Source organism: Megascapheus bottae, chromosome 6 (assembly GCF_031878675.1).
Source record: "Megascapheus bottae isolate mThoBot1 chromosome 6, mThoBot2.hap1, whole genome shotgun sequence".
In the NCBI taxonomy this organism is placed as follows: domain Eukaryota; kingdom Metazoa; phylum Chordata; class Mammalia; order Rodentia; family Geomyidae; genus Megascapheus; species Megascapheus bottae.
The window spans coordinates 12,425,343-12,539,517 of NC_143514.1; the positions used below are offsets into that span (position 1 = coordinate 12,425,343).

The window sequence follows — 114,175 nt, forward strand, 5'->3', positions numbered from 1 at the left end:
TCATCCTGATCCTGCTTTCTTCTTTAGCATATTCTGTAGCCTGAAAGCCTAGATTGTATATAATCCAGTTAAATTTTTTTCTACCTATATGATAAAAATATTCAGTTTTAAATAAAACAGTCTGTTTGCCAGCCTCAAGGTTTAAGAAAGTACAGTAATTCTGTATTTTCTTCACACTTTGAAGATAACTGCTTCTGTTGACTGTCAGGTCAATGTGGAACAAAAATGTAGTGAGGAATGTAGAGATTTTTATTTCCTCCTTTACTCTGAAATAATAGTGCATAAAATGTTTTGCTTTTATTAGATGTCAAAAGTAAGAATAGCAAGCATGGAATAAGATAAGCCTTTTATGAGTACTCTATAAATATACATATATTTATAAGCATTATATATATGCACATAAATATATATACACATACTTTGGTAAAGTCTCATGGAAAGAACTGGAAGTATTTAATATTTTTTTTTATTTTGTTTTGTTTTTGTACTGGAATACTTCTTGTTGAAAATATATCATAAGCCAGGTACAAATGGTATATGCCTATATGATCTCAAGGTATAAACTGGCTAGCAAGACCTTGGTCTCCCTTTCATTCCCATTCCCAGCCAAGAGAGAGACAGACAGAGACAGAGACAGAGACAGAGACAGAGAGAGAGAGAGAGAGAGAGATCAGAATCTTCAAGTCTATTTTATAATCAAAATCTTATGATACTACTCTCTTACTAGAATCAAGTATGAACTAACTTGGCATACTGGTCTTTGTTAGCTGTTCTTAAAAAGAGAATACCTTCAAGACAGGACTAATGACATATACTCCAGAAAAGAATATTAAGAAGCCTCCTTTGGAGGCTCACCCAAGGTTTAGTGTCCCCATTTTTAATGATTTTAATCATTCTATAACAGAACTGCTTTGAAAACCTCATGGATTATCTCTGGCTCCCAGCGATGATGTTATTAAAGAACCTTTTGTTTTGTTTTTGTTTTTTTTTTTAGAGGCAGGGTCTTGCTATGTAATCCAGGCTGGCTTCAACCTTGCAATCTCAGCTTCATGAGTACTGGGGTTACTGATATGAACCTAGCATATGTTTTGTTTTCCCCAATTTAAATTTTACCCAGCTATTCATATGAAATATGCATACATGTTAAGCTAATTGCATACCACTAAATTAAATTATTAGCATTTTGAGAGGTATAACTATCAGGTTAACTTACTCATAAACACTTCAGCATGCATGTTCTAAAAAATAAAGGCATTCTTCTAATAACCTCACAATAATGACTACACTTGAGAAAACAAATCAATTCAAAATATATCATCTAAATCTATATTCAAATATTTTTAGTTTTTCTTTACTTCTCCCCTGTCCCCCAAGTGCAGATTTTTTTTTTATTGTCAGAATAATGTATAGAGGGATTACAGTTACAATGGTCAGGTTATAGGTGCATTACTTCTCACACATTGATACCCCTTCTCATGTTTTTATGCCAATTTCTCTCCTCCCAATCATCTTGATGTCCTCCCTTCCCTTTCGTATTTCAAATAAACAAATAAACGCATATACAATATACCAGGTAACAAGTCAGATACAGTAACAACATGAGATTAACCATAGGGCAAAAAAAGAGAAGAGAAATAACTACATTAAGAACAGTCAAGCTCTTGTTTCCATATCCTAGAGATCCTTTCTTTTAGTTTCATCCTCTGTGACCTTATGTACCTAGGTTTTCAGTTATTGTAATCCTCTACTAGGAGAATCCTAGATGTGTACTTATTATTATTATTACTATTATTCGTATTTTTGTGGGTCATGGGGCTTGAATTCTGGGCCTGTGCACTGTCCCTGAGCTCTTCAGCTCAAAGCTACTGACCAACCTCTGGGCCTGAGTGTTGTCCCTGAGCTCTTCAGCTCAAAGCTACTGCCCTACCCTTGAGCCAAGCCCCACTTCCCGTTTTCTAGAGGTTAATTGGAGATAAGAGTCTCAGGTCCTTTTGTGCCTGGCTGGCTTTGAACCTTGATCCACAGATCTCAACCTCCTGAGTAGCTAGGATTACAGGCGTGAGCCACTGTGCCCAGCTATGTGTAGTAATTATTACAAATGAGGGAAACCATTGAGCCTATGTTCCTTTGGGTCTGGCTTTAGTAGTCTTAGCACATCCCAGCCTCACCTGCCTTTCCAGCCCAGAATGGGAAAGGAAGGCTCAAGCCCAGCACTGGGTCTACTGAGAGGGGGAGCAGACCTGAGCCCACTAGCAGAGCTGACTGGGGCAGACTCAGGGACACAAACTGCACAGAGACTGGGGTTTCTGTCCCATAAAGCTTCTGGGTCAGGGTGCAAGGCACAGCAATGTAAGGGCCTCTACCCAACCATTCTCTGAGTTGAATGCACTGTTCGGAGGACTATGTTGGGGAGGAGCTGTTCCTGGGTCAGAGGATCCAAAAGCTGCAGGTATTCTTGGATTTCTACTTGTTTGTAGTTTTTCTTTTGTTTTGTGGTACTTGGGCTTGCTAGGCCAAGTCCTCTACCACTTGAACCACATTCCCAGTCTTTCAGTTTTCTTAATAACAACTCCAAACTTTTACTTTTGACCAGTTGCAGTTGAAGATTGTGTTTTGTATTTGTCTCTTCATCTAGCAGATTTCTCTCTGCATGCTCTTTGTTTCCTAGGATAAAACTTTTGAAGAGTAAGTCATTTGACTACTACTTTGTATCTTTATTTGGCTGGCTCCTTTTATTTCTATTTCCTTTCATGTGGAAGTCAAGTCTGTAGGATTGATTAAGTTAAATATTTTGGGCAAGAATATCTTACTGGTGCTTACTGATTTTATATTATATACTATTAAAAGGCAGAAAATTCTAGCTGGTCTATTGTTACCAGTTGAAAGCTGCTATTTGGTTGATGTGATGGTGACAACTAGATCTTTTTATTGTTAAGGTCCCTCTCTTCCCCTTAATAGTCTGGAGTAGTTTTTTTTTGGAGCTATGAGAATATTCTATTTTCTAGCAGTTTTTCATTCAGTGGCATAAACATCAATTGATGATTCATAATTGCGTAATTGTCTTCTTCCTCTCCCTCTCTTTCACCTCCTTCCCTTCCTGAAACTGCAGAAGTCATCTCTTGCATCCATTAGTTACTGACCTCAGTCTTCACGTCATGCCTAGCTCCAGACAGCAGGGTGTCTCCCCCCAGCTTACATTGTACTTTTGTTGTGCCAAACAGAACTGTCAGCTTTTTCTTTCAGGAGTACTATTCTTTATAAGGGCAATGGAACTTAGGATCCATTATTACTAAGAAGTCCTTGCTCCAAATCATTTCACTGAACAGAACAAGGAGACTTTATTTTCAAAGACCACAGATTTAAATCTATTCTAAAAATTTTAATAGCACAGGATGTACTTCATATTCTCTTGTCTTATAGTAAAAATTTGTTTAACATATTTGTTTTATTCTATAGTATGTGCTTCAGCCCTCTACCACCAACATTTATTACCAGAGTAAATATATTAACATTTTAAGATTTATATTTCTATTTGTTCTCCAAAATAGTTTAATAAAGACTTAGTTGGTGTATGTGTCTGAAAGTGAATGGAAATTGCTTTTCTGGGTGGCTATCAATGTGATAAATTAGGTTAGCTTTTCTTTGTATTTGGTTTTGCCTATTAAAAACTTCATATTAAGGCCGGGAGTTTGGCCTAGTGTTAGAGTGCTTGCCTAGCATGCACGAAGACCCAGTTCCATTCCTTGGTACCACATATATAGAAAAAGCTGGAAGTGGTGCTGTGGCTCAAGTGGTAGAACTCTAGCACTGAGAAAGCCCAAGGACAGTGCTCAGGCCTAAGCCCCAGAACTGGGGAAAAAAAAAAAAAAGAAACCCTTCATATCCTTGAATATGTGAATCATTTACATTGATTTAAAAGCTAAAGCTGAATGAATGAAAATAGTTCATACCATAGAAATCGTTAGTTCACATGCTTACCTCTGTATTCCATTGCTAATCACTTTCTGTAGATAACTTAGTTTCTTAGTTTGACATTATTTCCTATGTTTACTTTTGAGAAGTAAACATGTGTATTTCTATATTTACTGTTTCGTTTACTATTCAGTGTATTCTTGGCTTTGTAAAATTTTTTGAAATTTAGCTTTGTATATTAATTAGTTCTAGTGGTTACTTTTATTCTGATATCATTTTAGTGTTTCCAGAATTCCTGGTTTGCTTGTGTAGGCTTTTACTTTTCACTTAGCTGGTTTGAAGTGATGTTCCTTGACTCTGATTTGAATGGTCCGTGTAACGTGAATTCATTTCTTTGTGCTGTACAGTCTTTCAGTTGTTTTATTCCTGTTTCATTAGGACACATAAAAATTATTTTCTAGCTCTAGTCTCTGCCTTAACTGTAAGATTAAATATTTAAATTTTTAAGATTCTTTTGTTTTTGTTTTTGCATGGTGCTGGGGAGTAAAGCCAGGGTCTTCACATGCTAGGGAGTCATTCAACCACTAAGCTACATCCCCGGCTTTTACATTTTTTGAGATAGGTCTTATTATGTAGCCTAGAGTGACCTTGAACTCTAGGTTCTACTGCCCCTACATCTTGACTGCTGGGATTTACCAGTGTGTATCACCACACCAGGCTTAAAAAACTAAGTTTGATACCCTCTACCAGTAATTTATCTTTGTCTCTCCAGGCAGCTCTTGGCTGGATAACAGTTCTAATAAATACTTCAGGGTATTCTCTAAGGACTATATTCCTTGAGTCTTGGTGTGTTTAATTTTTTTTCCCCTAGGTTTTTGAGGTACATCCTGGCTGCGGCTGGGGATGTGGCTTATTAGTAGAATGCTTGCCTAGTGCGCATGAAGCCCTGGGTTTGATTCCTCAGTACCAAATCAAACAGAAAATGCCGGAAGTGGTTCTGTGGCTCAAGTGGTAGAGCTCTAGCCTTGAAAAAGTCTAAGGACAGTGCTCACGCCCTGAGCTCAAGCCCAAGACTGGAAAAAAAATGTTGCTATGCTGTTTATTGCTTTTGGTAAGTCTGTGGGCCTGAGGTGAGGCACAGGTGGATCAATTTGCCTAGAAGACACTAACTAGTAAGCACAAGTTTTCTCTTTTTTTGAAAGTTAAACAAACTTTACTTATTATTTATTTATTATTATTATTTTTGCCAGTCCTGAGCTTGAGCTCAGGGCCTGAGCACTGTCCTTGGACTTTCTGAAGGCCAGAACTCTATCACTTGAGCCTCAGCACCACTTCTAGCTTTTTTCTATGTATGTGGTACCAAGGAATTGAACCTGGGTCTTCATTGCATGCTAGGCAAGCATTCTACCACTAGGCCAAACTCCCAGCCCCGTAAGCACAAGTTCTAAAATCAAATTCAAGCGCTGTCATTCAGTCTGTCAGGTTCTTGTACCCCCTTTCTAAATTATGTTTTTGTTTTGACCTTGAAGCCCATAATTTTGTATAATTTTTCACATATTCTCGTACCTTTCTTATGACGGTTCTATTCCTCTTCCTCTTCTCTGTTTTCATATGTATCTCTTTCGCACCAGATTTTTTTGTTAGTCTTTTTTTTTTTTCCATACTTGAGTTTGAACTCGGGGCTTAGTGCTTGCTAGGCAGGTGTTTTCCTCCCTGAGCCATGCCTTACCCTTCTACTTTTTCTTGTTTTGAAGAGGCAATGTGGTGGTTTGAACTTGGGGTTTGTGCTTGCTAGTCAAACAGGCACTCTACCAGTTGGGCCACACCTCCAGCCTTTAGTTTGCAGAGGATTTTATCTTCTCAGTAGATTGCTTGAGTTTGAGTAGCACATACATTTTCCTCTTCAGGTTTAAATTTTTGCATACTTCATTATATTTAATTGATGTTAGACTATTGTTTTCCCCCCTGTCCTGCTTTATATTTTCTAAGGGGTAGTAGAATTTTTTTTTAAAAAAATTATGATTCCCTCCGACTCCATGCTTTAGTCTTATTAGGCTGGGCATTGAACTATGAACTATACCCCCATAACATTTTTGTTTGTATCCCTGTATATTACCATGATATATAGTCAATCGCATGATTGACTGCAAAAGGGAAGAAATTTGGTGTTATTAACTAGCAGCTGGCTCAGGCAGGGATGAGGATGAGAAGCATTGGTGGGTGAGTCAAGGGCCTGAGCACATCTTGGATCCAAAGGTTTGCAGTTAAGTCATAGCCAGCTGGATGAGAGTGGCTTATGCCTATAATCGTGCCAACTCAGGAGGCCAAGATCTGAAGATTGAAGTTGAAAACTGCAGGCAGAAAAATCAAAGAGACTCTAATTTCTAACTCGTTTCTAACCAAAAAAAAGTCAAAAGTGGAAGTGTTTAAAAAGAAAATTGTGATACTGGTGTTTGGCTCTCCAAGCCTCCTTACATTTGCTAAGACTGGAATTCCACCACTTGAGTCACAGCCCTAGACCTTTTTGCTTGTTATTTGCCCACACTCCCTTATCTCTTGTCCCATAGTATGTGTTTTTATCCCTGGGGACACTGTAGACCACCATCTTCCAGCTGGGATGACAAGTCATAGCACCACCACTCTTAGCTTACTGAGTTGGGAGTCTAACCTTTAGCCTAGGCTGACCTTGATGTCTGACCCTCTGGATCTCCATCTCCTGGGTAATTAGGATTAGAAGTGTGAGCTACATGGGCCTGCAATTTGGCCTAGTGGTAGAGTGCTTGCCTAGCATGCATGAAGACCCGGTTCCATTCCTCGCTAGCACATATGTAGAAAAGCCAAAGTGGTGCTGTGGCTCAAGTGGCAGAGCACCAGCCTTGAGGAAAAAGCCCAAGGACAGAGCTTAGGACCTGAGTTCAAGCCACAGGACTGGCAAAAAAAAAAAAGTGAGGTACTGGTGCCCAGCCATTTCTTAAATATTGGTGCAGCCGGATAAATAAGTGATCTTACCGGCCCTCTGTCCACCTAAAATTCCTGATGATTTATTTGGGAAATCTTACATTACTGTGTCTGAAATGCTTCAAGCTGAATTTTATCCTAAGTTTCTCTGTGAGAGTATTCCTTAAAATGAATGTTTACTTATAATGGAAAATATGCCTAGAAACGTGTATCATAAATATATCTAGTCAATGTAGAAATAGAAGGAACAGGACATTTAATGAAAATTTTTGAAATCATTTCAAACTTATGGAAAAGTTGCAAGGAGAATTTACACATCGTTTCACCCTGGATTTTCCCTTTATCTTGTATATGTTGGTTTATTATAGCCCATTATAACAAAGCAGTCTAAAGCTTCGTGTGTAAACCTTACTGTTTATGTCAAGAATCCCTGGGGTCACTAAGTCATAGGATCCTAGCTGAGAGTGTCAAAATTGTAGTCAAAGATGGGGGCCTGACTCAAGGAGAAGGTCCTAAGAAAGGAGGGAGGATACAGGACAGGATCCGGACAGTGGTTGCAGTGAGCAACCACTTGACTAGGCAAGGAGGATGCACCTCCAACATGCCCCACCGGTGAGTTAAAGTTCCACTGGCTCCATACCTCCTTGAATTACTTTAAAACAGCAGCTGGCATCCCCCAAACTCTGGGACACAGAATGAAACAGCTAAGCTAGCAGGATGCAGTACCTTTTATGACCTAGCCTGTGAAGTCAATGCTATCACTTGTCTTTAAACTGAGATAGAAAGGCATCACTAAGCCCAGCCAAAGGGCAAGTGAAAATATTTTTGGCCATTGGACCCAGGTTCACTGTTTCTAAACATTGCGCCAAAAATTTTGCTCTGACACGTTCTTCTGATCTCCTAATCTCATCTTCTTCCTAATCATGGTAAGTAGCATGCATTGTAATCTCCCTACTAAAGTATATTTTTAAGTCCCCCCGCCCCTTGGTCATGGGGCTTGAACTCTGGTCCTGTGCTCTTTTAAGGCTCGCACTCTACCACTTGAGCCATGCACCTCTTCCAGTTTTGGGGTGGTAAGCGGGAGATAAAGAGGTTCGCAGACTCCTTCCCCGGCTGGCTTCGAACCGCGATCCTCAGATCTCAGCCTCCTGAGTAGCTAGGATTACAGGTTTGAACCACCCACACCCAGCTAAGAATATTATTTTTTTAAATAATCTCTTCTAGTACTATAATTACCAAAACCAAAACGTTAACACTAGAAATACTTTATCGCTAGGTAGCACTGGCGTTACCTGTTCTACTATTACACTGATTTAATTTTAGACAGTATTGAGGGCGTAGTGGCCTGCAAAGTGTGACCCAGGCCATGTATGGAGGAATAAAGAGAAGGCCCTGGGCCTGGGGCGGCCGTAAAGCAGCCTGACCCTGGGCCCGGGCACCGAGCGGCTCTTCTGGCCTCTTAGCGCGGGTTGGTGTGCGCGGCCCTCCAGCTCCCCCTGTGTTAGGACGCAGCGGCCCAGCGCGCCCACGGTTTGAACATGCTGTCGCAGTGCAGTGCTGCCGGGAGAAGAAAACTGTTGGACACACATGTCCTTATCCGTGAGGGGGGCAATAACGAACCTCACCGCCCAGAACTGCGGAGAGAAACGAGCGGTGAGCCCAGGCACCGAGCTCCACGGGGACCGGGCGGCACGCGCGAGCCCACGAAGGGGTCCCTCCCCTCCCGGCCAGCGCCCGCCGAACGCGCGGGTAGGCGGGGCCAGGAGGGGGCGGAGCCAGGAGGAGCGGGTGGGCGGAGTCCGATGGAGCGAGGGGCGGGGCCAGGAGGAGGGGCGGGCGCGCCGCGCTCGCCGGCGGATCGCACGATGTGACGCGCCGCCCGAGGCAGGCCGGGCCCTCAAGATGGCGGCGGGCGCCCCGAGCGGCTCGGCCCGGCAGTAGTGGCGGGACGGCACTCGCCGCTGGGGCCGGCCGCCCCGGGAGTGGCTGCAGCAGCGCCAGGAGTCGAGGATGGTAAAATGACCCAGGGGAAGAAGAAGAAACGGGCTGCGAACCGCAGTATCATGCTGGCCAAGAAGATCATCATTAAGGACGGAGGCACGGTGAGCTGCGACTCGGCGCCGGCGAGCGTCCCCGGGCCCTTCCCACCTCTTCCTGCTCTGCGCGGCCGTCCCCGGCCGCTCCGCCCGCGGGGCCGCCGTCCCGGGGTCCCCGCGCCGCGCCGCCGCCGCCGCGGGCCGTTCCCCCACCTCGGCCTGCGGCCTGCGAGGCCTGCGGCTCGGGCAGCCGCCCGCCGCACCTGCCGCCATCGCCGCCGCCGGTCGCCCGGGTCGCCGCCGAGCCCCGCGGTCTCCGCCCCACGTGCGTCTCGGCCGCGGGCGCTGCGGGCGGGCTTGGCGGCCGCGCCCCGGCCCCGCTGCCCTGCCGTCCCGTCGCCCCGCCGCCTCTAGGCCCTAGTCGACGCCAGCCCAGTCCCATATGTTGCGAGCCGGGCGGCATTCGGCGCCGCGGCCGCGCGGGGGTCCAGCCCGCCGCCTTCTGCATCCCCGGCACCGGGGCTGGGGTCTGCTCCTCGCTGCTGCCCGTCAGGCCGAGCCTGTTCGGCCGGCCCCGACCGGGGTGGGCTTTCCTGCATCCCCGAGTCGGAAGCGGACGGCGGGCGCCGGGTGCGGATTGGGGGGGGGGGGGCTTCGTTGAATCCGGCTAGCTTCTACAGAAGCGCTCCCTGGTTCTACGTTAAAATAAAACACGGCAGAATCGAGCGTAACCGGAGCTTTCGAAAGGACGAGGGATCGAGGTTAAGAACAGAAATGTGCTTTGTTAGAAACATTGGTTATTCTCGATAAACTTTGTGCACCGTGCCGTAGTTTACCACCAGGGGAAGTGGGATTTTTTTTTTTTAATTGCAGAACTCACCTATATACTTTAGTGCTGAGGTTTCCCAGTTCCTACACTGCGATCTTTGGTGGATCCCCTGATATCGCGTTCTGAAAGAGAATTAGACAGGTGAAGTGTGTTTTGTTTCCTGAAAAGGGTTGCGTCCTAGGATCCGGTGAATCCGTTTCTGGCTGGGCTTTATAATAGTCTTGATAATTTGCAAGTAGGCCACCCTTGCAGGCTTGCTGAGTTCGACTGAAATAAATGACAACTCTCTTTGACATTTCGTAGCGCGGCCTAATGTAAACTATGCCAGAATTTTAAAAGCTTGGGACGTATGGCAGGATTTCAGAATGCATTTTCAGTTAACTGTCAAATTTTTAGGTGCTTTAGCGCTGACATTTGTTGAAAAGGGTGAATTTCTCAGTCTTTTAAAGTATAATTTTGATCAAATCAGTCAATTAGCTCTTTTGAACAAGATAACATTGGGGAGAAAATACGTTGGCCTTAGCCAATTACAGAAAGATGAAATTATAAATGATTCGCAAAATCTACAAAATCGACAGTGATGGGTCGATTATATTTTAGCGACGTGAAATTTTAAGATTGGTATTCTGTGCAAAAGGTAGTGAAACTGATGAAGAAATACTTTTCCTTGTAAAGTTTGGTTTTATCACTTTTTTTGGAATCTTGTTTTGATTTGACATAGCAGATAACTTCCAAATCCAGGCTCTGGAAGGCATTCCTCCCCTCCCTGCCTTCAGCTTGGCTTTTCACTGGTTATTTTGGTGATGGAGTCTAGCAAACTTTTTTGCCCTGGGTGAGACTCACTGCTAATCTCATAAGTAGCTGAGATTATAAATGTCAACCACAGATCTTAGATTGGGAGAAGTTTTTTGTTTTTTTTTTTCTTCTGTTTGTGGGTACTGGGATTTGAACTCTGCCTCTCTGGTAAGATTTTTCTCCCAAAGCTGGCACTTACTTATCAAGTGATAACTCAAGGCTATCATTTGAACTACACCTCCTCTTGGGCTTTCTTTGCTTGTTAATTAGAGATAAGAATCTTCTTGGGTTTGTCTGCTCAAACTTAATCTTCATACTTCAGCCTTCTGTGTAGCCAAGATTATAGGTGAGAGCCACTGGGACAGGCTGCAGAATTCCTGATAAGCATTACTTCTCATCTCAGGATACTTAATGTCAAAAGATGGAAGCAGTTGAAACTTCATATTGGAGGCTTTCTTGGAATCCTACGAGACTTAGTGTGTAAATTTAAAGCAGTAAACAAGATTTTGTTTGTGAAGACACCTTTATTGTAATTGTGTTTTTCTTTTTTGATAAAGAGTCTCTCCTGGGGCCTGGTGTTTGGGCTAATGGCTGAGTTCTTGCCTAGCATCACGAAGACCCAGGTTTAATTCCTTGGTACCACATACACTGAAAAAGCCAGAGGTGACACTATGGCTCAAGTGGAAGAGTTCTAGCCTTGAGAAAGCCCAAGGACAGTGCTCAGGCCCTGAGTTCAAGCCCCAGGACTGGAAAAAAAAAAAAAAAAAAGACTGGCCACACGTGATGGTCTCCCAGGACTGGGGGGAAAAAGTCTTCCTTGGATTTAAACTTTCTCCTCAGCTCTCAGTATTCTGGGTAGCTAAGATTATAGATGTGAATCACCAGGGCTGACCTTGTGTGTTTTTTAAATTAATTGTATTATAGGTGGTTTTAAATTGTTTTTAACATTGAGGTTTGAGCTCAGGCCTGGTGCTTGCTCAACTGGTGGTCTGCTTTAGCTATGTCCCAAGCCCCTGAAGTTTCTGTTGACATCCTTTCAGAGTTTTAAAAAGTTCTGCCATGGACCTGCAATACTAGTTACTCAGAAGGCTAAGATCTGAGGATCTTGGTTCAAAGCCACCCCGGGCACTAAAGACCTTGAGACTATTATCTTCAGTTAACCACTAGAAAACCAGAACTGACACTGTGGCTCAAGGGGTAGGGTGGTAACCTTGAGCTGAAGAGCTCAGGGACAACACCCAGGCCCAGGGGTAGGGCAGTAGCTTTGAGCTGAAGAGCTCTGGGACAGTCCCCAATCCCAGAGTTCAAGCCCCAGTACTGACAAAAAAGAAATTATAAAGGAAGGTCTTCAGGATGAAAACAAGTGATACAGTAATTTAAATCCACAAAAGTAAAGACTATTAGCAAAAATAATTATGAATGAGAAAGTAGTGTGTATTTTAAACTTCACTAGTTTAAGATTATTTAAAATAGCATGTGGGTGTTGTTAGGCCTAAAGCTATGTATTATTGAGCCTGGATAGTATAAAACTGTAATATATTTGACAGTTACAGCAAAGAAAATATAGCTCACCTTAATATTAAAAAAAAAAAGTTCTGCCATGGGTTGGTTCCATTCAGAGAGAGCATCTGAGGCTTCAGCCAGCTGTGATGATATGATAATGGTGATGATTCACATACCCTACCAAAGGCACCAATCTGATCCTCTCACGTTTCCTTAACGTGAGCCTGTTCTGCCAATTCTCATATTGAGGAAACTGGTAGTGTGTTGTTAATTGATTTGGAGTTTTAACAGTTAAGGATTTTTCTAAATGAAGCAGGTTGATTATAAGTTACCACTTTCCCCCACCTGAGCTGGTGATTCAACCCATGGACTTCTAAATGAAATTGCATTTCAGTCTGCTCTGAGGTCAGGTAAAGATTGCTTATTTGAGCAGCCCACAATTAAGGTAAATTACGTTGACTTGTATAATTCTAGATCAGGAGTTTGTGCTTTGTTTTTGTGTTGCTTTTTGGTTGTTTGTGGCACCCAAGTGCAAGTGGTCTCCTACTGAGCCACACATGCAGTCTTCTGGTGGTTTTTAACTTGGTTTTGTCCAAGCCAGTTGTTTTTGCAAGGTTGACATCTAGTATGGTTTACTGTTTACTGTTTATGGTTTAGTAAACATTTGTTAGTTAGATTATGAAGGTAGGTGTCTCTGTCACCTTTAAACTCCAGGGATAAAAATCATCCTCCTGCCTTAGCCTCTGGCCTCTCATATTTACTTCACACTGAAATTTCCCCAGTTGTCCATGTAATTAGTAACCAAGACTACAGATGTAGACCTCTGCGACCCAGCAAGTTACTGCTAATCCTTTGAGAATATTTTTTTTGATTTCTGTGTTTTTGTTTGTTTTGCTGTCCTAGGGCTTGAATTCAGGCCTGGGCACTATCCCTGGGCTTTTTGCTTTCCTCTCAAGGCTAGTGATCTCTTATCTACCATTTAAGTCACACTCCACTTCTGGCTTTTGGGGAGGTAGTTTATTGGAGACAGTAGTCTAATTAGACTTTCCTGCCAAACTGGCTTCAAACTTGGCTCCTCAGAACTCACACTCCTGAGTTGCTTATGATTATAGGTAGGAGCCACTAGCAAAAGAACATTTTCATGTGTGTTGGAAAAATTGTGCTGGTTTTAGATACTGTAGCCTGTACCCCTCCTTTGGGAAAAAAATACTCCCTTACTAAAACATGAATATCACACTCAGAAACGTTACATTATTATTATTAGCTATGTTAAATTTTTCATTATGGTAATAAATAAGCTAAATTAAATGGAAAGCCTCCCTATTTTGGATGTTTCAGTTCAGCCCTAATTGGTCCCTTTTCTCTGGGCCTGTGGCAGCCTAATACCTGCTGATCTGGAAGGCCCTTTCCTGTGGCTTGGTGCAAAAAGGAAGGGGTTTGGCTCTTCAGTGTTGCTTCAAGATTATATTCCTAGTGACATAACTTCTTCTAACTAGGCCTACCTTGTTCCTTTAGATGTATCATCACCTAATATGGCCATGAGCTGAGGACCAAGCTTTAAACACAGGGCCTTTGGAGGGATTTAAAGATCCAAACCATGCCATCCCATAGCCACTCCACATTAAAATGTCCTCAGATGTTCTGAGTAATATCTTTTATAAAATCTGAGACACAAGAATCATGCTTTGCATGTGGTGGTTAAGCTTATTTTTCTTTTTGGGAGTTCATTGCTTGCTTTGTGTGTTGATGTGGCTCTTTATCATTTTAATGTGGTTTGTATAATTCACATGATAGAGGCCTGTAGTGGACAGTACAGTATAGAGCGAGGTTCAATGGAGAAATCACAAGTTTAATGAATGTATAGTTTAGCAGTGCCCAAATATACTCAAGATTTACCACAGTGATAGGTAGAAAAGTCCTACAGAATACGCAGGTGCTTCTCAAGGTAGAATGGCATTAATTAACTGTCTTAATTAAATATTTTGTAAATTTTTTTTTTTTTTGGCCAGTCCTGGGCTTGAGCTCAGGGTCTGAGCACTGTCCTTGGGCTTTCTCAAGGCTAGAGCTCTACCCCTTGAGCCTCAGCACCACTTCTGGCTTTTTTCTATGTATGTGGTACCAAGGAATCGAACCCGGGTCTTCATGCATGCTAGGCAAGCACTTTAACCACTAGGCCAAACTCCCGGCCATATTTTGTAAATCTTAACTGTCATAATCCAAGATTGCATTTAGTATACTTAGCCTGAAAAAGCACTGTAGAATATTGGTTATTTACCTCTGGGTGTGTGGTTGACTAGTAGCTGCTGTTTGCTGCCTTATGACAAGAGTATTGTGCTTTGGGTCAGGAGTTTGTCTTAGTGGTAGAGTGCTTGCCTAGCATGTATGAAGACCTGGGTTCTATTCCTCAGTACTATATATATATAGAAAAAGCTGGAAGTGGTGCTGTGGCTCAAGTGCTAGAGCTCTAGACTTGAGAAAGCCCAAGGACAGTGCTCAGGCCCTGACTGAGTTCAAGCCTTAAGACTGACCAAAAAAAAAAAAAGTATTGTGCTTTGGAAAAGACTACAGTTTAAACTTTGAGTAACTATTTGCACTAAATGTATATCACTTCCATGCCAAGGTGAAGTTGAAAAGTCTCAAAACATTGTAAGTTAGGGACTGTAGTTCATTTCAATGAACAACTGTGAAACAACTGTGAGGATTGTTGTTGTGTTGTATTGTTTGTTTGGCAGTACTACGGTTTTAACTCGGGCATGGGCACTGTCCTTTGGTTTTCTCAAGGCTAGAGCTCTACTACTTGAGTCACAGAGCTACTTTCTGTTTTTGAGTGGTTAATCAGAGATAATAGTCTCACAGGGAGTTTTCTGCCCAGGTTGATTTTGAAGAATTATCATTAGGTCTCAGCCTTCTGAGTAGCTAGGATTATAGGCATGAGCCACTGGCATCCAGCCTCCCCCTATACTACTACTTCCTGGTCAATACTTGCTCTGCTGGTTGTCTATCAGCTTTTCCTCTGGTGTTTCTACCCAGTGCACTATGCTGGTTTTCCTTCTCAAATCACCCTGCTTGCTGTTAGATTTTCTATCAAAACCTCCATTCCTTATTCTCTGGCATCCATACTTTCCCACTGTTTCACATCTTCATCATCTTTTATTTGCACTGATTCAGATAGCACTTTTGACATGAACTTAGTTCCTCAGTTTCATCCTTCAGGAAGTCACCAGAGTGATGTGCTGAGAAGAATGCAGTCAAAGCTGATGAGTGTATCTGGTAACGATCAGACACTCCTTTGTAGTTTGCAGCTGCAGATTTTGTCCCCTTCTTTATCCAGCATTAGAACCATAGTCTTCAGAAGTTCACAAGAGTTACTGTCCTTGTTTTCTTCATTATGATTTTTCTAGTGTTTATCATATACTTTTTTTTTTCCCCCAGTCAGGGCCTTGGCTCTCTCCTTGAGCTCTCTCAAGGTACTACTCTACCACTTGAGTCACAGCACTACTTCCGGCTTTTTCTGTGTATGTGTTACCAAGGAATTGAACCCAGAGTTTTGTGCATGCTAGGCAAGCGCTCTACCACTAGGCCACACTCCCCGGCCCTACACATCACTTCTTTATTACACTTTTTTCCTTGCTTACTAACCTGTGTATGTTAGATATCTTTTTGTTAGTGACAAGTTACCTGAGAAAACAACTTAAGGGAGGAGGGATTCTTTCTGGCTGTACACAGAATAAACAAATCAGTCCATGATTCTGTGGCTCTGGCATGGGGGAAAACTTGCTGCTAGAGCAAGTGGCTCACCATCTTACTCCAGCTAGCCCCGCCTTCTGACTCCCATTCAGTATGAACTCATCAATGGTGAACCCATTCATGAGGTTCTGCCCTCATGACTCACCCGTGTCACCAGCTGGGGACCATGCCTTCAGCACATGTAGCTTTCAGAAGGACACTTAATGGCCAAATCACAACTGCATATTTCTTTTTGCATTTACACATAAGCCCATGTTAAAGTGAAGCTTATTCCTTCAAAGAGTGTGAACTTTGTCAGAGAATATATCTTAAATTTGGAGAGGAGAGGACAGTCTTAAGGCCTCATATTTGCTAAACAAGCCCTCTACCAAGTACTTGAGCTGCACCCCTCATCCTTATTTTTGTAGGTGCAGAACCTTTACAGATTCATAGTAGGTACACAGTAGGTGTGGTAATACATAGCAGGTACTATAACAGTTTACTGGATAAATGAGGTACTATTCAAGTTCATTTCCAGCTATGATCCTTTAATCTCTTCCTTACATCAAGTTCAATGACAGATTCTACCAAGAGGATTTTTAAGTGCCTGTATTGTTTAGGTTAGGAGATGCTGTGTTAATTGGTAATGATGCTTTTTGACCTTATTAAAAGTGATATATAATCATTTTCAGCATTGTATTTCTCCATAGGTTATTGAGTAATCCTTAGGTATGGCTTTGTAATGTTTGTTTGCATCCACATCCTGACCTTAAATGTGATTTACATTGATAGAAGTAGCCCCAAAACAGTAGTTTGGACTCCATTGTTAAAGCAGCATTTGAGTGTTCTTAATTTTATTGAATATTAATTGCCATCATTGTTAGTAATCTTGGAATGCGTTATCTATTTTTAACACTTTTTAAAAATTGTTTTTCTAGCCTCAAGGAATAGGTTCTCCTAGTGTTTATCATGCGGTTATTGTCATCTTTTTGGAGTTTTTTGCTTGGGGACTGTTGACGGCACCCACCTTAGTGGTAAGTAATCGTTAACTTATTTACCACTGACTCTAAAATTTCTTTCTCTAGTTTTGCAGAAAAAGGTGGCCTTTTTCCTTTCCATAGTTATTCTCTACCAGTATTCTCAGTTGAATCTTACTGCTCATCACTTGGACCTTTGGGTGTAAATTTGGATCTGTCACTGGGCATGTTTAAGCAGGGAAAGGAAGTGATTTTTGTACTGAGAGCTTTAGGAGAAAGGATGTTGACAACCTGCGTTACTTGAGATTCATGTAAGCAATTACATTTGTTCTTTTTTTTTTTTTTTTGGTGCCAGTCCTGGGGCCTGAATTCAGGGCCTGGGCACTGTCCTTGGACACTTTTGGCTCAACACTAATGCTGTAGCACTTGAGCCACAGCACACTTCCAGCTTTTTCTGAGTATGTGGTACTGAGGAATCAAACCCAGGGCTTCCTGCATGCTAGGCCAGCACTCTGCTACTAGGCTACACTCCAGACCCTCCATGTTCTTTTTATTTGGGCTAAGAATCTAAAAAGACTAATTATGTTTTCCTAAGTCTAGAACCTTACAAAAGATTTCTTACTAGCCCAAGCAACTGGATTGATAACTAATTTATTATTATTATTATTATTATTATTATTATTATTATTATTATTCTGGTGATTGATGGGCTAAACCCAGACTGTCTTTGAACCATGAATTTTCAGATCTCAGCTTCCTGAGAAGCTAGGATTACAGGTGTGAGCTACTGGTGTCTGGCTATTCTGTATTGCTTTTACTGAGAAATAACATGTAAACCTTTTTTTTTTCCTTTTTTGTGAGTTATGGCCCTTGAACTTAGCCTGGGCACTGACCCTGAGCTCTTCAGCTCAATGCTACTGCCCTACCCTTGAGCCAAGCCCCACTTCCCATTTTCTAGTGATTATTAATTGGTGATAAGTCTCACATTCTTTAGTGCTCTTGATGGCTTTGAACCTTGATCCTCAGATCTCAGCCTCCTGAGTAGATAGGCATGAGCCGCCGCACACAGCTTTAAACCTTGTGTTTGTTTGTTTTGTTGTTGTTGTTGTTGGGTTTTTTGCCAGTTCTGGCTTGAGCACATGGCCTGAGCACTGTCCTTGGGCTTTCTCAAGGCTAGAACTCCACCACCTGAGCAGTAGCACCATTTCCAGCATTTTTCTATGTATGTGGTACCGAGGAATCGAACCCGGGTCTTCGTGCATTCTAGGCAAGCTCTCTACCACTAGGCCAAATTCCCATCCCTAAACCTTTCTTAATTAGCATCAATTAGTTGTGCAAAGGGCTTTTATTTGAACGTATTCATATTTGTATACGGTATACCTTGATGAAACTCAGCCTCTTCGTTTCCTAAACCAGTACCAACTAGTTTGTATTCAGTGTCACACATGTACATGAAGTTTTAGACCATATTCACCCTTTCACCAGTAGTCTGAAAAAATAAATAACATAAAACCAGACTTTTTTTGGATGGGATGAATGAAATGTACTTGAAGAAATTTTATAAGACTAAAAATGTAAAGTGATTTTCATTTTGGTTTTTATTCTTTAGGTATTACATGAAACCTTCCCCAAGCATACGTTTCTGATGAATGGCCTAATTCAGGGAGTAAAGGTAAGTTCAATCATACATATGTGTACATACATACATACTTATGTATATGTAATTCTGCCAGAATTCTAAGTAAACTGAGTTGTCAATTTTTTATAATTAGAATAAATTTTGGGAGAATTATATGATATTGGGGATTATCAGTTCAGTTATAAGTCACATCCTCTTTCCAATTTTTTTAAAGAATTTATTAACATTGATTTTTACATCATATTTCAAATGACATGTTTAACAAGTATTCAAGAAGGGAATCTATGTACAATCACAGGCACTTAGTTTTTAGAACATAATCAAAATTAGGCTAAGGGTTTGTATATCATAGATACGTATTAATCAATGTCTCTTTCCAATTTTAAATGAGGACTTTTATTCTAGAGGTTCCAATACTTTAATAAACAAAAATAAATACAGAGATTAAAGGAAGAAAATACTCTTCAAAAAAACTTCATAAATAGGGGCTAGGAGTTTGGCCTGTGGTAGAGTGATTGCCTAGAATGCACGAAGACCTAGGTCTTCAATACCTCATACATAGAAAAAGCCAGAAGTGGTGCTGTGGCTCAAGTGGTAGAGAGCTCTAGCCTTGAGAAAGCCAAGGACACTGCTGAGGCCCCAGATTCAAGCCCCAGGACTGGCAAAAAAAACAACAAAAACCCCACCAAAACTCTATGAATAGGGCTGTGCATGCATGGAGCTCTGGACTTGATTCCTCAGTATCACATAAACAGAAAAGGCCAGAAGAATGCTAGCCTTCAGCACAGAGAGGCTCAGAGGCAGAGCCCAGGCCCTGAGTTCAAGCCCCAGGACTGGCAACTACAAAACAAAACAAACTCCATAAGTGTAAAATTTTATCAGTGTGGTGAAGTGCTTATTGTACACTTCTTTTTTTTTAAGTATTGGGGTTTAAACTCAGAGCCATGGACTTACTAGACAAGCACTGAACACAGTATCATGGTAAACAGCTATGCCATTGGCCCTATACAAATTCTTCACTCCTTTTTTTTTTTTTTTTTTTTTTTGGCCAGTCCTGGGGCTTAAATTCAGGGCCTAGGCTCTGACCCTGAGTCCCTTTTACTCAAGGCTAGCACTCTACCACTTGAGCCACAGGCTTTTTCAGTTTATGTGCTATTAAGGAATTGATCAGGGCTTCATGCGTGCTAGGCAAGCATTCTACCACTTAAGCCACATTCCTAGCCAGATTCTTCTTTTGGCTCAATTTGGATAACAGATTTTTAAAAACAGATAATTCATCTATCAATATATAAAAACAAATAATTAGCACATTTTTAAGAATAGAGCTATTGTCATTGAAAATTAGAGCATTTTAATATGTAGCCTGAGCCCTTAGATAATTCTAGCCTGAGAAAATTTTAACATATATAGACAGGAAATAAGTTGTTTATATCAAGTTTATTGATTGGATGATTTTAGAAATAACTCGTTTAAAGTTCCTCTGAGGTTGTAAAGTTACTTGTTTGGCTTGTGGGACATAATATACATCTTGGTTTGCATCTTTTAGGGTTTGTTGTCATTCCTCAGTGCTCCACTTATTGGTGCTCTCTCTGATGTTTGGGGCCGAAAGTCCTTTCTGCTGCTAACAGTGTTTTTCACATGTGCCCCAATTCCTTTGATGAAGATCAGCCCGTGGTATGTGCATGTTGACATTAGAGCAACTGAATAGAATTTTCTCTTACTGCTTTTTAGTGTTTCTGAATTTTTGTATTTTTCTATACCAACTAATATATGTAGGTTTTCATTTTATTCATTTAATATGTTTATTCTTTGGCACAGATAAGAAGGTTCTTAAAATTGTATTCTGAAGTAATAGCTTTAGAGCTAATTGCTACTGTGGGAGGCATCTAGTCTTCTGGCAAACCTTCGGTTGGATTTCACATCCCCAATAGTTTAGCAGCTATTTCTAAGTAGAATGTTAGCAACCACAAAAGTTATTATATATATGTATATATATATATAAAATATATTATTTGTATTAGGAAAATCTTTTACTCCATATCAGTGAAGCCAAATAGTAGTTGCTTGCAATGAGGAAGTTTATTTCTCTCTGAGTCTGGAGTTGGTTGAGCAGCTCCAAGTGATGTGGCAGTTCTGAAGAGGGAGACTTTGCTGCGCTGTCCTCCTCAGCTGCCATTTCACCCTCTGAAATTTGGCTCCTCAGGCAGCACTGTGGAAAGTGTGGCTAAGAGAAGCATACTGTCTTCTTTTTGTTTTTTTTCCTTTTTTGCTGATTCTGAGCTTTGAACTCTGGGCCTGTGCACTGTCCTCAAGGCTGGCACTCCAGCACTTGAACTGTAATACCACTTCTAGCTTTTTCTGTCATTAATTGGAGAGAAATCTCATCATCTTTCCTGCCTGGGTTGACTTCCAACCTCAATCCTCAGATCTCAGCCTCCTGAGAAGCTAGGATTATGGCATGAACCCAGCCATTCTGCCTGTTTTTGTTGTTGTTGATTGTTTTTGCTTTTTTTTTCTTTCTTTTTTTGGGGGGGAAGGGAGGTCATGGGGCTTGAACTCTGCGTGGGTGCCCTGTTCCTGAGCTTTTCAGCTCAAGGCTACTGCCCTACCTCTAGAGCCACAGCCTCACTTTCCATTTTCTAGTGGTTAATTGGAGATCAGAATCTCACATTCTTTAGTGCCCAGGCTGGCTTTGAACCGTGATTCTCAGATCTCAGCCTCCTAACTAGCTAGGATTCCAGGTATGAGCCACCCTGCCCTGTTCATTCTGCCTTCTTCTAAGGAAACTATATCAGATTCCTACCCAATCTTTTGCGTATTTATTTTGGTCAGATTTCAAACATTTGCTTCTCCTAGTTACACAAGGCTGCTCTCATGGCTGCCCTGATTAATATTTGAATGTGTGTGTGTGCGCGCGTGTGTGCGCTCGCATGTGCACACACATGCACATATAGTAGTAGTGGTAGTGGTGATAGTGGTAGTAGTGTGATAGAAAATAGTAATGAATTACAACAGACTGTTGCTGTTTTTAATGGAAATAACAAAGCTACCTAGCAGTTGACTAGTAGGATGGCCTCTTGTAGCCCCATGTTTCATAGTGTCTTTGGACTGGGTGTTATAATACTATTAACCCAGATATTATCCTTTAAACCTGTTAGCTATTCTTACTCTAATAGCAATGAAGGAAGGTCCCAAGTAATGCAAAGTGTTCTAACCATTTCTTGTTGGTTGTCTTTCATTCTTAGGTGGTACTTTGCCGTTATCTCCGTTTCTGGGGTTTTTGCAGTGACTTTCTCTGTGGTATTTGCTTATGTAGCAGATATAACCCAAGAACATGAAAGAAGCATGGCTTATGGGCTGGTATGTATGTTTGTCCTGTATCTTATGTATCTAAGGAAAAATACCTTGTTTTAAGTATTCTTACTATGAGTGAAAACTTTTTTGTTGCAAGATGTATTTTTTTTATTCCTCAGTCCTGGGCTTGGGCTCAGGGCCTGAGCACTGTCCTTGGACTTTTATCACTTGAGCTTCAGCACCACTTCTGGCTTTTTTCTATGTATGTGGTACCGAGGAATCGAAACCCTGGGTCTTTGTGCATGCTAGGAAGCACACTACCACTAGACCAGACTCCCGGCCCAAGATGTATTTTTTGCATAAAATACACTGCAGAAAGTTTTCCCTTAGACTACAGTTTTTTTTTTAAATAAAATAAATACTTGATATATAAATTACATATATAATTGAAATGACAGTCTATTTTTCATTGTGAAGTAGTCTAAAAATAAGGAAATATTTAATATGTCACATTAAAAATTACTACTCACTTTAGTATGTAATACAAAATACAAGAGGCCAGCATACAGCTCGTGTTTCAGCAGGCCTTTATTGTGATTTGGCAGGCCCTTTGCTGTCTGTCTCATTGCATTGCTAGTGTGTGTGTGTGTATGTGTGTGTATGTATGCATGCATGCATGCATGCATTGCATGTATGCTCATAACTCTTTAAAAATTCAGGGACCATTCTTAGCTCCATTTGTCACTTGTAATACTTTTGCAACACCCAGATACTGTTTGAGTATACACACTGATGATGATTATTCTTTATTTGTCAAATTTAGGTGCAGAATTGCCCACGTAGGAACAGTAATACACAGATAATTATTTAGAAGTAGGACAGTGACAAGTTTCAGAAAATACTCTCTAAGCATCTTTGCAAATTCTGTCCAAATAGTGTGTCAGACCAAGATTTCATAAAAGTGTATGAGCTTGACCAGGCATTATGGATTTTTGTCTGTTAGCCCATGCTACTCATGTAGTCAGTCTGAAGGATTGAGTTTCAAAGCCAGCTTTTAGACAAATAGTAAGGCAGCTCAATAATTGAGGTAAGACAATATGCATCTATGATTTCAGCCAGAGACTATAGATAGGAAAATCACAGTCTAAGGCCAGCCTGGACAAAAACACCAGACTCTACCCCAAAAATAATTAAAACGGGTCATTTCAAAGAAGGCTTATAGGGTTCTGGAACCATAGATTGAGGTTCTCTGTAGCATGTCATAGTCACTTAATAGAAGTGTTATGTTTTCCAAAGGAGATATAATAATAATAGTAATAGTAATAATAATGGAAAAAATGCTGGGCATGTCTCAAGTGACAGAGGGCTCTAGCAAATGCAAGGTCTTCCTTTTAACTTCAGTCCTGAGAGGGGAATGGGGAAAGTATGCAATCTCTTGATTCAGAGGACATTATTTTTAAAAAGGAATTAGGAGGGTTTTTATATATATAATATCTATCCAGAGAAACTTATCAACCACTAGTTCTAGTGGTTTTTGTTGTAAATGTAGAACATTAGATGATACAAGGTGATTGAACACACAGATTTGTTGGGATGCCTAAGGGTCAACATGACTTAATGGAAGGGGTATTTGCACAGGACTCCAGGCCCCTGGTTTTTGCTAAACTGATATGGGTTCTTTTGTTTTTGTAAATCTCTTACCTATGATTTATCCATAGGATTTATTTGCACAAAGAACTCCAAGGTTTAAAAAAATTGAAGCCACTGTATTGAGTCTTATTACATATTTTTAGACAAGAATCTAATCTTTGTGTCTTCCTTCAAAAGGGACATAGTAAGAATGTCCAGGTAGCAGCAGGACAGGCTGTAGCAGCAGCTGTGATGTAATGTGGGATAAGGAAGGAATTTGAGCTCTCCTCACTGATTTCTTCTTTACTGTCCTTAATTGGTTGCAGGTTTCAGCAACATTTGCTGCAAGTTTAGTCACAAGCCCTGCAATTGGAGCTTACCTTGGACGAGTGTATGGGGACAGCCTAGTAGTGGTTCTAGCTACAGCAATAGCTTTGCTAGATATTTGTTTCATCCTTGTTGCTGTGCCAGAGTCACTGCCTGAGAAGATGCGGCCAGCGTCATGGGGCGCGCCCATTTCCTGGGAACAGGCTGACCCCTTTGCAGTAAGTTTCTCTTTCTTGCATCACTTTACCAAAAATGTGAAAACATGATTCCATGTAATGTTAGTATTTTGCTGTAGGTGTCTTTGAAGAAAACACCTTGAAGGTTTCTGAGACAGTCTCATTACATAGGCCATCCTGGCCTTGAACTGGTAGTAATCCTTCAACCTCTTGAATGCTAAGATTACAGGTGTAAGCTGCCAAGCAGTTCTATTTCCCTCTCCTTGTCCCTCTCTCCTCCACCTTATCCTCCTCTTTCTCTACCCTCTCCCCCTCCCTCCTTTCAGAATAGTTTGGGGAGGATAAAATAAAAACACCACTAGTTGTCTGTATTCAGTACTGAAGAAATGTCTATGTAAAACTTTTATCTTTCTTTTTCTTGTTTTTAGTCCTTAAAAAAAGTGGGCCAAGATTCCATAGTGCTGCTGATCTGTATCACCGTATTTCTCTCGTACCTGCCAGAGGCAGGCCAATATTCCAGCTTTTTTTTATACCTCAGACAGGTAAAATCCTATTGTATTACATGTGAACTTTTCTTTGATTGTAAAAAAAATTCTGTGAAAGCTTTAATATGGTGATCCTTTTGTAAATGATGGCCAATTGGACTTTCTCTTGTGTTTCTTTCCCAGCCAGACAAGCGCCCTGCCACACTCACAGCCCCTTTATTAAGCATTTCTCTCTTTTTGTTGCCTGCTCTGGGGCTTGAACTCTGTCAGCACTCTGTCAGGTGCTGTCCCCGATCCCTGAGCTGCTTTTAGCTTAAGGCTAACACTCTACCACTTGAGCCACAGCATTACTTCTGGAATTTTCTGAGTAGTTTATTGGAAGATAAGATTTTGCACAGATTTTGCTGCTTGGGCTGGCTTTGAGCTGCGATAGTCAGATCTCAGCCCCTTGAGTAGTTAGGATTACAGATGTGAGTCACCGTCTGTAGGCCCCTTTATGCTTTTCTTAGAGGGCATATTGTATATTTTTAACTTAGGCAAAAAGATGTATTTTGGGGCTAGGAGTGGAGCCTAGTGGTAGAGTGTTTGCCTAGCATGCACAAAGACCTTGGTTGATTCCTTGGTACCTCATACACAGAAAAATCCAGGAGTGATGTTGTGGCTCAAGAGGCAGAGTGCTAGCTTTCAGAAAGCTCAAGTACAGTGCTGAGGTCCTGAATTCAAGCCCCAGGACTGGGGGGGGGGGGGGGAAGATGAATGTTGAGTTATTCATTGCTTATAGAGGTAAACAATATAGAGGTAACTTACCTCCAGTAGTTTCTTTCTGATCCAGAACCTAGGAAAACTGGTAGTCAGAATGAGAAGACAAGTTTCTTTCCTCTCCGTTTTTGTAAACTGAAATAAAGCCTTTGTCAATGATATGCAAAGCACAGATGCTGCAGTTTTATTTGTAAAATGAGGCTGTCTCCAATTTAAAATATGCAAACCAAATACCACATATAACTAGGTATCTTTTTTTACCTTAACTTTTGTTACATACCTGCTGAAGAAAGCTTTTTTGAATTGATTGGAGTTAAAGATGAATTAAAAATTATTTGTAAATCTACTGGCCTATTTAATGCTAATACAGAAGTATTTAACACTTTTTATATTTTTTATGCTTTATCAGTCATTAATTTTGCTTGGTTTTAAAATCTTTCAGATAATGAAATTTTCGCCAGAAAGTGTCGCAGCATTTATAGCAGTCCTTGGCATTCTTTCCATAATTGCCCAGGTGAGTTTCCTGTCACAGCTGTCCTTACTCAAGCAATGGTAACCTGGTGAGTAGTTAAGGTCAGAAGTTTGAGGTCCGTGGCCTCAGAAACCCAGGTGTGTTAGTATAGGTAGTATTGGTCCTGTCACATATTAATATGTGACATATAAACCAGAAAGCAAGTTTACTGATATTTTTCTGTTGGTTTTGGGGCTTGGACTCAGCCTCTGCACTATCCCAGAGTTTTTTTTGCTCAGGACTACTCCTCTGCCACTCTGAACCATAGCTCCCTGTGGATTTTCCTGCATGGGCTGTATTTAAATCTCGAACCTCAGATCTCAGCCTCCTGAGTAGCTAGGATTATTGACGTGAGCTTTGTACCCAGCTTAGAGCAGTTTATTTTTTTTGTGGGTCATGGGGCTTGAACTTGGCCCTGGGTGCTGTCTCTGAGCTTTTCAGCTCAAGGCTATTTCTACCTTCAAGCCTAGCCCAGCTTCCCCTTTTCTAGAGGTTAACTGAAGATAAGAGTCTCAGGTAGGGCCGGGAGTTTGGCCTAGTGGTTAAAGTGCTTGCCTAGCATGCATGAAGACCCGGGTTCGATTCCTCGGTACCACATACATAGAAAAAAGCCGGAAGTGGTGCTGAGGCTCAAGTGGTAGACTCTAGCCTTGAGAAAACCCAAGGACAGTGCTCAGGCCCTGAGCTCAAGCCCAGGACTGGCAAAAAAAAAAAAAAAGAGTCTCGGGTTCTTTTGTCTTGGCATGGGATTTGAACCTTGATCCTCAGATCTCAGCCTCCTGAGTAGCTAGGTTTATAGGCATGAGCCACCGCACCCACCCAGCTTTAGATCAGTTTTTGAGATAAGAAGTCATAGTAAAAGGGAGAAAAGTAGTTGGTTTTCAAAATGAAGTGAATCAGCTGACAACAGTATTGATAATTACATATATTTGTCATAGTTTACCAGAACATTACATACAGCCCCAAGTTGAGAAGCCTAGACTTGTATTTTGTATGCACCAGTGCAGTCTTTGACACCAAGACCAGGGTCATTTCCTCCTCTCCAGTGGCACAAGCTGCTTGTAGTTCCCTCCACTCAGTTTCTGTGCCTGCCTATCCGCTCACTGACATGTCCCTGCAGACTCCAGCATGCCTCCACTATATGGTGTATATTGGAAGAGGGCTTTTCCCTTTTTGGTTTTGTGTTTTTGTGTTTTGCCTCCATTTATGAGTTCTAGATGAGCTCTAGGTTGTTTATTTTTCTCACCATGTATCCTGTACTACCTATCCAGCAAGTGCTTAATTGAGCTATTGGTTTTTCTTTAGTGTTTGAAAAAACTTTATGGGAGTGATGCATTGTACTTTAAAACAGATTTGTTGAATTATAATTCCTAACTATGCAAACATAATAAAATGTTTTTAAAAAGTACTAGTAGTAGTATGGCTTGAGTGTGGCTCAAGTGGTACTCGCACCTAGCTAGCAAGCACCTGAGTTCAGACTCCAGAGATGTAGATCTGACTCTGCATCTCGTTGGGCATGTTGCAGTCCAGTGACTTTGGTCTTGTAGCCTGGAAGGGCTCTCTCTCCCCAGATCTATCCTTCCACATCATTCTGGATCTCAAAAATCACTTGTGAAATTGGCATGCATGTTTACTTGCCTTCCAGGAAAAGGCAGTCTGCTTACTGGTACTTTGACTTACAAGCCTGTCTTCAAACCTAGAATGAGACTAGACTTAAGAACTTGTCAGCTATTGGTGACTGACTAATGCTATGTCATTGTTAATCACTGTTAAGCTGATGGCAGTATTTACATTCATATTGATTAAAGTCATTTAACCTTTTTGAGTTCAGTTCTCTCATCTTAGATAAAAGATACTAAATTAAGGGAAACTAGTTTTTTTTTTTCTGTTAGACACTAATTTGTTCTATTGTTCTTGAGATGAGAGTACTGTAACATTTTCAGATATGCATATCTTGCATAGATACTCATGAAGAAGTGGGTGCAGGGGACACAAAGGTAAATAAGAGTCTCGTGAAGAACTTTGCTTTAACGGCAGTAAGCACCAGACTGAGGTCTGGAGCACAGGGTAGAGGGTATGGAAGGAGTGACAGCAGGTTTGCACAACATAGACAACATGGTGTGCCCCAGGGCATGGACCCACGGGAGGGTGGGAGGTGTTTCTGAACTGTTTCTAGTTCTAATGACTCATCTTGTTGCCTTAAAAATGTCTATATTTTTGTTTCGGTTCCCTGTCTTGTGAATTAGGGGTAGGGGTGTTTAGTTGGTGCTTGAGCTTGAACCTTGTGCCATCGTAGTTTAAAACTGAATTCAGATATACACAAAATCAAAGAAGGAAGAATACTGAATTCTGTGTATACTTATCTAATCACCAGCTCAGCTGGATGGAGGGCTATGAGGCGGCTGCATTTTGTAAGCAGTTTGGTGACAAGATCTGGGCTGAAGAGTTGGCCTGGTGTTCTGGAGTGGTCTCGTCCTGGCCAGTTCAGCCTGCTCCGAGAGTGTTGGGCGCCATTGGTGGGGATCTTTGGGCCACCATTTCATCCTAGCTGAGCCTGTTTTCCAGAAGCATTTCTTCCTCTTACAAAGTATTTAGCAATGGGCAAAACACGTTTTGTCTTGAGTTCCTAAAGCTCTACAGGAATCCACTTTTTTGATAAAGCATTTGGGGATAAAGATGTTTATCTCTCTTATGGCAAGGATTGCCAAATCTTTAGTGACAAGCTTGTGCTTACTGTTTGCAGTTTCTGATTCAACTGGTCCTCAGTAGAACAAATAGGAAGTTTTCTGACTCTCCTAAGTCTGAATCTGTATCATCCTAGAGCTGTGACCTCAGATTTGGGGCAATTACTGCTGGGAACCCAAATTTTAGAACAGTAGGACTAAAGCCTCATTAATAATAGAACACACCATGTAATTTTTTTTGGAAAAAAAATTATTACTGACAATGACTGACAAATGTTTTTCTTTTTTTTTTCTAGACTATAGTCTTGAGTTTACTTATGAGGTCAATTGGAAATAAGAATACCATTTTATTGGGTCTGGGATTTCAGATATTACAACTGGCATGGTATGGCTTTGGTTCAGAACCTTGGTAGGTATTATGCATGTTTTTTATGTTTATTTTCTTAATTGTGTTCTTCTGATGGGGAAAGAAAAGGTAAAGCATAGTTGAGGCAAGATGTCACGGTAGCTTAGGCTAGCCTTGAACCAGATCCAGCTCTGCAGTGCTGGGCTTACAGGTGTCATCACCAGCCCTCCTCTTTTATATGCTTCTCAACTACAGTCCTTATCTTCAAACATGGATTAACATTCTCACAATCGGATGTTTATATTCTAAAGTGACTAGGAGGGAATGGCATTCTATAGTTCTGTGACTAGCTGAAATTCTGCTTGGTTGCTTAGCTATTGAATCTCTAAGAAGCCTTTAATTTTGAAAAAAAAAAAGCACAGAATACCATAGCAAGAGGCCCTGAAGTTTGCCTTACAGACAGTAAGTGGTCCTGAGGGTAAATGAGAGGTGAACTGCAGAGCTGGTGGCAGTGGTGAGGGCCGGCTGCTCACACACTGCCTCAGTCCCTTCATCTGACTGCAGTTATGAGTAAATATCAAGAATGATTGGGGTTGGAGACGTGGCTCAAGTGGTAGAGCATTTACCATGGCCTTAAGCCTAAACCCCAGTACCCTGTCTCTACAAAGTACTTTGATCTCCAGAAAACCAGAAGTGGCGCTGTAGCTCAAGGGGTAGGGCACTAGCCTTGAGCTGAAGAGTTCAAGGGACAGTGCTCAGGCCCAGAGTTTAAGTCCCATGACCAACCCTCCAACCGCCCCCCCCCTCCAAAAAAAATCTTTATATTCCTTTCAACTTTCTGTATAATTAGCTCAGCACAATTCATCCCAAACGTATACAAAAATCTGAAATAGTTGTGAATAAGTAGCTGTTCTTGGTTTTGAGAACAAGTGACTTGCTGAGTCACCCAGGAAGGAACTGAGCAAGTGTAGTTCCTTCCTGTACTTTAGCCCTTTCCTAGTAAAGTTGCTTTTGACTGATTGGTCGGCCTGTGGTAGGCACCTTCTCCTCACATGCTGCTTTGTCACAGGATGATGTGGGCGGCCGGAGCAGTGGCAGCCATGTCCAGCATCACCTTCCCAGCTGTCAGCGCCCTTGTTTCTCGGACTGCCGATGCTGACCAACAGGGTGAGCCCAGAACAGGTTGCTGGAAGCCAGAGTATTCTAGTCCTGTGTCCTCTGTCCCCCACACAAGTACTAAGACAAGTGTATCTTCACGGAAGTGAATTGTTATTGTTGGTAATCAGGAAAAGCAAGTTCTGTCCTCCAGTAGTTATTTGATCCCTTGCCTCTTAAATATGTCGCAATGTTGGTTCCTTCAGCATTGTTGTGACAGAATACCTAGCATTAAAAAACAAAGGATTCATTTTGGCTCATGGGAATGGGGACTTCCTGTTCCTTTGCTAGAACATTTTGTGAATTTTGTTGACTAAATATTTGCTGTTTCATGCTAGAGTACCTTGGGATGTATTTATAAAATAAAATGTAATATTTCAGTTAAATTGAACATGTCCAACATAAAAGCTATACTTGTCTGGTGGGAAATTCCATTTTTGGCATGCCAGCAGGTGAGGAATAATTTTGAAAAAAAGACTGGGAAGGCTGTTGCATAAGGCAGCTTCGGTCATTTGTAGAAATGAAAGAAAAGCCTGAGGCCCAAACAGATAGTGCTTTAGACTGGAGAAAAGATCCTTGTGAATGTCTGTTAAAAGCCTTTATTTTACATAAAGATTGCCTCTCATATGAAAGCAGTTTAAGTATCAGATGTTTTCTTTCAACAATGTAGGTGTTGTTCAGGGGATGATAACGGGGATTCGAGGACTGTGCAATGGTCTGGGGCCTGCTCTTTATGGATTCATTTTCTACATATTCCACGTGGAACTTAAAGAACTGCCAATAACAGGAACAGACTTGGGGACAAACACAAGCCCTCAGCACCATTTTGAACAGGTAATCTTTAGACTGTTTAGTTGGATTAAAAGATGCTGTTGGTGGTAGGCTCATGCCTGTAATCCTAGCTACTCAGGAAGTTGGTTTGAAGCCAGCCTAGGTAGGAATGATCATAAGACCACTTACCTCCAATTATAACTACCTGAAAACTGGAAAGAGTGCTAGGTGACTTACTGACCTCTAAACCATTTTTCTCTGATATGACTTGTTTCTTCTGAGGCTGTTGTTGCATTACAAAGCCAGTTAACCCGGATTGTGTGTGTAGTCAGCGATGTGTCTCTTTTACCTTTTGGTATGTGAAAATTTCAACCAATGTACATAACTCACCCAGTTCCTGGCTTACATTGGAAAATGATTTGTAACTAGGCACTGGTGGCTGATGCCTGTAGTCTTAAGCTACTCAGGAGGCTGAGATCTGAGAATTGCCTTGGAAGTCAGCCATGGCAGAAAGTCCATGAGACTACTCAGAAAAGTGGCACTAAGATTTGAGTGGTAGAACACTTGCCTTGAACAAAAGAAGCTTAGGGACAGTGCCCTAGGACCAGCCTGCCCCCTCCCCCTCCCCCCCTAAAAAACAGGTTTGTGGACTACTCATACTAAGTCTTTGTTAAGAATGAATGGGCCTTGGGCCGGTGGCTCCCTGTAATCCCAGCTACCTAGAAGTCTGAGATCTTGAGGATTAAGGTGCAAAAGCCAGCCCCAGCACTAAAGAACCCAAGTCCCATATCCAATTAACCACTAGAAAACCGGAAGTGGGGCTGTGTCTCTAGGGGTAGGGCGGGAACCTTGACTTAAAGAGCTCAGGGACAGCATCCAGGCCTAGAGGTCAAGCCCCATGACCGACCCCCCCCTCCCCAAAAAAATGAATGGACCTTGGGACTTGCACTTTTTGAAACACAATGCTACTACTGGTTGTAAATGCTGTATGCTACTTGCCCTTCCATTGGAGGGCTTCTTGTGCTTTTTTTTCTTGAAGAAACTCAGTGGAGGTTCCTAGAGTGTATTTTCAGATTTAATGCTGAGTGACGTGGTATTTCAGTGCAGCTCTTTTGCAGTTTTCGTGCCCAGAATTTTATGATTATGATAAAATGCTCTTCTGAAGAATCATTGTAACTATGGCTTTAATTAGTAATAACTGAGCAATGTATACAACCATGTTACTCATTTTGTCTTTCTCAGAATTCCATCATTCCTGGTCCCCCCTTCCTCTTTGGAGCCTGTTCGGTACTGCTGGCGCTACTTGTTGCCTTGTTTATCCCAGAACACACCAATTTAAGTTTGAGGTCCAGCAGTTGGAGAAAGCACTGTGGCAGTCACAGCCACCCTCACAGTACGCAAGCGCCAGGAGAGGCCAAAGAACCTTTACTCCAGGACACGAATGTGTGATGACGGAAATCAGGAAGATTTTTCTATCAGTGCCCAGGTCTTAGTTTTCACCTGTAGTTCTGGATGTACATTCCATTTCCATCTACAGTGTACTTTAAGATTGTCTTACGAAATGTATCTGCATGAACTCCGTGGGAACTAAAGAAAGAACCGGACAGTTTTCCAAAGATGTTACAATTTCTTTTGAAAAGAAAACTTTTGTTTATTAGCACCAGTTTCTTGCCACTAAGCTGTTTTTATTATACATCCTTTAATTAAAAACTATATGTAACTTCTTAGATATTAGCATATGTCTGCTACCATTTCCCTAAGGTGTTGAGCTTTAACTCTGTGCTGACTCCTGGAGAGCAGAGTAGGTAGTGTGGTTGTGGACCTGTTCATTTTAACATTGTAAAATCCTGAGACAGATTTTAATATTGTAAAATCTTGAGTCAAATAATTCAAAGCCTTAATGCAGGTGCGCTAAAATAAAGAAATGGTAAATGAGTTATTTGCAATTTTTTAAAAAGACACTTAAGAAAATTGTACTAAATCCGAATCATGTTTCAAGCTTATTTGCAGTAATTTATTTTAAACATCACTCACTACTGTTTATCAGCCATTTAGAATTTAAATTGGGGTAGTTAGAGGTTGTAAACCTAAATGCTGGCTCAAATTTGTTCCCCAATTACTTCTTATACCATATTCTTTTAATGTTTGCATAATCATAAAAACCTCAACACTTGAATACATAATCTAAAAATTATAGTACAGTTGGTAGCCTTGAAAATGTCAATGTGATATCTATATGTAGATAAATATATATAGTGGCCTTTCAGGACTGTCACAGTAACACTTTATTTACAGAGCTAATGTTTGTCCTAAATTTCAGGACCCTAGAAGAGAGCTTTATACAATTACTGATGTGAATTTCTCTAAAGTGTATATTTTTGTGTCCAGTTATATTATTTAAAAAAAGTGTTACTTTGTAAAAATTGTACATAAAGTATTGTATAGTTTACACTGTTTTCATCTTGTGTGTGGTTATTATTGCCTAATGCTTTTTAAACTTGGAACATTCACTATGGCTAAATAAGGTCTTTAAAATGTAAATATTCTGTTAATAAAATTAAATATTTTAATGATTTTTTTTCTTTTTAAAAAAGTCTTGATCTGTGAGTCCCTTGCTGTAAGTTACCAGTAGTCATCTCTACATCAGCAAATCAAGCTACCATTTCTCTTCTCAATGTAAAATATTCTTGTAAAAAATTAGACAAATGATGGCCGAGAATTTGGCCTAATGGTAAAAGTGCTTGCACAGCATGCATGAAGACCCAGGTTTGATTCCTCGGTACCATATACATAGCAAAAAGCTGGAAGTGATGCTGTGGCTCGAGTGGTAGAGTTCTAGGCTTGAGAAAGTCCAAGGACAGTGCTCAGGCCCTGAGTTCAGTGCCCATGACTGGCAAAAAAAAAAAAAAATTTAGACAAATGAGCTGTGTACAGTGGCTCATACCTGTAATTCTAGCTACTCAGGAGGCTGAGATCTGAAGACTGAAGTTCAAAGCCAGCCTGGGCACTAAAAAACATGAGACTCGCATCTCCAATTAACCTCCAGAAAACTGGAAGTGGTACTGTGGCTGTAGGGATAGAGCAGTAGCCTTGAGCTGAAGAGCTCAGGAACAATGCCCAGGCCTAGAGTTCAAGATCCATGACGCACCAAAACAAAAAAAAAACCATAATTTTTCTATCAGTTGGAAGCACTTGCTTTCTAAGGAGAAGCAGCCCTCTTTTTAACCTACTTTTTATACATCACACTCTCAAATTGTAATACTTTATCCTTAAAGTATTAGCAAACCTTATTTATAGAAATAACATTAAATGCAACATTTTTATTAACATACAATTATATACTGTAAAACAATTACAAATAAGTTTAAGAGGTAGAGCAAAGAGCACACTTAGAGGTCTATATATATATATACATTAAAAGGAAGATGTTAGAAAGTCCATATATTTTATTTCTGTCCTACCTTTTCAAGATAGAACTTCCATGTGGATATGTAAGGCCTTATCTATAGTTTAAAACTGAAAAAAGCACTATGTCCCATCCAAGCCCAATCACAATGTTTTATAGATTACTGCACCATATTTACAACACAGCAAAGCCTTTCAAGTTATCTAAACTATACTTACTAAAACATCTAAATAAGAGCAAAAATTACTGCCTGATGGTATTGATTTTGCCAATTGCTAGTTTGTTCAAAATATAAGGCTCAAGACAGTGGATTCCATTACAAATTAGAAAGCAAAGCTCCTTGTGTTACTAAACCCAGTGACAGTGGTAGACACTGAACTGCCTTTTTCCTCATCTCTATCTAAAAATAATTTTTCTCACATAAGCATTATATTAGTTTATGAGTGAGTTGAATTAGAGGAGTCTTTTAATGCTAGTTTCTACTGCGGGGGTGAAGAAACCTCTGTCCTATGAACTACATAAGGCCCTTGAAATCATTTGGTATGTACTAGGATGAACCTGATGCTTGTCCAAAGCACTACCCCTGTTGACATTTTGTATGGCTCTTGAATAATATAAAAATCCAGTGGTTTTTGCCATTTCTGCTGCTTTTGGTGAAAACTTGTAGTCTGTAGTCTAGGGTGGGGTTTGTTTGTTTGTTTTTGCCACCCTGGGGCTTAAACTCAAGGCCTGAGCATTGTCCTTGGGCTTTCTCAAGGCTACAGCTCTACCACTTGATCCACAGCACCACTTGCGGCTTTTTCTGTGTATCTGATAATGAGGAATTGAATTCAGGGCTTTGTGCATGTTAGGGAAGCACTCTACCACTAGGCCACAGTCCTGGCCCCAATTACTTGAAATTTTCAGTAATGAGGAAGAGCTAAGTCATAGCACTTACTTCCCTTTATTAAGAAAACAGTCTGATGCAGTGACTTACATCTGTAATCCGAGCTACTTAGGAGGCTGAGATCTGAGAATCGTGCGGTTCAAAGCCAGCCAGGGCACTAAAAGACCATGAGACTCATCTCCAATTAACCACCTGAAAACTGCAAGTTGTGCTGTGGATCAAGAGGTACGGTGCTATCCTTGAGCTGAAGAGCTCAGGGACAGTGCCCAGGCCCAGAATTAAAGCCCCACAATCAACTCCCCCCCCAAAAATGTAAAAAGTAAAAATGATCCCAAGTTTTGATAAAACAATATTCATGATCTTATAACCATTTTGTATGTCAATTTAAATATTTCAATAAGGCTGGGCACTGGTGGCTCTCATCTGTAATCCTACTTAATTTGGAGGCTGAGATCTGAGGATCTCAGCCAGCCCAGGGAGAAAAATCCATAAGACTCATCTCCAATTAACGCCCCCCCCACACACACACAAAGCCACAATGAAATGTGGCTCAATTGGTAGTTTCAGCCTTGAGCAAATAAGCTGAGAGATAGCACCCAAGCCCTGAATTCAACACACTCGCATGTATGTGTACACACACACACACAAATTCAATGATAGAAAATATACTTCACTGAGTATCAAAACTCCAAATTAGGAACACTTTGATGACTAAATTTCCAGTAAACACTAACTTCTTAACTTTTCTGACTCATGTGATTAAAAAGCTCTATCATTAACCTGATCATGTAAAAATACTACTGGAATTGTGTCTGTATTCAAATTATTTTACAGCCAGGAGCCATGCCTACAATCCTAGCTACTCAGGAAGCTGAGATTTAAGATTGTACTTTGAAGACAGCTCAGGCAGGAAAATCTGTGAGACTCTTACCTCCAATTAACCACCTAAAAAAAGCCAGAGAGGGCTGGGAGTTTGGCCTAGTGGTATAGTGCTTGCCTAGAATTCACAAAGACCTGGGTTAGATTCCTTGGTACCACATACATAGAAAAAAGCCAGAAGTGGTGCTGAGGCTCAAGTGGCAGAGCTCTAGCCTTGAGAAAGTCCAAGGACAGTGCTCAGGCCGAGTTCAAGCCAGGAGTGGCTGGAAAAAAAAAAAAAAAAAAAAGCCAGAAGAACTGTGGCTCAAATGGTAGAGCCAGCCTTGAGCAAAAACTAAAGGACAATGGTCCAGGCCCTGTGTTCAAGCCCAAGGACAACTGCTAATTTAATGGTTTTTGGAAAAAGTCATTTTTGCTTGTTATGGTGAAGACTTGTTTTACTCATATGAGGTGTTCTTAAGACTCTCCCCTTTACCTAAATATCAATTCTTCCCTCATGCTTTCTGGTCAGATTCAATCAACTTGATTTTTTTTATATGATTAGAGTATCCATTACAATGATTAATTCCTTTCTTGGAACTTAAATTTAATAAAATTCATACTACTTTATAGAACATGTTCATAAACCAAAAAAATATTTACTTAGAATCTTTACCAATACCCAAGTACAAATTTGTAGCCATAAAATAGCTGCCATAAATGGCAACGGTATTATAAAATGTCCAAACAATAGCTCATATAAAATTTGCAATGTGCTTATTTAAGATTTGACTTCTGTTAAACATAAAAACATAATTTTTAAACCACCTGAGTTTCTGAAGTGTCAGTACAAAGCAGCTGGTGAGGCCAGGATTAACTGTTGGGTAACTGCCCAGGGAAATAGGCAGATGTAGAAGGGAGCACCGAGGCTTTGGAAGACGTCTGTAATGCCCCTAGTGCACCATCTTTCTGATGCTCTGCAAGTGGGGACAAAAAGAATTCTGTTATTTTCCTACACCATTCAGCACTGGATACCACCCAGTCCAAAATGTCTCCTCACCTGAATTACTAAATAGATTCTGGCTGAGTCCACGTAAAGGAATGCTATCTTCTCTTTTCTTCAAGTATTTAGATTCCAGCCCTAAATTTTCACCACTTAAAAGAAAAATAGTAATTATCTCAAATATATAGGTTAAACCACTAATTCAAATTTTGAGCACCAAACATAACTACAAAAGTGAAAAACTTCACATCTTCCTCACATGACAGAGCAGAAGTCTGCTACCTAAATCACCTTCAGGTAATATTCAAATATTTCAAAACCCCAAACCCTTTTGGTTTCAGGCATTTCAGGCAAAGAATACTAACCCATAAGACCTATAAGTATACACTGGGCAGGGTGTCAGGAGTCAATCATAAACTAAAGAAGGGCTGAAATAAGGACAATGAAGTGAAATCTTAAAAATCTGAATTGTTAGCCGGGTGCAGTGGCTCACTACCATAATCCTAGCTACTCAGGATGCTGAGATCTGAGGACTGCAGATCAAAGCCAGCCTAGCATTAAAGCCTGTGAAACTCTTTATCTCCAATTATCCACTAGAAAATTCAAAGTAGTACTGTGGTAGCCTTGAGCTGAATAGGTCAGGAACAGCACCCAGGCCCAGAGGTCAAGCCCCACAACTGACAAAACAAAAACAAAAACAAAAAACAAAGCTTTATGGGTATATGGCTACTTTTTTCCAATTAAAAAATTTAACCACTAATACCCATGGCTCTTTGTGTTCACTGACAAATGAAAGAAAAACAAAACATCAAAATCACTGAACAAGAGACAGCAATATGATTCACTACCAGAGAGTGTGCCATATGTAAAGAGCTAGGTTCTATCTCTAACACTTAAATATTGCATTAAAAAGCCCTAATTTTATGATGAAGCCACTTGTTCAATTATGAAGTGTAAAACTGATTGTCCTGCTAGGTGCCACTGGCTTACATCTGTACTCTTAGCAATTCAGGAGGCTGAAATATGAGGATCAAAATTTGAAGCCAGACATAAAAATCCATGAGACACTTTATCTCCAATTAACCACCAAAAAGCCAGAAGTGAGTTTGTGGCTTAAATGGTAAAGCACTAGCCTTAGGCACAAAAGCTCAGAGATAGCATCTAAGCCCCAAGTTCAAACACACACACACACGCGCGCGCGCGCGTTCTTCCAAAACAAAACCTTAAGACTCAACAGAAGTCACAAACTGGCATTAAATTTTATATTGCAGAACAATTTTACAAGCCCTTTGTACTCCTAATTTCCTACATCAATCCATGAGATTAATCAATGCGAAGAACAGAGAGCTGACAGGGAGGGAGGTGGGAGGTCGGGGGATGACACTATACATGAAACAAACTCTTAAGACAAAGCTTCACTGTATTTCTAAGGCATCCCATACTTTAAAAATACATACACAAAACCACTTTCGTATAGCTAGAAGTAATAGAGACTAGGTTTGCATCCTATGTCTCAGATTAATAGGGACACAACTACTGGTAAGTGTTAGGTCCACCTGGAAGAAATGACTTCTTCGCTTGGCTCTCTCCTACCGCACCATGGAAATCCCCGCTCCACACCTGTAACCCTGGCAACTGGCATGCCTGGGGGCAGTGGGAGGTCCCTCATCTGAGGTACTTCCCATCCTCAGAGACCACATCCACTTCCACTGTGGCCACAACCCTCCCCCTATATAATCTCTCACTTCCCACCATAAGCTCTCTTGCTTGCCCAACTCCATCTTGGGCGGCAGGAGCCTGCTCTTTCCTCACACAATAAACCCTCTTCTCCTGAAATGTGTGGAGTTTCCTTTCAGTAGAGCTTACAGTAAGAATTCCTTATGATCTTCAAGCCACCAACATTTTCAAGCCACCAACATTAAGTTTTATGTCGATACTTACTTTTCCTTGTCTGTTGAGCAAGGCATGGTACCAGTTGTTCCTGACTGAGCATCTGGTTTTGTAAACTGCAAGTTAAACTGAACCTGTGAAGGAAAACACCTCACATAACTCAAATGCAACAGACAGGATGTTACATTTTCATTTTGCTAAATCTAGATCCTAATAATAGAGGTTTCTAACTACATTTTATGCCACAAGCACCTTCTAAGAGACTGCATAAGAAGAATGCCCCTTTTTACTAAAAAAAAAAAAAAAAAATTCCTGTTGTACAAGCAAGGTAATACTGAACACTAACACATTCAAACAAGTATCTAATACCACGATACATTCACCTCATGAATTCTGAGAATTCCCTTTCTTTTTTTTTTTTTTTTTTGCCAGTCCTGGGCTTGAGCTCAGGGCCTGAGCACTGTCCTTGGACTTTCTCAAGGCTACAGCTCTACCACTTGAGCCTCAGCACCACTTCTGGCTTTTTTCTATGTATGTGGTACTGAGGAATCGAACCCGGGTCTTCATGCATGCTAGGCAAGCACTTTAACCACTAGGCCAAACTCCCGGCCCGAGAATTCCCTTTCAAAGAACTTTCAAGACTAATTTTTTCTTATAGTTAAGAACTCCAGATGAGATCTGAGTTTGAATATTGAAATAAAATTATTCATCTATGCACAATTAAGTATTAAACCTAACATACTTTATTGAAAGCAATAATACACTTTTTTTTTTTTTCTTTTTTTTGGCCAGTCCTGGGCTTGAGCTCAGGGCCTGAGAACTGTCGTTGGGTTTTCTCAAGGCTAGGGCTCTACCACTTGAGCCACAACACCACTTCCAACTTTTTTCTATGTATGTGGTCTAAAAAATCGCACCTGGGTCTTCATGCATGCTAGGCAAGCACTCTACCACTAGGCCAAACTCCTGCCCCCACCCTTTTTTTTGTCAGTCATGGGACTTGAACTCTGGGCCTGGGCATTGTCCCTGAGCGAGGTCTTGGGCTCAAGGCTAGGGCTCTACCACTTGAGCTGAGCTGCAGTGTCACTTCTGGTTTTCTGAAAGTTTAACTGAAGATAAGAGTCTCACAGACTTTCAGGCCCAGGTTGGCTTTGAATCTCTATCCTCAGATCTCAGCCTCCTGAGTAGCTAAGATTACAGGCGTGAGCCACCAGTGACCAGCACTAACTTTTTTGACAAGGGAAGTATAAATGGATCCTATTTTAAAAAACTATAAACTCAAATCACTTTACCAACGCATCAAGCAAAATGACCAAAAGGTATGAGGAAAAAGACGATCCATTTTTAGTCAATCTCATAATAGACAAATACTAGTTTAACACTATAAAATTAAAAATTAGGAAGAAAAAATAAATATATGGCTCTGTACTTCGGTATTAAGATTCTAGTTCTGTATTAAAGTTTACAGCTTTATACACAAATAGATTTTTTTTGAAGACAACTATATAGAAAAATAAACTTAGAGGGAGAAAACTAAGAATTCAAATTATTAGTATACAGCTTCTGGCCACCAATTATAAACAATTAGGCAACTGGAGAGGACACATGAAAAGCATATTCACAGACAAACCATACAGAGTACAGGACTGTGGTCCCTGAGACACAGAAACCTTTTGAACCGGTGTTTTCCTAACAGCAGTGCAGAACAGTTGCTAGATGGAGATCAATGGTAAGAGTTTAGGTTTTCTTTTATCAAGATGGGAGTACTGGCAGAGAAGTCTTTCAGAGTTTCAGGGCTAGGCCTTCAGGCCCAGAGGAGGGACCAGCATACCCAAGGCTTGCAGCATCAGTCTCTGACACCTGGGACCTACTGTTCTGGGCTTTGTGCTCCTACTGCTCACAGACCTGTGGCTCTAGACACTCAGAATGGAGGGATACTGCTCTGGGATATGACCACTAGAAACAAAACAGTTGGTAGCTACTGTAAATCCTTGGCTTCCAGCAGCAGGCAGTATTTACAAGTGATACAGGTCCTGAGCAGTCCTGGAGTATGTGGGACCCTTGTTCCCTAAGGCTTGGGACATGGGACCCCTGTTACTTCTCTTTAGTCTGTGATAGTAATAGTCTCTGTTGTTTCCACTCCTGCTGTTCTGTGGAACTCTTGAGCCATCCTTTCTCTGCTACTGCCATCAACCTACCATCTGACCAACTCAGCTGGCTCTTCTAGTGATAAAGTCAAAAGTAAACAAGAAAAGACCACTCGAAAGAAGCCTTTTATTAGGGGTCTAATGTTGTAACACTAAGCTAGCAGCACAGAAAGGTGGGTCCAGTATAGAATAGCCTCTACATCTAGCTGGAAAGGGGTGTGGCAAGCACGCCTGCACAGTCATGGCATTTCTTCATGCAAATGAAGCACCATGTTTATGCCAGTCAAATTTCTTCTGCTAGCCTACTAGAGAAATTATTCCCTCCCTGGCCTGCATGAAAAACAGCTGCTAGAAGCTCTGGAAGGATAGAGCACCTGCTTACAAAGGCTCAAACCCATGAAGTTGGGAGAGCAAAAAGACTCTCTTCACTCAAGGCAGCCAAGGTATCACAGAACAGCCCAAAGCTGTCGATGGGACTCCCCAACAGCTTGGTTTATTTAAAGGGAAAGTAAGTCCATCCTTAACAGTGTTTTAGTGACATTTAACAGTGTTTTGCTCTTAGCCAAACATCCTTGGGGAAAGCTGAGCTGGTTCATTTGGTCTTTCCCAGTTGGAGGCTACAGGGCAGCGTAGTGCTGAGAAGGAAGCTACACAGAACAAGCTGTAGCAATCTGCTCGGCCCCCTGAGTCTTCACTGAAGTGCTCTGCCCAGATGGAGGGAAAAACTCCACGAGGCCAAGGGTGAGGACGGTTTGAGGGGAAAACTCCATGAGGCCAAGGGTGAGGACGCTTTGGATCTTCACTGTCTTCCAAAGCTCCCGTGTTGAAGGCTTGCTCTCTAGTTGCTGACTTTGCTGGCAATGCTGGAGCCCTCAGTAGGTGGGGTCTGCCAGAGGTTACTTCAGAGGGCTGCCCTTGAAGAGAAATATAAAGATCCTAACTCCTGCCTCCCTCTGCATCCCAGCCATGATGAGTAAGCACCTTCAGTTGTGCTCTGCTGTGAGGTTCTGCCTTGGCAAAGACCAAAAGTGATGGGGCCAAATAATTATGGACTGAAAAAAAAACTCTGGAACTAAGAGCCAAAAGAAACTGGTTTCCTTTCAAGTTGATTCTCAGGTACTTGTCACAGTACAGAAAGCTAACACACTGGGGAAAAAACAAGTAGACATTTTAAGCTTAAACAATCTCCAGGATTCAAAAGCAGAAAGACAGAAACTTCAGACAAGAGCACAGCTTTGTAACAGGGATGAACGATTCCTCGAGTTTCTGCTTTACATGTACTTTATATGTACTCTAGTAAAGCTACAAGAAAGAAAAAACCTAACAAGGTGATCCACAACTAATTTAAAAGCATGCTACAGAAAATAAAAAATAAGAAAACCTAGCCAGGCGTGGCGGCTCACGTCTGTAATCCTAACCACTCAGGAGGCTGAGATCTGAGGATTGTAGTTAAAAACCAGCCCTGGCACTAAAGACTGTGAGACTCTTATCACCAATTAATACTAGAAAACTGAAACTGGCACAGTGGCTCAAGGGGTAGGGTGGTAGCCTTGAGCTGAAGAACTCAGGGACAGCACCCAGGCTCACAGTTCGAGCTCCTCGACTGACCAAAAAAATCTAGAATATTGTAAAACATTCATTATATACATTCATAATCTACTAGAAATGGTAATAAGTAGAACAATGTAAGTCATACCTAGAAGAAAGGTATAAACAGAATGAACAGCGCAGGTATAAGGTAAGAGAGAGAAAATGCAACTATATAATTTTAAGGTTTTTGTTATATATAGGTAGTAGTATATTTCAATTTTTTATGGTAAGATAAAAATATGCTATAAGCCTAAGAAAACACAAAGTCAAATACAGATACAAAATAGAAAACAAAATAAAATGCACAATAAATGGGAAAGGAGGGAAAAACTGAAAAGTGATAAAGAATAGATGAAACATACAGAAAACAGATAGTAAAATGCTAAACCTTACTATATACAAAAAACTATGTGTTAGAATGCTTGCCTAGCATGTTCAAGGCCTTAGGTTCTGTTTACATTACCACTAGAAAGGAAATAGTAAGAAAAATGTATTTTAGAATTTGCTATAAATCTGGGAGACAGACCTTTAAATTCTGGCAATAAAATCCAACTATGATACAGTAGCATTATTGTATTATTGTAAAACGTAATACAATAGTATTAGGATGTCAGTAATCCTAGATTTGTAGATTGAAATAGATGAGTGAATAAAAATGGGAGAGGAGAAGAGGAAAGAAGTTTAATACCTAGATTTTTATAACTTGGAGTGACTACAGAAACAGTGCTTCTATTTCTTACAACATTATATAACTTATTCATCTAATATATTACAAAAGTCAAGCAATAAATGAACTTTGAAAGGGCAAAAATCATACTAGGAAGTTTCTATATTTTCCCACAATTTGTTAACTTGGCTACCTTTGGTCCTGAAACAGGGTGGACGGTGTTTTTGGTAGATATGGGATGAGGAAAGTTATTCTGGAATGAAAATGCAGAGGAGACAGGATAGCCAATGCCACAGCCAGGATAAGTCAATCTGCTCTCAACCTAAAATTCAAACATAATAATAAGAATGAGACATAATTCTAATTACCATTTGTTTTTCCACTAACAAAACCAGAATGCTAGTAATCAGAGTTAAAAGCAGTACCTCAGAGGCCAATTTTATTTACAAAGTACCACAAAATTGTCTTTTAACTCTTATTTCTTTTCTGTCATTTCTTTTTTGGGTATTGGGGATGTTGCACTTGCTGGACAAGTGCTTTGCTACTGAGCCACATTCCAGTTCCAAAAAATCATTTTATGTGACATAAGGATGGACTAACCGGTAAAATCAAGTATCACACCTAAAGGTAAAACAAAGACTGCAGAATCAGTTTGATTCACTCCAGCTTGCACTGTAGGAAAGGTACCAGGAAGAACAAATCATAAATCAAAACTTTTTATCACAGATAAAACTTGAGAGAATTTTCTACCAGACTGATTTAAAACAATTAGTATTCATAAATGAACTAACTGAAATGGTAATAAGTGTGCTCTAACTTTCAAAATAGCAACACCACAATAACCAGTGTTATAAAGAGTTGATTTGAAGCATAAATCTTTTCTTTTTTTGTCCATCAAAGAGCAGAACTTGAACTTGGTACCTGTGGGCACTTTCGTTCAGGGGCCAGCTCTCTACCAAATGAACCTCGCTTCCAACCCCTTGAAAAGTCAATCTTGAGATGTAATTGTATATACCAGCAGTTGTACAATACACCCTCCACACAGCTTTTGCTATCAGTCAGTAAAGTTGAGTCTAGCCATTTCTTTCAAGTTTGTAATTCAGCATCAGGTATTTATTTTCCTTCTATATTCAGTTTACTATGTATTACTGTTTACTGAAATAAATTAAAAATTCAATTAAGGCCAGGTGCTAGTGACTCACACCTGTAATCCTAGCTACATGGAAGGCTGAAATTTGAGGAATACAGTTCCAAATTAGCCTGGGCAGGAAAGTCTATGAGACTCTTATTGCCAATTAACCACAAGAAAGCTGAAAGTGAAGCTCCAGCTCAAAGTGGTAGAGCACTAACTAGCTTTAAGGGAACAAACTCAGGGACTGCACCCAGGCCCTGAGTTCAAGCTCTGAAACCAAAGGGGGGGGAGGAGGAAAATGAATTAGGAAGTTGAATTTTGGTAGCCACAGCATCAATTATTTGCAAAAGAAGAACCCAGACTTCCCTGTGTGTACCAGTCAAATCCCTAGCACCAGCTGATAATAACAAGCCTTGTCCTAGATAAAAGGAGCTGCCTTTGTTGCTCTTGTGTTTATGATGGTGAGGAATTGAACCCAGGGCCTCAGACAAGCACTCTACCACTTGAGTTACGCCTTCAAGTCCTCTGGGGCCCATTCTAATTTCAGAGTCTCCAATTTCCAACTAGCTGGAATGATAGACACGTCTTGCCTACCACAATCAGCAGGTGCTTCCTCTCTTGTTTTCCCTTCTTATTCCTTGTAAGGAAAAAGCAAATGATCTAGTCATGGAAACTAGAAAGCATCTGTCCTACAATTTCTTTCTGTCTCTACAGCCAACAAAACATGCTACCAGAGCTTAATTCCCTTCTTTGCAATTTTGCTTATGGAACTCAGGTAAGGACTTTTCCATTGTAAGTCCAAACCCCGAATTCCCGGTTCTTGAACATTATTCTTAAAAAAAATATTCTATGCTTTTATTTTTTTTCAGTCTATTGGACACACTAAGAGTACAATTTCAAAACAGTGAAAAATTTTCTAAAGCAGGGTGCCCTCAAAAAGGAGACTTTTTGCTAAGAGCAAATATTCCCAGCCCCCACTATCACGAGGCTTCAGTGCTGAGTAACTTTAGAACTCCAGTCTGTGTTAGTATTATTATTTAAGTCCTAAAGCCTTCAAAACAACCGAAGAATGCTTTCATTCCAGGAAACCGACTAGTATCATTCCCAGTTTTAGTTTAATTCTTACCACATTCACGTTAGGGGAAATTCCACTTCTGATCGTGCTGCTGCTGGCATGTGCAGATGGTGTGGTAGAAGGTCCTGAGACATCTTGCTTTCTCACGAGCTGATTTTCATTTAGTTCTTTATTTAACCAAGTAATTACTTAAATAAGAAGCAAAATAAAGAATTTTATTTGGCTGCTTTATTTTTCTAATTTTAAGATGATACTTTCTTTTTTTGCTCTTTGGGTTTCTGAGATAGTCTCACTATGCTATAGCCCAGACTGGCCTTGAACTCATAATCTTGTCTTAGCCTTCCGAGTGCTAGGATTACTCCCTACATCCCACACCTGGAACTGGAAATAAGTTGCCTGGAGCTCTTATTCATGGCTTTATCATTTGAGTCAAGCCTCTAGTCTTGGCATTTTGCTGGTTAAACAGAGGTGGTGTTTAACAGACTTTTTTGCCTCTACTGGCTTCAAACCAACCAACATGTTTTAGCTCTCAGCTTCTAGAATAGCTAAGACATAGGCATGAGCCACTGGAGTGCCAGATACTTTTCTGTTTGGAGTTTTATTTAACTTAAATTTTAAGTTTTCCAAAGTTTTAAGTTATAACATAGGTCTAGATTTGTGTAATTAAATATTTTTATTTTAGCAAGACTCATTACTCTTATCACCTCAGAATATATTTGTTTCTCTTCAAAATTTTTGCCTCTAGCACAATATGTTATAGTTTATCTCTTTGTCTACAGTTTATCTACTTTTAGGACTGTAAGGAAAGAGCCATTTATTTATTTTTTAAGGTAAATAATTTATCATCATTAGAAAATGCCATTTATTAAATGTTTAAAAGTGCTTTTACTGTATTCCTATACAGTGACTAAATTATGAAACATATTTTTGTGAACAAAATAAGATAATCTGACGACTTTTCTAAGATAATATATCCAGAAAGACTATGGAAGTCATGATTCAACCTTAGCTTGTACAGTTTAAAGTTCGTATCTGTGGCTGATATGCAGTTGTAGGAAGTAAGAAAATGTTAGCTGAAATTTAAATCTTACTTTCCAATCACATTACTATTATTAAACAGATTTTTCAAAAAAAGGAGTAGTCAAGATTTAAACAATAAATTGTAGTCAATATTTTCAATAGTATTCATTTTAGATTACTATTAACTGACAGCTTTCTTTTTTTTCATATATTTTTTATTGTAATTAAAGGAGGGTTTCCTTATATTGACCAGATAGAAGGTACATTACTTCACAAATATTGATACCCTTTCTCATGTCATGGTCCCAATTTCCCTCCTCCCCTCCCCCTGCTCATCTTGATTTCCCCCCTTCCCTATCCTATTTCAAATAACCACTTAAGCATATATAAAATATATCTAACTGACAGTTTTCTTTATAATGATAACTTTTAAAGGGCAAATGATATAATTTACTGAACATTAAGACAGCATACTTAAAAGAGAAATTATTTGTACATAAGAATCCCTTGATTTACTTTAACTTTTATGAATTCAAATAAGATTTTTAGTTTGAGAATAAAACTATAAATCTCTTTAAAAACACATCACACTTACATTTTTCATTATTTTTTAAAAGCTGCTTACTTTCTTCAAGTTTTTGAACTGTAGCTTCTAATTGTTCTTGTAATTTGCATACCTGAAATAGGACAATCCTTAGAATAAGTCAAAAAAAAAATAAAGGTTAAAAGAAAAACTGAAATGCATACTACTTAATAAGTGATTACTACTGTTATTAAATGAAAATTAAAGAGAATTATTTCCATAATGTAATTAAATATTTGTGTATCTATATATCATACATCCTATACATATGCCAATAATCACTATATTTGAATCATATTTAACTTTCCAAACTAAAATAGTATTACCTATGTCAAAGTAGTTATGTTTCATTTTAAAACACAACTTTGTTTTTTAAATGCCAAGCCTATTATCTAATGTAACAAAGATAAATAATTACAACTTGCTATACTCTATAAATAATCTACACAAAAAATTTGAAGTATTAACTACCTCTTGCTCTTTAACACGGAGGGACTGTCCAACATCTTGCAATTCCTTTTGTTCCTTTTGTAATTTTTCCTCCTTCTCAGCCAAGAGTTTTTCTTGCTGAATAGTAACAGTATTCTTCAGTTTTAATTTCCCCATCAGAGTTTTCAGATCGCCTTGTAACTTCTTAATAATCTCATTTGCCTATAAAAGAGCTTAATGTTTATCTCTATGTAATCCATGAAATATTAATATTCTATTAAATTATTAAACAAACCTTCAGGAGTTCTGCTGATAGTGATTTTATTGTAGCTTCAAGTTTTCCCAGTTGTACCTGATTTTTCTCACCATTTTCTTCTAACGCCACCTGATTTTTTAAAAGATATGAATAATTTGCATATTTGTGCTTGTTTAGGTAAACAACTTACAACTGCAGTCACTGATATATTTAGAAAAAAGACCTTTTGTTCCTGCATTGTATCAAATGCTTCTTTTGTTCTTAAAACAAGTTGGTCTTTATCCTTGATTTCCTGCTCTAAAACTGCCACTTTTGTTTGTAGTTGATTAATATGCTTTTCTTTTTCATGGCATTCAGCATCTAGGGTAGAATTCTCTCTTCGCAAAGAAAGAACTTCTTGCTTAGTTCGTTGCAGCTCCTATAGGGGAAAAAAAAGAAAATATACATTATGACAAAAAAAAAAAAAAAACTGGCAAAACTGGGCACGGTGTTTCACACCTGTAATCCTAGCTACTCTGGAGGCTGAGATCTGAGGATTAAGGTTCAAAGCCTGCCTGGGCACAAAAGGACCTGAGACTCTCATCTCCAATTAACCTCTAGAAAATGGGAAGTGGGGCTTGGCTCAAGGGTAGGTCGGTAGCCTTGAGCTGAAGAGCTCAGGGACAGGGCCCTAGCTGAGCTCAAGCCCCATGACCCACAAAAACAAAAACAAAACTGGCAAGACTGTATACTTATAATTAAGGTATTTAAAATACTAAAAAATCCTGGGTAGGAGCAATAGAAATGACTTGTAGTGGTGGAACATTTTAACTGATTGAAAACACTCTGTTCTGTCATTATGGTTCTGGACTTTGCCAAGAAGTCAGGAGATAATCTACTCATATCTGAAATTGCCTACAACAGTGACTGTCATAGAGTAATAGACTAGACCTACTTTTGCAGATAGGGTCTCACATATTAGTCTGGGTCCATCAGTTTACTTCATTCATCTCACTTACACCTCCCCATGGCTGGGATTACAAGACAGCACTATCATGGCAGGCTTTCAGACAGGGCAACTCAAGCCTTTTGGGGTTTTTTGGCCAAAATGGTCTTTAACCTCATCTTCCTAGCTCCACCTTCCAACTAGTTGGAATTGTGACCCAGTAGGACCAGCCAATCTTTCTTCTTATAAATGTATGATGATTTAAAAAAAAAAATCTTTGGGGCTGAGAGCGTGGCCTAGTGATAGAGTGCTTGCCTAGCATGCACAAAGACCTGAGTTCAATTTCTTGGTACCACATACAAAAAAAGAGCCAGGAAGTGGCACTGTGATTCAAGAGCGCTCGCACTGAGCAAAAAATGTCCAAGGACAGTACCCAGGCCCTGAGTTCAAGCCCAGGACAGGCAAGAAAAAAAAAAAATTCAGTCTGCCTCAGTTCTGCTCTGAATTAGGTCTTCTTATAAAATTTTGTCATCTTGATTTTCTTTGCAGTTTCTGAAATCATATTCTATAAGCACAAAACATCTTTGCAAAGCATTCAGAAGATCACTCACATGTGCAATCAACAAAGTGACCAAAAACATTCCTTCAAGTTAGGATAGCAGGAAAAGCTAACATTTAATACCTCTTCAACGGCAGACAGCTTTGCTTTAAGTTCTCTAACAGTTGCGTCTCCTTTATATTTCCTTTCAGTTAACTCTTTATTAGCTGCTTCTAACTCAGACAATCTGCTCTGTAGCTGGTGAACATTTTGTTGATGGAGGTTTTCTAAATCTTTTTTCTGCTGCTCATGCTGCTGTTGATATTGAACCTGTGCCTGTTATAGAACAAAAATATATCAAGAAGGAAAGTCCAAACAAATATGCAAAGATATTTTGAAAATCACAATCTCTTCTTTATCATTTATAGATGTTCCTGTTTTCAAAGGGTTAATTTTCAATTATGGATTCATGAAAGAGAAAGGAAGAAAAACCAAGTAAACTAAACACCATGATCTACTTCTTTTAAACTCACATGTAATGGTCTTCAAGTTAAGAGAATGATATAACAGAATAATATATGATTAAAAACAGAGAAAACCCTAAGCAAAACACAATATATATAGACAGTATGAAACTATTTGTGTCTTAAAAAAAAGAACAAGTTGGGTCTAGTGTTTGGCCTACTGATTGAGTGCTTGCCTAACATACACAAAGGCTGGGGTTCGAATCCTCAGTATCACATACATAGAAAAGCCAGAAGTGATGTTGTGGCTCAAGTGGTAGAGCACTAACCTTGAGGAAAGCCCAAGGAGAGTGCTCAGGCCCTGAGTTCAAGCCCTAGGACTGGCCATAAAAAAAAAAAAGAACAAGTACCCAGGTGCCAGTGGCTCATGCCTGTAATGCTAACTACTCAGGAGGCAGAGATTTAAAGATCATGGTTCAAAGCCAGCCTGGGCATGAAAGTCCCTGAGACTCTTACCTCCAATTAACCAGCAGAAAACTGTAAGTGGCTCAAATAGCAGAGCACTAGCCTTGAGCTGAAGAGCATAGGGACAGCACCCAGGCCCTGAGGTCAAGCCCCACAACCCACAAAAACAAAAGAAAACAAAACAAAAATAAGCACATAAAACCTTGTTTTATTTTTTATTATTTTTGCCTTTTTACTTTAGCTCAAGGCTACTGCCCTACCCTTTGAGCCACAGCGCCACTTCCGCCACTTCCGGGTTTCTAGTGATTAATTGGAGATAAGACTGTCAGGACATTAGTGCCCAGGCTGGTTTGAACCTCGAGCCTCAGATCTCAGCCTCCTGAGAAGGTAGGATTACAGGCGTGAGCCACTACACCTGGCTACTATTTCTGTTTTCAATAGTACACAAACACACACACAGGTATGCGTTTATAATATAAAAATACCTGTAATTGTAAAATGGCCAAGATTTATTTACTAGTCTGATTTTGTAGGAATTATATTTAAACAATTTAAACATGAATGTAACTATACAATCTCTGGTGCCTATTTGAACCATACTGCTCTATTAATGAACAATATAAAATCCTATATGCCTGAAAAAATAATCTACCAAATCTTAAATATCTTTTAAAAATGTTTTCCTCATTATGAAGTTATACATGGCCTTAAAGACAAAGAAAAATCAAAGGACATAGCTAGTAAACTAATTAGGAAGCCTACAGAGTGGGAGAAGATCTTCACCAACCATACAACGGACAAAGGCCTCATATCTACAATATATCAACACCTCAAAAAACTGAATCAATGCAAAACTAATCTCCAAAGTAACAACCATCCCATTAAAAGATGGGCCAAAGACTTAAAGAGAGTCTTCTCTGAAGAAGAAACAAAAATGGCCTATAGACACATAAAGAAATGCTCAACATCTCTGGTCATAAAAGAAATGCAAATCAAAACAACTCTAAGATTCCACCTCACTCCAGTTAGAATGGCCAGGATCAAGAAAACTAATAACAACAGATGCTGGAGGGGATGTGGCCAGGAGGGATCACTACTACACTGTTGGTGGGAGTGCAAACTCGTTCAACCACTATGGAAAGCAGTGTGGCAGTGCCTCAAAAGACTAAACATAGAGCTCCCCTATGACCCAGCAATGCCACTACTTGGCATTTACCCAATCATTCAGAAACAAGGACATAAATCCACCAGCACAACAATGTTCATTGCAGCACTATTTACCATAGCAAAGATATGGAACCAACCTAGATGTCCCTCAGTTGATGAGTGGATCAACAAGATGTGGTATTTGTACACAATGGAATTCTATGCTACTGTCAGAAAGAATGACATTGCCCCATTTGTTAGGAAATGGAAAGACTTAGAAAAGATCATATTAAGTGAAGTAAGCCAGACTCAAAGGAACTTAGGCTCAATGGTTTCCCTCATTTGTCATAATCAGTAGAAATCTTGGGCTCTCCTAGCAGAGATTTGCAATAGAGCAAAACCTTGATACAAAAGGCCATATAGTAGGACGCTGAATGAAAGGATCTCTAGGATATAGAAACATAAGCCATATAATGAATGATTGTTGTCCTTAATGTACTATGTTATCTCTCATCTCTTTTGCTGTCCCTTGTTTATCTCATATTGTTACAGTATCTCACTTTGTTACCTGATATATCAGATATATTTGTATTTGGTTATTTGAAATTGGATAGGGAAGGGGGTAAAACAAGATGAGGGGTGGGGGTGGGGGGGAGGGAAATAGGGACCAAGACATGTGAAAGGGTATCAATGTATGGGAATTAATGCACCTTCTATCTGGCAAATATCATGTAACCCTTCTATTAATTACAATAAAAAATATATGAAAAAAATAAATAAATAGGAAAAAAAGAAAGAAAGAAAAAAACCAAATAATCTTATTTAGGAATCACTCATATATTAAGGAATATTTTCCACTCATTTATGTATACATATATACACATACAAATATACATATCAACTTATACATACATGTAATACAAATGTCAATTCAGAAAGGCCTTAAAAAGTTCTTTGAAAACACTTTTAATAGCTCCATTATATTCCACACATGGTTATCCACAATTCACCCATCCTAACATGAACATCAAAGTTCTCAATTTTTCACAATTACAAATCAAACTGTTAATATTTTTGTATAGACATAGATATAAAATCCAGATTAGACTGCACAAGAGAATAAGTGTTCAATATGCAGATGAAAAAGTATTCAATGTTCACTGTTATAATACCCCCAAAGAACAGAAGAATAATCCATACTTGAAAACAGGCAATTTTTTAAAAATTTTTTATTGTAATTAGTAAAAGGGTTACATGATATTTGCCACATAGAAGGTGCATTAATTCACATACATTGATACCCTTTTACATGCCTTGGTACCCATTACCCTCCCCCCCAAACAGGCAATTTTTTAGCCTGGTGCCAGTGTCTCACACCTGTAACCCTAGCTGCTCAGGAGGCTAAGGTCTGAGTATCGCAGATCAAAACCACCCTAGGCAGGAGAGTCCATAAGACTTATCTCCAAGTGACCATCAGAAAAGCAGAAGTGGAGCTGTGGCTCCAAGTGGTACAACATTACTAGCCTCAAGCAAAAAAGCTGATGGATAGCACCCAGGCCCTGAGTTCAAGCCCCATGACCGACCAACACACACACACACACACACACACACACACACACACACACACACACAGGAAACAAAATAAGCAATTTCTACTAAAGCTAAACATAGGTACATATTAGAACTCAGACATTTCAATCTTAAATCATACCCAAGAAAAATGCCTGTACAGAAAGACTTGTACAAGGAGGACACTTATACCAGTTTAATTTGTAACAGGATAGTGCCACAAATAACTCAAATGCTTAATTTCAAAAGTTAAATAAACTAATAAATTAGTTATATATGAAGTACTCTAGAATAATTCTTCAAAAAACCAACTAAGGACACATCTAAATCTCTGAATAAAGATAGAATACATGACTTCATTTATACAAAATTAAAGAACAAGCAAAGCAAGAGAAATCAGAAGAGTGGTGACCTGTAGGAGTGTTATATAGACAGAGAGGCATCTATGGGAACCTAGAAGATAATACAATAGTCTAAATCATTGTTTTTCTTTTGTGCTGGGCCTGGGGCTTGACTTAAGAGCCTGGATGCTATCCTGGAGCTTTTTTTGCTTTAAGCTAGTGCTCTATTACTTGCTTTTTGGTGGTTAAATGGAGGTTAAGAATCTCACAGGTTTGCCTGCCTATGAGGTGGCAAATATTGACATATATTTTGGTGGCAAATATTTAAAATGCTAATAATAATAATGTTAGGAGCCTGGGAGAATACATTCTTTGAGATTCTATCTGGCGTAATACTTTGGGTAGTATTCTGCAGTGTTCATGGATAGGTTGCAATCTCAACAATGTTCCTGGTAAGTTCATTGTTTTTTCCTTCTTTTTTTTTAATTGTAATTAATAAAAGGGTTACATGATATTTGCCATATAGAAGGTGCATTAATTCACATACATTGGTATCCTTTCACATGTCTTGGTACCCTTTACCCTCCCCCCCACCGACCTCCCCCCCATCTTGGTTTTCCCCCTTTCCCTATCAAATTTCAAATAATCAAAATACTTCATCTTGAGGTGAAGAGCTGAGGGACAGCACCCAGGCCCAGAGTTCAAGCTCCACAATGGACCAAAAAATATAAATATATTATAATATATATATATTATATATATAATATAAATATATTATATGATAGATAATAATCTATCATATTATATTATATATATTATTACATAATTATATATATCTAGTAAGATTCCATTAGAATAGAACAAAATCAAATACTATATGTGCAAATATACACATATATATACATTATAATTTACATTGCTATAAGTTTATTAACAGGTACCTATAAATTATATGTTATTTATGTAAATAGAGAGCAAAGTTTAGAAAGTAAACATCAAAATGTTTACACTCTTATCTTTTTTCTTTGCTGGTCCTGGGTTTGAACTCAGGGCCTGGACACTGTCCCTAAGCCTCTTTGTGCTCAAGGCTAGCACTCTACCATTTGAGCCACAGCACCACTTTGGGCTTATTTTGAATAGTTTATTGGAGGTTAGTTTTGTTTTTGTTTTTGTTTTTTTTTGGTGGGTCGTGGGGCTTGAACTTGGCCTGGGCGCTATCCCTGAGCTCTTCAGCACAAGGCTACCACCCTACCCTTGAGACAAGTCTCAATTCCCTGTTTTCTAGAGGTTAACTGGAGATAAGAGTCTCAGGTCCTTTTGTGCCCAGGCTGGTTTTGAACCTTGATCCTCAGATCTCAGCCTCCGAAGCAGCTAGGATTACAGGAGTGAGCCACCTGCAGGCTGGAGATTAGTTTCATGGACTTTTTTTTGCCCAGATTGGCTTCAAACCATGATCCTCAGATCCCAGCATCCTGGGTAGTTACTAGGATTACAGGTATAAGCTACCAGAACCTAGTTCTACTATCTTTGACTATAGTAAGACTTTGGAAGATAAACTTTTAACTTACATAATTCCCTGTTTGCCAATGTTAAAAATTTGTGTTTACTCCTTTTCGGGTTAATAAAACGACCAAGAGCAATAAAAAAAAAAAAAATTTTTTTACAGTTACCTGTAACGGCTTACCTGCAAGGCTTTTTCCTTCTCATTTGTCAGTTCCTGAGAATGCTTATTTGTCAATGACGCTGTGTGGGAAGCCCATTCATTCCGTAACTTTTCTAATTCTTGTATTTTTTCTGATAATGTCTAAAGTTCAGCATAGGATATTAAGATCATCTCCTTAGTATAGTACACTTCTAATTAGAACATGGAAATACTTCCAAAGATATTAAAGAAAATGAAATTTCACAGTTTTTCAATTCATACCCAAATCCTTTGTCGGTACAATTTTGAGCTAATCAAAATCTGAACAGAAACAATATTTGTGCTAAAGCAGACCAGCTTAAACTACTGTGTGTGTGTGTGTGTGTGTGTGTGTGTGTGTGTGTGTACGTGCCGACCCTGAGGCTTGAACTCAGAGCTTGAGCACTCTTGCTCTACCACTTGAGCCACAGATATGCTAACTAGGAGGACAGACACTTTGACCCTCAATTTCAAGGACCAGAGACAAAAATACAGAACCCATGATTGAAATCATGCTAAGTACATTAAAGGAATTAGTTCTAAGCACAATCAAAGGAAAGGATGGGAAATTTTATAAGAAATGAAAGCCATTTTAAGCCAGAGGAATGAGATGAATAGAAGGAAAAAAGGAGAAAGAATGTTACTTAATGAAGATTTAGAGAAAATGTAGTATAAATTGGGAAAATGTTTGAATGGAATTAAGTGTCTAAAAGAGAGCATCAGACCAAGATAGCTTATTGGTAGAGGATGGATGGTCAAAAGAGGGGAAATTCAATGGTAGCACAGTTTGAAAGAAAGTACATAAAATCTTAGACTTAATTTAAGCAGCAATTCAGAACCAGTGTCTGGATGACTTGCAAAAACAAAATGAAGTATCAATTACCTTCTGTGTTGAGTTCAGTTGCCTAGTAACATCATCTAATGATTGTGTCAATGATAATTTTTCTTCCTATTTATAGAAACAATAAGATTATGCTGTTTACAACTTAATTCCAACATCTATAGCCAAACTACTCAAAAGAGTAGCAAAATAAAGCATCAGCATCATCCTAAAAGCTTACAGTCTGAGATTTCAAACCAGAAATTGCATTTCAGCATAATTGCCAGATGATCTCTGCACCACTACCATTTAGATGCACTGATACACAGCATTTAATGACAATATAGCCCCAAAGTTCCAGTGGCAATACCACCTTTCCTGTGTTACAATCTAATTAACATATTTAAAGATGGGCTAGGTAGGGTAAATATCACCAACAATGCAATTATGGTGTAAGAATTTACTACCCAAATTCTTTAGTGCCTGGACCCTAAGTTTCTTAATTCCTATTCCAGTTCTATATTTACACATTAAATGAAAAGTAATACAGTATTTTTATATAAAGAATTAACTCTTCAAAGATGTATCTAAGTATTCCTGCAACAAATTCAAAAGAATAGCTTAAATTTAAAATCTTACCTTGCTACATTTCAAACAGCAGGCTAGAAACTTCTTTATCTCCACATCATTTCCAGGTAAGAGTTTTAGTGACAAGTGTATAAGATGCTTAAAAGGATTTGTCTCTACCACATTTAAAAACACAGGTGAGTTATCCAAAATAGCTGCTGAAGAAACCAATTGAAGCAAAAACCTTTGAAAAGAAGCCACATGATAATACACTCATACAAGGGTTACAGGTGGGGAATTGAAACACAGTACACATTTAAAACTCAGGAGTTGAGAGAGAGATGAAGAAAATGGTAAAAAAAAAAAAAAAAACAAAAAAAAACAAACATGCACTGCTACAACAGTGACAACAGTAGCCCCTTATTCTGCAAATTAGCACATTTAAAAAATTAAGCATTTATCCTTTTCTGTACAATCTTTCAGAGTAAACAATTTTAATTGATGATAGAAGATTTTTTTCTTTTTCCAGTCTTGGGCTTGAGCTCAGGGCCTGAGCACTGTCCTTGGGCTTTCTAACAACTACAGCTCTACCATCTGAGCCACAGCACCACTTCCAGCGTTTTCTGTCTATGTGGTACAGAGGAACTCTACCTGGGTCTTCGTGCATGCTAGGCAAGCACTCTACCACTAGGCCAAATTCCTGGCCCTTGATGGAAGATTTTTTAAATAAAATAATTACATTTAATAAACCTAAAAAAACCAATAGATTTAGAAAAAACGTTTGTATTTTCTAATAAAATAACTGATTCCTATAACAATTACCAGTTGACTAAACTAATAAAAAAGTGACAGTAAACTTTCTTAGATTTGCTATTTGTTTATTTGTTCTGGTTGATTGTTTTCAGTGCTAGAGATAAAACCCAGGGTCTTACACATGCTAAGCAAACTCTCCATCTTGGTGGTAAACTTTACAAGAATCGGGCCTTAACACTTACATATAAAAATAATCTTATTGCCTTCTTCCAGGATCATTATAAAAACAAATGTTTGGTATGGTTAAGTATTTCAAATAACTATAGTGCCTATGTCAAAACAAAAATAAGAGAGCAGTAATTTTCCCCCAATGTTGAACACGAGTTTGTGCTTGCTAGCCAAGCGCTAAACACTTGAGCTACAGTTCATTCCTTAAATGGTCCTTTTTTTAATTAAGACTTCCTTAAAACATGAGATTTAAAAGAGCCTTGTAGTTTTCAAAGTAAACAGAACTTACATAGAAAATATCATTCCACCAACTTGTCTTTCAAAGAAGGTTTTTTGTTGTTGGTCGTGGGACTTGAACTCTAGGCCTGGGCATTGTCCCTGAGCTCTTGGACTCAAGGCTACCACCCTTGAGCCACAGTGCCACTTCTGGTTTTCTAGTGAGTAACTGGGAGATAAGAGTCTCATAGACTTTTTAGTGCCCGAGCTGGCTTTGAATCATGAGCTTCAGATCTCAGCCTGCTGAGTAGCTAGGATTACAAATGTGAGCCACCATGCCTGGCAAAGAAGGGCCTATCTTGGAAAAAAAAAAAAAGGTTAGTAATGTCTCACCCTCATGTAACGTACCTGGGAATTTCTTTGGTGTGTTCTTGAGTACACTGCTGAAGGAGATCTATAAACTTCTGTGGGAAAGCTAAGAAGTCTACCAGAAGACCTTGTTGGAATTTTAAACTAGCAAAAACAAAAACAAAACATTTGTTTTAGAAATTGAATTACTATATTTACTTACAATTAATACCTTCAAAGGTCTTTTAGTTCCTCAACACCCTTTGTTTACTAAAACTACATTAGGAAAGTTTAATTTTTATAAAATTTACTCTATAGGAGATCAATACAGTAAGAAATGTAGCTATAATTTCAAACTTCTGAGCTGTTTTAATAGAAATCTGATAATCTATGAAATACTCTTCAGCGATATCCTAAATAACTACAGAACAAATTGTCCACTACTCCCAGAATAATTTAATATTCTGAATAGGCATGATTTAAATAAATAATGCATGGCTGGAAAATGTACAAAGAAAAACAGAACCAATATATTCATAAACTTAAGAAACTTTTCCCTGATAGCAAGTATAAGACCAGCCCTGCCCCCCATGTTTAGTTACCTTTGAAAATCATCTTCAGATATAACAAGATTATATAGGAAAAATGGGTCTGTATCATCAGTCAGACGAATCACTAAATCCTAAAAGAAAGGTTTTTTTAAAAAAAAATTTCAGATTTCCTTCTCGAAAATGAATTCACTAACATTAAAATATCACAGCTGTGCTCCAGATCAGCTTTCTTCTGTGGTCTGTATATTTTTATTAGTCCTTAGAGACACAAAAGCCACTCTAGTCTGTCACAACCATAAGTAATCTACAGAAATTAATTAAATGCTAAGAGTTCTAAGTTTATGAGTATCCTATTAGAAGTCTAGAGATATTTAGACCACCTCAAATATTCCTTATTATGGAACAATTCTATTTTCAGTCTCCCTTAAATTAACTGGTCTGAGACTTCAAAGCAGGAAATTTGTCAGCACAGCAGACAACTATCCACCTTACAAAAGAAGGAGCTTTTGTCTTCGGCAATAGAGGATCAGGTGACAGGCTGCTCAGGGCTTCCCATGAGGACATATTCTTTCCTACTTGAGGTGGTTACAAATGCAGAGACCCATCTGCTTTCATGTTTCTGATGAAGCAGGTTCTTTTCATAAAGACCACTTTCCAAGATGCTTATTTTACAATGTAACAGGTCAGCACAATAGATAAAAAGCCAACTAAAATTATAAACTTCAGAGATCACTGCTTCAAGGAAAACTGGGCTTAACTACAAGCTAAGGGAGAAGTAATAAAACTAAGCATTCAGGTTAAGAACAAGTTTGAAATAAAAATCTAGTCAGGACTACTAAGGAATTAGAAAAGTCTAAGCCATTTACTAGTAGAGCTATAAAATTAAGAGGTACAGTAGGCATACCAAATAAGAATGTACTATACCTTCTCCACCCTGGAAAAATAGCCACTTGGGTATTAGCTCTGTCTCAGAATGGCATACCCTTAAGTAGCTTCTTTGCAGGCATTTCTTAAATTTACTCTAAGATGCTATATAAAAAAAAAAAAAAAAAAAAATCTGGGGCCGGGAGTTTGGGCTAGTGGTAGAGTGCTTTCCTAGCATGCTCAAAGATCTGGGTTTGATTCCTAAGTACCAGATACATAAAAAAGAAAAAAAACTAGAAGTGATGCTGTGGCTTAAGTGGTAGAGCTCTAGCCTTGAGAAAGCCCAAGGACAGTGCCTAGACCCTGAGTTCAAGATTCAGGACTGGCAAAAAAAAAAATCTAAGCCAGGTGCTGGTGGCTCACACCTGTAATCCTAGCTACTCAAGTGGCTAAGATCTGAGGATCAAGGTTTAAAGCCAGCCCAGGCACAAAAGGACCTGTGACTCTTATCTTCATTAATCTCTAGAAAATAGGAAGTGAGGCTTGACTGAAAGGTAGGGCACTATCCTTGAGCCGAAGAGCTCAGGGACAGAATCCAGGGACAATTCAAGTCCTGTGACGGGCAAAAAAAAAAAATCTAAAACTCCTTAGAGCAATGTATACACACTTTAAAAAAAAAAAAACAAATGTATATAGATATTCCCTTTTTAAATACTTGCTTGTTAAACATGACATTTGAAATATGATGTAAAAAATCAATGTTAATAAATTCTTTAATAAAAAACAAAACAATAAAATAAAAAACAATGATAAGAAAGTGAAACAGGCTCTGTTGGGGCAGGTATCAGCCAGATGGAGGGGGAGAATCGAGAGGGTGAATGAGGATGAATATGGTGGAAGTGGAGGATAATAAAGGAGAGGAATAAAAGAGGTGAGTTTGATTGTGATACTATGTATGTATGTAAATATTACCATGAAATGAAACTCGATCAGATACAACTAATATAAGCTAACAACAACAAAAAAAATTCTTAAATGAACAAACACATTTTGTCTTTTTTCTTTTATTGTCAGGATAATGTATAGTAAGATTACAGTTACACTGGTCAGGTAGCAGGTGCTACCTCACTCATTGATACCCCTTCTCATGTTTCTTAACTCTCTGGTCTCTAAATGCCATTCTTCAAGAAGTAAAAGAATCAAACTACAATTAAGGCTCTTTTAAATCTTAAGTCTTAATTAAAAAAAGGACCATTTAAGGAATGAACTGTAGCTCAAGTGTTTAGCGCTTGGCTAGCAAGCACAAGGTCCAGTGTTCAACATTGGGGGAAAAATACTGCTCTCTTATTTTTGTTTTGACATAGGCACTACAGTTATTTGAAATACTTAACCATACCAAACATTTGTTTTTATAATGATCCTGGAAGAAGGCAATAAGATTATTTTTATATGTAAATGTTAGGGCCCGATTCTTGTTAAGTTTACCACCAAGATGGAGAGTTTGCTTAGCATGTGTAAGACCCTGGGTTTTATCTCTAGCACTGAAAACAATCAACCAGAACAAAGAAACAAATAGCAAATCTAAGAAAGTTTACTGTCACTTTTTTATTGAACTCCTAAGTACCTAACTATGAATTTATTTATTTATTTATTTATTGCCCGTCCTGGGCTTGAGCTCAGGGCCTGAGCACTGTCCTTGGGCTTTCTAACAACTACAGCTCTACCATCTGAGCCACAGCACCACACCACTAGGCCAAATTCCCGGCCACTATGACTCTGGCCACTATGACTCTAACTTAGTTCTTCTTTTATGATTTAGAAATATGTGGTGTAATTATTTTTTAGTTGTCCCAGTATATTTTGCCATCCTACACCACATCCATTACAAAATAACTCAATAGTAGAAAACAAGGTGGGTATAAACAAAATTAAGAAAACATAATTATCAAATATATTCAGAAATTATCATATTAAAAAAAGTAAATACCAACCTTTCTATGAACTGGATTAGAAACTGATTGCAGTTCAATGCTCACTCTCACACTCACTCTCCTAGATGAAAAGACATGTCCAAGTCTTAGAAAAAATATTTTTGGCCTTGTTAAGTCACATTCTCTAAGAACACATTCTTAGAAAGCACATGGATTTGAAGTTTAAGCTATTCTACTAAGTAATCTTTTAGTTTTTAATGAAAAGCTAAATTATTGTTACCTATAAAATAGGGAGGTCATGAGAGTTAAATGAGATAAACAGTTAGAATGAGTGCTTATTATTGTGGTATATGTTACTGCCTTGATTCTAAAATAGTACCTGCAGAAAGACAAACCATCAATGTTAGTTATCAAGTTTTTTTTTTTGCCAGTCCTGGGCTTGATCTCAGGGCTAGTGCTCTACCACTTGAGCCACAGTACCTTTTCCAGTTTTTCTGTGTATGTGGTACTGAGGAATTGAACTCAGGTCTTCCTTCATGCTAGGCAAACACTCTACCACTAGGCCAAACTCCTGGCCCCTAGTTAACAACTTTTTAAATTAGGAAAATTTACATTTCAGGCTTAATAGTAGAGTGCTGGCCTAGTATGCATGAAGCCCTGGGTTGAATTCCTCAGTAGCACATAAATAGAAAGAGCCACAAGTGGCACTGTAATTCAAGTAGTAGAGTGCTAACCTTGAGCAAAACAAGCTCAGGAACAGTGTCTAAGCCCTGAGTTCAAGCCCCAGGACTGACAAAACAATAATAACAAGAAATAAACTTACATTTCAAATAATCAAATTGACTTAATGAAAGATTCCATTCTAAAAACTTAAAATGTGAATATTAGAACATTTAAACTATAAAGAATCAAGGAAACAAGAATCTCTAACTCTTCTGTATACACAATTGTTTTTCAGATCTACAAGTTAAATCTGCTTGGTATATTTTCTATGCAAGAAAATTGTTTATTACTACCTATCTTGTCCTAGATCTGAGATGACAAGACTAGAAATTTCACATTATATGCTGAATCTTATGGAGAATCCAGTACTGAACACATATACATAAAATTAGCCATAAACATTAATTAAGTTGTACAAAGATTTTATATAATTCTTTTTGTATAATTCTTTTGCATAATTCTTTTTTTCTCTTTCCTTTTTTCTTGGTATTTGGAAAATTGTATATGATACAGAATACTAATCCATTCTACTTAAGCTATTTTTATTTTTTGGAAAAAACACTACCTTAACTTCCTTATCTGTAGAAATAAGTAGATTCAATGCGATAGCTTATGGGGATCTTTTTTGCTCTACAACGTTCTGGTTTAATGTTTTGTTTTATCTTTAACATGAATCCACCATAGTGGCATGATACTACAATTGACAGCTTTTTATGCTTCACAAATTTGGAGTATTTCCATACTTCAAAATTTTATTAAAAAAAAATTCAAGGAGCATCTGCTTAATAAAATATCCTTTAAATAAATCTGGAAGTTATATTGCCATCAACCAAACATACTGTATATATTTGAATGTTTAATATATTAGATGTGAGGGAGAAAATTAAAAATAAGTTTAAAAATTAAATATACTCCCTATGTTTAATCCAAACTACATCCCTAGAAATATCTTACAGAAAAATCTGAGCTTTTAGGGGAAGCTTATCTTATGGATTTATCTTAGGAATTCTGAAGTTACAAATCATATTTGTTCCATTATAAAAGTTCATGATATAATAAAGCAATATAAAACAAATACATAAAATCTTAAATAGAAATACTACTCATTTCATTAAGTGTCCCACTTTGAACACTACATAAATCTGCCCAATATCCTCTGGGATATTAGACTTGGCTAGATACTGTTCTAAACTTTTTCTTTTCTTTCCTTTTTCTTGCTAGTCCTGGGGCTTACGCGTTGTCTTATTTTGCTCAATGCTAGCACTCTACTACTTGAGCCACAATACCACTTCTGGCTTTTTCTGTTTATGGGGTACTGAGGAATCAAACCCAGAGCCTCATGAATGCTAGGCAAGCACTCTACCACTAAGCCACATTCCCAGCCCAAAGTTTTAAATAAAGAACATCTTAATCATCCACCATTAGCAGAACTGGTTTCAAGCCTGCTGCTGACACCTAGTAGCTGAGACAAATAAAAGCCACTCTAAGCCAGGAGTACCTGCTGGGTGCTAGGGATACAAGTACAAACAAACATGGTCCAGATCCTCAAATTGAGGTTAGATTAAATGACTTTTCCCTAGATTTGCTTCTGATTTTATCTTAGGGATTCAAGAGAGGGAAGGGAAGGGTTACTAATGTTTACTGAGTACCTCTGTTACTGGGTACCTGCCAAGCAGTTTACAAATTTCACCCTAGTTAACAACTATCATCTTAGGCAAATATTATTGCTTTTACAGAGGAGGGACCCAAAGCACATATTAGAAATCACATCATTGGCCTATAGCATGCTACCTAACAAATGAAGAGAGGTAATTTCAAATTAGGCAACTGTGAAAGGTCCTTATAGTGTAGGTGTGAAAAATGTATAGAAGATCAGGGTTAGGTGGTTTAGTCAATGGTAGAGTATTTGTTTAATACATGCAAACCCCAACACCAAAAAAATCTCCTCCAACTTTCCCTGCAAAAGGAAGTAAATAATAAATTATAAAAGATGGACACCTAAGCAACAGTTTGAAATGGGACTTAAACCAAAGCAATCCAAAACCTGAACTCTTAATCTGTACTATGGTGTTTCTGAAGGGGAATTTTTTTTTGGGGGGGGTGCTGTGGGGCTTGAACTCAGGGTCTGGGTGCTGTCTATGAGCTTTTTCCTCTCAAAGCTAGAGTCCTACCACTCTGAGCCACAGTGTCACTTTCTGTATTCTGGTAATTAATTCTAGATGAGTCCCCTGGACTTTTCTGACTGGGATGATTTTGAACTGTGATCCTCAGATCTCAGCCTCCTGAGTGTCTAGGATTACAGGCCTGAGCCACCAGTGCCTGGCTCCAGTGGAAATGTTTCTTCTTTCCTCTATTAAATGATTCCCATGATAAGCACAATGGTACCAGTTTGTATGTGTGGGATAGAGGTAGGCAAGGAAAGGAAATTCATCTGCTGAGCACCTAGGACAGCTCCTGGTACATAGTAGGTATTTCCAAGTATTTGTTGAGCTTCATAGGCCTGAATACTTATTAAAGAATTTCAGTTATATTTTCTATATGTCAGGGGTCAGCAGACGGTTCTGTAAGGGTCCACAGAATAAGTGTTTTAGGCTTTCTCTTTCATACTTTCTCTGTCTCTACCATGGAGACATTGAGTTACCTTTACCGCCTCAAAAATTTTTATAGTGCAGCCCTGGAGTTTGGCATAGTGGTAGAGTGCTTGCTTAACACGAAGAACTGGATTCAATTCCTGCGTATCATATACATAGAAAAAGCTGGAAGTGGTGCTGTGGCTCAAGTGGTAGAGCTCTAGCCTTGAGAAACCCTAAGGACAATGCTCAGGCCCTGAGTTCAAGCTCCAGGACTGGAAAAAAAATAATATAATGCCATTATTCATTTCTGCTCTTCTGCAAAAAGCAGCCACCGACAGTTTGGTAGGAAATAAGGATGGATGGCTATACTCTAACAAAAGTTCATTTACATATAGTGGGCCAGGAAATATGAGAATCTGAAAGGTTTTAAAGAATAAAAAGAACATTAGCTCACACCTGTGATCCTAGCTACTTAGGAAGCTGAGACCTAAGGATCAAGGTTCCAAGTTCTCTTCGTAGGAAAAGTCTATGATACTCCAATTCACAAAAAGCCATAAGTGGAGCTGTGGCTCAAGTGGTAAAGTGCCAGCCTTGAGAGAAAAAAAAAAAAAAAACTACTAAAGGACAATCTGCAGGCCTAGAAGTGGAGCTTTACAACTTTTGGGGGAGGAAGTGAAGGAAAAAGTGGGAGTAGCTCTAGGCGACTGCCCTATCTTTTAAGCCACAGCCCCACTTCCCATTTTCTAGTGATTAATTGGAGATAAGATCTTTTAATGCACAGACTGGCTTTGAACTGCAATGCTCAGATATCAGTCTCCTGAGTAGCTAGGATTACAGGGTGAGCCACTGCACCCAGTTTCAGAGTATCTTTAAAAATGTTCATTTACAAAAGCTGGATCTGGATTCATCTCCCATCAAATGCTCAATAATATGTGGTTAGTGGCTACCACAATGAACAGCACAAAATAATTCTCAAATAGGAGAAGGTGATACAGCAGAAATCCAACTTAGCATATGCAAAGTTCAAGGCTGAGTCCCCAAAATGAAAACAAAAACAACAGCAACAACAAGCCAACTGATTAAAATAACCCACAGGTTTTTATCTCTAAGGAGTCAAGTTCTGGATCACATAGTATAGATTACTGACAACTCCGTAAATTCATTTTGTTATGCAACATTCCTACACCTTTTCGTTTTATTTCTTTGTCTGTCTTGCCATATTTGGGGTATGAATTCAGGACCATTGGTTTGCTAAACACTCTACCACTAAAGCCCTAAGGGACAGAGCACACTATTTGGTTTTTACATGTATTTTCATGCTTGATCCTAAATGCCAGCTGTACAAGTGAGGAAACACAGGCTCCTAAGCAATGGGAAATGCATGACAAAGCTGAGGGGTGGGGGGAAGTGTTACCGTTCAAACATATCACCTAATTTCAAATCAATCGTATATTTAAGCTCTAGTATCATCACTTCCTTATCCTTCCAAGTCTGCAGTCATTAACTCCGCGAAATGTGTGATGACATCCCCAAGTGTCCAGCACTGAGTGTGTACAAGTTCACGATATGTCACCAATGAAATTTCTGTCAGCTGTGGCAAGAATTAACCTGTCCGGGCCGGGCTCTAGGGGCTCACGCTTGTCATCCTTAGCTACTCTCAGGAGGCTGAGATCTGAGGCTCGGGGTTCAAAACCAGCCCGGGCAAGAAAGTCGATCACCTCCAACAAACTACTCAAAAGAGCTGGAGATGGAGCTGTGGATCAAGCGGTGGAGCGCTAGCCTGGAGTTAAAAACAAAACAAAACAAACCTCGGGGACAGCGCTCTGGCCCTGAGATCAAGCTCCGGGGCCTGTGTTTAAAATGAATGATGATAATACTAATGATAATAATTATATACGAACCTATCGGGTCCACGGAGCGAGGCCCGGTCTCCGAAGCCTCCAGTTCCAGTGCCCCAGGCTGCCCATTTTCTCTCCCCCAGCGTCCCCTCCGCCAAGGCCGGTCGGGGCCAGAAGCGACCAGCCGTCCTCCCCCACCGGTTCCCGGTCGGCGCCGCGGCCCCGGGCCCGGCCCCGATCCGGACCCCGGCCCCGGGTCCAGCCCCCGCCCCGCCCCACTGGCCCGAACGGCCGGCCATCTTCACCATTGGCGCGACCCCAACCGCCACCCGCGGGCACCGAGCGACGCTGACCTCACCTCTCTTCGCAGTCTTTGCATTTCACCTGCAAGGGGACGATCTGCTGGAACAGAACCTGGCTCATGGTAGCCCCCGGCCGGTGAGAGGCCACCCTCAACAGGCCTAGGCCTCTGAACTCTGCCTGGAAGACGCCCGAGACCGGACAGAGTTTTGAGTTTGGCGCTCAGCTGCCGCGGAGAAGGTGGAGCGAGAAACAGAGGGAACGACGCAGGAAGTTTGGGTCTCGCCAGCCACCATCCGTCGCTTCCGGTTTCTTGCGACGTAGAGCGGGATTGGGGTTCCAGTAGTGGATCCGCTTCCGGGTTCTGATGGGCGTGTCCGTGGCGATGCAGCCATCTTTATTGAGGGAAGAGAGCCGAAGGGACTCCGGCAACCGCCATCTTTGTTAAGGGACTAGAACCTCGGAGGACACCGATACTTTCCTTTGCCCCGGCCGCCGGATGCTGACCGTCCTGGGCTTGTCGGGTCAAGGATGATGGCGGCGTCTCCGCCGAATCGGGGCGGTGCTGGATTTCCAGCTGAGGGGAGATGCGGGTACTTTGTGGAAAAGAAGAAGCGGTTCTGCAGGATGGTGGCGGCCGCGGGGAAGAGGTTCTGCGGCGAGCACGCCGGCGCCGCGGAGGTCCGCTACCGCCCGCCGTGCGCGGGGCGGAGGGAGGGAAGGAGGGAGGGGATGGAGGGGGCCCGCGGGTGGGGAGTGAATGAGCGGGCTCAGGCCGTCCGGGGGAGCCGGGAGTGAACGAATGATTGAATGAATGAATGAGGCCCGGTGGTCAGTGGAGAACCGGGAATGCATGACGAGTCTTCTGATGGTCCGTGCGCGCGGAAAGAAACATACAAATATATATTTACATATATTTAATATATATATAGAATTGTAATCTCTTAGGAAACCACTTATAATGGCTACTAGGCAGGAGTAGGGAAGGAAAGATTTTCATCCGTAACAATTGACCTTTAAAACCCTCTGATCATATGAAATAACATTATGGAAATGAAAGAAATAAAATTGAAAAGCAAGTGCAATTTTGTTCGCGAATGCAGTTACACATAGGGTCAGCCAATATATTTGTGTCTGTGCATATTACTTGAGAATATATGAGATAGGAAAATTAAAAACAGGAACTAGAGGATGCTGAGAGGAACGAGCGTGTCCAAATAGAATTAGAAAAAAATAAACCAAAGAGATGAATATCTGCTTTCATCCTTTCTAAAAGTCTGGTGTGAATTGCACTATGGGATTTCTTACTCACTTAGTTTATCCTTCTAGGAAAACTCCAGTTCAGGTTAGCCTCTTCACTTACCCATCCATCATGAGGAAAGACTACTTCCTATTTGGGTTGGAATGGCTTTTACCAAAGATGAGTACTGAAGCAGACATATTCTTGTTTTGCATATGGAAGTTGTGACTTCATTGTGGAAATTCCTTTACAGTCTACCCACAATTTCTTGCTTAGTTTTAAGGGGCCAGCAAATATCCATTGGTTGAAGAATGAGATTTGCCACAGAATCATACTGTATCTTACCAAGTCACTTGAAAAGTGATTGTAGATGGTGATTTTGTAGAATCTGAACAAAGTCTTATTAGTAAATTAGCATTCCTAGAGAAAAATGACATCTAGTTAGTACCCCAGAGAAAAGCCAGAAGTAGATGTGGCTCAAGTACTTCTTTAGAGCATCAGCCTTGAGCAGAAAAACCTAAGTAAGCATGTGAAGCCCTGAGTTCAAGCCCCAGTAGAGACAGACAGACAGACAGACAGACAGACACACACACACACACACACACACACACACACACACACCTTTTGCTCCATTCTGTGGTTAGCCTTTGGAAGTTACAAGAGAGTCATTTCCTCCTTTTGGAAGTTTAAGTTCTGTTTGTTTTGAGGGATGGGACCTCACTGTTTTGCCTGGACTCTTCTCCAACTAGTCTCCAACTAGTAGTCTCAAATAATCTGCCCACCTCATCCTCCCAGGTAGCTATAAGCATGTATTCCAATACATGCACCTAGCTGGAAGGTAAGTTTTTTTTATTTGGGGATTATTTTTGTGGTGGTGGTGGTGGTGTGTATGTGTGTGTCCTGGGACTTAAATTCGGGGTCTGGGTGCCATTCCTGAATTCTTTTTTGGTACAAGCACAGCGTTACTTCAGCATTTTTTGGTGGTTAATTTCAGATAAGGGTCTCATGGTCTTTCTTCCCTGGATGTCTTTAACCTATCTTCTCAGATCTTAGCCTTCTATATAGCTAGGATTATAGACTTTAGCTATTGGTGCCCAGATGGAAGTTAAGTTTTGTTTTGTTTTGCCAATCCTGAGGCTTGAACTCAGGGCCTTACACTATCCTTGGGAATTCTCAAGGCTATTGCTCTCCCACTTGCGCCACAGCACCACTTCTGGCTTTTTCTGTCTTATGTGGTACAAGGAATGGAACTCAAGGCCCTCGTGCATGCTAGGCAGGCACTCTGACACTCGGCCATGCTCCAGGCCCAAGGAAATGAAGTTTTAAAATTAACAACTAAGAATATGATGTAAAAATCAATGTTAATAAATTCTTATTAAAAAATAATATAAATTTTGGGGCCAGGAGTTTGGTCTAGTGGTAGAGTGCTTGCCTAGCATGCACGAAGACCCGGGTTCAATTTCTCGGTACCACATACATAGAAAAAAGCCGGAAATGGTGGTGAGACTCAAGTGGTAGAGCTTCTAGCCTTAAGAAAGTCCAAAGATAGTGCTCAGGCCCTGAGCTCAACCCCAGGACTGGCAAAAAAAAAAAAAAAAAATATATATATATATATATATATATATATATATCTTAAAAATTAACGAATAAGGAAGATTGGCTATACTATACTTAGTTGTTGTTGTTGTTGTTGTTGTTGTTGTTGTAGTCATCATCATTGTTAATATCTGTGAACCTGGGTGCTGTCCCCGAGGTCTTGTTTTGCTAAAGGCTAGCAGTCTACCACTTTGAGCCCCTGTACTACTTTTGGTTTTCTGGAGGTTTATCAGAGATGAGTCTCATGGGCTTTCTTGTTCAGGCAGTCTTTGAATTTTGATTTTCAGATCTCATTTTGAGTTACTAGGATTACAGGCATGAGGCACCAGCACCCAACTCAATATATTTTTTTAACGTTGAAAATATTTTAGCTTTTCCATAAAATTCAGCAAATAAAATACATAAGCTGCTAAAAGATACACAATAAAGCACAAAGGAATGCACTTATTAATAATTTTGGAATATGCACTGGGGAAAAGTTGATGTTGCTAACAGTATAACAAACCCTATTTCTTGATAAAAATGACAAATGACTGTCTCTTGTGGACAATCCATACTGTAATATTAACGATATTCACCAACTGCTGAAAGCAGCAATAATTTCTGTATAGTCCATAGCACTGTATATTATGGATTGATATTAATGTATCCGATGAAATAATGGAACTGTTGTTTCAATAGTCTCATTTAAAAATTTGTTATTCATACACACAAAAAAAATTCAGCATGCCTAATCTCATGGAAGTGCTGAGAGGCACATTAGGACAGAAATAAAGCCAAAAGAAATTAGTAAGGGTAAACACTTGGTTAATGGTTACCCTATAGCTAGCGCTGTGCTTAAGCTATGTTGTTGTTTTGAGTTTCTATAGTGTTCACTTAATTGTCACAAATCTTAGGAGGTGAAACATTGGTGAGAGCCCCCAAAAGCCGAGCTGTGAGACCCAGAAGGACTGGGAGAATGGATGGCCTCCTCCCAGAACTCTGACTATGCTGAGAGTTTCCCAGAATGGCCAGTCAGTCTTGGCTTAAGGGGAATTCAGATTTCTATCTTGGGTGTAGGCTGTTTTCCACACTAAACTTTCTGGGAACTGGGATAGACAAAAATCTGTTAACCTGTAAGTCATCTACTGCTTCCACCTACTTCTTAAGATTAAAAAAAAAAAAAAAAAGTTGTTGATCACTTGAGTAGGATTATACCACAGGGTTGGTGCTTGTGACTTCACTTTCTCTGTATGTACCTGTACCCTTCTCAAGAAATACCTTATAAAATGGACCCAAGACACCTGAAAGCTGGAGGAATTCAGGCCCCTGGTGCCCCAATCCTCAATTCCACAGCCTGGTGTCTGTTGTCTTGCCCCCACTCGCCTCAGGCTGTGACTCATCTTTCATATAAGGCAGTAAACTAGTAAGGGTCATTAGACTAGCTGTTGATGGAGCTGACAATCATAGCTAAGCAGTCTGGCTGACCTATGGTCTTAGTAATTATAGTACTTTGTTTCATACAGATTCATAAGCAAAGTGCAATTGCCAACACTATTAATTTTCCTTTATTTTCTCCCAGGGCATAGAGTTAAGTTAGTGTAACCTGAAGACAAATAACTGCTGAACTGAAAAGTTACAAAGCCAGTGGAAAATAAACTGTGCCAAGTTTTTTTAATGTTATATCTTATTGTTTTTAAGATGCTTTTTTCTGCACTTTAGGAATCTTGAGATAAAGATGCATCTTAAAACCAGTGTCATTTAAATAACCAGTATTTTCCACAAAGAATCCCTAACATGTATATAAATTAGCTTAATTCAGTTATTCCACGGTGTATGTATATTTCAGAACATGTTGTACATGACATCTAAATACACGTTTATCAGCTTTTTAAATTATTAATTTGGTATAAATGGTTAGCATTCCTTTTTTCCTTGGTGGCATATAAAATAGCATTGTTATATTAGATTCAAAATTTTATTTCTCTAAAACCTGCTTGAAGCTACTTTTCTAAAGCAGTTTTTATTCACATACAAAAACCAGCTACATTGTTGATTGCATTGTTGTTAAATCCTGTGAACCGATTTTACCAATTTTTCATTGTCCTTTTTAATTTTCCTTACCTTTTTAAACTATAGATATTAGATAGATAAATAAGACTTGATGTTTATTTAAGCAGATGGATTTTCTTTGTTTTATTAGGAAGAAAATGCTCGGAAAAGAATTCTGTGTCCTTTAGATCCCAAACAGTAAGTATAAAGATAAGGGATTTTCTATATTCGAAATAGTAAGGGTTGAAAATCTCATTTTAAATGTTCTCTTTAAATTTAGCACAGTATATGAAGATCAACTAACAAAGCATTTGAAAAAATGTAATGCGAGAGAGAAGCCAAAACCTGTAAGTGTTTGATAAGTAAAACTGAATAGTGAGCTATGTGGTATGTAATGTTTATTTATATAATATTTAGTATATTACAAATGTACATATTTAACAAGGTTCTTACCTTTAGGCTTGAATTTAATAAGTTCATTTAAGTGAATATAATGTGTGGGATTTGAAAGACAGTTAACAGTCATAATTCAGAATAGAATGTTATAGAAAATGAGTTTTATTGAGAGAGCATCATGGCCTTTCCCCATTCCACTTCATCACCAGTATCCACTGTTAAACATGTAATTAAAGCTAAAGTCACAATGGAATTCTATGCCATCTGTGAGCCAAAAGCCACTATATTACATTATATCCCCCAGGGAAAAGTAATCTTGAAAACTGAGTTTCACATTCACATGAGCCATATTTTACAGCTAAGAGCTATAAAGCCACATTATTTAGGGCAGAATAGAACATCCCCATCATTGCAGTAAGTTCTATTCCATAATGTTGGTCTAAATCTTTGCCTAGAATTTATCTCTTTACAAAAAGGCTTAAAAGATCTCATATTGGTTTAAATAGTAATATGTATAATGGGGGAGGAGGGTAAGAAAATAAATTAATGAATGAATGAAATGTCACAACATTTCTGCTTTCAATATTTTTCTTTCATTTTTTTCCCCCTTGGGTTGTGGGACTTGAACTCTGGGCCTGGGTGCTGGTCCCTGAGCTCTTCAGCTCAAGGCCTTACCCCTTGAGCCATAGAGCTGCTTCCAGTTTTCTGGTGACAAATTGGACATAAGAGTCTCATGGACTTTAGTGCCCAGGCTGGTTTTGAACCGTGATCCTCAGATCTTAGCCTCCTGAGTAGCTAGGATTACAGGCGTGAGCCACCACGCCAGGCTTCAGTATTTATTTTTTTAATTTGACTATCTTGTATAACCTTCATAACTTTTCCTTAAAACACAAAGACACATCCTACCTCTTCATATCATTTCATCTTCCTTCTAGACAAGGCGAACTATGTAGCTCAGTCTGGCCTCAAACTTGTGACCTGCTGGCCTTCCCCTCTTAAGTGCTGGGATTATAGGCATGTGCCACTACACTTAGCTGCTTTTGATTTTTAATCAATATTTTCATGTCATTGTAATTTTAATATTACCCTTTAGTATTTTTTTCATCATACTAGAAGCCTAACAAATGGTATACACTCTTGTCTTTGATTTAACACTATAAAGCATGGTCCTTAATCTTATGTTATAAGCAGGTAAAAAATGTTAATAACATTTGCTACTGAGGGCCAGGAGTGTAGCCTAGTGATTAAGTGCTCACCTAGCATGCATGAAGCCCTGCATTAGGTTCCTTGGCACCACATACATAGAAAAAGCCAGAAGTGGCACTGTGGCTCAAGTGGCAGTGCACCAGCCCTAGGCAAAAAAAAAAAACAGTGTCCAAGGGTACTGCCCAGGCCCTGAGGTCAAGTCCCAGGACTGGTAAAGAAAGAAGGAAGAAAGGAAGGGAGGGAGGGAGGGAGAGAGGGAGGAGAGAAATTGCTATTGAATTTTTTAGAGGTGGTAAATGCTTATTTAGATAACATGCCCAATGAAATCAAATGTAATCAAAGATTAGTATCTTCTGATTTCTACCAGTCTCTGTAACAGGCACTCAATAATGATTTAATGACTGAATGAATGGGAGGAAGGAGGAAGGAAGGCAGGTACATAGTATGAGATAGAAAGGAAGAATCTGTTTTTCAGATTAATTTTGTGTGTTCCATATTAACAACATGGTTTGGTTTGGTTTTTCAAGGATTTCTTTATTCAAGATATCAATGCAGGCGTAAAAGATGAGACAGAAATACCTGAACAATTAGTAAGTATATTAACTTAGTATTTAATTTCCAGTAGTGTTTGTATATTATTTCCACATTGTGAATAAGCCATATTCTCATTTTTGTCTGGAATAAATATGTTATTTGAATGTGGAATACATTTTCCTGTGGAATCAGTATTGTTAATGATAGCTAGTTCCTAGATCAGCTATAGAATGGCTCTGATCCCCTGTGAGTCCTCTAAGTGTACACTTCTTGACTGTGAGTGGCCAGAAGAACTAAAGTAGTATGACAGCCAGTGAGGGAAGATATAGTAGTGGCAGTCCAGTGGCAGCTCAGGAGAGGTTTTTAATCAGGAAAAAAAAGAGCCTAAATAGGCTGGGAGTTTGGCCTAGTGGTTAAAGTGCTTGCCTAGCATGCACAAAGACCCGGGTTCGATTCCTCGGTACCACATACCTAGAAAAAAGCCAGAAGTGGTGCTGAGGCTCAAGTGGTAGAGCTCTAGCCTTGAGAAAGTCCAAGGACAGTGCTCAGGCCCTGAGCTCAAGCCCAGGACTGGCAAAAAAAAAAAAAAAAGAAAAGCCTAAATAAACTGCTGTGAGATTTACCTGTTAACTTTCCATCATGTCTTTGTCATGGTGTCTTAAAACATTTGGGGAGGGGCCGGGAGTTTGGCCTAGTGGTTAAAGTGCTTGCCTAGCATGCATGAAGACCCGGGTTCGATTCCTCGGTACCACATATAGAAAAAAAGCCGGAAGTGGTGCTGAGGCTCAAGTGGTAGAGCTCTAGCCTTGAGAAAGTCCAAGAACAGTGCTCAGGCCCTGAGCTCAAGCCCAGGACTGGCAAAAAAAAAAAAAAAAAAAAAAAAAAACATTTGGGGACTACATTGTTTACTTTTATTTTTGCATATAGGTTCCCATTTCTTCCCTATCTGAAGAGCAGTTGGGAAACTTAATTAACAAATTGAGAAAAGCAAGTGAAGGTAAGCCTGTCTAAAGTCGCAAGTTAAGTTAAATTATTTTGGAACAGCTAAGTGGTATATGAGTAGTTACTATTTTGGTTTATAAAATGTTACTGCTGTTGTTAGAGACATATAGTTTGAGGTTGGGTTGCTTCAGCTGACACTTTATATTGCCACAGGTTTGAATTCCACACTTAATGATCACATCATGTCCCACCCAGCATTACATGATGCCATTAATGACCCTAGAAACGGGGATTCTGCAACCAAGCACTTGAAACAGCAGGTATATTTTAGGCCACAGTAACTGCCTTTGTAGTTTTTATTATATTCTATTCTCTCCATATAGTTATTAATGATACGTTTTTAGTCTTTCAGTGTATAAAGTTATTTACATTTCAAAAATAAGTATTTTAAAAATGTTTGGCATGGATGTGATTATTACTATTCACAGTTTTCAATATTTTAGAGCAAGAAAAAAATTAAAGCTAAGCATAATTTACCAGTGTGAACATACTGCTTTAGCCAGGCACAGTGGCTCACGCCTGTAATCCTAGCTACTCAGGAGGCTGAGATCTGAGTATCAAGGTTCAAAGCCAGCCTGGGCACTAAAGAATGTGAGACGCTTATCTCCAGCTAATCACTAAAAAAATGGGAAGTGGGGCTATGGCCCAGGGGTAGGGTCATAACCTTGAGCTGAAGAGCTCAGGGACAGTGCCCAAGCCCAGAGTTCAATCCCCATGACCCACAAAAAAAAAAAAAAAAAAAAAAAAATACTGCCTTATATAGAGATTGACTTGCTGTTTTCCCATTTGAGCTGTATCTGTTTGCTCTAGTTTATAAAATAATCTTGTGAAGTTTGCAGGCTTCTATTTTAGGTAACATTGAAAAATTAAAGTTACTTGGTCCAAGAAGATGCTTTGTTGAGTTTGGAGCAGGCAAGGGAAAATTATCTCATTGGGTTGATATTGCCTTAAAAGATGCTGAAAAAGTTCACTTCATCCTCGTAGAAAAAGTGACTACAAGATTCAAAGTAAGTGAAACCACTGTAGCACATTAGTAACCAAACTTTGATAACCTTTTTCCTTTTTTTTTTTCTTGTCACTACTGGGGCTTGAACTCAATGCCATGAGATTACTTTTCTCCTAGTTAGGAAGGAAAAAAGATAGAAGTGTGTCTTCTGAAAACTAATTTCTCTTATTTTTTGGTTGATTATATCCTTCTATTCATGACTTAAAGGTATATTTTTTAAATCTAAGTTTTGATAGTCTGTGATTTGAATGAATAATATTACAGTGGATTTATATGACAATGTTAAAGACAAGACTCTGCTCTAATACTTATATTTATAAGGATAGCTAGGCAAATAAATGATTATAGTGGTAAAGTGTTAAGATATAAACAATACAGATTTTAGTATGAATTCAGTGGAAGGTGTGAGAAGTTTTCTTACAGTGAAGAAATGGTGAATAAGAGCTAGAAAAGGTGCTGCTTGAGTTAAATCTTGAAAAGTAAACCAGTGATTGCTAGATAAGGATTTGAGAAGTATTCCAGGAAGCAAAAGCAGTTTAAGTAAATGTCTGGAAGGAAAACTTGGAAACTTGTCTGTGTGGTAGAAATATATATTGTGATATGTGAGGAGACTGGAGAGGAGAACCAATTTAGGGAAGGCTCTTACTCTAAGTGTTGAAGAAGTAATTTGATGTTATCCTGCTATGTGCTGGACATAGAAATAGAAACATTTGGTTCTTGACTTCAAGAAGTTTCCATCTACTGGGTCAGTTTTACAAGTATTTTTCTTGTGTGTAGTAAGTTTCTTATGATAATGGCAAGAGCCAGATACTCTGGACTATGAAGATGATTTATTGGGCCAGGAGTTTGGCCTACTGGTTAAAGTGCTTGCCTAGCATGCATGAAGACCCGGGTTCGATTCCTCGGTACCACATACATAGAAAAAAGCCAGAAGTGGTGCTGAGGCTCAAGTGGTAGAGCTCTAGCCTTGAGAAAGTCCAAGGACAGTGCTCAGACCCTGAGCTCAAGCCCAGGACTGGCAAAAAAAAAAAGATGATTTATTTATCCATGAGATATGGAAGAGTAGTAATTTGGGGAAATGCTTTAGTGATTAAGTAGTTCTCTTCTTGAAGAGAAACAAGATAGGTTTGGAGAAACAAGGAGTTCAGTTCTGGGTATGTTCATTTTAATGTTGAAGTTTATAATTGAATATATGCCTAAAAGGTTGGAATTTATCTTTGCAGTAGAGCACTAGCCTAACACTAGCACATAAAATAATAAAACTTCAAACAAGGGGTTGGATGTAGCTCAGTAATACTTTTCTAGCATGTATAAGGTCCTGGAGTTAATCCCCAAATTCCAAAAGGAAAATAGATAGGTATCTGAAGATCCTTAGATCTGGACCACAAGTGAAAATCTCTGTATGTTATTTGAATATTTGGTATACTTTAAAATAATTTCAATCTTTCAGAGAGTATAAGAAGCCATAATAGAAATTATGGATAACAAAAATAAAGGAAATAACAAATTATCTTAGGCAAATCCCTTAACAACTTGGTCTCTTTGAGAATAAATTGGAAACTTTTAGGGTTAAACAAAATTATATATGCTCAATAATTAATATGATTTTCAAGCCTTATAAAAATGTGTTTATTTTGTTATTTTGGGGTTTTTAATCAACAAATATACAACTTTAAGTATTTTGTTCATTCTGTTTTAAGTGGTAAATGATGGGAACATAATCTGAATTTTGAAAACAAATAGAAATCATTTCATTTTCATACCGCTGGAGGGTTTTTTACATAAAAAGTCATTATTATAATAATGTTCTACTTATGCAGGTAGATGGTAAACACAAGAAGAAAAATTCAGTGTTTGAAAGACTTCAGATTGACATTCAACACTTATGTTTGAGTAAGTTGCAGAACTTTCCATGGTTTTACCATAAAATACAGAAATTTCAAACTCAGTGTTTCCTAAAAACTCATTTATGTGGAGCAGTGTTTCAGGAAAAACACAAGTAAAGTTAGTCCATTGAAAATGTGGAATATGTAACAAATGAAAATTGAATTAGAGTTACAACTTTGATAATGGTTTTTGGTATCAGCTGGGAGTGAAGTATTATATTTGAAAGAGTTTAATAAAAGTTTTGATAAATATGTCCTTATATTGCTTTTTTGTTTTGTTTAAATTAATCATAAGATAAACACAAGCCTTTTGTCCCAAACCATTAAGTGACATTTTGTGTGTGTGTGTGTGTGTGTGTGTGTCTGTGTGTGAGAGAGAGAGAGAGAGAGAGAGAGATTGTGTATAAAAGCTATTTCCTAGAATTTTAAATTGTGCTGAAATAAATAAATCATAATTTCAGAGTTCATATACACCCATCAACCATTCTCTCCCTTGCTCTTTTCTACTTCTTCAAAAAGAAAATAATGCAAACATCCCAATAGAACATTCATTTATAAGCCACCCTATTTAAAATTATTTAACAATTTATTACTTTGTTGATGTGATTAACTGTAAACAGATTCTTGTACTATATATTGGATTTTACACAGAAAAAAAAATGTTTGAGTCTCTCAGAACTATGACTCAGGGATTTTTGTTTTGGTTTTTGTTTTTGTTTTGGCCAGTCCTGGGCTTGGGCTCAGGGCTTGAGCACTGTCCTTGGACTTTCTCAAGGCTAGCACTCTTACCACTTGAGCCTCAGCACCACTTCTGGCTTTTTGCTATGTATGTGGGGTACCAAGGAATCGAACCCGGGTCATCATGCATGCTAGGCAAGCACTCTACCACTAGGCCAAACTCCCGGCCCCCGACTCAAGGATTTTGATTTTCTCTCTGAAGATCACATTAATACTTATGAGGACAAGAGAGCAAACAATTTTTTCTTTTATCTCAGACAAGATTCCTGTGCTAAGAGAAGGAAAACTACCTGTGGTAGGAATTGGAAAACATCTCTGTGGTGTAGCAACAGGTAATGTAAACACACTAATAATTTCTAAATCATGAAGTTGTAGACTAAATAATCCCCAATCAGTAAAAGGTCTAAGTAGTTTAGTTTTTGTTTTGGGGCTTGAACTCAGGGCCTTGCTCTCTTACATGGCTTTCTCACTCAAGGCTTGTGTCCTTCCACTTGATCCATGTCTCCTGTTGCTAGTTTAGATTTTTTTTCCCTTTTTATTTATTTTTTTTTAAATCCTTCATTAATTTTCTGTTGGTCCTAAGGCATGGGCCTCTTGGCCTACGCACTGTCCCTAAGCTTTTGTATTCAAAGCTAGTGAACTACCACTTCCAGCTATTGGAGATAAGAATTGTATGGATTTTTCTGTCTGGACTGGCTTCAAACTGCAATCATCCTATCTCAGCCTCCCGAGTAGCTAGGATTACAGGTGTGAGCAATAGGCACCTAGTTCCAGAGAAAGCAATTTATTATTATTGACCATAGTGCTTGGCCTATGTTAGTGCTCTCTAAATGTTATCCATTATTACATTTTCCACACAGGGAAACATGGAGCTTCTGTAAGGTAATATTCAAACAGACTGGAAATGACTTTAAGTAATATATATTTGTGTTGTTTGTCATATTTTTAGACTTATTTCATATACCTTGTCTTATTTAACCTTCATTAAAAATAAACCAGTTCCATTATGGGTAGGGAGAGCTCATAATTTTTTTTTTCATATGTAATTTCTGTTTCTCAAAGGAATAGCATTTGGTAGTCCTCTCCCATGTTGAACACTTCTTCCCTTGAATTACTCAAATTCCTACTTCCCTTGTCTCTGCTGCAGTTGCTTACTCGAAGTTCTGCCTTCCCGTAGTGACACTTCCTTCCCATTTCTCTCCCTTCATGGTCTTCCCCTTCCATGTGTCCATTAAATAATAATGCTCAGACTCATCTGCTACACATCTAATGTGTTTTTACTTGTGCATATTTAACATTTTTATTTTTAAATTAAGATTATTTTATGGCCCTAAGATGTAAAAGTAGATATTAATGAATCTACTATTTCAAGACCAACCTGAGCAATGTAGTGAGGACCCCCCCCAAAAAAAAATCTAAAAAGAGAAAGAACTTCCAAGATTATAGAGATGTTTCTTTCTCCAAATAAATGTTCTGAGTATTATTTTGACTGAAATTCATATATTGAACTGAATTTGCTAATGAACTAATATCGACTTAATATCCAGTTTTTACATTTTAGGATAACAAAATTTAAAAATAAGCATTTTGGACATTGTTTGACAATCTAATCAGATTTTAACAATTTATATTATTGAATTTTCTGATCGATTTAGTTTTATAAAGTGTTAAAATATTATCATTTTATTATTATTTTTTTACCAGTCCTGGGCTTAAGCTCAGGGCCTGAGCACTGTCCTTGGACTTTCTCAAGGCTAGAGCTCTACCACTTGAGCCTCAGCACCACTTCCGGCTTTTTTCTATGTATGTGGTGCCGAGGAATCGAACCCAGGTCTTCATGCATGCTAGGCAAGCACTTTAACCACTAGGCCAAACTCCCAGCCCAATATTATCATTTTAACATGAAGTATATGTCCCTTAAGTTTGCACATACTAATCATTATTGCATCTTTGATTCTTTGCATATGAAAGGACCTCATTAAATATTTGCTGAGTGAATGCAAATACAGTAAGGCTACCCAAGGGGGCCTACTTCCTACATTCTGAACCCATTTTCTCAGCTTCTCATGTATACTATCTGCTGTGAAAGTCTAACATTTCAAGATCAGCATTTTGAATATCTCATCGATGTGCTAAGCAGAATTGTCTTTCTTCATTTCTTTGTGTTTGTTAAGCTCAAAACTCCCCCTGGAATGTAAGCTAGGAAAGGGGAAAAAAAAATGTTTTCTATATAATTGATGTCTTCAGGGTAGAAAAAAGGAGAGACAAGAAATTGGATAAGAGATTGAGATTGTGGAGCATAAGTTTCAGATGGTTTTATTGGAAAGTAGGGTCTTTGCAGAATAATGACAGAAAAGAGAAAATCTGAATAGAGTTGGTAATTTATGATTGAATACAAGTATGAAGTTAACAAATTTGATCAAAGTTGGTAATTTATGATGGAATTAGTACAAAGACGAAGCTAAGTAGCTTTTTGTTGTTCTTGTGTTTTTAAAAAAAACATACAGTTTAAGAAATGTAAAAAAAAGTAATTTGAAAGCTGATGTAATTTGGTGGGGCACATGATTTGTGTTTGCAGATCTTGCATTACGATGTTTGGTTGAAACCTATGCTGCCTGTTATGAGGAAAGGAATGAAGAACCTTTAGCCAAACGTATAAAGAATGACAAAACAGAAAATGAAATTAACACTTTGGCCAAGGAAGAAAATGAAAATAATGTCCCAGAGAAGTGGACCCCTGTGGCTGGCATTGTTATTGCACTCTGTTGTCACCACAGGTGTGATTGGAGACATTATGTGGGCAAAGAATATTTCAGGACCCTAGGCCTTGGAGCAGTAGAATTCCACTATTTCCAGCGAATGAGTAGTTGGGCAACTTGTGGGATGCGGACAGCACCTTTGGTAGATGAAGATATTACTATAAAGAGCAAAGATCATCAAAATGATGAGAGCGAAGAACATGATGACGGAGAATACAGAATCACAGATGACAGCACTGATAATTTGCCTGGGTAAGTTACTATACTTATAATACACATCACTAAAGAAATACTTTATTATTGCAGTACAATAATCCCCCTTAATCCTCTACTGAAACAGTATCTCCAGTGGATACCTAAAACTTGTGCTAGTACCAAATCCAGTCCTACCACCACAGTCAGTCTAATCATGGAAATGACCATTAGGTGACTAATGAGTAGACAATGTACAGGGTGAATACACAGACCAAAGCCATGATCATACCTCACATGGGAAGGAGTGCAACCACACAGGATTCTACTGGGCTTCTAAAAGTGGCACTTATTTAGAATTTATGAATTGTTGGGTGGGGAGTTTGGCCTAGTGGTAAGAGTGCTTGTCTAGCATGTATGAAGACGTGGGTTCAATTCCTCAGTACCACATACATAGCAAAAAGCCAGAAGTGGTGCTATACCTCAAGTGGTAGAGTTCTAGCCTTGAAAAAGCCCAAGGACAGTGCTCAGGCCCTGAATTCTGTCCCCATGACTGGGAAAAAAAAAAAAATCATGAATTGTTAGCCAGGTCTGGTTACAGGCCCCGCGCCTGTAACCTAGCTTACTCAGGAGGCTGAGATCTGATAGTCAGCCCATGCAAGAAAGTCCATGAGACTATTCTTGCCGGTATCCTACTTAGAAAGAGCTGAAAATGGCTCTGTGGCTCAAGTGGGGTAGAGCTCTAGCCTTGATCAAAATGAAGCTCAGAGACAGCACTCAGGCCCTGAGCTCATGTCCCAGGATAAGCACAACAGAAAAAAAAAAAAAAAAAATATGGGCCAGGAGCGTAGCCTAGTGTCAGACTACTTGCCTAGCATGCATGAAGCCCTGGGTTCAATTCCTTAGTAACACATACTCAGAAAAACCAGAAGTGGTGTTAGACCACTAGCCTTGAGCAAAAAGTGTCTAACAATAGTTCCCAAACCCTAAGTTCAAGCCCCAGAACTGGCAAACAAAAAAATGAATTGTTTATTTTGGAAATTTTTCATTTCCACTTAATATTTTTACAGTAATTAAGCCTCGGATCAAAGAAAAATTAAATGAGGTACTACTTCCCTTATCAAAGACTATTAACATTTATTCAAGAATATTGTTTTTTGCAACATGTCAAATGAACATACATCTGTTGTGATTATTAACTAAATGCTTGAGGGCTGGGTGGGTATACCTTAAAAAATGCATGTATATCTCAGAAGCATGAGACATAGCACCTTATATAATGGGGGTTACTTAGCAGCTTCTCAATGAATAAAAGTAACAGTTTTCATAAGCTTTTGCACAATTTCATTGTTTTGTGTATTTTAATTCAATTTAGGATTCTCACAGTTGAAGAAAAGAAGAAAATAGGGCATCTTTGTAAGCTGCTGATTGACCAAGGCCGAGTCCAGTATTTACAGCAAAAGGGATTCAGTCCTGCGTTACAGAACTATATAGACCCTTTGGTGTCTCTGGAAAATGTATTGTTAACAGCCCTACCCATTCATTCTTCACCACAAACAACTGGTTAATGGAAAAGAGACTTGGACATCTCCAATCTTCCACAAAGGAAAAATTTAATATTTTTATACTTACAAAAATGTAAATAGCAGACAATAGGAACTTTAAAATACTGTGGCCTCGTTAAAATTTGGCAATAGTATTGTTTTTTGTTTTTGTTTTGTTTTGTTTTGTTTTTTACTTCAGAAGTCCAAACAGAATTTACCAAATTCACTAATCCTCTTCATCAAGGCATTTTGATCCATCAGTATTCGTAGAGGTTAGTAAAGGAGTTGAACAGTTGACTTGTTCATCTGAAATGCACACAATACATGAAACATACAATTAATAAGAGCTTTCTGTTAATTTATGAAATTTATTTTCCGTTTAATATTTTTTGTTTCTCAAGCTCAAAATGTAATTAGTTGTGATTTTATAACAAATGTCAGTCTGAATATTTGGCTTAGATATGGATGTTTTTCTATGCAGATCTTTGAAAGATAATCTGTTGTGTTGGGCACTGGTGGCTCATGCTTATAATCCTAAATTACTCAGGAGGCTGAGGAAAGAAATTCAAAATCAGCCTTGGCAGGAATGTCCATGAGACTCTTATCTTTAACTACCAGAAAACTAGAAATGGTGCTGTGGCTCAAAGTGGTAGAACATTATTAGCTTTGAGCAATAAAGATCAGGGACTGCTTTGAGGCCCTGAGTTCAAGCTCTATGACCAACAACAGAAAAAAAAATGGATAATCAACTATGATATTTTTCAAATGCAAACAAATTCTCCTTGTGATTGTTGTTGTTGTTATTATTGTTGATCCTCGGGCTTGAACTCTGAGCCTGGGCGATATTCCTGAGCTCTTCAGCCCAAGGCTAGCGCTCTATCACTTGAGCCACAGAACCACTTCCCAAACAAATTCTGATACATTTACAATCAGTAAATGAAATCACCTTCAATCATTTGTACAGTATTACGAGAATTTGTCCATATCAAGCTTTCATGAAAAGAAAAAAAATTTTTTTTGCTAGTCCTGGGGCTTGAACTCAAGGCCTGAATGCTGTCCTTGGGCTTTCTCAAGGCTAGAGCTCTACCACTTAAGTTATAGCATCATTTCCGGCTTTTTCTTTTTTTTCTTTTTTTTTTTTTTTTTTGCCAGGCCTGGGCTTAAGCTCAGGGCCTGAGCACTGTCCTTGGACTTTCTCAAGGCTAGAGCTCTACCACTTGAGCCTCAGCACCACTTCCGGCTTTTTTCTATGTATGTGGTACCGAGGAATCGAACCCGGGTCTTCATGCATGCTAGGAAAGCACTTTAACCACTAGGCCAAACTCCCGGCCCATTTCCGGCTTTTTCTATGTATGTGAACCTGGGTCTTCGTGCATGCTAGGCAAGCACTCTACCACTACACCAAACTCCCAGTCTAAGAAAACTCACTTTTTTATTGGATAATTATCTAGTCAGAACTTCCCAAATGATATTTAAAAGCATTAATCACAATTGATTTTGAAATTTGAAAATAACAAAAATAGGTATATTCTTTCCAATTTGAGAAAATGATTTGAAATAAAATAGAATTAGATTATGAAACCTAAAACCTCGCATTTAAGTGTTACTAACCTGCTAAATGGTTTCTATGCACAAAGACTAAACATAGGTGTGACTGTTAATCTTTTCCATATCTGTCCTTCACTTATTTCTATATTTGTTTGTAAAAACTGTCTTATTAATGCCAGAATCTAAAATGGAATGCTACCAAGGTAACTATAGTCCTCGCCCATTTTTAATTCTGGACCTCCCTATTTTAATCTTATGTCTTGTCACACTGCCTAGGTTCAAATTCCAACCTTACCACCTCTCAACTATGTGACCTTGGGCAAGCTAGTTGGTCCTTTGGGGTCTCAATGTTCTCAAAGTGGGGATGATTCTAACAACAATAAAACCTACCTCACAATGTCATTGTCTGCATCTAACATGTTTAGAATCATTTCAGGTACAAATATTAACTAGTGATGGTAATTCTAGTAATTGAAAATTGGATCTTTAATAACAGGCAGAGCTATTAATACCTCTTGTTATTTTTTTGTAAGTTTTATGTTAAATATTGAAGTAAGGTACTTTGTTTATTTCCAATTAAAAAATATGAAAGATGATACATCATTTGATACTTATATTTATTTTGCTGAGTCATAACTGTTCATTTGTGTCCTAAGATTTGTTTTGTATCATTGAACAGTTTATACCCTAAAATAAAATTTATTCTGTGATAGATATAATCTCTCTTTCTCCCTTCTCCTCTTTTAGTGGTTCCAGGATTGGGGCTTGAACTCAGGGCTTTGCACTAGCACTTGCCTTTTTTGCTCAAGGTGGGCGATTTACTACTTGAGCTATACCTCCCCTTCAGACAAAAATCTCAGTTATGTTCAATAAGACATTTACAGGGCCCGGGAGTTTGGCCTAGCGGTTAAAGTGCTTGCCTAGCATGCACAAAGACCCGGGTTCGATTCCTCGGTATCCCACATACACAACCAAGCCGGAAGTGGCAGAGACGAGACTGCAACAAGCGACAGAGAGCGAAAGCAAGCAAGCGGAGCCCAACCGAGTGGTGGCTGGAGCGAGCGGGGCTGGAGCGAGCGGGGCCGGAGCCAGCGAGGCCGGAGCGAGCCGGGCCAGAGCGAGAAGGGGCCGGAGCGAGCGGGGCCAGAAAGAGAGAGAGAAGGGGGCAAAAAAAAAAAAAAATAAGACATTTACACACCAGAACTATCATAATGATTCAATTCGGTGGCCCATTTAGATTAATAATGTTTGTGATAATGATAATATACATTATATATTACATTGTATATATATGTCATAGAGCCAGCCAGGCGTGGTGGCTCATGCCTGTAATCCTAGCTACTCAAGAGACTGATATCTAAGGATCAAGGTTCAAAGCCTGCCCGGGCACAAAAGGACCTAAGACTAGAAAAAGGGAAGTGGAGCTTGGCTAAAGGGTAGGGTGGTAGCCTTGAGCTGAAGAGCTCAGGGACAGTGCCAAGGCTGAGTTCAAGCCCCATAACCAAAAAAAAAAAAAAAAAAAAACTGGGCCTCAAACTTGAACTTTACTCAGTGATCAACTTTATTCCCAACTTGTCTTTGGTATATTTACTCTCTCTGCTTTCTGAAACTAGGCCCCAAACTACTAATGGTTTTTTGGGTTTGGGGGGGAGAGGTTGCTTGTGGGACTTGAACTTGAAGCCTACATGCTGTCCCTGAGCTCTTTTTGTACAAAGCCACTAGTACTCTACCACTCTGGTTTTCTGGTGGATAATTGGAAATAAGAGTCTTATGGACTTTCCTGCCAAGGCTGGCTTTGAATTTCTTTCCTCATCCTCCTGAGAAGTTAGGATTACAGGCATGAGGCACCAGCAACTGGACTAGATCTACCTTTTTTTATTGATTGTCCCCAGCCTTTCTGTGATCTTGCCTATAAGACCTAATCACTTCTTTCTTTGGGGGGTTGGAGGGATGCTGTGGGGCAAAGTCAAGGCCTAGGCAGGTACTCTACTATATCATATCCACAAGCCATCTGTACTTGTAAGCATCCTCCACTGGATATTGGCAAAATTTTTCTCTTCAGAAAAATCATTACTGGCTGATAACACTTTTCAAAGTGCTTACATTTAGTTGGACTAAAGTTTCTTGTAAGTCAAAACCTCCACAATTTAGTAATTTGTAAAACCATAATTTTATTTTTTCATTTTATTTATTTATTTTTTCAGTCCTGGGGCTTGAACTCAGGGTCTGAGCACTGCCCTTGGCTTTCTCAAGGCTAGAGCTCTACCACTTGAGCCACAGCATCACTTCCAGATTTTTTTTCTATGTATGTGGTACAGAGGAATAGAACCTGGGTCTTCATGCATGCTAGGTGAACACTCTACCACTAGGCCATGCTCCTAGCCCCTTTATTTTTATTTTTGCCAGTCCTAGGGCTTGAACTCAGAGCCTGGACACTGTCCTTAGGCTTTCTCAATGTTGGCACTTCACCACTTGAGCCACAGCACCACTTCTGGCCCTTTCTGTTTTGGTACTGAGGAATCAAACCCAGGGCTTAATGCATGCTAGGCAAACACTCTACCAAGGCCACAATCCCATTCCTAAAGCCATAATTCATTGCTAAGTTATTTCACAGCTAATTGTGCTCATTTTGTTCCATTTCCCTAATCTTGGCTTAAAAGCTTTCTTTCTGTAATGAAAAAAGTTACATCCTAAATTATAAGAGATTAAGTGATTCTACTCTTTAGCCCAAAACCTCATTCTAAATCAGGTGCTGGTGACTCAAGCCTGTAATCTTAGCTACTTGAGAGGCTAAAATCCAAGAGTTATGGCTCAAGGCCAGCTTAGGCAGGAAATTCCATGAGAATGGTATCTCCAGTAACTGATGTAACTACAGTTCAGTGGGAGAGCACTTGCCTCTGTCTGGTTTCATTTTGTGCATGCGCGCGCGCGCGTGTGTGTGTGTGTGTGTGTAGTAGATTTCTTCTTCATTCACTTGGTTATGCTTAAAGTACTTAAATAATTTCTAACTCCACTTGAAATTGTGTGAGTGTAACTTTTATTTCCTCATCTTTATCAGAGTTTCTACCCAAGTTCAGCTTCCTTTATTTTTCTTCTACAATATTTTCTAAGAGACTAGAATTTGGTAGAAAAAGCAAGATGGGATGAGAAATCCATTAAAGAAATGATAGAAAGAAAAATTAACTATACATATACTAAAGTACAAAACTCTACCTGCTTTCCGTGACTCTTGTATGTATGCGTACATAAACTGAAGGCCAAATAGTTCCTGTTCCTCCTCTTCATCTGTGCTTGCACTGGGAGGAAGTGTTACCTCCAATTTCAGTGGGTTGTCTCGGAAGTTGACAAACCTAACAGTTCACCAAAAACAGCATTTTTATTGATGCTATGGAAGTGTACAATTTGTTTTCATAGAGAAAGATCAAATGACTAGTTTCAATAACTGAGTATCTTGGTAAGATCTGAGATATCCCCAAAAATCTTTACATTTCCTAGAAGGAAAAAAAATTGTAGCCTTAGGTAACATTGTTGCCAGTGAGATTTTATGTATGCATGCCAGTGCTGGGTCTTGAACTTAGGGCCTGGGCATTATCCTTGCTCTTTATTGCTCAAAGCTAGTGCTCTACTATGGAGCCACAGCTCCATTTGTGTGTGTGTGTGTGTGTGTGTCTGTGTGTGTGTCTGTGTGTGTGTCTGTGTGTGTGTGTGTGTGATTAACTGGAGGTATGAGTTGCAGCCTTTTCAGCCCAGGCGGGCATTGAACCACAATCCTCAATTATTAGCAGTATATTTCTCATGAAAAGGTCACCAACTAAGCTATGTCTTAAGACTGAGAAATCTTAATACTGTTTAATTTCAATCATTCTTTCTTGAATAAAACCAGTGTTATATGAATCTTATTTGTCAAATGACAGTATTTCAACATTGGAGAAGGTTTTGTTTAGTTGGGTTTTTTTTAACTGCATTTCTTTTTTGTCTTTTCTTTTTTGGTACTAGGAGTTGAACCCAGAACATTGCACTTGCTAGGCAAGTGCTTTGTCACTGAATTACATTCCAACCCAATTAGAGAACATTTTGAGAAGATATGCATCACATAAGTAAGAATCCCAATCTGTTCTTTGTGGTCTCTAAATATTACTTTGTGTGGCCAAAAATGAACATGTCAGTTTTCTATCTACAACTCTTTACCTCAGATTTGCCATTTCTTCCATGCATACTGGAATATCTTGCAATTTATTATTGCTGAGAACAAGAGTAGCCAGATTTTTCATGTTGCTGATTGCTTCTGGCAAGCACGTTATTTCATTCCTCTGTAGCCATAATGTATGTAGATTTTGCATTCTGGAGAATTAAAAGATGTTTCTACAATTAGTCACAATATATAAAATCTGGGGTTTTGTTATGTGAAAAAATCATAGCAATTGGCCATGCACTAGTGGCTCATGTCTGTAAACCTAGCTACTCAGTAGGTTGAGATCTGATCTCAGTTCAAAGCTAGGCTGAGTAGAAAATTTCTCCAGTTAACTGCCCAAAATACCTGGAAGTGGAGCTATAACTCAGTCGTGGTACATCAGCCTTGAGCAAGAAAACTAAGGGACAGCACCCCAGGCTCAGCAAAGTACAGACAGACTGATAGACACACATACACAAATCAAAGAAAAGTCATTTTTTGCAATGTCTCTTTAAACCAATAAACTTACTGACTTTCCATGACTAAACTACATTACAGAATTAGCCTCCATAGTACTCTACTCCTATGGTGGTAAAAATGAAATCAATGTATTTGAGAATTCTTCACAGTTGTCACAATTTTCTTAGTGTTGTAAATGTTGTGTAAGCTGAATCTTGAGAGAAAAGCTGTAAGTGATCACTGTGCCTACACAGTATGCACAATGGTTAACAGCATGCACGCTGGCCAAGATGCCTTACTAACTGACATTGGAGGCGTGAACTAACGTTCTCTGCATTCATTCCCACTCCTTCAGTAACGTACATAGAAATGCCCGGCATGTGATAATGTTGTGGCCTAATCTTGCCAAATGTCTTAGAGGTCACACAACCCGTCTTTCCACTCCCCAAACCCTTATACATATTTGGCAGAAATGCAAATATTCTGCGGCAAGCCAGCATATTTTAAAGTAAATGAGTGCATTGTGGTTGATGATGCATGAGGGAGCCCCTTTGTCTTGTTCAGTTTGTTTTCACTTCTTATGTTTCATAGATGGCTTTAAGGCATCCAATTTACCTTTCTATGGTTTCAGGAAGTTGCTCGAGTCTGTTGCTTCCCATATCTAGCCACTCAAGGGCAGGCATGTCCAACACAGCAGAAGGGATGGTAGTAAACTGGTTCATGCTCAGATCCAGGTGAGTAAGTTTTAACAGCTGGCTGAGCTGAAGAAGAACGCAAGGTTTTTCAAAACCACGTGTCTACCACGAAAATGACTAGAAGGTTCACCCTGATCCAGGAGCTATTTGACAATGAGGGATGTTCACATTACATTTGAGCTTCCAACATAGTAGTTTATAATCAATAAACAAATAATAAAGCTTAGTAGATTAACAGGTAGTTAAAAAAATTCTGATATATAAAAGCACTCCTATAATCCTAGCTGTTCATGAAGCTGAGATTTAAGGATTGTGGTTCAAATCCATCTTGGGCAGGGAAGTCAATGAGACTCTTATTTCCAATTAACCACCAAAAAGATGGAAATGGCTTAAGTGGTTGAGCACTAGCCTTGAGCAATAAAAGCTCAAGCCCCAGGACTGGTACATATATACATATATATATATATACACACATATGAATATATATATACATGCACACATACATATATGTATGTGTATATATAAGTACATACATGTGTGTGCATATATATGTATATATAGCATACAAAATGCATCTACTCAGTGGTAGAGTGTGTGCTTAGATGTGTGGGGTCTAGCACAAGAGAGGACAGAAGGGTGTGGGATTGCATCTATTCAATGGAAATTCATTTTACAAAATAACCCAGTACCAACATTAACATGACCTTCATGGTAAAGCTTTTTCTTCCCTTTAAGAGTAAACGTGTCATCCTGTTTTACTTTCATCCAAACATCCACTTTACTGCTTGATAATTTATAAGTTTCTAAATGAATTGTTAAAGGTGATTAGTGGTGATGCACACCTGTAGTCTTATCTACACAGGAGGCAGAGACCTGGAAGTCTATGATCTGAAGCCAGTGATAACAGAAAAATCCACAAGACTCCATTCCAAAAATGATCATCAAAAAGCTGGCTCACAGCTTGGGGAAGGACATCATCCCCTAACTCAAGGAGGGAAGTCAGCTAGATGTAGGGATGTTTTATTTTCCCATATCTGTTTCTCATAAGCTAACTTGTCACTAGTCCTCAAGTCACTGAGTGAGAGAATAGTCCACTTGAATTCTATTTTTCTGTGCCATGTGGACTGTCATTATTGAGTTCAAGAAATCTGTTTATAATTTAATCAGAGTATAGATTGCATGGAGATGAGACTCAATTTTTGTTTAGCAACCATTGTCACAAATTGATTCTTACAGCACTAGCTAGTGCACAAATTGCATCCAGTGATAACCCAGGCAGGAACTCTCATACATAACAAACATCACTGGGGCTTTGTGAAAGGCCTATCTGGCCTGCCTAGGTCGCTGCCAATATATAGCCTCTGGTCCAAGTGACTTCAGTTTCTCCTGATCTTTTTCATCTTTTGGAAAGGAGTTTGCTATTTAGATCCCATTTCAATGGAATCTGTGATGGGAAAGGTTTCCACTTGCTCAGTCTTTCACGTCATCCATTTCAGTTGTCACTGCTTATTATACATGGTGGAATGAAAATATACACATGTGTACGGCATCCATACACATGCAAGCATATACATTCACACACAGAGATTACACACATGCACCTATACACACACAGAGTCAAGCCTCCAAATGGTGCCCATGAAGCATGTACCTTTATGCTTCTATGATTATTCTCTCCTGAACTCCCAGATTAATCTTTTTGGCATGCCTTATCTACTTTCTGTTTCTTTTCCTCATCCTCTTCTTCCTTTTCCTTCTCCTCTTCCTCTTTCCTTCACCTTCTCCTCTTCCTCCTTTTCCTCCTCCTCCCTTTTCTTCTCTTCTTTCACCTCTTCTTCCTCCTCCTCCTTTTTCTTCTCCTCTTTTACCTTTTCTTCCTTCTCCTCCCTTTTTTCTCTTCTTTCACCTTCTTCTCTTCTTCCTCCTCTATTTTCTCTTTCTTCTCTAAGATACTAAGAGAAGTCTCCTTGCCACTTGAACTTTATTCAGAGCTTCCATAAGCTAGAGACACTGAGTCTGTCCACCAAGACCCACATTGCCAAAATTGTGAGCTAGGACTTTAGACATCTTTATATTCTGCACATGAAAGCAACTAAAGTGACAAATAAAATGCATAATAGAAATTGGGAGTAAATATGTAAATTATATACATTAGTAATATCTAAACTTTCAGAGAGAGAGGAAGTGGGACTTGGCTCAAGGATAGGGTGGTAGCCTTGAGCTGAAGAGCTCAGGGACAGTGCCCAGGCCAAGATCAAGGCCCATAATCCTCAAAAAAAGAAAGAAAGAAAGAAAGAAAGAAAGAAAGAAAGAAAGAAAGAAAGAAAGAAAGGTAAACTACAGGGGCTGGGAGTTTGGCCTAGTGGTTAAAGTGCTTGCCTAGCATGCATGAAGACCCAGGTTCAATTCTTCGGCACCACATACATAGAAAAAAGCCGGAAGTGGTGCTGAGGCTCAAGTGGTAGAGCTCTAGCCTTGAGAAAGTCCAAGGACAGTGCTCAGGCCCTGGGCTCAAGCCCAAGACTGGCAAAAAAAAAGAAAGGTAAACTACAGGAGCTGGACATGGAGACATGATGCCTATAATCCTGACTACAAGGTATAGCCAATGAGATAGTGGTTTGAACTCAGCCTGTATAAACTTAATATGAGAAAAAAAAAAAGCTGGCTTAGCTAAATGGGAGAACATCAGGTGAGCAAGCAAGCAAGCTGAGAAAGTGCAAGACCCTGGAACTAACAGATAGATAGATAGATAGATAGATAGATAGATAGATAGACAGACAGACAGACAGACAGACATAATAAATAGTAGGACTCAAAGGAGCTAAGAAGAGACATCTCAGAAGAGGTAAGAATTGACAAAGAAAGACATGAAGAAATGCTCATCATCCCTGGCCAGAAAGGAAATATGAATCAAAACAAATCTGAGATTCCATCTCACCCCAGTTAGATTAATCAATGTTCTGAATTCGGCCAGCGAGAAATGTTGGTGGAGTTGTGGGGGAAAAGAAACCCTATTGAACTTGTGGCGGAAATGTGGAAAAGCCAGTACGATCACCATAGACAGAAGCCTGGAAGTTCCTCAAAACACTAAACCTAGATCTTCCCTATGACCCAGGCATATACTCTTGGGCATCTAACCCAGAACTCCAGGAGCCACAATCCTGGAAAGACACTTGTGCATCATGTTCATTGCTACACCATTCACAACTGTCATGGTATGGAAACAGCCCTACAATATATGAGTGGATCCAAAACATGTAATACCTATTCATGATGGAATGTTATGCAGCCTTAGAATAATGTTATATGATTGGCAGGGAACTGGATGGGCCTAGAAAAAGTGAGGTAAACCAAGCTCAGAGAAACAAATAGAGCATGTTTTCTCTCATTTGAGGAAGTGAGATCTAAAACCCACTGGAAGCGGAGTAGAAGCGGCTCATGTCTGCTATCCTAGCTACTCAGGAGGCTGAGATCTGAAGATCTAAGTACAAAAGCAACCCGGGAAGGAAAGTTCCTGTGAGACTTTTATCTCCAATTAACCACTCAAAAAAAAAAAACAAACTGGAAGTGAAGCTGTGGGTTCAGTGGTAGGGTACTAGCCTTGAACAAAAGAGTTCAAGGATAGCACCCAGGCCCAGAATTCAAGCCTCTCAACTGACAAACCAAGTAAATAAGTTTAAAACAAAATAAAGGGGGCTGAGAATGTGGCTTATTGGTAGAATGCTTTACCTAGAATGCATGAAGCCCTTAAGGCAATTCCTTAGTACCACATAAACAGCAAAAGCTGGAATTGGTACTGTGCATAAAGTGGTAGAGTGTTGTTAGCTTTGAGCAAAAGAAGCTCAGGGACAGTGCCCAGACCCTGAGTTCAAGCTCAAGGATTGGCAAAAAAAAAAAAAGAAAGAAAAGAAAGAAAAGAAAATACACTGTACGGTGGCACATGAAAAATTATACAGGACTTGAGACAATTCACACACAGTGAGACCCAAGGAGGATATTGAGAGGAAACACAAAGTCAGAATGTCAATGTGCATCTGATCATACAAGATAATATTTATCAAAAGGAAACTCTAGAAAATGGAAACAAAAGACGTTTTTCTTTGCTGCTGTTTTTGTTTTCTTTTTGTCTTGTTTTGTTCCTTTATCTGTCTTTGGAAATGTAAAGGGGCATAGAAATAGAGGGACAAAGGATAAACCAATGCAGCAGTGCTACTCACTAGGCACTGAGTTGAAAATGAACTATTCAACTGTGGGTAGGAACAGAAGGGAGAAACTGGAAGAGAGCGAGGGAAAGGGTAACATTAGCCACAAACAAATGTTCTCATCACCTGACTTATATAACTGCAACCCCTCTGTACACCATCTTATAATAACAATACAAATTTAAATAGGACAACTCCAGTATTCTCAATTTAACAAAAAAATGTATTGATATGACAGTTTCTAGTCTACTTCCTACTCCATACAATTTTCTATGTGTCACTGCTCTGCGTGGTTTTCCATTTTTCTTAGTGTACCTAAGTTCTTGTTTGATTGCCACATTGGGGCTTGAACTGAGGGCCTGTGCTCTCACTTGGCTTTTTGTTGTTGTTGTTCAATACTGACACTCTACCACTTAAACCACACCTCCACTTCCTGCTCTTTTTTATGGTTAATTGGAGAGAAGAGTCTCTCAGACTTTTGACACTTCTTCAAGCCATGATCCTCAGACCTCAGCCTCCTGAGGAGCTAGGATTATGTGTGAACTACTAGAATTTTTTTTCTTTTGAATTTCATTATTTTTCTCAATGCTTTCTGGCTTCCAAGGAGATAGCAATTTAATCAACAAATTATATCAATACTATGACAATAATGGAATACCTTTTGTGCTATGAAGACTTTTTTTCAATTAAAAAAGCTGAAAGTGTTTTTGACATAAAATTTCCAGCATTTCCTAGTGAGTTTTCTTTTTTTTCAATATCTAATGGAGAAGTAAACTACTGGTAGATAGAAAATAATAGAATACACAGCTAGATTTTTCTGACCTCTTGTGGAAGATCACATATATCTCTGTTAACAGCCAGTTCAAGTTTCTCCAGGCTGGCACAATTACTTAGTTCCTTGGGGACAGTTTTGATTTTGTTGTAGCTAAGAATCAGTTCCTGAAGTCTAGTAAGGAGTCCTATAAAACACAACACAGTAGAAAGCAGACAAACAAAATGTTTCCAGCTACAATGAAGATAGGACAGATTCCATATAGATTTCACAGTTCTTATTCCTCCCTTTTCCCTTGTCTGTGTCCTGCCCCAACTTTAACATGGGATGCTTATTAGCTTCTTAGGGTGGTAGGAACACGACTATCTACATATCCTGGGCTGAAGGTGGACCAGTGGTTGAGCCCCTCTCTAGCACCTCCCAGGCATGGGGTTGATCCTCAACACCAAAACCAGAACGTAGTAATTTTTCCCACTGTGCAATGAACATTTTTCATTTTCTCTCCTCTCTCTCTCTCTCTCTCTCTCTCTCTCTCTCTCTCTCTCTCTCTCTCTCTCTCTCTCTAATTCTCTTTGCTCCCCTTTTTCTTTCATCCATTTGTCCCTCCCTCCTTCCCCTCCCTCCCTCCCTTCCTCCCTCCCTTCCTTCCTTCTTTTTTGTGCCAGTATTGGGGCTTGAACTCACAGCCCTGCTCAAGGGCCTGAGCCCCATCTTCACGTCTGGCTTTTTGCTGGTTAATTGGAAATAAGAATCTCTGGTTTGTCTATCTAGGCTAGCTTCAAACCTCCCTCAGATATCAGCCTCCTGAAACTAGGATCACAGCATGAGTCACCAGCCACAAGTTAAATCTTATTTATTACCTTTAACTTGTTGCAAGAGAAACAGCTACACCAGCAATGTTGTTCCAGAATCTACAGAACAGTGTCTCCAAACAGACTCTTCTAATTTTTTTTTTTTTTTTTTTTTTTGCCAGTCCTGGGCTTGAGCTCAGGGCCTGAGCACTGTCCTTGGACTTTCTCAAGGCTAGAGCTCTACCACTTGAGCCTCAGCACCACTTCCGGCTTTTTTCTATGCATGTGGTACCGAGGAATCGAACCTGGGTCTTCGCACATGCTAGGCAAGCACTTTAACCACTAGGCCAAACTCCCAGCTCCCAGATTTTTCTAATTTTTAAATCTCATCTCTCATCACTCCAACGAGCCCAGAAGAAGCCTGAATCTGTTGAATTTCAACTTAAATTAAATGTTTACAACTTTATCACAATTCAGGGATATGTATAGTACACATACTTTTCTTTTTTAAGTATAGGCTTTTTTTTTTTTTTTAAAGGGGGAGACGTGTTGGAAATGTGGCTTAGTGGAAGAGTGCTTACCTAGCATGCGTGAAGCCTTGGGTTCAATTCCTCAGTACCACATACTCAGGAAAAGCCAGAAATGGCATTGTAGCTCAAGCGGTAGAGTGCTAGCCTTGAACAAAAGAAGCTCAGGGACAGTGCCAATGACTGGCAAAAGAGAGTGAGAGAGCAAGAAAGAGCTTGCGAGAGAGAGGGTGAAGAGCTAAAAAAGCGCCCCCATTCTGAAGCAGCAACTGTCCTGTTTTTTATCTAAACTGTGAGTGACCCAAAAGTGCACCCAAATTAAAGAAACAGAATTGTGGTGCCATTAAGTCCCAGGAACTGACCTGTCTGTGTTAAAATTAACCAGAACTCTGTGTAAATTCAAGGGATGGCTTTGTTTTCTAAAACCATAAAACTACCCTTAGACAGCTAATTAGGACTCTACTGGTATAGGAATCCCCTTTAGCTCCAACCGCCCTGAACTGTCCCTAACCCCTACCTTATCTCATTCCAATAGCTGATTACTGTGTTGATGTAAATCTGTAGTCTGCCTTTAAAAGCCCTGTAGAAAAGCTGTTCAGGGCTTCCTCCTGGGCTCCCGCTGTAGGGGAGTGTAGGATGGAGCCCGGAGCTAGCCCGCCTAAATAAAGCCTTGCTTTTGCATTTCGGAACGTCTGACTCTCGGTGGTCTCTTGGTGGTCGTCCTGAGAATTGGGCATAACAAGGGGAGAGGGGGGAAGTGGGGGAGAAGGAGGGGGAGAGAGAGAGGGAGAGGGAAAGGGGGAGACAGAGAGGGAGACAGGAGGAAGAGAGAGGGAGAGGGAGGGGGAGAGGGAGGGAGAGAGAGAGGGAGAGAGGGAGAAAGGGGGGAGAGAGAGGAAGAAAAAGAGGGAGAAGGAGAGGGAGAGGGAGAGAGAGGGGGAGAGAGTTTGGCCTAGTGGTAGAGTGCTTGCCCAGCATGCAAAAAGACCAGGGTTTGATTCCTGGGTACCACATACATAGAAAAAGCCAGAAGTAGTGCTGTGGCTCAAGTGGTAGAGCTCTAGCCTTGAGAAAGCCCAAGGACAGTGCTCAGGCCCTGAGTTCATGCACCAGGACGAGAGAGAGCACGAGAAAGCGAGAGGGGGGGAAGAGATTTAAGTATTTGTATGTGGAAATGGTGGTCATCCAATGCCTTGTCATGTTGTACACCATTCATCAAAGTTTGAATGTATCACTCTCTCTCATTATCAGGATTGTATGTTCAGTATTGTATTTTTTAGTATCTAAAAGAAGAAGCAAGGAGCTAGGAATGTGGCTTAGTAGTGGAGTGCTTGCCTAGCATGCATGAAGCCCTGGGTTCAATTCCTCAGTAGCACATACACAGAAAAAGCCAGAAGTAGCTCTGTGGCTCAGGTGGTAGAGTGCTGGCCTTGAGCAAAAGCAGCTCATGGACAGCACCCAGGCCCTGAGTTCAAGTCCCAGGACTGGCAAAAAATCAAGAAGTACTAGAACCATGACTCAAGTGGTAGAGCTCATCCCTAGCAAATAAAAGGCCCTGAATCCCAAATCCAGTACTGGAAAAAAAAAAAAAGGAAAAAGAAAGAGAGGGAGGGGAGAAGGGAGGGAGGCGAAGGAAGGAAGGAAGGAAGGAAGGAAGGAAGGAAGGAAGGAAGGAAGGAAGGAAGGAAGGAAGGAAGGAAGGAAGGAGGCTCAAAACAGAACAACTAGATAAAATAGCACAGGAGTAAGAACAATCTTTCTTACCAATTCCTCGGGGTATCTCTGAAATCGTATTTCGAGATAAATCTAGCACAATGAGATTCTGGAACCTTCCAATGAATTCAGGAATTTTCAACAAACCAGTTCTATGAAGTTGCCATTCTTGTAGTTGATTAAGTTTCAGTAAAGATGAAGGGAGAGTCTAAAGTGAAAGAAATGAGTCACTATATGACTTAAATTAGATCACGAGCACACTGAACTGTGATATTGTTTGATATATAAAAGCACTTAGGAGCTGGGAACTGATGGCTCATGCCTATTGTGTTCAAGATTCAGGAGGCTGAAGTCTGAGGATTATGGTTCAAAGCCAGTGAGGCAGGAAATTCTGTAAGATTCTTATCTCTAATTAACCACTCAAAGAGCAGGAAGTAAAACTAGGGCTCAAGTGGTTGAGCATCAGCCTTGACCAAACAAAGGGACAGCACCTAAACAGGCCTTGTACTTGAGCCTATAAAAAAAGAAAAAAAGGAGGGAAGGAAGGAAGGAAGAGAGAGAGAGAGAGAGAGAGAGAGAGAGAGAGAGAGAGAGAGAGAGAAAAGGAAAGAAAGAAAGAAAGAAAGAAAGAAAGAAAGAGAAAGAGAAGAGAAAAGGCACTTTGGAACATTTTTATATTTTATAGTTTTTAAAAATACATTTTCTAAGTATTCTGTTGTTACTAAGTTTTAAGACCTTTACCCTTAAAAATTTCAAACTCCAATTATAGCAGAATAAACAAAAGTGACACATTGTCAATAATGTACACACATTGACGTATGTCTCAAAAGGTCTGTTGTATTAGGCTTTCATAGAGTAAATGAGCCTTTTGCTATCTATCCATTTATTTATTTATTTATTGCCAGTCCTGGGCTTGAGCTCAGGGACTGAGCACTGTCCTTGGGCTTTCTCAAGGCTAGAGCTCTACCACTTGAGCCTCAGCACCACTTCTGGCTTTTTTCTATGTATGTGGTACCAAAGAATCGAACCTGGGTCTTCGTGCATGCTAGGCAAGCACTCTACCACTAGGCCAAACTCCCCAGCCCTGCTCTTTATTTTTTAATTTTACTTTTTTTGCCAGTCCTGGGACTAGAACTCAGGCCTGCACACTGCACTTGGACACTTTTTGCTCAAGGTTAGAGCCCTGCCACTTGAGCTACAGAGCCACTTTCAGCTTTGTCTGTGTATGTGGTACTGAGGGATCAAACCCAGGGCTTCGTGCATGTTAGACAAACACTTTACTACTAGGCCATGCTCCCGGAGCTTTTAAAATTGAGACTATTCAGCCAGGCACCATGGCTCACACCTGTAATCTCAGCTACTCAGCAGGTTGAGATCTGAGGATTGTGTGTTGGAAGCCAGCCCCAGATGGACAAATCTGTGAGACTCTTCTGTTAACAAGCAAAAAGCCAGAAGTGGAAGTGTGGCTCAGTAGTAGAAAAAGATAAATTGGAGTTCAAGTCCCCAAACTGGCACACACACAAATAAAAGACACTATCCAAAATCTTTTTAATCAGTCATTTAAACTTTTCTTCATTTTGAAGTAGTATTTTTAAGCTGGGAATTTTAAACTTTCATGTATTCTAAACTTCATTGAATTTCATTTCAGTATAAAATAAACCCAAGGGGAAGCAAGGACATTAACCATTTAGCTACAAATACCCATGTACATGCATAAAAATAAACTCATAAAATTACAGTATACTTAGTATAATTCAGCAACTATGTTTGAGTACATATATATATGTACAAAGAAGAGGGAAAGAATATGAATCAGAGGCACCCCTAGCAAAGTAATAATATCCATTCTATTTCATGACACTTTAATCTAACATTCCTAAAAGAAATGATGGCCAGAAGAAGAGGAAGAAGGAAGAAAAGAAGAAGAAGAAGAAGAAGAAGAAGAAGAAGAAGAAGAAGAAGAAGAAGAAGAAGAAGAGAAGGAGGAGGAGGAGGAGGAGGAGGAGGAGGAGGAGGAGGAGGAGGAGGAGGAGGAGGAGGAGGAGGAAGAAGAAGAGAGGGGCCCTGGAGCATGGCCTAGTTGGTACAGTGCTTGGCTAGCATGCACAAAGCCCTGGATTTGATTCCTTGGTGCCACGTATGCAGAAAAAGCAGGAAGTGGTGCTGTGGCTCAAGTGGTAGAGTGTTATCACTGAGAAAGCCCAAGGACAGTGACTGGCAAAAAAAAAAAAAAAAGATGACAAATTAGGAAGAGAAATATCACAAACGATTTGAACTTAAGTAGCAAGTAATTAAAAAAAAATTCTTTTCTGCTAGGGCTGGGTCTTAAACTCAGGGCCTAGACAGTGTCCCTTAGCTTTTTTGCTCAAGGCTAGTACTTGAGCTCCACTTCCTACTTTTTGGTGATTGAGTCCATTTCCTGTTTGGCCAGCTTTGAATCTAAATCATCAAGTAGCTTCCTGGGTACCTAAGATTACAAGCATGAGCCACTAGTGTCCAACAGCAAATTATATATTTGAAAAAAAAACAAAACCCTGTGAATTTATAAGTCCCTTTCCTAGTCTTCTTGCTGCCCAGATTCATTTGGTGTATTGTTTTTTGTTTGTTTGTTTGTTTTTGCCAGTCCTGGGGCTTAAACTCAGGGCCTAAGCACTGCCCTTGGACTTTCTCAAGGCTAGAGCTCTTCCACTTGAACCACAGCAACCACTTCTGGCTTTTTCTATGTATGTGGTATAGAGGAGTTGAACTCAGGTCTCTGTGCATGCTAGGCAAGCACTCTACCATGAGGCCAAAACTCTTGGTCCCATTTAGTATATTGTTAATGTGATAATTTTTTAGAAGAAGGAGGAGGAGAAGGAGGAAAGAAGGAAGAAAGGAAGGAAGGAAGGAAGGAAGGAAGGAAGGAAGGAAGGAAGGAAGGGAGGGAGGGAGGAAGGAAGGAAGGGCTAGAGGAATGGTTCAGCTATAATGTTTTTTATTAAATAATTTATTAACATTGATTTTTACATCATATTTCAAATGATGTGTTTAACAAACAAGTGTTCAAGAATATAGAGTGTTTTTTATAGAGAGCATAAACACAAAGTAAAAGGCTCTGGGTTCAATCCCCAGTACAATAAACAGAATTTGTAGCTATTGCAGTCTTTTTCCTTTTTCTTTTGCCAGGCCTGGTGTTTGAAATCAGGGCCTGGGAGTTGTTTGTTTGTTTTCTCAAAGCTAACACTCTACCACAAGCCATTGATCCACATCTGGCATTTTGGTGATTAATTGGAGGTACGATTCCCACATACTTTCCAGCTTAGACTGGCTTTGAACTAGAATTCTCAGATCTTAGTCACCTGAAGAGCTAGGATTATAGGAGTGAGCCACCAGAACTCAGCTATTGCCATTTTAATTACACAGTCTCTCAGAATCATTTTCTCAACTCTCCAATCATAAACAAAAGGTACAAAAATCAGAAGTTACTATTCTAGAGTTTACCTTCCATTCTTCTTTTTCTATCTTCAAAATGACTCTTCCATCTTCTCTGGTGACCTTTTCCTTTAGTTTAGATAAGCTCACTCGTTCTTCCCAAATCCGGACTAGTCTAAGAGACAAAAAAAATCAATTTAGTCCCTAAGTATTGACATAGATACCTATTACTGTTGTGTGGATAGAGGAAAAGAATTACTTTTCAAGAATTATAGAACCAAGCCAGGGGTGGTGTTCACACCTATTATCCTAGCTACTCAGGAGGCTGAGGTCTGAAGATCAAGGTTCAAAGCCAGCCTGGGCACAAAAGGACCTGAGACTCTTTTCTCCATTTAACCTCTAGAAAACGGTTAGTGGGGCTTGGCTAAGGGTAGGGTGGTAGCCTTGAGCTGAAGAGCTCAGGGACAGCGCTCAGGTTGAGTTCAAGCACCATGACCCAAGAGAAGAAAAAAAAAATCAATTATATGTTAGACATTTAGCTAATTGCTCCTTCTTGCAGCTACAAATAGGTGACATGAAGTTTTTCCAGTGGACTATTAGATGTGTGTTCAGTTTCCTTGAAGGGCAACTTCCTGCTAACTGGAAATGCATATGATGGTATGTGCTGTGAAGTTGCCCATCTATTTTGGGCAGAAGGTGGGGGAGGAGGCAGGACTTCAGGTATGGAAAACCGTGTGTGGTTGGACAACAAGGCCTGAGCGTCTGACTGGTGGAGGGCTACTACAGTGCTTGTGGAAAGTGAACAGAAACTTTGGTGGCAGTGGCTCACGCCTGGAAGCTCCGCTACTCAGGAGACTGAGATCTGCTTATCATGCTTTAAAGCAGCCCAGGCAAGAAAATCTGTGGGACCCTCATCTACAGTTAACCACCCAAAAGCAGGAAGTGGAAGTGTGGCTCAAGTGGTAGAACACCAGCTTTGAGCATAGAAAAGCTTAGGAATCACACCAAGGCCCTGAGTTCAGGTCCTAGTACTAGAAACACATAATAATAATAATAATAATAATAATAATAATAATATCATCAAATAGTAATAATTGTTCATTGATAAAAAGAAAAAAGTGAGGGCGGGGAGTTTGGCCTAGTGGTAGCGTGCTTGCCTAGCATGCATGACGACCTGGGTTCTATTCCTCAGTACCACATACATAGAAAAAGCTGGAAGTGGGGCTGTGGCTCAAGTGGCAGACCACTAACCTTGAGAGAGCCCAAGGACGGTGCTCAGGCCCTGAGTTCAAGCCCTAGGACTGGCAAAAGAAAAAAAAGAAAAGAAAAAGAAAAAATTGAACGGAGCTTATTTAGGCTATTGTTTTGGTTTTGTTCTCTATCAGTACAATCTAACGCACATGTACAGGATGCATAGCATTCAGCGCTGATGTCTGATTCGTTTTCCCCAAATGATGGTACAACATCCATTCAACAAACCTTAGATTTCCTCTTCATTACTTATATTAAACACATTAACTTTTGATTTGCTTTGGAGTCCCACTTGCTTTTGAGGAGGGGAGTGAAGCCTTCAGCAGATCACAGAATGATGCAAATGCAATAGAGGACCTGTAGCCTGGTGGAGAGCCTGTGGGCCATGCTGTAGAATGCGCATGCAAGAATTGAACATATTTTCTCTTAAATTTCTCTTGACCATGCCTGGGTCCAAACCACATGCTTTGAATAAGTCATAAATAAATGAATAAAACAAGCATACTGTACTCATTATACTATTTAGCAAGTTAAAATGATTAAATGAGACACAACAAATAAACCAGCTCTCTGGGCATTGATGGCTCATGCCTAGCTACTCAGGAAGCTGAGGATCCCGGTTCAAAGCCAATCTGCGAAGGATAGTCCATGAGACTCTTATTTCCTATTAACCACCAGAAAACTGAAAGTAACTCTGTAGCTCAAAGTGGTAGAGCACTAACTGACCTTGAACAAAAGAGTTCAGGACAGTGCTCATGCCCAGAATTCAAGCCCATGACAGAAAATAAAAGTTCTACTGTCATTTTTATTTTGTTAGCATGTTTGTTGGCTTTGCCTGGAGAGAATGGTTTCTCCTCTTTGTATGTGTATATGTATGACATGGCCTGGATATTGTCCTGTCCCTAAGCCTTTTGTTGTTGTTGTTGTTCAAGGCTTGGGCTCTATCACTGGAGCCAACCATTTTGGGGTGGTTAATTGGAGATCAAAGTCTCTTGGGCTTTTCTGCCTGGGTGGGTTTTCAATTGCAATCCTCAGATCTCAGGAGTAGCTAGGATTACAGGCCCAGAATCTAATTTTTATGTATATATTTACCAGATACACGTTGTGACTTATCAACAGCCTTTAACTTTATTTATGTGATTATCTCTATCTATCTATCTATCTATCTATCTATCTGAAAATCTCACTCTGTATTCCAAGCTGGTATCAAATCCTCCATCTTTCTGCCACAGCCGTTCAGTGTTAAGATTACATGCATGTGCTGCCATGATTAACTCTCCCTTATTCTTTAGGAGAAGACTATCAATTATCACCCAACCCCAGAGTAGTCATGGAATACATCTTGATTGGAATCCCACTTCTCTGCAAGATAGCTACCTGTGTACAAATGAAGTTTACTGAGGGAACTAAAAAATGTCTCCTCACTCTTAAAGGAAAGCAACTTCTAGATGATTTAGTTGTAATCCCCACTACTCGGGAAGCTGAGATCCAGAGAATCAAAGCAAGATCCCAAGCAAGTGTTGGCAGAAAAATCCTTCAGACTGCACTTTCAAGGTAACCAACGGAAAGTCAGAGTGGAGGAATGACTTGAATGCAAAAGCACCAGTCAAGCAAGTGAAGGCCCTGAGTTCAAACTCCACCACGGCCCAAACAAAAGAATGAGTGAATGAATGAAAAAGACCATTCTTTTAAAAACATCAAATTGCTTGGCTGTGATAATTGCAAGTGCCTTGGTCATCCTTGAATGTAGAGGGGCCCTAACATGAGACCCAAGTGGGAAGCCTGGGATTGGCAGTAGAAAGTAAGAACAAAATCAAATACCAATATGGAAGTTCTGTTCTGACTACTTTAGGAGCTATCTTACTTCGCAATTGCCTACTAGGCCTTTTATACTGAATTTTCTGTGACTTGCTAACTGATAGTAACAAATTTACTATTTTAAAAGAAAGCCTAGATAGGGGCCGGGAGTTTGGCCTAGTGGTAGAGTGCTTGCCTAGCATGCGCGAAGACCCAGGTTCAATTCCTCCATACCACATACATAGAAAAAAGCCTGAAGTGGTGCTGGGGCTCTAGTGGTAGAGCTTTTAGCCTTAAGAAAGTCCAAGGACAGTGCTCAGGCCCTGAGCTCAAGCCCAGGACTGGTAAAAAAAAAAAAAAGCCTAATGAGTGAGAATTTGTAGGGGATGATGTGAAATCTAGGAGAAAAATCTTATAAAATCAGTAGCAAACTCTGAAGACAACCAGTCAGGGAAGTAGGTAAGATACGGAGGAGGTAGGGGAAATGAGACCCATTCTCCTTAAATTTAGTCCCAATCTAGAAGTCAGGTGATCTGCAGAGGTCCTAGCTGGAACTTATAGCTTGCTAGTCAAGTCGCTAGAAGTTTGTAGTACCGTCTATTGTCTGATGTGTGTGTGTGTGTGTGTGTGTGTGTGTGTGTGTGTGTGTGTATGCACATATGTACACTCCTGCTGTTGCTGGGGCTTGAACTCAGACGTTTGCATTCTTTTTACTCATGGCTGGCCCTTACCACCTGAGCCACACTTCTACTTTCAACTTTTTGCTGATTTATTGGAGATAAGAGTTTCCAAGACCTGGGCTGGGAGTTTGGCCTAGTGGTTAAAGTGTTTGCCTAGCATGCATGAAGACCCGGGTTCAATTCCTCGGTACCACATACATAGAAAAAAGCTGGAAGTGGTGCTGAGACTCAAGTGGTAGAGCTCTAGCCTTGAGAAAGTCCAAGGACAGTGCTCAGGCCCTGAGCTCAAGCCCAGGACTGGCAAAAAAAAAAAAAGAGTTTCCAAGACTTTTCAGCTCAGGCTGGCTTTTGAATCTCCATTTTCCTATCTCAGCTTCAGGATAACTAGGACTATAGGTGCTCACTACTTTTCCTTCCTTCCTTCCTTCCTTCCTTCCTTCCTTCCTTCCTTCCTTCCTTCCTCCCTTCCTCCTGGATTTGGGATTCAGGGTCTTTCATTTGTTAGGAAGGTGCTCTACCACTTGAGCTTTGCTTCTAGTACTTCTTGATACTTTTTGTGGGTCGTGGGACTTGGACTCAGTACCTGGGCACTATCCCTGAGCTCTTCAGCTCAAGGCTACCGCCCTACCCCTTGAACCTTGGCCCCACTTCCCATTTTCTAGTGGTTAATTGGAGATAAGAGTCTCATGTTCTTTAGTGCCCAGGCTGGCTTGGAATTTCGATCCTCAGATCTCAGCCTCCTGAGCAGCTAGGGTTACAGGCATGAGCCACCGTACCTGACCTACTTCTTGATTTTTTGCCAATCCTGGCACTTGAACTCAGGGCTTGGGCACTGTCCATGAGCTGCTTTTGTTCAAGGCCAGCACTCTACCACTTTAGCCATAGCACTACTTCTGGCTTTTTCTGTGTATGTGGTACTGAGGAATTGAACCCAGGGCTTCATGCATGCTAGACAAGCACTCTACTAATAAGTCACATTCCTAGCTCCTTGCTTCTTCTTTTAGATACTAAAAAATATAATACTGAACATACAATCCTGATAATGAGAGAGAGTGATACCATTCAAACTTTGATGAATGATATACAATATGACAAGGCATTGGATGACCACCATTTCCACATACAAATACTTTAAAAAAAAAAATCAGCGGTGCAGTTTGAACTCAAGGCCTTGAGCTCTCATTTGGCCTTTTCATCAAGACTGGAACTCTACCACTTGAGCCACACCTTCATGCCCAGCACCTAGTCAATAAGTTTTCTAATGAGATTCTGAGTATTCACTAATTCAAAAGAACAAATGTCGTCATAGCATACTTGTGCTGAAATTCTTTCTCTCGCTTCAGGTCTTCATTGTGCTTCTTTATTCTTTCTTCCCAAACTTCCTTCGCAGCATGAAATGCCCCAGTGCAAATCATGTTTTCTGTCATGATTTCTCCACATTGTCAGCAAAGCATCAACTTCATAGACTTTGAATAGCAGTATCACAGTGGACCATTAAGAAAGGACCTAATAAATGGTGCACAGGGCGTGAGAAGCAGTGTGTTTAGAAAGTTCATTGGCTACCTTAATCATCATAATAGATAATGATTGCCTAATACCACTCCAGAAACTATTCTATGTCATTGGTTTAATTGGTTGATTGGTTTTGGGCTGTTGTTTGTTTGTTTGCTTTGCTTTCCTTTTCTTTTTGTGCTGGTAGTGGGTCTTGAACTCCTTGTGCTCTCACTTGGCTTTCACTCAGGGCTGAGATTCTACTCCTTGAGTAACACAACTTTCAACTTCTTGGTGGTTCATGGCAGATAAGAGTTTTTCAAATTTGTCTGCCCAGGCTGGCTTTGAACCTCAATCTTCAGATCTCAGCTTCCTGAGTAGCTAGGATTACAGGTGTGAGCCACACCGATGCCTAGTGGTTGGTAGGTTTTTTGAGAAAGTGTTTCACAATGTGGCTTAGTTGGTCTCAGCCTCACAGACTCAAACAGTCCTTTCACATAGCTTTCCATATAACCATTATTACAGGAATGTACCACCATACCTTATGACCATTGTATATTTACCTGTCATATTTCCCTTAAAAGCCCTTATAAAAAAATACCACAATTCAAATACTTTCATGGGACATTTAGTAATGGGGACATACACATTATAGGCACACAAGGATATCCTTTTCTGCAGCAGGGTACTGGTGCAGATATATGTTCATTGAAGTTTTAGTACTGTGACTATGACAGAAGATAAGAGAATAAAATCACTTTGTGAGACAGTTTGACTTTATCTTGTAACAGTCACATACACTTTGAGTCAGCAATTCCAATTAAGATAAAGACAATATAAAAATAATAAATATACATGTACTCATTATGTGACTTATGAAATGGCTATCCCTCTGTACATCACCTTTATTATTTCAATAAAAAGGATGTCTGAGACATTAGATAAAAGAACTCACTGAGGTTGGGCTGAGATTAGAGGATTGTGGTTCAAAGCCAGCAAAACAAAACAAAATGAAAACCAAAAACCCTGAAGGTTAATCAGAGATAAGAGCCTTAAGGACTTTCCTGCCTGGGTTAGATTCAAATTGGGATCCTCAGAGCTCAGCTTCATGAGTAGCTAGGATTACAGGTATACTTAGAGCAATATTCTTTTTCTTCTTCTTTTTTTGCTGGCTAGTCCTGGGAGTCTGAACTCAGGGCCTGAGCACTGTCCTTGGGCTTTCTCAAGGCTAGAGCTCAACACTTGAACCACAGCACCACTTCCTTTTTTCCCCCCCTACATATGTCGTACTAAGGAGTTGAACCCAGATCTTCATGCATGCCAACCAAGCACTCTACCACTAGGCAAACTCCTGGCCCAAGACCAATATTCTTGATGACCATAAACACAAAAATTCTCAACAAGGTACTTGCAAACCAAACTCAATGACACATTCAAAGAAAATCATATACCATCATCAGATAGTTTTATTCCAAGAAAGTAAATATGGCTCAACCTATGCAAATTTATAAATAGAATATAAGATGTAAAGAGAAGAAAGGGGAAAATATCACAAATTCATCTCAGTAAATGCAGAGAACTTATCAACAAAATTCAATCTCCTTTCATAAATGTTGAAGAAACTGGGCCCCAATGTTTCATGCTTCCAAATAATAAGACAAATCTATAACCAACATCGTACAAAAAAACTGAGGAGCGGGCTGGGAGTTTGGCCTAGTGGTAGAGTGCTTGCCTACCATGCACGAAGACCTGGGTTCAATTCCTTAGTACCACATACATAGAAAAAAGCCAGAAGTGGTGCTGTGGCTCAAGTGGTAGAACTCTAGCCTTGAGAAAGTCCAAGGACAGTGCTCAGGCCCTGAGCTCAAGCCCAGGACTGGCAAAAAAACAAAAACAAAAACTGAGGAGACCAAAAAATGGAATGCATGTCCTCACTCAAGTGGCAGATCCAGGATGTCTGGTTCAGCATACCAGGGAGGTGGGAATGAAGATAAGGATCAGTTCAGCAGAGTCAGTGCCTTCAGGCCTATAGGAAGGAGTTGGAGGTGGTTAATAAATATTTCACTTTAAAGTTGGATGTTTCTGCTGCAGGCTTTTGATTTGGAAATTAATATTCTGGCTATTTGTTAACTGTAGATGCATTAAAATGGGAAAAGGTACTCTTTTTTTGCCAGTCCTGGGGCAAAAAAAAAAAAAAAGCCAGAAGTGGTGCTGTGGCTCAAGTGGGAGAGTGCTAGCCTTACCTTGAGGAAAGCCCAAGGATAGTGCCCAGGCCCTGAGTTCTAGCCCCAGGACTGGCAAAAAAAAAAAAAGTCTCTGGGATTAGAATGAAAGAGAAACCATTTTACCATTTTAGTTATTTGTTTGTTTATTTGGCCAGGTGGAGAACTGAATCTTGGGTCTCAATAGGCTAGACAAGAGAAACTATTTTAGAAATGGATGTTTGTGTTATAAAATCTAGATCTTATTTATATTGATATTAAAACAACTTAATTCCAAATGTGGTAGGATAGGTCGAAAATCTTAGCTTATTAGAAAGCTGAGACCAAAGGATCACTTGAGCTCAAGAGGTCAAGGCAGCCAAGGCAGAATAGCTTAACCTTGTTGTGTGTGTGTGTGTGTGTGTGTGTGTGTGTGGTAGCATATATATGAACCAAGAAAGACAATAAAAGCAGGGATATAGCTTTATGAAGATGTAAGAGAACTTACAATAAAAGCCAAACAAGAACAAGAGGCCCTAAATTCAAGCCATAATAGTGGCACACGCGTGCGCGTGCACACACACACACACACACGCACAGAGTCAAGATAAAACCTTGAGAGTACATGAAGTAATAATTGAATTTCCTGGGCATATTCCTTATAACTTTTTACATTCAGCTGTTAGCAATATTGAACTATTTTGCTAAATACTTTAAATAACAACAAATAATGAGAAATAGTTCCAACTACCGAAATGTGTCTATGCATTTTTTTTTTTTTGCCAATCCTGGGGCTTGAACTCAGAGCCTGAGCATTGTCCTTGGGCTTTCTCAAGGCTAGAGCTCTATTTCCGGCTTTTTCTATGTATGTGGTACTGTGGAATGCAACCTGGGCCTTCATGCATGCTAAGCAAGCACTGTACCACTAGGCCAAACTTCCCGGCCCTTGTGTTTATGCATATATATATATATATACATATATATATATATATATGGTTATTTGTGAATTCATTTCCTCACTTGTCATTCAGTTTCAGTCATTTATTACTTTTCCTTGATGACAGATTTCCCTCAGAAGAGAACCAGCCTCTAACACAAGATAACAGTCTCCACTGTGATTGATACTTAACTGAAACATGTATAACACATTCTGGTCAGCTTCTCAGAGGGGCAAAAAAAAGACCAATGAAACACAAGCTCAGAAGAAATGTTTGATTGTAGAGAAACCATGACACTCCCCCCACTCTCTCACCCCCTCCCCAAAAAAGACTCATTCAAGTTTGGTTGTACATTCTGGCAATTATAGACATAGGAAATTCATCATCAACAAACTGTATGTGAAGGACAGAGAAAAACTGGTTATGAAAAATTCTTACCGGTGCCGGTAGATGCAGAAGCTAGTTTGCCCAAAAGTTAGCGATGATCAATCAGCTAGGAATGGAATTCAGGCTGATTTGCTGTTGCTTTCAATGCAGCTGCAAATGTCTACAGTCCTCAGGGAGGAGGCTGTGACCCAGTGACAAGTAATGTCAGCCGACTTCTAATTTTAGCTCACGGACAAAGCTGAGAATAGCAAGAATCCCGTGGGGCTGTGTGCACAGGATCAACCGATATGGGGACACGAGTGTGAAATGCTATCTCACACGTGTTATAAAATGACCAGGCACAACTGCTTCTAAGCTCCAGAAAAGAATTCCTGTTCAAAGTCCTCGTACTTTGTAGGACTTAAACATAAGGAAGTATTTCATGGAATCCAATTACTCTATTTCAAGCAGGGAAATAGATAAACAAAAACCCTGCCTGGTAAATGACAGGCCTGCAAATAGCTAAACTAGCAGTACAGATACATCAGAGAAATGAAAGTGAGCGTGTGGGTAAAGGTAGATAATGGAGGAAAATTGGTTGGGTTAATTTAGATATTCTTAGACATGTAGTTTTTCAACCTTCTCCCCAACAGACTGCTGGGCAATGTTTAAACAGACGCCTTAAGCTCTGAAGTTTTTGTTGCTGTTGTTGTTTTTGTTTCCCTAGACCTAGAATTCTTTTTTTTTTTTTTTTTTGGCCATTCCTGGGCTTGAGCTCAGGGCCTGAGCACTGTCCTTGGACTTTCTCAAGGCTAGAACTCTACCACTTGAGCCTCAGCACCACTTCCGGCTTTTTTTCTATGTATGTGGTACCGAGGAATCGAACCCGGGTCTTCATGCATGCTAGGCAAGCACTTTAACCACTAGGCCAAACTCCCGGCCCTAGAGCTAGAATTCTTATTTCTCATTTTTGGAAAGTCTCTGGACTTTCTCAAGGCTAGAGCTCTACCACTTGAGCCACAGCACCACTTCTGGCTTTTTTTTTTTTCTATGTATGTGGTACTGAGGAATCGAACCTGAGTCTTTGTGCATGCTAAGCAAGCACTCTACCACTAAGCCAAACTCCCGCCCCTATGGGAGATTTCTTGTGCATCCTTTTTTTATTTAATGTCCACTACTGGAGGTTTCTCACACCCAATGATTGCTTCCTCTATCGCCAACATTTTGATCTTCTCTAGTGAGGAATGAAAACATTTCACACCTGTCAGTCAGTCAGTGTGTGTCTCTCCCCCACCACATTAATGCATGAAGATCATTAATGATTATAAGTATTATCCTACTTTGATTCAACTTTTCCCTCACTACTACTGCAAGGTGAGCACCCTGGCCAGGTGATCCAGTGAATGAAAAATCCCTCTTGTGCATTCCCTTCATATTAGTACCAAGATGGTGAAGGCTTTCTCCCTCCCACACGTCCTAACTTGTCAGGAAGATGTCACTTACATTACTCTTCTGAAGACAAGCAACACTTGAGCCATTACGTCTTGGTGAGCTTGAAGGGGGCTGTGGAGGTGGGGAAGACCTCAACCTGAGCCACAGCTCCACTTCTGGCTTAGCTAGGATTACAAGTGTGAGCCATCAGCAACCGGCTTTACTAGAGAAGTTCACACCAACTTATATACCAACTCTGGTTTCAGTTCTTCACACTTCCTTCCCTTTTGGGTCGTTGGTTCAAACATCAGAGGAAGGCTCTACCTAAGGAGCCTAGCCTTGTTTCTCTTAGTGTCTCTGTGACTACACACACATCTGCCTGTGGCCTCTAGGAACTTCATAGTGGTAAAAGCGTATGGGTGAGTGAGGTTGTCCCATAGTGATGGCAGGGGTCTGGCTCAAGACATGACAAGGTTTATGTTGGGAGTGCAGACAACACCCTAGGGCAAAGACATGGGACCTTTGGGAGACCATGCTATCCACGTCCTCCTCCTTTTTGTGCAGATACTGGAACTTGAGGACCTGTGCTCTCAACTCACCTTTTGTGTTCAGTTGGTGCTCTACTCCTTGAGCCATATGTCCAGTCCAGCATGTTTTGCTGGTGAATTGGAGATGATCTTTTCTATCTGGGCTGGCTTTGAATCAGATCTCAGCCTCCTGAGTATCTAGGATTATAGGTGTGAATCATCAGTGTGCTTTTCAGATTCACTTTTAGAGTTGTTTGAAATCAGACTGTATACCATATCAAGGCGGGTATCATGGGGAAAGGTACTGTGTGCCCAGTGAATGATACTTGTTTAGTTACTGGCTTTTTGTTTATTTATCTGTGCCAATAATGGAGCTTGAACTTAGCCTGGTGTTTTGGTTTATGTTTTGACAGCCATGGGACTTGAATTCAGGGACTGGGTGCCATCTCTGAGCTCTTTAGTACAAGGCTCGCACTCTACCACTTTAAGCTACAGGACCATTTCTGGCTTTCTGGTGGTTAATGGGAGTTAAGAGTCTCGCAGACATTCCTGCCTGGGCTGGGTTTGAACCATCATCCTTAGATCTCAGCCTCCTGAGTAGCTAGGTGTGAGCCACCGGAGTCTGGCTTTAGCCTGGTATTTTTTTTTTTTTTTGCCAGTCCTGGGTCTTGAACCCATGGCCTGATCTTAGGCTTTTTTCCTCAAGATTAGTGCTCTGCCACTTGAGCCACAGCACCATTTCTGGCTTTTCTATGTATTACCGAGGAATTCTTGTGTATCTAGGCAAGCATTCTACCACTAGGTCAAACTCCCAGCCACTAGCCTGGCATTTTTTGTTCAGCATTCACTGGTGGTTTTCTGCCCATTTGAGCTATACCTTCACACACACACACACACACACACACACACACACACACACACACACATATACAAGCATGCATGCGTATATATTTATGTATTCATGACATTCTAGGGATTAAACTCAGGGCCTTGTGCTCTTGCTTACCTTTATGCTCAAATCTGATGCTTTACCACTTGAGTCACACCTCTACTTCTGGCTTTTTTGTCGGTTATTTGGAGATAAGAGCCTCATGGACTTTTCTGACCATCTTCAGATCTCAACCTTCTAAACAGCTGGGATTACAAGCATGAGCTATGTGTGCTCATCTCCCTTTGAATGTGTAATAAATACAAACACTAGAGTATTATACAGTCACGTAAAGCATGGTACTGTGGAACTGTTTATTGACATAATTACCCAGAATATAAATTGAACAAAAATCAAACTATAGACAGCAGACTGATCTCATTTATATCAAATAGCTATGTATACAGGTAAATACATAAAAAGGTAATAGTTACAAGATTATGTGCCATGTTGTGTTTTGTTTATACACCTCCATACTATCTGATTTTATATCCCTTTCTTCCTTTGGCAGTGCTGGGGTTTGAACTCAAGACCTCAACACTTGGGAGGTAGCACTCTACAGCTGACCTTCATCTTCCATACTTTCCTGGCTGGTTCTTCTTTTTTATTTTTTTTGCCTGTCCTGGGGCTTGAATCACGGCCTGGGCATTGTCCTTGGACTTTTTGCTCAAGGCTAGCACTCTGCCACTTGAGCCACAGCACCACTTCTGGCTTTTTCTGTGTATGTGGTACCACGCAATCAAACCCAGAACTTCGCGCATGGTAGGAAAGCACTTTACCACTAGGCCACACTCCTGGCTGTGGCAGGTTCTTTTTGAGATAAGTTCTTTTTGTGGATGGGTATGCACCAGGACCTAATTAATCTGCTTATATGCTGGCTATCTTTGTGATGATGGGTGTACACTCACTTCCATTGAGATAATCTTGAGAATGCTTCTGCCCAGGCTGGACTAGAACCACCATCCCTCTGATACCAATAACTAGGATACAGGCACTTTTAATAATATTTTAAAAGTAAGGCAGAAACTCATTTAGGATCCTCCTGCATCAGCCTCCTCAAAACTGCATTTACAGCCATTAAACCAGCTCTGAATTTTTAAAGTAACAGCATGTTTGTTTATGCATGAGGCACTAGGGTTTGAAAATCAGGGCCAATCAGAGCTTATTGGTCAGCTGCTCTGCCACCTGTACCCCCACCTGCAGACCTTATTGCTTTTATTATTTTCTAAGTAGTGACTTCTTCTCCTCTTAATCCAGCCTGGACTGTGCTCCTCCTGTGGACATGAGAGGTTGTATCACCATGCCTAGCTTCTTATTGGTTGCAAAGGAGTAGTCTCATAAACTTTCTGTCTGGGCTGGCCACAAATGGAAGTCCTCCCAACTGCTGCCTCCTAAGTAGTTAGGGTTACAAATGTGAACCTCCATACCCGGCCGATGACTTGCATTTGTAAATCATTTCCATTTTGAAAAAAAAAATGATAGTCTTGTCACAAAATTTCATTTGAACAACTGATTTTGGCATGTAGCACTCAAACAAGTTATATACAACTCAGAGCTCAGAACTCCTCTTTCTTTCTTCTTCTGCTATTTTGTTGTTGTTGTTGTTGGTGGTGGTGGTGGAGCTTGAACTCAGGGCCTGGGCACTGTTCTGGAGCCTGTGTGCTCAAGACTAGCACTCTACCACTTGGTCACAGTGCCATTTGTGGGATTTTTTTTTTCCTGAGAGGTTTACTGGAGTTAAGAGTCTTTCAGACTTTGCTGCCCAGACTGGCTTTGAACTGTAATCCTCAGATCCCACCCTCCAGAGTAGCTAGGTTTATAGGCATGAGCCACTGGTGCTTGGCTTTTTTTTTT

The 114,175-nt window shown here is 39.7% G+C and overlaps 4 protein-coding genes across 7 annotated transcripts; 2 read left to right on the top strand and 2 right to left on the bottom strand.

Moving 5' to 3' along the window:
• The first annotated feature begins 7,706 nt into the window (after positions 1-7,706).
• Positions 7,707-32,175, top strand: Slc71a1 (solute carrier family 71 member 1). 2 transcript variants are annotated; one of them, XM_090334260.1, is made up of 12 exons: positions 7,707-7,796; positions 16,698-16,793; positions 18,346-18,408; positions 19,922-20,049; positions 21,621-21,735; positions 23,625-23,843; positions 24,230-24,343; positions 25,488-25,559; positions 28,537-28,649; positions 29,656-29,753; positions 30,412-30,575; positions 31,755-32,175. In XM_090334260.1, the coding sequence occupies exons 1-12, from the start codon at positions 7,794-7,796 to the stop codon at positions 31,959-31,961; spliced, it is 1,392 nt and encodes a 463-aa protein (XP_090190386.1). In that variant the 5' UTR covers positions 7,707-7,793; the 3' UTR covers positions 31,962-32,175. The 2 variants fall into 2 exon arrangements, with proteins under 2 accessions (XP_090190386.1, XP_090190385.1); XM_090334259.1 differs by lacking the exon at positions 7,707-7,796 and adding an exon at positions 8,736-8,972.
• Positions 32,133-66,558, bottom strand: Sass6 (SAS-6 centriolar assembly protein). The gene is made up of 18 exons (XM_090334258.1): positions 66,351-66,558; positions 60,919-60,979; positions 58,115-58,194; positions 57,573-57,677; positions 56,040-56,211; positions 55,464-55,529; positions 54,584-54,703; positions 49,059-49,250; positions 47,675-47,869; positions 47,491-47,580; positions 47,238-47,417; positions 46,779-46,860; positions 45,215-45,351; positions 43,150-43,278; positions 38,607-38,689; positions 36,723-36,817; positions 36,491-36,639; positions 32,133-32,423 (listed from the first exon to the last, which is right to left on the bottom strand). Exons 1-17 carry the CDS (start codon positions 66,413-66,415, stop codon positions 36,536-36,538), a joined length of 1,956 nt encoding a protein of 651 aa, XP_090190384.1. The 5' UTR covers positions 66,416-66,558; the 3' UTR covers positions 32,133-32,423; positions 36,491-36,535.
• A 142-nt stretch (positions 66,559-66,700) lies between these two features.
• On the top strand, positions 66,701-82,446 carry Trmt13 (tRNA methyltransferase 13). The gene is made up of 11 exons (XM_090334262.1): positions 66,701-66,973; positions 71,311-71,357; positions 71,440-71,506; positions 73,289-73,351; positions 74,223-74,292; positions 74,451-74,557; positions 75,137-75,304; positions 77,124-77,196; positions 78,185-78,259; positions 80,506-80,938; positions 82,254-82,446. The coding sequence occupies exons 1-11, from the start codon at positions 66,824-66,826 to the stop codon at positions 82,444-82,446; spliced, it is 1,446 nt and encodes a 481-aa protein (XP_090190388.1). The 5' UTR covers positions 66,701-66,823.
• Positions 82,447-82,648: 202 nt separating this feature from the next.
• On the bottom strand, positions 82,649-105,940 carry Lrrc39 (leucine rich repeat containing 39). 3 transcript variants are annotated; one of them, XM_090334264.1, is made up of 8 exons: positions 105,754-105,940; positions 100,781-100,886; positions 97,352-97,508; positions 94,320-94,456; positions 89,216-89,361; positions 88,159-88,311; positions 87,184-87,320; positions 82,649-82,728 (listed from the first exon to the last, which is right to left on the bottom strand). In XM_090334264.1, exons 1-8 carry the CDS (start codon positions 105,864-105,866, stop codon positions 82,649-82,651), a joined length of 1,029 nt encoding a protein of 342 aa, XP_090190390.1. In that variant the 5' UTR covers positions 105,867-105,940. The 3 variants fall into 3 exon arrangements, with proteins under 3 accessions (XP_090190390.1, XP_090190391.1, XP_090190392.1); XM_090334265.1 differs by lacking the exons at positions 97,352-97,508; positions 105,754-105,940 and having other exon boundaries at positions 100,781-100,833; XM_090334266.1 differs by lacking the exons at positions 82,649-82,728; positions 87,184-87,320; positions 88,159-88,311; positions 89,216-89,361 and having other exon boundaries at positions 94,305-94,456.
• Between the last annotated feature and the right edge of the window lie 8,235 nt (positions 105,941-114,175).

Bases quoted from the DNA above. Each gene is read 5' to 3' on its own strand.
- Slc71a1 (XM_090334259.1), top strand. From the start codon at position 8,889: ATGACCCAGGGGAAGAAGAAGAAACGGGCTGCGAACCGCAGTATCATG. The intron at 23,844-24,229 runs GTAAGTTTCTCT...TCTTGTTTTTAG, and splicing joins AACAGGCTGACCCCTTTGCA to TCCTTAAAAAAAGTGGGCCA. The intron at 25,560-28,536 runs GTGAGTTTCCTG...TTTTTTTTCTAG, and splicing joins TTCTTTCCATAATTGCCCAG to ACTATAGTCTTGAGTTTACT.
- Sass6 (XM_090334258.1), bottom strand. From the start codon at position 66,415: ATGAGCCAGGTTCTGTTCCAGCAGATCGTCCCCTTGCAGGTGAAATGC. The intron at 47,870-49,058 runs GTATTAAATGTT...TTTCCCCTATAG, and splicing joins AGCTGTCTGCCGTTGAAGAG to GAGCTGCAACGAACTAAGCA. The intron at 46,861-47,237 runs GTAGTTAATACT...GTCCTATTTCAG, and splicing joins TCCGTGTTAAAGAGCAAGAG to GTATGCAAATTACAAGAACA.
- Trmt13 (XM_090334262.1), top strand. From the start codon at position 66,824: ATGATGGCGGCGTCTCCGCCGAATCGGGGCGGTGCTGGATTTCCAGCT. The intron at 71,507-73,288 runs GTAAGTGTTTGA...TGGTTTTTCAAG, and splicing joins CGAGAGAGAAGCCAAAACCT to GATTTCTTTATTCAAGATAT. The intron at 74,293-74,450 runs GTAAGCCTGTCT...ATATTGCCACAG, and splicing joins ATTGAGAAAAGCAAGTGAAG to GTTTGAATTCCACACTTAAT.
- Lrrc39 (XM_090334264.1), bottom strand. From the start codon at position 105,866: ATGACAGAAAACATGATTTGCACTGGGGCATTTCATGCTGCGAAGGAA. The intron at 89,362-94,319 runs GTCAGAAAAATC...GTTCTTCTTCAG, and splicing joins TATGTGATCTTCCACAAGAG to CTCAGCCAGCTGTTAAAACT. The intron at 88,312-89,215 runs GTAAATTGGATG...TTAATTCTCCAG, and splicing joins CTTCCTGAAACCATAGAAAG to AATGCAAAATCTACATACAT.